The 126,685-nt window shown below is 40.8% G+C and overlaps 2 protein-coding genes across 2 annotated transcripts; one reads left to right on the top strand and one right to left on the bottom strand.

Moving 5' to 3' along the window:
• The first annotated feature begins 26,277 nt into the window (after positions 1 to 26,277).
• RTRAF (RNA transcription, translation and transport factor) lies at positions 26,278 to 41,619 on the top strand. Its single transcript, XM_079121601.1, has 8 exons — positions 26,278 to 26,439; positions 28,166 to 28,290; positions 30,302 to 30,401; positions 35,094 to 35,180; positions 36,075 to 36,163; positions 38,508 to 38,576; positions 41,132 to 41,180; positions 41,290 to 41,619. The coding sequence occupies exons 1-8, from the start codon at positions 26,379 to 26,381 to the stop codon at positions 41,442 to 41,444; spliced, it is 735 nt and encodes a 244-aa protein (XP_078977727.1). The 5' UTR covers positions 26,278 to 26,378; the 3' UTR covers positions 41,445 to 41,619.
• Positions 41,620 to 41,760: 141 nt separating this feature from the next.
• Positions 41,761 to 102,280, bottom strand: NID2 (nidogen 2). Its single transcript, XM_079120917.1, has 21 exons — positions 101,902 to 102,280; positions 100,950 to 101,258; positions 92,441 to 92,673; positions 86,967 to 87,718; positions 75,353 to 75,502; positions 74,670 to 74,915; positions 72,970 to 73,170; positions 71,382 to 71,612; positions 63,598 to 63,741; positions 62,737 to 62,865; positions 61,774 to 61,917; positions 56,009 to 56,128; positions 55,017 to 55,250; positions 50,937 to 51,158; positions 50,194 to 50,363; positions 47,838 to 47,967; positions 47,159 to 47,330; positions 44,603 to 44,760; positions 43,646 to 43,769; positions 42,635 to 42,747; positions 41,761 to 42,446 (listed from the first exon to the last, which is right to left on the bottom strand). Exons 1-21 carry the CDS (start codon positions 102,136 to 102,138, stop codon positions 42,436 to 42,438), a joined length of 4,230 nt encoding a protein of 1,409 aa, XP_078977043.1. The 5' UTR covers positions 102,139 to 102,280; the 3' UTR covers positions 41,761 to 42,435.
• Positions 102,281 to 126,685: the final 24,405 nt, after the last annotated feature.

Here is a 126,685-nt window from a genome sequence, read left to right as displayed (position 1 = left end):
GATTCCTCAGCTGACCTAGCCACAGTTAAAACGTCCCTTAGCCACATGTGGCTAGCAGCCATTGTATTGAATAGCAGGATAGAGAATATTTCCATCATTGCAGAAATCCTACTGGATAGTGCTGATCTACAGCAATGGTTGGCAATATTTTTTCTATCCCAAACAACTGCCAGAATACACCTTCTCCTTGCACTCAAATTTTGACAAAGCACAAAAAAGGCAAGAGCAAAAAGTAAAAGCACAGTGGCTCTCCTGTGATTTTCACATCTGCAAATTCAACCAAAAACACATTGAAAATATTTGGGGAAAATTTGCATCTGTAAAGGACATGTATAGAAGACCCTTTTTTCTTGTCATTATTCCCTAAACAATACCATATAACAAATATTTACATAGTATTAACATTGTATTAGTTATTATAAATAATCTAGAGATGATTTAAAGTATAAGAAAGGATGCTTGTAGGTTCTCCACAAATACTATGCCATTTTATATAAGGAAGTGGAGTATCTAAAGATTGTGGAATCTGCAGGGAGTCCTGGGACCAGTCCCCCTCCAACATCGTGGGATGATTATACTACAATAATCCATAACATTCACAATTGGCTATAGACCATGGTAAATCATATAGGCTATGGATTATATGTCATTGCTGGAGACTTCTAAACTATGCATTAATCCCTGTCTCTGCCACTCATCTAAGTGCAATGATCATGTTGTTATACTAGCAACAATAAATACTTAAGTACTCAGCAATGTGCCAGGCACAATGCTAAATATTGTGGACTACATTACATTGAATCCTCACAATATGATATGGACATTATCTCCTGAAGCAGATACCTTTTGTGCCTCATGACACATCCGTGACCCACTTCTGAGTGCAGCCACAGCTGCAGTGGAGAGTTCTTGGACAAATTCATTTTTCCCAGAGGAAATCAGTATCCTTTGGGATAGTCCTTAACCAACAAGGGATGAGGGTTTAGAGAAATATCTCAGACTCCATCTTTGATGGGGATGATTTTGAGTGCATTTTATATATATTTTTTTTAGATTGATTGACTCTCAATCATCCACACAGTAACCAGCTCCATAACACTCCAAATTGATTTTGATTCCTTAAATCTGCCTCACTTTCTGCCTTTCTATATTTCTGCTTGCGAGATGACTCTTGCCACCTTCCCTGTAATAAGCTACCTGCATCCCTGTCCTACACTCAGGCTCTGCTTTGAAAGGGACTCAAACTAAATCACTCTATTTTAAAAACGAAGAATCTGAAATTTAGAAAGATTGACATCTCCCCAAGTCCCCATTGCTAAGAAGTGGCAGATCAAGGACAAACACCTAGGTCTATTCAGATTCCAAAGTCTTAGCTCTTAATTACTATCTTTGAGTGTAAATTGGAATCCATAGAGGGAGGTTAAAAGAAAAGTCTGAACCTGTTACTATTTATAGAATAAGCATATTATCTGCAAGCTTCAAACTCTGAATTACTTTCCTAGAATGAAGAAATCAGTAAGCTCTTTTTTGTCAGCACTTTCCTTTTCTTCGCTATCATCATTTGGTACTGAGAAAGTATAAGGCAGTAGCTTTCAGGTTCACCATGCACAGAAAATGTTCCCTGGTATTTAAGAGCCTGTGCAAGAAAATCCAGGAAGAGGATTTGTAACAGGGAAGGTTCAGAGTGTTCAGAAGGAAAAAGTCAGTAGTTTCCAACTACTGTTCTAACACCTCTTTCCCTATTATCTCAGGACCCCAGGACCCTCCCCAGGTGAGAAGCAAGGGTCATCTGAGTGGCAGTGGCAGCTTTCAGGAACTTCACTCATTTTTGTTTTTTAATTGGTTCTTTTTACATGACAGCAGAATTTATTCTGATATAATTATAAAAGCATGGAATATATCTTATTCTGGTTAGGACCCCATTCTTATGGATATACATGACGGTGGGATTCACTGTGTTGTTTTCCTATGTGTACATGGGAAGATTATGTCAGATTCGTTCCACTGTCTTTCCTTTTCCTATCCCCTCTTCACTCTTAAAACCATGATGTAAAAACCAGCCAGTCATGGTGGAGCACACCTGTAATTCCAGCAATTTCTGAGACTGAGGCAGTAGGATCCCAGGTTCAAAGCCAGCCTCGGCAAATTAGCCAGCCCCTCACCAATTCAGTGAGACCTGTCTCAAAATAAAAAGGGCTGAGGATATGTCCTAGTGGTTAAGTACCTCTGGGTTCAATCCTCCCCTCCTCCATAGTGCCAAACAAACAAACAAAGCCATGATGTGAGAAAAGGGTCAGGAAAGCATAGAAAGCATAGCATGACAAAAGCCCTTGCAAATGCAGTTTTGCGTTTATAAGAGCTTCTCTGGAAAAGATCAGAACGGTGCTCATTCCTCCCCCCACCTCCACCCTGCTTCCTGTCCCTACTCCAGGAACATGCAAATTCCCATTCAAGCTTACAATCGAATACCAGCACAGATCAACTACACTGCTGCACACGTCACCCATATATTTGCACACACATGTATGGAACACACACACACACACACACACACGGTAAAACTGCTCAGTAAGGCTTACGAAAGCAAATTGTCACTCTCAGAAGGGGATCAGCACAAGATATTGTCACATCCCATCATTAAAATCACTCCTGCCATCTATTGGTCATCTTGGTTTACTTTATAACACCAGTTCTCAAAGAGTCCCTGACAAGTCCCTGAGACACTTTTCAGGGGACTCTATAAGGCAAAGCTATTTTCATAATGATATTCTAATGTTATTTGCCTTTTCCACTCTTCTTCTCTGATGAGTTCCATTGAAGGCTTAGAGGCTATGTGATATTGATGTCACAACTGATTGAATGTACATGTGCATCTGAGAGTCCAGTTGTTTCATATTAAGCCAGACATTTAAAAGATTTGCAAAACTGTACAAAATAAGGCCACTCTTCTTAGCATATTTTTTATTTGGAAAAAAATATAATTACTTTTCATTAAAAATGTTAACATTTAATGGGTTTTTAATTTTTGAAAAATTAATAAATGCATATTTAAATTTTTTGTTTTAATTTCTAACACGGTAAGTGGCAATAAATACCACTCCCATAAATCAAAGCCCTGAAAACTTGAGGAGGTTGTCAATAATTTTAAAAAGCATAAAGGGATACTTAGGTCATAAAGTTTGAGAACTGTTGCTTGATACAATGCCTTCAAGTCCAACCCTTTATTTTGCAAATGGAAAATTTAAGTGTCATTTGAAATTGCATAACTATTTAGCAGTTGAGTCATGAATAGAACATAAATGGAAAGAGATGATGCACAAGGGCAAGATAGAACTATTGTAAGTTGTCCCCTAGATGCTATTCAAATATTTTCTAGAACTTTCTTGAATTCAATTTCACAATTAAACAGAAAGTTAATTTTCCAATTAGAAAAGGTACAATCATGACTGATACAGGTATTAAATGATCATGTCAAAGATTTTATTTAACTCATTATTAATAAGGAAATTAGTCATATGTTACAAGTGACTCAAAACAAAAGTCAAAAATCCGGAGACATTTATAGACGGAATGAATTTGCAAATGGATGCAAACTGGTTTCTTTCACAAAGGGGGAGATAATCAGTTGAGCCTCCACTAGACAGAATTTAGTTGCATGTCTAAAGCAAGAATCATTTTGCAGTGCTCTCAATTATCTACAGTTTACAGGGTTATTTTAAAAAAACTCTCAAAAGCAAGGAAAGGCACAGAACTCCCACAGAATCTAAATTAGATCACCCATAACAGTATGCTCTAACTAATGCACAATTTTCCATTGAAGCTGGTAGATTTTTCCCTACCAGTGAGATCCCTTGAGGTGTCAGGCATTGAGCTAAGTAAAGTAAAAAAAAAAAAAAAAAAAAAAAAAAGGCACTTGGCATGCATCCTGCTCTCAAGTATTTGCAATCCATTCCACTACTTCTGTGGGAGAGTACCCTGGTTCTTCTCATAGATAGACAAGGCATTTCTTGAGGTCCAATCCTGTCTGTTAGGTACTAACAGCTACCATGGATTTAGGGCCCATGTTTCAGGTTCTTGACATCCTTCCAAAAACCTCTTCAGACAATAATAGCCATCATTTTACATGTGGGAAACAGAAGCTAGGGAAGTTAAGTCTCCTGTGCACAACCTCAATTAGCAAGGTTCCATTCGGATTCAAACCCCTTGTGCATTCACCTTCACTCAGTCTCCTAATTCAGTGCCAATCCAGCAGAGGGCCTGGTGGGGCAAGAAATGCACTTCCAGTTAACAGTCACACCAGAAAAGAGCAGTTAGTTTTGTTGGCCCTTGAGGATCATGTGTTTGTCTTAACTCAGCCCATAATCTTTTACAGCTCTCTTTACTCAGTAATAGATGTAGGAACACCTCAAAGAAATGTCTGGGTTCCTCCTGCTTTCTTGGAATCTTACTATTTCTAGATGATCCCAGGGAGAAAATTCTACAAAGACATTGTCTCAGACAGATGTAGACATTACAAATGAGGTTTAGAGACTGGGCTAAGGGTTGGCTTAGTGCGGGAGTTGGCAAATGACAGCCTTGGGGACAAATCCAGCTGGATTTTGTATGACTTCCAGGCTAAGAATGCTTTTTATCTTTATTAATGATTTTTAAAAATCAAAAGAAGGTTTTTTGACATGTGAAAATTATGTGGAATTCAAATTTCAGTGTAACCCATATATTTTCATATTTTCTGGGCCTGCTTTTAAGCTGCAAGGGCAGATTTGAGAAGTTGTGACTGAAACTACATGGGCCTGCAGAGTGAAAATATCTATTAGCTGATCTACAGAAAAATGGTGCCAATTCCTGGCTTAAAGAAACTTTCTGTTTGGGAATAATTTCTCAGCAACCCCAGAATGCATAGTTCTGAAGGACTTCAGCATGACATGTCCTAAGTGCCACTGGTTTCAGAATTACTTGGGAGGGAATTCTGTTATTTCAGAAGTCTGCTAAAAAGGCCAAACCCCACCAAGAAACTTGGAATTCCAGCCTGAAGAGCACTTTGGGAAGGTTCTCTGCTGGGTTTCCCGTGGTTGGTACCTCAATCACTCCATGGCTGTTCTGGTTTACGTCCTGTGGAAGTCTGCTTGAATTTACCATTAATTACAATAATTAAAATTAAGTGGTGCCTCCTGTGTGGGAATTTTCCAGTTCCCTGGCAGGAAAAAGCTTCCAAACAGTTCTTTCTCACGAGCGCCCTCTGCTGGTCAGTTCTCAGAATGCGTCATATCATCTTGTTCCAGCTGCAGATGAACGTTGGCTCCAAGAAGCCAGAGGCTGATTTTGATATAGACACACTGTCACCAGGTCAGTACCAAAATGTGTTTTTCACAACACATGGGCATTAACATCTGAGGAAGTACAACTTCATCATAGAACTTGGTAGGAGAACAAAACTCCCTTTGAATGGAAACAAACAATCCCCCAGGAAGTAGAAGCCCAGGTAAGCAAAGCCTAGTTGAATGTTGGTTCCTGTTAAAGAGGCACAGTTGAATTTATTGCTTACACCTTAAGAGAAAATGATAGGAAAAGAGCAAGGTCTGGTTCATTAAAACTCAGGTCAGGCTTAAGGCATTCTTTCAATGTGGGGGAGGAAGGCCTGATTAGAATTGGGTAAGAATTGCAATACAGCTAGTTTCCAGGAGTCTAGGAACATCAACTGTTGATGACTTGATAAAACTTTCCAAAAAGTTCTACAGTGAAACCAACTTGCAACTTTGCTCTTCCAGAGCAAGTTTCTCAAATCAAGTTACACTAATGGTGATAAAATTTTAAACAATTGGTTTGGGTTCTTAATCTTACAAGATAGTGGGTGTTTTAGTCAGCTTTTTTGCTGCTGTGACTAAATGATCTGACCAGCACAATTATAGAAGAGGAAAGGTTTATTTGAGGGCTTACAGTTTTAGAGATCTTAGTCCATAGAAGGCCAGCTCCATTCCTCGGGGCTCAGTGAGGCTGAACATCATGGCAGAAGAGTGTGGCAGAAGGAAGCAGCTCACATCAGCAAGCAGAGAGAGAGTTTACTCTCCAGGTACAAAACATATACCCCATAGCCACGCCCCAATTCCCACCTTCTCCAGCCATACCCTACCACTTCAACTAATCCCATCAGGGATTAATTCACTGATTGGGTTAAGACTGTTACAACCCAATCATTTCTTCTCTGAACCTTCCTGCATTGTCTCACATGTGAGTTTTGGGAGACACCTCACATCCAAACCATAACATTCCATCCCTGGCCCCCAAAACTCAACAACCATCTCACAATGCAAAATACATTTTGTCCATTTCTACAAATCCCCAGTCTCAACAGTTTCGAGATTGCTCGAAGTTAAGTCCAAAGTCTTCTCTGAGGCTCAAGGCAATCTCGTATTGTGAGTTCTTATAAAAGTAAAAGCAATTTACAAATATCCAACATATAAAGGAACTGAATAAACATTTCCATTTACAAAAATAGGAGTACAGAAAGAAGAGATATAACCAAAGCAAGACTGAAATCCAGCTGGACAAACAGCTCCATGTCCAGCATTTGGGGCACATGGCATTGTGATGTTCTCTAAAGGGCTTGGGTAGCTCTGCCCCTGTGGCCTTGTTATTTACAGCCCAAGTGGCCTTCCTTTTGCCTTGTCTCTGTGCAATTCCAGCAGCTTTCCTAAAATAATGTCCCACATTATTGCATTTCTTAATCTTGGAGGTTTCTACTGCAGCTTCGGCTTCCTCCTCAAATCTTCACACTAACTTCTCAGGGGTTCCCGTGGGGACTCCACCCTGCTGCACTTTGCCTGGCCTCCCAGGCTTTCCTTAGAAATCTTGGTGGAAGCCTCCATGACACCCTAACTCCAGTATCTTGCACTCCTGCAGAACCAGCACGGTTCACACCAAGGTCTGCCACCATCTTGAACAGTTGCCAAGCCTCCAGAAACTCTTGGCTGCAGCAGTCTCTGCGGGTCTGGGTGGCTAAGCACATTGAAAAAACTTCCTCTGCCCCCTTGTGCAAGATAACTGCCCCACTGGTCTCTTCTAAAGAGAATTTTCACCTTTACTCCCTTGAGCTTGAGATGGTGTGGTCTTGCCAGCTCCTGAGATGCCCTCAAGCCATCTTTCCCATTGTCTCTAGGCATAGTCTTTAGCATTCCTTTAGAGGTGGTAATGTCTTTAACACCTGCAACTTCCTTAGCCTGAATTTTACTCCTAATTTTCAAATTCACATTTTTGAAATCTTTCTACTCTGCCCTCTGCTCCTGATTATCACAATAAATTCGGCTAAAAGCTACAAAAAATATCCATGCCACTGCCTGAATGATATGCTGCTTAGGCATTTCTTCTGCCAGATGAATAAGTCCATCACTTCTAAAATCAGCCTCACAAAAAGTCTCAGGACACGGGCAAAATTCAGACAACATCTCAATCAGATCATAACATAAATGATTTCTACTCCAAATTCCAATGGAGTCCTTTTCTAAATCCCCTTAAGCTGGGTCTTCACTGATCATGGTCCTATCACTATTCTGCTCTTCTGAGCTCCCACCAGAATTAGCCATTAATCTCTGCTTACAACAATCTAAAGCATTTCTAGATTGCACTGCTATACATCTCGAAATTCCTCCCACCAATTCCAAAAAGCTCCAAAATCTTCTGAAACACATGATCAGGTTAGTCATGGCAATGACCCCACTTCTAGGTACCAATTTCTGTTTCAGTGGATTTTATGTAGGATACGCAATGTGGATAGGCATAACATAGCCAGAGCCTGGTGACTTAGAACAAAATGTGAGGCCCACTCTGACTTTCAGCTTCATTAGAAGTGAATAGAACTATGTTTGTAATTCCTTGAATGGTATGGATGTGGGGCCCCTGCAACTATCAGGGAACCTACAGAAAGCTTTCTAGGGGAGTGCAATGCTGGTTTGACACGAGCAGCTGTGTTATACTGCAGGTTGAGAGATTCCCTTGCAGTCTAGTCCTACTTAGGAGGCGTTCTGCAGAGGACTCATCAAAGAACTGCAGAAGTTGCATGAAGATTAGTGTCCAGGTATGGCTGGGTGTCCCGACCCACAGGACTGCAACGGGAACCTGGAGCAGGGAGAGGGGATTGGGAGAGACAAGAGACACGAGAAATGGAGACAAGACAAAAGCCTGATAAAGTCTCTGTTTATTGGGGGAATAAACCCAGTTAATATAAAGTACAAAAACCAATCAGGGGAAAGCGTGCGAAGGCAAGACTAGTCCGACACCAGAGCTCAAATAAGGAAGTGTACTTGGCCAGTCGTGAAGCACCACGCAATCTAGTCTGATGCACCTGGTATTGTCTGACAGTTACGTGTGCAGGAGAGGCACGCCCCGCCACCATCTGGCAGACGCCATCTTAGCTCAACATGTGGCGAGGCAGGGGTGTGGCCTGCCGGCTCCGGACAGCTGGGTATGGAGAAAGTCAGGGAACTTTCCCAGAGTTGACATCAGAGCTGTGATTCAAGGGGTGACAGGAACTCATAAGACTTAGAAAGGACAAAGGTGGGGAGACTCCCAGGTCTAAGAAACTATTCATTTGTGGATACAGGAAAGCTCCCAATATGTTCTGGGAATGGCAAATGGTTCCATGTTGCAGGAACCCAGTGGGCCTTCAGTTTCAAAGAGCAGGAAAGGAAGTTTGAGACCAGGTGGACAAGAACTTTGTTTGCAAAGATGTTTTGGACTTTATCCCAGAAGTTGCACTAAGCTCCTAAAAACGTATCAACAACCAAGCACCATGATTTGACTTGGAATTTAGAATTCCACTCTACCTACCGAGTGGCAAGTGGCTACCAAAAAGGACAAGCAGCTGAGAAACTGTGGTTGCAATAAGAGCCACCAAGGACCTTTACTAAGAAAGTAGCTTTGTGAATGGAGAAGGGAATCACTGGTTTCGTTGACCCACTGATGATGGTTCAAATGTGAGGTGCCCCCTCAAAGCTCCTGTGTTAATACAGGAATATTCAGAGGTAAAATGATTGAATTATGAGAGCTGTGACTTAATCAATCCATCCTAGTTTGAATGGATTGATTGGGTAGTATCTCTAGACTGGTAGGTTATGGTTGGAGGAGGTGGGTCCCACGGGGGGAACCTTAGAAGAATTCATCTTCCCTGATGCCCCTTCCGCCCCCCTCTCTCTCTGCTTCCTGACCATCCATGAACAGAACACCATCCTTCCACTACAATGTGCTACCTCACCTCAGGCCCAGAGCAATGAATCAGGCCCACCATGGACTGAACCTCTGAAACCATGAGCCAAAAACAAACTTTGCCTCCTCTAAGTTGTTCTTGTCAGGTATTTTGGTCACAGTGATATAAAACTGACTAATAAACCCATTGAATGTGGAGAGGAAGAACAGAAAAGGATTACTAGTCTGATGATATGCTTAATTTTGGTTCAATTAGCTGTAGCTGAGATAGAAAATGCAAAAGAATAAATGGGTTTATTGTAGAAGGTGATACGTTCAGTTTAGACATGTTATCTGAATCCAGAGGTTGGGGTTATCTTAAGACTTAATGCAAAATTGGAGCTCCTCTGAGAGGTAGGGTTTGAACAAGCAGGGTTTGGCTTCACTGGCAGGTAGGAAGCAGAGGCCATGGAATTGCTGAAACCACCAAATGAGGAAGTGGAAATAAAAACACTCTGAAGGAAATTCTGATACTTATGCTGTGATATCAATGGTCGAACAAAGCTGGCTGGCTTAGAAGTTCCTATGCTTCTCCCTCCAGGGAACAGAAGTTCTTCTCAGAAGACCAGAAAAGCATCTTAGAATGTATTCATATACCAACATCTAGGGGTCTCTTTCCACCTTCTGTGGAGAAGGCCATGGACAATGCAGAAGAATGTGCTTGGAAAAAGAGAAAGAGCTCCCCCAGCTCACAGGGCAGAACAGAGGAGGACAGAGAAGGTAATTAGTTTTTGTGGAACAGAGGATTTGGCCTATTTCTTACTCTGAATTTAATCAACTCAATGCCTGAAAGGTTGGGAAACAATAGTAGTGGGAAAGTAGAAATTGTTATAAATGAAGCCTGCCTCTCTGGGGATCCAGCTGTGCAAGCTGCTGGAAAAGCAGGTGTGTGCCTGGGCTGTGACTCAGGGCTCAGTGGTTGAACAAGAAGGAATGAATGGTCCTGGGGGGATGTAGGCCAGAACAGAGGTCCAGGAACCAGCCTCAGCTGGGAACTCCTGTGTAGGAAAGGTCAACTCACAGGAATCTCACACAGTCCTCTGGGACAGCTGTTCTCAATCTTGATCACATAAGGATCACCTGGAGGGCTTCTTAAAACAGATTGCTGGCCCCACACTCAGGGTATCAGAGACAGTAAGTCTGCAGTGGAACTAGAGAATATGCAGTTCTAACAAGTTTCCCAGTGATACTGAGACTTTTGGTCCAGAATCCAGCTTTAAGAACCATGAGTCTGTAAGATCCCCAAAAGGTAGGCTAAATACCATTATCCAGGGTGATTTTATTTTTTTAAATATTTTTTAAAGTATTTTTTTTTTTTTTAGTTATAAAAGGACCTTTATCTTATTTATTTATTTATTTATTTATATGCGGTGCTGAGAATCAAACCCAGTGCCTCACACGTGGTAGGCAAGCATTCTATCACTGAGCCACAAGCCAAGCCCCCAGGGTGATTTTAGAACAAGGTAAATCTTATATTTTGTAACCTTTGTTCATGTATGCTTATGTGTATGCACAAAGTACTAGTAGCATATCAAATTCATGATTTTAGGGATATTATTGTTTAGAACACAGATAACATGGGTATAAAAAGGAAGTCCATTTAAATAAAAATCAATAAAAAATTGTGTAGGATATAGGAAAAACCAGAGATATGCAAATGATTGATATTTAGTAAACATGAAAATCAAAATAAAAGAGAATAAGAAGGGTTTAGTGTGGGAGCTCAGAGGTAGGGTGTCTGCTTAATCTGCACCAAACCCCCCACCCAGAATAATAGAGTAAGAGAAAAGACACCCCTTGTGTTTATGTTGACTAAGGAGTTAGGGATCTGGGTGGGTGTCCAAAAGCAACCATCAAAAAGACTCATGGACACCAGCCTATCAGAATGGGCACAGGAAAAGTCAGTACTTCTGTAGAAGTAAGAAAATATTGTTCTGGTTGGAACAATTCATTGTGTCTTTGTTTCACAAATGAAGAAATCGAAGTTGAACTAAGTTTTTTTCTAAGATCACAGGAGCAAATCTATGAGTAGATGACACAGGGCATTGAAGATACAGGAAGGACACACATGCCCAAGACACTGGCATGAAAAATGGACACTGCTCTGAGAACCCTGTCCCCTTCCACCACCACCCAGGAAACTGAGGGGCACCCCTGCCTTGTCCAATGACCATACACTGGGTCCTCCTTCCTTTTCTACAGATGACCCTCCACAGGGGTCATCAGCCCACAGGCATAAGCAAGCTCTGCCTATCAATTGCTGTGATTGTGTGCAATCATTCAACGAATATTTCTTGGACACTGATCTGTAGCAGGACACCGTGCTGATGCTGGGGATAACAAGAGCAATAAAACTCTAGCCTCGAGGAGTCCCTGCTCCAGTGGGAGGAACAGGAAAGAAACAATTACATAGAGTGGTGATGTGGAAAGGAGAGGTGTACAGGGACACCTACCTTTACTTACCGGAGAGAGGGTCATCCAGGGAACCCCAAGGTGGTGACTTGACACAGTCCTGAAGCCAGGCAGAGTCAGCAAAGTGGAGGGATGATACAAGGCTATTCTAGGCTGAGAGAGGAGCACTTGCAAAGGGCAGAGGAGAGAGGTCATGTTAAACTGCAGAAAGCAAAATGCATTTGTTTTAATTCAAACTTTAAGCACAAGAAGGGTGTGATAAAAAAATAATGCATGTGCTCTGTGTGTCAGGCACTGTGCCATGCCCGCTCTCTATACATACACATAGATACATTGTAAGTTAATTCATTAAATTCATAGCACATATAATTACATATATATGAATTAATATATGTACACATGTAGTACAAATACAATACATGAGGATGCATATGTGAATTTAATCTTAAATCTTCACAATGGGTGTTCCTCAGTTTTGCGTCACTGTAGCTAAAGTATCCAACAAGGACAACTTAGAAGAGGGAAAGTTTATTTTTGGCTCATGGTTTCAGAGGTTCAGTCTATGGTGGACCTAGTTCATCGCTCTGGGCCTGAGGTAGCACATCATAGCAGAAGGACATGGTGGACAAATGCTGCTCTGTTCAAGACTGGCCAAGAAGCAGAGAGAGAAGTGGGGAAGGGTCATGGAAGGTGAACCCTTCCAGGGCATGCTCCCAGTGACCCACCTCCTCCAGCCACACCCCACCTGCCTACAGTTACCAGTCAGTTCGTTCAAACTAGAATGGATTGATTAAATCACAGCTCTCCTAATTCAATCATTTAACCTCTAACTATTCCTGTTTTGACAGTAGCTTTTGGGGGACACCTGATATCCAAACTATAACACAAGACTATTATTCCCATTTAACAGAGGCAGAAACTAACAACACAAATTTTTTTTAAATTAAAATGTTTTATTTTTACAGACAAATTTTGATTCATTGTATACAAATGGGGTACAACTTTTCATTTCTATGGTGAATCTATGTAAATTCTATGTGAATCTATGTAGATTCACACCACTCATGTAATCATACATATATATAGGGTAATACTGTTTCTTTCTACTGTTTTCCCATTCCCACCCCCTCCCACCCCTTTTTCCTCTACACCATCCATAGTTTCTTTATTCTTCTCTTCCCCCCCACCACCACCCATCGTTCTATATTGTCATACAGTTATCAGAGAAAACATTCGGCCTTTGGTTTTGGGGGCTTGGCCTATTTCACTTAGCATGATATTCTCCAACTTCATCCATTTACCAGCAAATGCCATAATTTTATTCTTCTTTATGGCTGAGTAATATTCCATTGTGTATATATACCACTGTTTCTTTACCCATTCATCAATTAAAGGGCATCTAGGTTGGTTCCACAATCTAGCTGTTGTGAATTGAGCTGCCATGAATATTGATGTGGCTGCATCACTGTAGTATGCTGATTTTAAGTCCTTTGGGTATAAACGGAGGTTTGGGATAGCTGGGTCAAATGGTAAGTGCATTTCAAGCTTTCTGAGGAATCTCCATACTGCTTTCCAGAGTGGCTGCACCAATTTGCAACTCCACCAGCAATGTAAGAGTGTGCCTTTTCCCCCACATCCACACCAACACTTATTATTGCTTGTGATCTTGATAATGGCCATTCTAATTGGAGTTAGATGAAATCTTAGGGTGGTTTTAATTTGCATTTCTCTAATTACTAGGGATGATGAGCGCTTTTTCATATATTTGTTGATCTCCTGTATATCTTCTTCTGTGAAGTGTCTGCCCATTTCCTTAGCCCATTTATTGATTGGGTTCTTTGTATTTTTGGTGTAAAATTTTTTAAGTTCTTTATAAACTTTGGAGATTAGTATGAATGGAAAAGATTTTCTCCCACTCTGTAGGCTCTCTTTTCACAGTATTGATTGTTTCCTGTGCTGAGAAAAAACTTTTTAGTTTGAATCTATCCCATTTATTGATTCTTGCTTTTATTTCTTGAGCTATGGGGGTCTTGTTAAGGAAGTCTCGTCCTAAGCCAACATGATGGAGATTCGGGCCTACGTTTTCTTCTATTTGGTGAAGGGTCTCGGGTCTAATTCCTAGATCCTTGATCCATTTCGAGTTGAGTTTTGTACAGGGTGAGAGATAGGAGTTTAATTTCATTTTACTGCATATGGATTTCCAGTTTAGCAAGCACCATTTGTTGAGCAGGCTATCTTTTCTCCATTGTAAGTTTTTGGCATCCTTGTCTAGTATGAGGATACTGTACTTATGTGGGTATGTCTCCGTGTCTCCTATCCTGTACCATTTATCTACCTGTCTATTTTGGTGCCAGTACTATGCCATTTTTGTTACTATTGCTCTACAGTAGAGTTTAAGGTCTGGTATAGTGATACTTCTTGCATCACTCTTCCTACCCAGGATTGCTTTGGCTATTCTGGGTCTTTTGTTCTTCCAGATGGACTTTATGATTGCTTTTTCTGTTCCTATGAGAAATGTCATAGGGATTTTAATTGGAATCACGTTAAATCTGTATAGCACCTTTGGTAGTGTGGCCATTTTGATAATATTAATTCTGCCTATCTAAGAACATGGGAGATATTTCCATCTTCTAAGGTCTTCCTCAATTTCTTTCTTCAATGTTTTGTAGTTTTCATTGTAGAGATCTTTCACCTCTTTAGTTAGATTGATTCCCCAAGTAATTTTTTTTGAGCCTATTGCAAATGGAGTTGTTTTCCTCATTTCTCTTCAGATGTTTCATCACTTATGTATAAAAATGCTTTAGATTTATGTGTGTTGATTTTATATCCTGCTATTTTGCTGAATTCATTTATGAGGTCTAGAAGTTTTTTGGAGGAGTTTTTTGAATCCTCTAATTAGAGAATCATGTCATCAGCAAATAGTGACAGCTTGAGTTCCTCTTTTCCTATTCATTCCCTTTAATTTCTTTAGTCTGTCTAAATGCTCTGGGTAGTATTTCCAGGATGATGTTGAGTAGAAGTGGTGAAAGAGAGCATCCCTGTCTTGTTCCAGTTTTTAAAGGGAATGCTTTCAGTTTTTCTCCATTAAGAATGATGTTGGCCATGTGCCTAGCATAAATAGCCTTTACAATGTTCAGGTATGTTCCTACTATCCCTATTTTTTCTAGTGTTTTGAGCATGAAGGAGTGTTGTATTCTGTCAAATGGTTTTTCTGCGTCAATTGAAATAACCATATGATTCTTATCCCTAAGTCTATTGACATGATGGATTATGTTTACTGATTTACGGATGTTGAACCAACCTTGCATTCCCAGAATGAACCCCACTTGATCGTGGTACACTATCTTCTTAATACGTTTTTGGATACGGTTTGCCAATATTTTGTTAAGGATCTTTGTGTCTATAGTCATCAAGGATATTGGTCTAAAATTTTCTTTTCCTTGATGTGTCTTCTCCTGGTTTGGGAATGAGGGTGATCTTAGCATCATAGACTGAGTTTGGTAAGGTTCCCTCCTTTTCTATTTCCTGGAATCCTCTGAGAATTATTGAAAGGAGTTCTTCTTTGAAGGTCTTGTAGAACTTGGCTGAGAATCCATCTGGTCCTAGGCTTTTCTTGGTTGGTAGGTTTTTGATGGCTTCTTCTATTTCATTGCTTGATATTGATCTGTTTAAGTTGTTTATGTCCTCCTGGTTCAGTTTGGGAGGATCATATGTCTCTAGAAATTTGTCGATGTCTTCGGTATTTTCTATTTTGTTGGAATATAGATTTTCAAAGTAGCTTCTCATTGTTATGTATTTCAGTGGTGTCTGTTGTGATATTTCCTTTTTCATCATGAATCTTAGTAATTTGAGTTTTCTCTCTCCTCTTTGTTAGTGTGGCTAAGGGTTTGTTTATTTTGTTTACTTTTTCAAAGAACCAACTTTTTGTTTTGTCAATTTTTTGAATTGTTTCTTTTGTTTCGATTTCATTGATTTCAGCTCTGATTTTAATTATTTCCTGTCTTCTACTACTTTTGCTGTTATTCTGTTCTTCTTTTTTTAGAGCTTTGAGCTGTAATGTTAGGCCATTTAGTTGTTCACTTTTTATTCTTTTCTTGAATGCACTCCATGCAATGAATTTTCCTCTTAGTACTGCTTTCATAGTGTCCCAGAGATTTTGATATATGTATCATTGTTCTCATTGACCTCTAATAATTTTTTAATCTCCTCCCTAATGTTTTTTATTATCCATGCTTCATTTAATAGCATATTATTTAGTCTCCAGGTGTTGGAATAATTTCTGTTTTTTATTTTGTCATTGATTTCTAATTTCATTCCATTATGATCTGATAGAACACAAGGCAGTATCTCTATTTTTTTATATTTACTAAGGACTGCTTTGTGGCATAACATATGGTCTATTTTCAAGAAGGTTCCATGTATTACTGAGAAGAAAGTGAATTCACTTGTTGATGGATGGAATATTCTATATATGTCTATTAAGTCTAAGTTATTGATAGTGTTATTGAGTTCTATGGTCTCTTTGTTTAGTTTTTGTTTGGAAGATCTATCCAGTGGTGACAGTGGTGTGTTAAAGTCACCCAGGATTATTGTGTTGTGGTCTATTTGATTCCTGAAATTGAGAAGGATTTGTTTGATGTACATGGATGCACTGTTGTTTGGGGCATAAATATTTATGATTATTATGTCTTCCTGATTTATGGTTCCCTTAAGCAGTATGAAATGTCCTTCTTTATCCCTTCTGACTAACTTTGCCTTGAAATCCACTTTATATGAAATAAGGATGAAAATCCCCTCTTTTTTACTGAGTCCATGTGTGTGGTAGGTTTTTTTCCATCCTTTCACCTTTAGTCTGTGGAAGTCTTTTTGTATGAGATGAGACTCTTGAAGGCAACATATTGTTGGGTCTTTCTTTTTAATCCATTCTGCCAGTCTGTGTCTTTTGATTGATGAGTTTAGGCCATTAATGTTCAGGGTTATTATTGAGACATGATTTGTATTCCTAGTTATTTGGGCTTTTTTCTGGTTTTCAACATGACTTGGTTTCCCCTTTGATTGGCTTTTCCTTTAGTGTAGTTCCTCCCTTTGCTGACCTACACTGTTGTTTTTCATTTCTTCCTCATGAAATATTTTGCTGAGAATGTTCTATAGTGCAGGCTTTCTATTTGTAGATTCTTTTAACTTTTGTTTATCATGAAAGGATTTTATTTCATCTTCAAATCTGAAGGTTAGTTTTGCTGGGTATAGAACTCTTGGTTGGCAACCATGTTCTTTCAGAGCTTGAAATATGTTGTTCCAGGCCCTTCTAGCTTTTAGAGTCTGGGCTGAGAAATCTACTGATATCCATATTGGTTTCCCCCTGAATGTAATCTGACGCTTTTCTCTCGCAACCTTCAAAATCCTATCTTTATTTTGAATGATAGGCATTTTCATTATAATGTGCCTTAGTGTGGATCTGTTGTGATTCTGTGCATTTGGTGTTCTGTAAGCCTCTTGTATTTGATTTTCCATTTCATTCTTCAGGTTTGGGAAATTTTCTGATATTATTTCATTGAATAAGTTGTTCATTTCTTTGGTTTGTATCTCTGTGCCTTCCTCAATTCCAATAATTCTTAAATTTGGTCTTTTCATGATGTCCCATAGGTCTTGGAGATTCTGTTCATGATTTCTTACCATCTCTGTTTGGGCAACTTTATTTTCAAGATCAAATATTTTGTCTTCATTGTCTGAGGTTCTGTCTTCCAAGTGGTCTAGTCTGTTGGTGATGCTTTCCATTGAGTTTTTTTTTATTTGGTTTATTGTTTCCTTCATTTTAAGGATTTCCATTTGGTTTTTTTGTTTGTTTGTTTGTTTTGTTTTTTTGTTTTTTTTTTAATCTCTCTTTGTTAAAATGATCTTTTGCTTCCTGCAGTTGCTCTTTCAACTGCTTATTGGTATGGTCATTCATTGCCTGCATTTGGTCTCTTGTGTCATCCTTTGCTTCACAAATCATTTTAATTATGTATAATCTGAAGTCCTTTTCTGACATTTCTTCTACCATACTTTCATTGGATTCTATTAATATAGAATCTAGGTTTGTTTGGATCATTTTCTTTCCTTGTTTTTTCATGTTGTTCATGTATCTAGCAGTGCAGATCTGGGGTATTGCAGTTTCCCCACTATTTCCCCACTATAGGCTTATAGTGACCCTATAGGTTTCCAAAACCTTTTCTTTAAGGGGAGATCAATATTAGCAGTGCCCAGTACAGACAGTATGCAACTTGAAACCAAATAGCTCCTATGAGGATGTTAATAATATTTTCATAATAAACAGAATGAGTTCAATTATTATCTTCAATATAACAAACAGATTTGCAATTAGGTCTACAGTTTCTAATGGAGGACAAGAAGGATGGGGAGGGATGTAAGATGTAGCTGTTAATGGAATAAGAAAAGACTATATAGAAGTTCTAGAGAATAGAAAGAGTGAGAGTTTAATCAAAAGAAGTTGGTTGTTAGCATGGGAAAAGGAGCAAGAGACTCTGAGAGAACAGGTAAACAAAAGGAAAAGAGAGTGAGAAAAGCAAAGAAATAAAAACTTAAAATTTTTCAAAAAGGAGAAAAAGGAAAATCTATACTATAACAGTCATATAGTATTCAAACCTCCCAGTCTTCAGTAGCCTGATGTATGAGAGGTACCTGACAATGAGCTTCAAGTCTCCAGCAGGAGTCTCAGGATGAGATTTGCCCCACCTAAAGATGGGAGTTACAGCTTCGAGGATTATCCAAGATGGCTGCTCTGGCTTCCGAATGTGTTGGCAAATGGGGAGCTGCAGCTTGGGGTGGAGCATGGTTGGCTGGAGGTCCTGGAGGTGGGGTGCAGTTGGTCGGGCAGAGGTCCTGGAGGTGGGGTGTCAGTCTGGTTGTTAGGTCAGAATTTGGGCGACTATCTGACAGAGAGCAGAGCAACTAAGGCAAAGGGCAGTGCGCCACACAGTGACCAATCAAACTGGCAGGAAAACTCCACTGACCTTTACCTCCATCTGTCACTCAGCAGGACCCCTGCCCATTCCGGCCTTTAAAGACCCTGGGTAGCCTGAACCACATGCGATTTTTTCTCCGGCTCCCTACCCTAACCTGTACCCCAGGGGGCTGGGAATTCGCCTGAGAGCCAAATTCCAATAAAGCTTGCTTCAGCCGCTTTCTGTCCGATTTTATTTGGCCACTAGCCGTGCCCCCTAGCTTACACTGGTTGTGGGGTCCTGGAGGCGGGGTACAGTCAGTCGGTCTGGGGGTCCTGGTAGTAGGGTGCAGTCAGTTGGTCTGGGGGTCCTGGTGGTGGGAGCAGTCGATGTGAGGGCCCCAGAGGCAGGGAGTGATCAGTCAGGCTGAGGGATCCTGAAGACTGGGCTCAGTCAGTCGGTCAGGGATCCTACAAGTCCTGGCTGTTGTCTCAAAATGGCAGCAGCCATGTATAACCAAACGTGCAGGTACTGTGAGAGTGAACTTCCAGGCAACAGCAGGCAGCTGGTGCTCCACTGGCAGTTTGTGGTCAGTCTCAACACAAAGTTTTAATAGTTCCCTATAGTCGATCAGTAGCAGAGCTGGGATTTGAATCTTGCCCATCTGATTCTTGAATTTTACTTCACTATATTCTATAGCACTGATGAAACATGAATGGGAAGAAACATAGATGGCTATAGATGTGGAGTGACTCAGACACCACACTGAAGAATGCAGCTTTATCATGAAGGTTGCCGGTTTGAAGGATTTTAAGCAGAGGATGGCATGATTCATTTATCCCATCAACAGATATTTAAGTGCCTATGATAACATGGTACCATATACTAGGTACTGGGGATTGAGCAGTGAACAAGGTAGAAATAATCCCCATGCTCAGTGAGTTTATACTCTAGCAGTGGGGATAGTGATTGAATGGAAAATGCACAATTAACTCCTGACTGTGGTGGTGAGGAAAAAAAGAAGGGCTGATCAGTGTCTGATGAGAGTTGGAATGAGGGGCCTGGCTTGTTCTGAGGAGTTGAACTAGAGTAAGGGATGAGCAGGCACAAAATAGGCACAAGGAATTGGGGAGGCAAAAGTCAGGGGGAATTCCAGGCAGAGAGCTGAGGATGCTATGACTTCTCACATTCAAGGAATGAGATTCAGAGCACAGAAATTGAGGGAGACTTGGGACTAGGGAAATAAAAGGAAGAACAGACTATTTAAGGCAATATTGAGGGTAAGGTACAAAGACTATGCCCAAGTGGCAGTGTTCGATAGGCAGTGAGGTTTGATGGCTAGATACAAGGATCTGGGCTTCAGAAGAGAGGTCAGCCTGAGGGTATAGACTTGGGTATCATCAACAAACATGTGGCAGTTAAAAGCACAGGAAGGAATGAGACTGTTGGGGAGCGTCTGACCTAGAGGTAAAATGGCTGTACATGCAATGTTGTGTGTGTGTGTTAAAAGTGCTAATTTGGTATTTTTAAACATTAGTATATACCACATTCTTTATGAGGTATGATGTCCCTTCATTTAAAAACAAATCTAAAACCTCAAAAAATGGAATGATCAGTCCTCTTTCAACTTCAGGGAGGCCCCAGAAGGTGCAGGCAAGATCTTGTGTGTTCTCAATTTCCCTCCCAAACTGACTGGTTTGTTTATCGTACCAACCCTTGACAGCATTCTTTCCCAAGGACTCTCTGTCTTCAGCAGCCATGTGGAGAAAGGAGTTTCAAAGCAGAAGTTAGGTTCACATTGGTGGACTATTCTGTATCACATTCTCCAGCAAAGCTAAGAATGAACAGGCTGGGACCCACCTAATTTCCCAGGGGTACTATCAAAAAGATCCATTACCAGAAGATCTATGTTGTTTCGAACACCAAATTCTAAATATTTCTCAACTGTGAGGAAAGAGTATGGAAAATGACAATGGTTTCAGAAACACTCCATTGAGCTCTGAAGTCTAAGACTGCCAGTAAGTTGGGCTCATTGGGGAAATAATTCAAACTGTCATAAGTAATCTAAATTATTTATTCCTACATAGTCATTAGTAGGACCAATGAGGTCAGGTCTCAGGTTCCACCAATGCCATCAGGGAAACTCTGCATGATTACAACTAAAAAGAAAAGGATTAAAAAGACTACTTTCCTCAGTATTTGCTGACATCCATACCCAGCATCCAGAAATAGGTACTGAGCGCTAAATTCCCAGGAGGCTACCACTCTTGTTTGCTAAAGCTAAAGTACAAATGACCCAGAAAACATGAAAAATAAAAAGAAACAAAATGTTCAGGTAGTAATGAGTAAAAGAAAAATTTTCCTCATTATTACTAAATCCCATGTAATAGCATATTTATATTTTCAAGGGAGTTTTTAAGAAGAAAAGATGCATAGGGGAACTACCATGCTTTTCTGAGCTGAGGAGAAGAGCTGGGGCCAGCATCTCACTGGAAAATAGGAAAATGTGTTTGATTTAAGAGAGTCACAGTGGCAGAGAAGGGAAGTCTATGTCTTGACTGATGGCAGTGATATTTCTTTTTTTCTCATGTGTCTTAGAATTTATTTTTGTCTTAGAATTGAAAAATTATCCAAAATGCTGTCCAAATGGTCTAGCAATGCTGAGCAGTAAAAGAGAAGTTGAAGGTGAATAGTTTATACTGATGATTCTCAGTCACCCACAATGATGACAGAAAAGAGACCAACCCCCATACATACAACATTATGCTATGCTAAACCATGCACAGAGCTTCTTCCCACTGCCTCTCACCTAAACAGCCTCCTAAACTGACCTTCTAGCTTCTTATTTGCTACCAGCTATATCCTGTTCTCCACAGTAACCAGAAAGATCTTACAACGTGAATCACAATTTGACATCCTGTCTAAGGTCTTCAATGGCTTTCTGTTGCACACAGAATACCCATGGCCTCCGAGGCCCTACTGATTTGCCCTTGCACTACAGATGGAGCATTCATAATTTAAAAAGAAAGGAAGGAAAGGAGGGAGGGAAGGAGGAAAGAAAAGTTTCAAAAATTTCACACCTGACCTTATGAGGCAAGTTACAGTCAAAATGTAGGCATGCTAAATGTACTATGTAGGTATACCTCCAGGATACATGGACAAGGTATATATGAAACATAAATGAATTTTATGCTTAGAATTGGATCCCCTCCCAAGATACCCATATATTATTCAAAAATTCAAAAACATCTGCAATCCAAAATACTTCTGGTCCCAAGCATTTTAAATAGGGATGCTCAACCTGTACCCTCACTTCCTCCTCATTTCCTTCTCATTTAACAGCAACACACCCACCACCTTGCTCACTGTCCTCCTACCACCCTGGTCTCCCTTGAATCTAATAGTATCAGCTCTTACTGACGGAAGGATTTTTTGTTCATCCTGCTTTTTTCTGTCCTTTCCTCATTTACAAGCTGGGAAACAGCTCATATTTTGACTTAACATAAATGTCACCTCCTTCATGAGGCCTCCTCTTGTTACCAGAAAGTCACATTGTGTTCTCAGCTCATGTCTTAACAGAGAAGATTTCAAGCAAGACAAGAGGTTCAAGAGAGGAAGTTTCCAGAGGGTCCCACCTGAGCACCATCTCTTAGCTCTTGATTGACAGTAACCTATATCAGATTTCTAACTCCCCATAGCGTATGTCTTATGAGTGTCTAAGTGAAGCCCGTGAGGGTGAAAATTCATAATTACAACAAGATTAAATAATATTCCAAGGACCTAAAGGGAACTTTGGTCATCCTATCTTGCACAGGTTGATTTTATCTAGGACTTGTTTTCACAAAGCTTGAGTCCATTGAGCTTTTCAGCCTGTAGTCAGGGAATCTGTCTTCTTCTTATCAGAGGAGGCTTAGGCAAACAGTCCTGAGCTCTGTGAATAAAGGTAAGGGTTATTATCTTAAGTCAGAGAGGGGCCAGGATGACTTTGTGTAAGTTATTTCTTTAAAAACATATTAAGCTGGGTGTGGTGGCTCATGCCTGTAATCCCAGTGTCTCAGGGGACTGAGTTGGGAGGAATTGCAAGCTCAAAGCCAGCCTCAGCAACTTAGGGAGTTCCTAAGCAACTTAGTGAGACTCTGTCTCAAAATAAAAAATAAAAAGGACTGGGGATGCGGCTCAGTGGTTAAGCACCCCTGGGTTCAATCCCCAGTACCAAAATAAAATAATAATAATAATAATAATAATAATAATAATAATAATAATAACACATTCAGAATTAGCATGTAGGCTTTGTCTATAAAATTAATCCTTAATCTCCCATTCTCACCCCTCATATCTATCTGTTCCTTATCACACTGACCACACTATCTAAAGGAGGTCCCTTCTTGTTAAGTTCCATTTCTTTTGCTTCATTATTTCCTAGATCCCTTTTGGGCTGTAAACTCCTGAAGGTGAGGGTCATGTATATCTTCATTGTCCTATCTCAAGTGTCTAGCTTGGTGGTACATAATAGATGCTCAATAAATACTTGCTGCATATTTATGAATGAATGAATGAGCATAACTTCTCCACCCTGACTCTTTACCCAGGTCTGATGTCCTCCTTCATTGACCCATCCTGAGATACCCAGGGCTTTACATGTAATTAGCATACAATAGTCATATGAGACCTTGAAGCAGAAGGTGGAGTATCTTGTGCTCTCCATCAAAACGGAATTTTACTTAAAATGTTCCCAAATCTGGGAAGCAGGCTAAGCTAAGGGAAAATCTAGAGGAGTTCACCGTCCCCTGCCTTCCCATAGCTTTCAGGATGGGCTCAATGCTGTGGTTTCTTAGGGAGGAACCCTGGGAAACCTGGCCTGAAAGTGAATCCTGCATTTGGGGGACCAACTATCAGGACAATGCCTCTCATAAAATGGTCAAAGGTCCTTTGAGAAACCAAACTTTCTAGCAGTACAGGCATCCCTTCAGTAGCATCTCTGGAAAAAGACCAGTTCTTGAGAATTCAGAACAAAGGGAAATGGCTGAGACTTGGTGGACATCTCACAGTTAACAAATCTGCCTGAGGGTTCACTGGAGAGATAGGCAAAAGGAAGAAAGAACAGGAATGCACTGGAGATCTGTAAAGCAGAGGATCCAAGGTGACTATATGTTAGTCAGTATTATATGATATCGTGATCTCTGCCTTATTCACTACATGCTCTCAAGTAGTCAGAGATGACTTCACAGAAGCCTTCACAGAAATCTGCCACTCAAATGTTGATTTTTATCATTCTGCCACCAATCCTGCCTTTCTAAAACCGCTCCTCTCCACCTTTTGGGACACCACATTTTCTTTGTTCTCTTCATATTTCCAATCATGTCTTCCATATTTCATGATTCTTCCTCCTACTCCCATGGAATATGAATAATGGTTTTTCCTAAGATTCAGTTCTCAGCCTTCTTTTCTTCCCCCTTTTTTCATAGAGCTCATCTTAATGGCTTCAGTTATAGCTTTACACTGGCAACTTCTCAATGGACATCTCCAGTTCATTCACTTAGGTTCATTCTTGACATCTTAAGAGTGATCGATCACAAGCTACATCTTCCATCATCTCAAATTCAACAGGTCTCAAAGTGAATTCTTCAGCTTCCCCAGACTGGTTCCCTTTTACCAGCACTTCTATTTCTGTGCATCAATTCACTCTTGGTCACATCTCTGATGCATGACTTTTCAGAAGTCACCTATAAGTCATTCATCTCCTTCCCATTTTATGTTGAGTTCCACCAATTCCAGAGATTTGGGGAGTGGGAGAGTACTGGGGATTGAACCCAAGGCCTCATGCATGCTGGGCAAGCACTGTAGCATCGAGTTACATCCCCAACCCCTGTGGATCATTTCTTATACGTTACTCTAGAATCAATCCTCACATTAGGACTATTTCACTTTTAAATAACAAAACTTCCAACCCAGCCTGGTTCAATTGTAAAATAAAATTTATTGGCTTGCATATGTGAAAAGTTGGATCTAACTCTTTGCAAGACATTTTTGGGAATGGCCTATCTCTATGTCATCACTCTGTTTCCTGTGTTGTCAGGCAAACTTCCTCTGCAGTATCAAATGTGGAAGATAAATGCTTTATGTTCCTGTTATGACTAAATGTATGATTATTCATTCCTATTTGGTTTCTACCAATAAAATTTAATTTTACTGGTTTGCTTTTTTGCTGCTAATGCTAAATCATGACATACTCAGCCTGATCTTAAAAAAAAAAAAAAAAAAAAGCAAGTCTTCATATTTAACAGAGTCTCAGAAAGAGAGTAGATATTCTCTGCCTGGGAGGCTTCCTGGGAACAGGTACCTTTTTACAACACACAATAGGTTGAAAACATCTGATTTCATGAGGTGTTCAATGATAACATTCATCAGAACATAAAACATTTTTTCTATGCAATATAGATAACTTCATTCATTGTCTTTGGAAGGGTAATTTAAACAAAGCTAGCAAAACTGCTTCCTTTAAAAATGTTGAGTTGGGAATATAATTTTCAAAGAGTTATTTATGCCTCTTATTGGTTGTCTTACTTGGTATGTATTATTTGGCTAATAATGTTGAAATTACCATGTCCATATGTGTGAAACCCTATACACCATTGAAAATATTTTCGGTTTTGTGAGACATATGGTCTCTGTTGCATCTATTCACCTGCGCCCTTGAAGCATCACAGCATCCAGTAAGCAAATGGGCATGGTGACATTACAACTTTATTTATGGCCATTGAAATTTGAATTGCATATAGCCTTCACGTGTCATATTATTCTTTTCATTTTTTCAATCATTTTAAAATATAAAAACCATTCTTATCTTACAGTAGTACTGAGTACTCTACCTAGAACTGTTTCTCCAGAGTCATGTGACTAACTTCCTTACCTTTTTCAGCCCTTTATTTACATTTCACCTTTTCTTAAGAAGACCTAGCCTGATCCTCCTAAAACTGCAACTTGTCTAAAACCTCCTGGCTGTCTCCACCCAGCTGTTTACCTTCCTTACTTCAATGTTTACCCCATAGTACTTAGCATCTTTTACAATAGTAAATAATTTACTTTTATTATCGTATTATTTATCTTCCCTTGCCTGATGGTAAGCTCCTTGAGTTAGGAGAGACGGGATCAAAGGAGCTGGTTGACCTACTAGATGCTGTGACTGAGTGTTTGGGAAAGGTAAGGATGATTCCAGTTGCTGACTTCACTCAGTGGCTGGAACTATCACGTAGTTCTATGTTATCCGTAGATCACTCCCAGCTACTCTGAAAGTGTCTCATTGCAGGGATTTCGCTTTTCAGTCTTTGCATCAGCAGTGTTAGAAAAGCACCAAAGTAGGAAGAACAATAAGTAAATGAATACACTAAAAATACTAGGAGTAATTCTATGATCCAGTGGAAGATATAGCCTGGAGTAGAAAGCCTACAGATACTAATCTCTGCACGCCGTATTTAAAAAAGGAGGGAGACTGGAGGAAACCGGCTCCCCACTTGCTTTCTGCCTTTTGTACAACTAGGAAGCTGACAATAAAGTTTATTTGAGCGTCGACGTGCCCTGACGTGGCCCCGCCTCCCCATCCTGAGCCGCGACTGGTGAAGATTTGCCGGCGGTCTGCGTTCTTAAGCCCCGATTGGTGAAAGCCGCCGTCATTCCGGAGCGTCCCGGCGTCAGCCCGCCCTCTCGCCGCGTCGCCGGTGCCTGCGCCGCCAGCTCCACCTCGCTTCTCTTCTCCCGGCGAGGCCCGGGGGACCAGAGCGAGAAGCGGGGACCATGTTCCGACGCAAGCTGACGGCTCTCGACTACCATAATCCTTCCGGCTTCAACTGTAAAGGTGAGGCGGCGACCCTGGCTGGCCGCGTGGTCCTGACCCCGGCGGTGGACGCACCCCAGCCGCGCCTCCCCACTGGGACCCTCGGAGGCCTTGTACCCCTCTGGGGACGGGAGGGCTTTGGGCCCCTCTTCTCCCGGCCGCCACACATGTCCACCCTCCGCCGCGCCCCGAGATCGGAGCCTGTTCACTTCTGTCTGGGTATCGCCACTTTCTGCACTTGCTAACTCCAGACTACCCCACCCCACCCCACCCCGCAAACACCCAGCCCCCTCTGCACATGAAAGTGAAAGCGTTTGCCTTTCTCCTCTTTCAGCCCCAGGGTTCATCGAGTTGTTGGGTGATACATTGAGCATTTGTTGTGGGCCAGTAGGGCTGTATTCTGAGGAAGGTGCTGAGTAACTTGAAGTCTAGCTCACTGCCTGCCTGAGCTAAGGGGTAGGGGTGAAGACAGAACTGAGGAAGCGGGTTCAGATCAAGATAGTGCATAACGAAATCCAGCACCTACAGGGTAAGAGACTAATGCAGTTGTGTGGGTTGTACAAAAAAATGTAGCAGATGAGCGCAGAGGTTGAATTGTAAATAGAAAGATATTTAGAATTTTGCAGCATTAAAGTTTTGGAAAGTAATGACATTGCTACTCATCATTACTAACCCGTCTGTACTCATTTCCTTCAATTGTTCTTGATCTCTGATAGACTAGGAAGTTTGAAAGGGATCATCAAGTTCAACTTGTGATAGCACACTCACATCATTATATAAGACTCACAAGTTGGAAATAATTTCAAGGCAGGTTTTTTTGATCTGTAGAGTCAAATCTAATTATTTTATCTTTTTTTTTTTTTTTTTTTTTTTTTTTTTTACTTTGCCTTTGAATAAAAAAGGTTCAGTGACATTAGAACTTAGATCTGGATTTGAATCTTTAAGTATCCGTTTTCTGATCTGTAAAATGCGGATATTACCCACCTCAAAAAGGTATTGAAAGCAGTCAGGCCAGGTGGCACATGCCTGTAATCCCAGTGACTGAGGCAGGAGTATCAGAGTTAAAAGCTAGCCTCAGCAACTTGTAAGACCCTGTCTCAAAATAAAGGACTGGGGATATGGTTAAGGGCACTTGGGTTCAATCCTGGTTTTTGTTTTGTTTTGTTTTTTAAAAGAGTATAGAAAGGATTAAAATAAATATAAACCATGCACTTAATATGCAGTAAGCATTACAAGACAGTAGTAGTCACAGTGTCTCCTTTCTGAGTTTAATTTCTTGAATTTTAGTTTTTTTATTATTGTTTATTTCACTTAGTTATAATTTCATACTTGCCCAGTCTCCCTTTTCTCCCCCCAAGGAACTGGAATAGTACTAACATTTAAATAGCAAAACTATGTGTTGTTCACTGTTTTCTCAATATTTCACTCAATCTTCAAAACAACCCTATGAGGTAAGTCCATTTTTTTAATCTCCATTTTGTAGCTAAAGAATCTGAGGCACAGAAAAATGTAGGTGTTTAGCTCATGTTCACAAAACCAGTAATAAGTGTCTGGACTTTTTAAATTCAGATTGGGATTGAATAGATAATTGTTAATCTCTAGCTCCAGAGTCAATACTTGCAACTCCTGCTTCTATTGGCTCAATTAAGTTATCATTGTGGAATTACGAATATTCCACAAGACCATTTATGAAAAAGGAAGTATTTCATCAGTGCTTCTAGTGATTTAAATAATATTTTGATTACAGATGAAACAGAATTTAGAAACTTTATCGTTTGGCTTGAAGACCAGAAAATCAGACACTACAAGATTGAAGACAGAGGTAATTTAAGAAACATCCACAGCAGTGACTGGCCCAAGTTCTTTGAAAAGGTATGGAATTAGGAAGTAAAATAAAAAAGTACAGAGAGCTTTTCTAAACTATATGAAAGCAACCTTAAAATTACTTTGTTCTTTAAAGATGTAATAATTAATAAATATTAGAAAAGCAGATTTCAAGGATTTAGCTTTTTTCTTACCATGTTTCTCGATTTTAGTGCAAATTCTGTTCCTACCAAACTTGAGTATTGATAATGGTAGGGGGTGGGGGGTCCTTGACAATCCTATGAATGAGGTAGAACTAGATTTCTTCAGAAACATTGTGAAGTTTCTTAAATAGTGGAATATATTCTATAAATGTAAATATATTCGTTTAGTGGCTAAAATCAGAATTTTAACATTAGACAATAGACTAAAATAAATAAATAAAAATGCAGCAATGGTATACTTTTAGTATTATTTCTTTCTTTTTTTTTTTTTTTTTAAACTGGGGATTGAACCCAGGGCCCCTTAACCACTGAGCCACATCCCCAGCCCTTTTTTATATTTTATATAGAGACAGGTTCTCACTGAGTTACTTAGGACCTTGTTAAATTTCTGAGGCTGGCTTTGAACTTGCGATCCTCCTCCCTCAGCCTCCTGAGCTGCTGGGTATTTTTTATATTAAGACATTGGCATTTTGAAAACTAGACTGTGTTATGTTTATGCTTATATTTAATGTACACAAATGTTCTGTGTATGATAGAAACAGTCCTATAAAAGGTTTGTGTTTATATCTTCGTGACTAGAATAAGTTTCCCATTGACTTAATTTTAGTAATATTTTTACAGAAAAAAATTGTTTTCAAATTAGATAAAAATAGCATTATACAGTGTTACTATTTACATTAAATGTTTTCATCAGCTGTATTACTTTCATGAGTAAGAGCAAAGCGATTAGTTACCTTTCTCCCTAGACTCAATCAGTAATTTTATGAATTAGGTAGTTCTGTAAGTTATACACCAGTGCTATGACCTTGGGCAAGTTTATGAACCTTTCTGTCTCAATTTTGTCATCAGTAAATGGGTATTACAGTGGTGCCTATTCCATAGGGGTGGCTTTGTTGTTAGTGAGTGATAGACCTATATACCTGTTGACAAAAGTGCCTGGCCCATAGCAGGTACTATATGACTATTATTGTCACTGCCTTTTCTTCTCCTGGGTTATATTCCTTTACCCTTAAAAATATTTTTAAAATTCTAATGGACTTGTTAAGACTTTGAAATACATTGCTAGGATTTTGCATTTGCTTATTTACCTCGTATGCCCCATTCACATATATGAGACAATACACATGTAATGTATATGAAGAATAAAATTTTTTCTGATATAAAACACACAAATGAGAAAAAGTACAATAACTTGAAGATTAGTATATCAGATTATCATCAAGTTTGTCTCTTGGGAATGCTAATGTCATTGTGTAAAGCATATGTTACTTTTTAAATTACTTTTAAATCATGAGTCAACCCTTTAAATATTTTCAGTATTGACAATTTAGGGAGGGTGGTCATGAGAAAATGTGAAGGAGGTGATTATTTTCTTAAATAAGTGAACAGAATTCAGGGGTAGAAAACAAGCTATGTTTAAACATACCAATTCATTGGTTATCCCTGAAAGGATTTCCAAAAGGGCAGAAGTTTTAACTAGTAGCATCGTTGCTACTAGAATTCAGTTTTCACTTCCTAAGAGGCTTCTTTGAAGGATACCAGTCATCTGGTATATGGCTTCAGATGTTTATTTAAAATACTTGGTTACAGCCTACGTGTATGCTACATGGTTTACTCTGTTCAGTAGCATTTCCATAACATGAAAGTTATAATATTGAAATTTAGATAACTAATTTATTTATATATCCTTCTTTTTTAAAATGTCTCCCTTTTTATAAATTACCCTTTGTGTACTGAAGTCTGGAATTGGGAAGTTTAGATTCCCATCCCAGATCTAAGTTCTGTAATCATTGATTAAAACTGGATAATATAATCAAACTGGGCCTTTAAAAAAATTTTTTTTTCCTTCCTTGCAGTATCTCAGAGATGTTAACTGTCCCTTCAAGATTCAGGATCGACAAGAAGCAATTGACTGGCTTCTTGGCTTAGCTGTTAGACTTGAGTACGGAGATAATGGTATGTTTTTTGAAGTATTTGCATTTTTTTAAAGAGAAAAGAAAGATGGGAAAGAAGGAATATAAAAATACAGGGAACTTAGCAATTTGTTTCTGTCTTCTATTGTTTTATCTTTGAATTTTTTGTTTTGTTTATTTTGTTTTGTATTGTTTGCACTTCTGGGGATTAAACCAGGGGCACTCTACTACTGAGTAATAGTCAAAGCCTTCTATTTTTTATTTTGAGACAGGGTCTTGCTAAGTTGCCTGAGCTGGCCTCAAACTTCTTATACTCCTGCCTCAACTTCCCATATAGCCAGAATTACAGGCATGTGCCTGTGCCTGGCACCTTTGGTTCATTTTTATCACAGGAAGTTAAGCGCCTTCTATTGTCTTTTATTGATCCTTGTATTTATCTTTTAGAATTTGGAAATGTTTTCTGGAGAAGGCTATTTACCTTTCAACAAAGTAACATTACATTGATAAATTTGCCAACTTTCACAGCCTGCGCCTTAATCTTTTAAGTTAAATTGTTTTTTTGTATCCCAGAATTGATGGGATTTTGGAGTGTTGGTTAAAGCATTTATCCCACGAGACTGAAAAGTATGTGTAAGCTAATATACATTAATGCATTATACATCAAAATATGTGTATTGTGCTTAATGTTGTCTTGTCACACATACTTTTGGTATTAGAAGCTTCTTAATACTAGTACATAGAGTAAAAACAATTTTTCATTAAACTCATGTTTCCTCTCAGTGGACTTTAATTTTTGAAAAGCCTGCCAAGGTCTAAATGCAAGATCCAATCCATCTTATCTACATCCTTTGTATTTTGTTTTTCATTTTAATGATACGGTCAGTTACAGTCTCTTGATCATTTGCTTTTGAAGTTTTTCATAACTCTGGCTTCACCCTGTCCCTCCTGTCCTGCCATTATTGATCTTTTGCCTTGTTTGCTGTATCTTATCTTCTCCATTCTTAGACTATCATTCTATTTCAGCTTCTTGCTACTTTCTGCTAAAGTTATTGTAATATTTTCTCAAGTAGTCTGTTGTGTCACCCTACATTCTTTAGCCACATAGTCCACCAGCTAACTTTCTGAAATATGAATCTGTTTTAGAGTGCTACTTCCTGAACAGTTTTATGTTATGTATTTTAAAATATCATTGTTTTCCTAATTTCTACAGAAGGAACTTTAAGCTCCTTAAATCTGGTATTTCAGTCTCTATACATTTAGCAGTAATTTCCATCTTAGCAGTAATTTCCTTATAGCTTTTTATCTCTACCTTCTAAGTTACTTGTCACTTTGCATTTTCCTACTATGTCTTATTTGCCCCAGTAAATTGTGAAGTTTGTACCCAGCATGGTATCTTTCTTAGTTTCCTGTTACTGCTTTAACAAATTATCACAAACTCAATGACTTAAAACACAATTTATTATCTTATTTTGGAGTCAGAAGTTCAACATCAGTCTCCTGGGCTAAAGTCAAGTTGTCGGCAGAACTGGTTCTATTTGGAGACTGGAGGAGAGAGTGTTTTTTCTTTTCCACCTTCTTGAGGATGCCTGCCTGCCTTGACTCTGGTCCCTTTCTCCATCTTCAAATCTAGCAGCATAGCATCTTCTAGTCTTTTTCTGCCTCTCCTTCCATTGTCATATCTTGTTCTCTGACCTTTCTGCCTTCTCTTTCCGTAAGAACATTGTGATTACAGTGAGCCCTCTTGAATAATCCAGGATAATCGCCCCATCCCACAATCCTTAATTTAATCATATATGCAATTCCCTTTTGCCACATAGGGTGACACGAACAGGTTCTAAATACTCGGGAGAGGAGGCATTCTATCTGGCACAGTACCTGAGTATTCCTTATCAGCTTTAGTAATTGCTTCGTAAATGTAGGATCTATGAATGTTCACATAAACATTGATTTGGAGCATCACCCAGTTGGTTTTTGCTGGTGCCTCAGATTTAAATTTCAGAAGCATTATGCCAAAGATCTTAGGGAAAGCTCTAATTTGAAAGTTTTTCTTTACTTTCAGTTTTAGTTTACAAGGAAAATATTTATGCTTTTGATCCTTTAGAAAATAAATGTAATCCTGTGCCTTGTGACCATGATAGTGTTAATTGATTTTTATCAGTGCTGCTCGGAATTGGTAGGAACTATGGGAGCTAATTTGCAATAAAGTATTCTCCACCTTATCAAAACTGTTTTTCAGCTATTCCAAATAAGTTTATAATCACATACCAATTTATTTGTTTTACCCTTGTTTATTCCATTCTGTTTTTATAATCCTTTAGTCTTCAATGGCAGGTGCCATATAAGTATGTACCTATAAGTATGTACATTTATTTCTCAATTATAGCAGTCTTTGTTAATGAATAAAACAAACTCGTATATGAAATATGATTTTTTTTGATACTGAAAAAATAGTGGAAAGGTAACTGGTATCAAAAGTGTATTTAAAAACTAAACTAGAAAACAAGTTTTGTTAAATATTATAATTTAGAATTATAAGACTGCTTTTGAAAATTGGTTAAAGTAGTAATTCTGTCCTTTTTCAGCAGGAGGCACTCGTGTTCTTTTTAGGTTTTACATTGATAGGTTGCTACTTTTTTGACTTTTAAGCTTTCTTAAATTTGCTGAAATAATTGTGAAATTTTTATTTGTGCCTTACCACTATTTAAATTCTTCTACTAGCTTGTCAATTAAGGTGTTTAAACTCTGTCTTAAATTTCTTTCACTTTTTTTTAATATAAGTTCAGATTAACAGAAAAATTGCAAGAATAGTACAAAGAAGTTTTACATAACCAGATTCTGCATTTAACATTTCATTGTCTTCATCCTTCTCTCTGTGCACACACACACATATGCACATGTACACAATTTTTTCCTAAACAGTTTGATAGTAAATTGTAATTTCCTTCACCTATAAATACTTGTTTGTACATTTCCTAAAAATGATTTTGTCTTATTTGACCACAGCATAATAATTAAAGTCAGTAATACTGCTATCTACAAATGTTACTTGCATTTCACATTGTCTCCACAATGTTTTTTTATAGATAGCCCCCTCCAAATTAAATTAAAAAAAAAAAGGTATCCCAGATTGTGTATTAGATTCAGTTTTATATATCTTTTTAGTGGCCTATAATATGGAACAATTTCTTAGTCATAGCTTGTGCTAAATGACACTTGACCTTTCTTTTATAGAATGTTCCTCAGTTTGGATTTGTGTGATGTTTCCTCATGATTAGATTCAGGGTTTACACTTTTGTTAGAAATAACACAGAAGTGATACATTTTTAAAGTGCATCACATCAGAAGATGTATGATAATACTGTTTCTCATTATTAGTCATGTTAACTTTGATCACTTGGTCAAGGTCTGTTTACTATTAATTGTTTTCCCCTTTGGGAAATAAATGTGGGGAGATATTTTGAGACTGTTTTAGTGTACTTTTGTTCCCTATATTTCCCTCCTAGTTTTAGCATCCATTTTATGATTCTTGCCTCAATTTCCCAAAGGGGCTTTCCCAATTCCATCATTCCTTTGACATCTATTTGTTGGCTTTCTACTGTAAGGAAGAGCTTTCCTTCTCTAATTTATTTATTAAAATCATTGTAGAGCCAGGCACAGTGGTGCACGTCTGTTATCCCGGTGACTCAGGAAGCTGAGGCAGGAGGATTGCAAGTTCAAAGCCAGCCTCAGCAGAAGCGAGGTGCTAAGCAACTCAGTGAGACCCTGTCTCTAAATTAAATACAAAGTAGAGCTGGGGATATGACTCAGTGGTCAAGTGCCCCTGAGTTTAATCCCCAGTACCCCCACCCCCAATAAAAAAATCATTGTAGATAGATGGGGTCTTACTTTACTCAATGTGTCCAAATCCTTTCTTCTCATCTGTCTTGGTGTTTATATTGTTAGGCTTTAACTGTCTGACTTAAATTTTAAAACTTATTTTTTCCTCTTGTTTCATTAACAAGTCATAAAAGCACTATAACTTAAGATTTCACTTTGGACATTAAGTTGATTCAAATTTTTTTTTTATGTATTCAATATTTTTCAAATGAAAGTAATAAAGCCCACCTTTGGAATTCTAAATTTCACCTTTCCTTGAAATAAGTTTTAGATTTATATATAATGTCATGTTTGAAGTGGTGATACTTTAGAAAGCAAAGTTTTTAGATTTCATATACTGTATTCAAAATAAGATTTAGGAAAAATCTTTTAGTGAGTTTATATTTAATCTTTTGTAACCTGTACTCACCTTCCTCCCATTCTTATGTCCCAAGTTTTAGATGGAGCTATACAGGCAGATATTTTCCCTCCAAAAATTTCAGTGTTTGAAATAATTACCTTTAGAAATGTTATTGTCGGTCTGGGGTTGTGGCTCAGTGGTAGAGTGGCTTACCTAGCTCATCTCATGAGGCACTGGGTTCAGTCCTCAGCACATATAAATATAAATGAAATAAAGGTGTTGTATCTACCTACAACTAGAAAAAAGATTTTTAAAAAAGATAGTTGTCAAGTATTCCAATAAGCACTTTAGCTTAATCAAAAATCTATGATTACATACTCTTCTGTTAGATTTTCTGTAGTAAAAAAAAAAAAGTTTAATTGGATGAGATGCTTGTAATCAGTTTGGCTCAATTGAATTCAGAAATTTATTTTACCTTAAGTTACCATTCTACAAATTATATTTTTACCTCTTTTATAGCTGAAAAATACAAGGACTTAGTACCTGATAATGCAAAAAATACTGACAATGCAACTAAAAATGCAGAGCCATTGATCAATTTGGATGGTAAGTAATAATGTATAAAATTGATCAACATTTTTGATTTCTTATATATATTTTACTTCATGGAACGAAGTTCACATTTAACTTGCTTTCATTAAATTAAGGATGCTTCATGTAGATCGTGTTTGTGTTGACATTTTATTCTCTGTAATGTGTTTTATTGTCAGTTACAGTGTGCTTTCTCCCATTACAGTTGAATATTTGAATGTTAAAATGCTATTCTTTGATTCACTCCAAGTAGTTTGGAGTTTCAATTTATATTTAATGATGTAGGTCATTGTTTGCCTTTCTGGGTGTATAAATTTTACTTTTTAATCCAGTGACTGTGTGAAACAAATGGTAAAATTTTTCATTAAGTCCCACGTGTCTCTGTAATTATTTCCCCTTTTTGAAAGTATGAAGAGTCTAATTACCTAGATTACAATATTTTAAGTATGTTTTACTGACTAATTTCATTGTGACCTATAATTTATGAGTTATTTTTATGAATGAATAAGCTTGTACATTCCAGAACTGCTGCTTAGAGAAAAGGTTTGAGGAAAACTCCCCACTGAAGGGATCTGTGTATTAAAATTAGTAACTTTGGGAAGAAATATAAATTAAAAGTGCCACAAAAATGGGCCTTGCAGACAGTTACAGGACAAACCTGCTACCAAGTTAAATTAGTCACATATTGTTTGTGTGACTGGTGAGATGTATTAATAGTGAAACCATTTATCTCACTCATTTACCTGATCATTGATACTTTATACATTGCTTTGTTTTTTTTCATTAACATCAAAATAATTGGTATTATTAGAAAATTCAAAATATATTTTATAAGCTTATATATCTATAGATCTCTCTCAAATTATGTCTGCAGAGTTACATAATTTGTTTATTTTTAATCATTTCTAGTAAATAATCCCGACTTCAAGGCTGGCGTGATGGCTTTGGCTAATCTTCTTCAGATTCAACGTCATGATGATTACCTGGTAATGCTTAAGGTAATCTTCATATTTTTGATTCTTGAAAAAAAATTGTATATAGAAAAAAAATCTCTCCATTTTTAAATACTATTTATTGATATTAAAAGTTATGGTTGAGTAACCAAATACAGTCAAGAAATGTGGGGCATGATGCAGATTGTCTAATAGCTACTAATATTGAAGAGTATTAATGTGCCTACCACTGTGCTTTAATCTTCGAAAAGGTAATCTTATTCAGTCCTCCCAATAATCATAGATACTAACATTCTTTTTTTAAAAAATGTATACCAAGAAACAGACTTAGAAGAAGATAGATAATGTCCAAGACACAGGAAGTTCTGGAATGAGAAACTGAATCTAAGTACTCTGACCCAGTGGCCCATTCTTTTTCCTACATTACTTCATCTCTCAGTTCTTTTAAGGATTCATGATCTGTATTCATTACGATAGTGGAAAATGCCAAAATTAATAATGGTAAATTTGGCCATAAATACTACAAAATCTCTTTTGGAAATGAATGTTTCAGTCTTCTATTCCCTCATCCTACATAGGCTAGTGTGTTTAAATTCCCACATCAGGGAGCACAGTAATTTGAAAGTACTCTCATATTTCTGAGAGGAAAAAAATGTGCTCCAGAACATTTATTCCTTGTAACTAAAAACACAGTGGAGTAGAGAAGGGGAGTGGTACTTAAGATATCAGGCTTGGAAATTATTTTAGAAGTTATTATTGATTTCATAAGAGATTAAAGAGCATTGGGCTAAACCGTGTACATGGCTAAGTGAGATAAGCCAGTCTCAAAAAACTAAAGGACGAATGATCTCGCTGATAAGTGGATGAGGACATATAATGGGGGGTGGGAGGGGTTAGCATTAGGGTTAGGGTTAAGGAGGGTGGTAAGAATGGAGGAAGGAAAGACTGTATAGAGGGAAAAGAGGGGTGGGAGGGGTTGGGGGGGAGGGAAAAAAATAACAGAATGAATCAAACATTACCCTATGTAAATTTATGATTACACAAATGGTATGCCTTGACTCCATGTACAAATAGAGAAACAACATGTATCCCATTTGTTTACAATTAAAAAAAGAACTACTTTGTAATAAATTGAATAATTAAATTTTACCTTACCTTGAAGATATTAAGTCATAGTTTGTCCTACTTTTTAGAACTGTATATGTTAGATGGCAATTTTAATAAGGGAAATATTATCCTAGCTTATTATAGTTCTCTACACTGAATCTGAATGTTAACTTGAATTTTCTTTGCCTAGATTGGGTACCAAAAGACAAAGTTTTTTATGAAATTTAGCTGTTTCAAATGCTTATTCTCATTCAATTATGTAAATTTCTTTGGAATAACTATAGAGGTCATGACAGTTTTAGTTGTAAACTAAATGAGGAAAAACAGGCAATGCATAGCATATTTAGGGTGTTTTTGTTAGATTTCCAAAATGAGGAAATAGGAATAATACAAATCCAGCTCTAACAAAAAGCTTTATAGTAAATTCTAGTCCTACCTACGTGTTTATCTCCCATTGGGTTATTTAAAGAGGCATTCAAAAAATAACATAGAAAGTATCTCTGTAGGTTCGCCAGGTATAAAAGTCAACATATTAACTGGCAGCCAATCACCATTAAAAATGTTTTAATTATCTTTTTCAAATATAGCATTTGCTTTTTATTAAAAATAATTTTTCAAGTTGTAATTGTTCTCTCCCCAATTTAAATTGTATTTTAAAAAAATCTTGTCCTTTGAAATGTCCAAAAACTTGACTATTATGAAGTGAAAAAAAAAAGGTATAGGGGCTGGGGTTGTGGCTCAGTGATAGAGTGCTTGCCTAGCATGTGCAAGGCCCTGGGTTCGATCCTTAGCACCACATATAAATAAATAAAATAAAGGATCCATTGACAACTAAACAAATATTAAAAAAAAAAAAAAACAAGGTATAAAACAAGCATTGTGGGCTGGGGTTGTGACTCAGTGTTAGAGCATTTGCCTAGTGTGAAGGCACTGGGTTTGATCCTCAGCACCACATAAAAATAAATGTTACAAAAATTTTTAAAACAAGTGTTTTATGCTACTCTGTGGCAGAGATTGTGCATGCATGAGCATACTTACAACTTCGGAATCTTTGTAGGGATACATAAAAATCTGGTAACAATGCTTGTCCTTTGGAGGGACGGCTAGGCATAGAAAGGAGACCTACTTTTTACCACATATCCTTTATTTAAAAAAATTTTTTAACCATGTACTTTTATTATCTGTTCACAAAAGTGTTTTGAATTGCTGTGAACAGCCTTATTTTCTGGATGCAGAGAAGGATGAATTATAAACAGTAAACAATATTTTTGGTTTTCTTAAGGCAATTCGCATTTTGGTTCAAGAGCGCCTAACACAAGATGCAGTCGCTAAAGCAAATCAAACAAAAGAGGTATGTTTTTATAAATTCTAAATCAATTATTAATGGAAATTTCTTCTGGTATAGCCATGAGATTAAACTTAATAAGTATCTACTCAAGATACCCATTTTATGTTAAATAGCACAAAGAAAGAATATCTTATTTAATGTGTGATTCCGTTTGGTTCTTAAGTGAATTCAGTGTATCCAGTTGTTGGGAGTCAGTTGAGTGATATATGAAGTTCATTTTTAGCTACTTTTATACCTTAGAAAAGTTCCAGTAGCTCATGTACAGTCTACAAACTACTGCACATGCCCAGTTGAAGTTCATTTAAAAGAATTTACCCCTGTGAAATTCATTGGATTGTTTTGATTCATGCTTGAAAACAAACGGCATATATTGTTACCAGTTTTCTTTTTTGAGCTAAATTCTTTCCTTGCATCATTTTGTTCAGTATTCCATAACTACTTTCTCTGTACATAAAGAATACTTTGGGAATATTTTTTTAGATTAACTGTCCAAAATCCAGATATTCCTAAAGCCTTTTCGACCATGAGACGGTGCAGAGCACGTCCTCAGGAGTTAAGAGGAACAGCTAGCTATAGGTCTCTAATGACACTTCCCTCCTACTGCATAGATGTTGCAGTGAATACTTTGGATACACTACCATTCTGAACTTTGGTTCCCCTCCCTCTCTGATGCATTTTGTCCTCTGACCCCTTTAGCAAGAGCCAGTAGTGTTAAAAGGTTACTAATGGCAGGGCAGTGTGGTCCCCTGTGAAAGACCCTCAGTTTTCTTCTCTAGGTTTTTCTTGACTTAATTATGTATGAATGGGGCCACTAGAACTTGGCTTAAAATCAGCTTATTTCACCCACTCTGTAGAACAGACAGTAAATTGTTCTGGCATAATGTAATCATTCATTCAGCAAAACTATGTCTTTAGTTTGGAAGGCGATGTGAATAAAGGAATAGCCAAATCTTTTTGCCCTTGTTTGCAAAGTAAAATTTAGTCTTATTTTCAGTGCTCTGAATTCTAGTTTTAGTGTCATCTTAAGATACCAGTAGAGAAATTCTTATAGTTTAGTTTTTGTAACTATTTGTAACTAGTATTTGAGGCATGTGGTAATTTTCAGGGATAGCTATTCCTCAGTGGTCTGTTGGCAGACAGAGGGAAAATTCCAGCCTCTGGTACCAGACTGACAGAGCTACTCAGTACAGTTGTTACTTTTTTAGTTTGCTCATTATACTTTCATACCCATTTGTTTTGTCACTTTTATATCTTATTTATTGGCTACTTTAAAACAGAAAGCAGATGGTAAGTAGGTAGGTGTACGTTAGTAGATGAGGTGAAAAATGAGCAGTGACCAAAGTATTTACAAAGTAACATTGAAAGTATAGGTAGTTGGATTTTGTTGTTTTACTGGTAATGAGTGTATACAGTATAATCATTGCATCCCAGACATCATTTTTGCTAGTTATTTTGAAGTCTACAATTTGGCATCATTGTAGTTGTCACCTTTGGTATATCTATGTCAGTGCTGACTGGTTAGTTGAAATTTTTTTTCCCTTTATTTTCTGATATTGTTTCAAATAACAGCATATTTTTAGATAGGTTTTGTGTACTTGTAAAGGCAGATCAAGCTGGGCATGGTGGTGCTCTACCGTAGTCTCAGCACTGGAGAGAATCCCTTTAGTCCAGAAGTTCAAGATTAGTGTGGGCGATATAACAAGGCATCTCCAAAAAGAAAAAGCCAGGTGTGGTGGTACATGCTTGTAACCCTAGCTACTTAGTAGTATAAGACAAGAGGATCACAAATTTGAGGGTAATCTGATCAATTTAGTGAGACCCTATCTCCAAAACAAAAAGGGCTAGGGGGCGTAACTCAGTACTTACCTAGTGTGTCTGAGGCCCTGGAGTTAAACCCCACGATGGGAGGAAAGAAAACATCAAAATAAATGTGCTAAAAGAAACTCCCTGGAGGAAATATTAAAAGTATTCCTATCCCACTTGCCTGTACACTGATGCTTTCTGTAACTAAAATCGAACAAGAGCTAATTCAACCCTCTTTCCACAGCAGTAGTGACAAAACACTGCTGCAATAAGGATTGATTGATTTTGCAGTCCTGGGAGTTGAATCCAGGGCCTTGCATATGCTAGGCAAGCACTCTACCACTGAGCCATATTGCCGGCTCAGGATTTATTGGTTTTTAAGCCTGGTCTAAAGGACTGGATGGGGTTGGGGATAAAGCTCAGTTGGTAGAGTGCTTGCCTGTGAAGCACAAGGCCCTGGGTTCAGTCACCAACATCGCAAACAAACAAACAAACAGACAAAAAAAAAAAAACAATAAAGGACTGGATGGGCTATAGAATTTCTGGTATATTTAAAAGCCATTCTTTCTAGATTATTGTAATAGGGAAAAATGTAATCACAAGGCAAATTTCAGCAAACAATTCTTAGGCCCCTGACCACTGCAACTAAAAGAGTTAAAGTAGCAGAGTAGCTGCTTTTTACAGTTTCATATGAGAAGTTATTTTTAACTGTAAACTCATTTTGTCCTTTTTTTTTTTTTTTTTTTTTTTTTAAGGGCTTGCCTGTTGCTTTAGACAAACATATTCTTGGCTTTGACACAGGAGGTAAGTGATTTTAGTTTGAATTCAAACTATTCTTAGACTCTTGAAATGAATAAATAGTATTAAACACAACAATTATGTATTGATGCAGTGTTCTTTTCTTATAAAACAGATGCAGTTCTTAATGAAGCTGCCCAGATTCTGCGATTGCTGCATATAGAAGAACTCAGAGAGCTACAGACAAAAATTAATGAAGCCATAGTAGCTGTTCAGGCAATTATTGCTGATCCAAAGACAGACCACAGACTAGGGAAAGTTGGAAGATGAACACTTTAGGATTTTAGCTTCTTACCTACTTAGTACAATTGGGAACCATGTACACTTCTGGCATGTGTTTGGAAATCAAATGTCACATTTTCAAGGGAGGAATCCCAGAAAATTGACTATGTTCTAGAGATTTACCACCATTGCTTTTTTCTTTAATAAAGTTTGGGAAAGTGGAGTGTTTTGTTTTGTTTTTGTTTTTAACTATGTATTGCTGTATATTTGTATAATTAATGTGCTCCCTTGTGGTTAAGATGCATGCCAGGCCCCAGTTTGTCACAGAACAGTATAGATCCTTAAGTTGTAGGAAAACAAATTTTATTAGAGTAATCTAGAAAATGTGAAAACTGCTACATCTTTGGTATTTATAAATGTAGTACTTTTGGTGGTTGTGTCTATAGAGGCACTTATGGGATCAGAAAATACAATCATTCTAGCACCTTTTAATATAAATAGAAATGCACTGATGCAGAGGTAAAAAAGTCTTAGAACTTTTGTTGGGAAACTATAAATAAGTTGGTCTTTCCCACCAGTTCTGCATAGGCTTCTGTAACTATAACTACACTGATCTTTAGGATTGTATTTTAATTGTATTTTTATACTGATCACATGTGCTTTAATTTCCTGGCCAGAAAGAATCCATAGCAGAAATCAAATTTAGAGGCTTTAACTCTAATTGGTTCTTAGTTTTGTGAATTTGCCCTTTTAAATATGATATGCATGTTTACAAAAAGTTGCTTTAATAAGCAACGATTAAAATTCTATTTTTTTAAACTTGCAATAACAACCTTTGTTTTTAAAAATACAGTAGTAAAGATTGAGGTATAAACTTTTCACAAAATATACTTAGTCTTGTACATTAAAAATGTTCATCTTGTATGTCCAGAAACTTCTAATGACCAATTCCTTTTTCACTGTCTTTGCCTTTTCAGTAAATGTTCTTTAGGGTCAAGATTCTGATTGTAAACTTAAAGTCCTCCTTTACGTTTCATATTCATTTTCTTCCTGTGAGGAAAAAGGGCAGAGTGGTGAGAATTTTGTAACTAAGTTGCAAGACCAAGTCTATTTCATTTTATGCTAGGTAGACTTAAGGTAGTAAAGATGGCAATGTCAGTGGCGGCAGGAGTAATCAGTATTACAGAAATCTCTTCACTGCTAATTCAAAAAGAGCATCCTGTTATATGTTCATTTACCTGTAGGGCAGTAGGGATAGACTGCAGTTATCCCATAGAGGTGAGATCGCTGCTCTGGGAGATACTCATCAATAAACTGGCCACTGTCTTTATTTACTGATATAACACCATCCCTGGCAAAAAAAAAGTAAATTCATGGAAATTTAATCAATAGATAAAAAGATACTAGTGGTTAGATAAAGTAAGCTAAATCTCTGCCAACCTAGAATATGTTATTTAAATCAAGTTAGCCAAATGAGTTTTTTTCTCGTGGAAGAGTTGTCTAATACCAGTGGTTCTTAAGGTGATACCCAGACCAATATCACTTGGTAACTTATAGGAAATACAAATCCCTGGCACCTCTCCCCCTACCATCCCACAAACCTACTAACTCAGCCTCTGGGATGGGACCTAGCAATATGTTTAAAATAAGCCCTTGGGGTGATGTTGAAGCCATACTGAAGTTTGCAAACCACTGGTCTAAATCACTTGTTCTCAGTCCTAGCTGCATTTAGAGTCACATGAGGATCTATTAAAATATTGATGTCTGAATCTTATGCCAGACCAATTAAATCAAAATTATAGGGAATGGGGTAAAAGAACGTAGATGTTTTGTTTTTTAAATGTTCCCTAGATCCTCATTTGAGAAAGTCTAAATAGTATTTTTCAGTCTCCTAGATAATATTATTAAAAAAAAAATTCTTAAAAAAAAAAAGCCTCATACCTACTAACTGCCTTATGGTACCACATAAGGGTAATCTTATTCTCTGAGAAACAGATTTAAAATAAGCATGGCTCCTTTTAAAATAGGATATTACCAAATAATCTGCCACTTTAAGCTACCTATGGTCAATAACATTAAGTTTCTGGGTTCAGAAAGCATGATTTCAAAATCACTAACCCTTGAAGAGTAACTACTAATAAGGAAATAATGAAAAACCTCAGTAGAGGGCTTAAGTACCAAAGTAACTCACTGGTAAAGTGTGATCTCAAAAAACATTTGCCTTTTCAGGCAGAGTGCGCTGAGCTCACCTCCTCCAGTCTGTGTGGTAGAAGTGATCTGTGTAGCTAACGATGCTGAAGGGGTAGTTGAGGTTGTTTTGGATGACACGCCGTCCAGTTCCATCAGGTAGTGTACACTCCAGTTTTTTGGTTCCTTTTAAAACAAAGAGGGAAATGAGATCCTGCCATGCCATGAAGAAAAGAAAGCTATTTTATCAAATATGATAGTGGTAGATTCCTTCCACAGGAAAACAGAAAGACTAGAAAATGGGACATTTTATTCTCATTCCTAGTCATTAGCAACTGCATAATGAAAATTTTGAACTAGCTAAATAATTCAAGAATTTCAATCCCAAATACTTTTTAAAAATGTAGTGTTTTGGACAATTGGGTTGTAAGTGACCCATCTGCATTATAGTCCTCTTTATTAGATAATAAATTCAAGAATAATATTTTCCATATTATTTACACAACTAGATACATAGCATCTTTCATTTATTCTAAAGAAATGTACACAACAGAAATAGATAAACCTGGGTATTAACCCAAAAGTATTACTGAAAGGAAGCCATCCTGCCACAACCCTTTTTAATATTCTCAGTATAATATACTATTGAAGTAACAAGTGTTAAGTTGTAATACTGGTCCCAAAAGGCAGAATAACCTCAATTGGTTTATCCAAGCTGGTGAATTCAACAGTGGCTAATATTTTAGTTTAAAAAGTATGCCAGGTGCCCATTGTTGAGGTCAAACAGTACAGATGAACTGTCCAATTCAGCACCCCTAAACCAAACCCCAGAAAGCTCAAAATAAGATCTATTACAAAATTCTCTTTAAAAGTTTATAGACCAAATAGATTGTTATACTGTTATAAGTTTAAATTAAAAGATCTACATGATGGAATTTGTGTTTTTTGTAGTAAAATCTGTCACAGTGTACACACCCACTGTAATGAAGGGTTATATATTTGCATTTCATCAGTATTACCTGCATCTGCCCAGCACAGCAGTTTGGAGAAGGGATCAAAGGTTAAACCATTGGGTAATCCAATGTCTTTATTAACCAGTATTCTTCTGTCTTCTCCATCTAAAGAAGACGTTTCAATTTTAGGTGCTTCTCTATTCCAGTCTGTCCAGTACAAGTTGCTGTAGATAAATTTTTAAAAAAGAATGTAAAAGCATAGCTGCAGGGTCTGGAATGTAGCTCTGGTTGAACGCTTGCCTAGCATGCAGGAGGCCCTGGATTCAATCCCCAGCCCCACAAAAAAATAATGATAGGGGTGCAGCTTATGGTAGGCAGCATCCAAGATGGCTGCCAGTATTTCCCCATCCTGTAGTATTCATATCTTTAAGCAATTCCCTTAAGTTTGGGCTAGATTTGACTGAAGTGGTAGGATATCACTTCCAATATTAGGTTTCAAAATGCTGTCTTCTGTCATAGGTTCCTTCTCTTGCTCCTTCTGAAGGAGGGAAGGTAGATGCCATGCTGAAAGCAACCCTATAAAGAGACCAATCTGCCAAGAAACTTGTGTCTCTGTCCAAAGCCAGCAAGGGCAGAGTTTTCCAAGAGCCATCACAAGTGCTTGGAAGTGGATCTTCCCTAGCTAGGCCTTGCGATCACTACAGCTTGGCCAAAGTCTTAATCAGAGCATTGTGAAAACTGATATGTAGTAAATGTGATTGGTGACTAATTTGGGGGGGACACACCAATAGATAACTAATGCACAGTCATCTCCTACTTTTGCCTGTAACAAGGTTTTCTGACAGTTGGAACAGTATGGAAGAAGTAATTTAAGTCTATCAAAATTCTTGCTTCTTAGATACCCCTAAGATACCCAACTGCCAGAAATGCTTAATTTACTGAAATGCTGAATTGGATCTTAAGCCTAGAATCCAAAGAAATGCAGTTGTTAGAAACTATGGAACTTGTCAAATCCCCTGGGTCAAGGAGTTAGGAGGGAGATCTTCCAGGAAAAATACTCTGTGATGCTTGTCAAAGGGCAATACACCTGGCCCCCAGGGGTAGAAACACTAAGCCAGGCAGCTTACCTTGAATGCCCAGTTAAATATGCAGATCTCTAGAAAATTCTCTCAATTGGAAATAGGTTACGTGTTTAAAAAAACGGTTTATAGAGAAGTAATGATGGATGCACTGTCTATAAAATACTGTTTCATAAAAGGTATAGTCAGTTGAACTACAGTAAGAGGAAGGAGGAAAAGACCATGGGTTTCCTCTGCTGAGAACTTTATCTTTTATACCTAACAGATGATGGCTGAGAGTGAAACCCAAAAAGCAGTTTCCACTTTGAGCTAAGGTAGAGGCAACCAGAGAGAGGGCAGGGCATGCTTTATCCTTTATAACCTGTCTCCTCCAAAATGATTTTAAGGTACTGAAAGCAGTGAGTGCTGAAAAGCTCACACAGATATACAACTTTTGATATAAATTACTCAAAATCCTTAAGGCAGAAAATTGGAAGGGTACAATCTACAGAAAATTAAAAATATTCAGGAAGGTTTAACGACTAAGACTGAGCAGTTGTGGAAGATTTAGTTACATGTCAAGGTGTTTGTTTTCATTAAAAATTATTTTTAAAGTCCTTCAGTGTTGTTATTTTCTATCTTGATAATGAATGAAGTTCTAATTTCATTTCTAAACTCAAGGCAGTGATTTGGATGTTAGTTTTAAAATATGCCTTTTCCTCTAGGTCACGGAGCACATGATCAGGCATCACTTCTCCATAACTAGCAGCTCTTCCCCAGTTTCATGTCAAGTACCAAGGAGCAATGTCAGAAAGGCAAGTTTATCAAAACAGGGTTCCTAAGAGGGTTTTTAATTCTTGTGACTAAGTCAACTGGAGTAAAGATATACTCCAGTTCTTCATCTATAGAACCCCAAATTCAGAACTACCTCTGAGGCTTTGCACTTAAGTATTTTTGAGATTTCTGAACTGAAAACTACTTTGCTGAAGGTCTTCTCTACTGATGTGAAGGGCTGCTGTGGAGTTTTGTTTGGTAAAAACTCCACTTAGGTACAGCAAGAGTTTCTCAAGTATAAAAATCCTTCTTGGTTCATTAAGTCCTATAAGTCCCAATAAGCAGCCTTAGTAATTGTCACAAAGAGGGAACATTTCTAAATGCCCAGTATCTGAGCTTTGGTTACAGAGGAAAACTGCTATGGCTTTAACACTATGGTTTCTAAATGTGCTGAATGAACTTGCTTTTTCCAGTGTAAATGTCGTCTCCTGAGGCCTTGCCTGATCATCTGGTCCAGCCGTCCTAAGTCCCTCTCATAACACTCTGAATTCTCCACATATCACATCACAGCTGAATATTATTTGTTCATGGTCTTATTTAAACTCCATGAAAGAACAGATCTTCTTTATCTAAAATAGTGCCTGGCACCTAGTAGTGGGTCCTCAATAGATATGGAGGTTAATGCATTTGAGCTTTTACTCTTTTGTTCTGATCCTCCCCATACTATTTAAAATCCAGGGGCTAAGTCAGGATCCATAGGTAACAGGAGAATTAGGGAAGCCCAGCTGACCCTCTGATTGGATCCACAGCGATGGCACGGGGGTTCACCAGATCTGTGTGGAAGAGGACCTTGCGCTCGGAGCCATCCAGCTTGGCCCTCTCTATCTTATCAAGGCCACTGTCTGTCCAGTACATTGTTCTACGGAAGTGGTCGATGGCAAGTCCTTCTGGGCTTATCAAACCTGGAAATAAAGCAAAGGCAGAGCTGTAGAATTTCTAGGACATCAAGAGTGAACTAGAGCAGAGAGATCTGCCATATTTGAACAGTTTGCAAAAAAAGAAAAAAAAAAAAATGAGCCTGAAAGAATCTCTTAATTCACCAGAGGAACCAACTCTTTTGTTTTTTTTAGACCGCCTCTAGCTTCTAAGTATACTAATAGAACTACCACCCTGATGTCACCAGGTATCTACTGTGCTGAGGGACAAGTAGCATAAACTTGCTATGCCCTGCATTTGTACCCTGAGTCCTTTCTTTTGAGAAGAGCTCATGGTAAGAGTCACCTATTGAAACGGTGTTTGAACAGGTTTGCTTACAGAGAGGCTGGTCTTATACAACTCAATAAAGTGACTTGTGTAGAACTTAACCTCCCCTGTTAGATGAAAACAGAGGGAGATTTTGGCATAAAACAGGCAAGTGACTTAGTTCAATCAAAGGAAATGCAACGTGTCTGCTGAGTGAAGCTGCTGACCTGAGTTAATGATAGTCTCGGGCTCTGCTCCTGGTTCCAGGCTGGCACGACTGATTGTCCTTCCAGCAACATCTGTCCAGTACACCATCCTTTCCCGGCAGTCATAATCAATTCCCACAACTATGGAGCCCTTCATGAACCAAATCATAAAATTAGAAGCATTAGGATTCTTTGGATCTCCCCATCCTCACCAGGTTCGTGTTCACACGGGCCATGAGCTACTCTGGACTGTGGTTTTACAGGCAGTAGAGCAGAGTGGTTTTTCGTGTAGGCCGTGGAGACCTCCCCAGGGTCACAGCCAGGCTCAGCCACTTAATAACTGTGAAATTCTCGTACTTAACCTCTCTCCATAGGCCTTCATTTCCTCATTTGCAAAATAAGCCTAATAGCAATGCCTACTTCAAATGACTGCTATAAAAATACCATAAATTCTTATAAAGCATCCTAATCAGTAATTAGTATACAATAAACCCCTCAAGAAATAGTATAACCACTGCTGGTAAAAAAATTAGATAATTTCATGGGGAAATCTAGTCTCGTCAGTGAGTAGAGGGCAATCTAAGGCAAAGTCATTAACACTTACTGGGGCAAAATAATCCTTTCAGATGTTACACTTTTGAAAGAGCCTTTCTAAAATTTGCCAATATATGCCAACACAAACTATCGTCCCCACCCCCGACCCCCGTACGTAGACTGAGTGAGGTCTTTTCCCTACCTGACATGCAATCATCCTTACTCTGCCCCTAATTTTTAATACAAAGCAAGTCTTCAGCTGTACTCCATAAAAAGTCTAATTTAATGGGCTTAGGAATTGGGGAATTGTGATCTCCCAATCTTTGGCTAGTGAGGCTCCCTTCATTCCTTACTACTTAATAATAACAATGTCTTTTATTTAAAAAACACTGGGGCTGTGATATTCCTTTCCTTGACTCCACACAGGACTTCCTTCAGTTTCCAACCCCACCTCCTGCTCTGAGAACCCCAGCAAAAGTGCAAAGCAGCATCAGAGGCCATCTGGCTGTCCCTGAGGTCACACCAGTTCCCATATTACCCAAGAAAGCCTCCTGGGGCTTGCCTCTAAGACAGTAGCCACTGCAAGAGACTGAACAATGCAGGATTTGACTCTTTAGAAGTAGGCAGTTTATATGGCGGGGTGGGGGGAAATTAAAATGAATAAGCCATCTGTCCCAGGCAAGTATACACATTCATGCAGACTTCCATTAGCCCAGGGAATCATGGGATTCATAAAACAAGTTTCTTGGGAAAAATGTCCCAGTTGAAGCAAATTTCCCTAAGGTGTGCTTGTAACACATGTCCATATCTCTTCCTGTTCGATCACCACCCTGTCCCACCAGGGTTATGTTAAGAAATAAAGTCAAGCATCTGACAGGGATTAGAATAAAAGATGGTTAACTTGAAGCAATGGCAAGTTCTTTTAGCTTCTGCCTCTTCTGGAGAAGCTTACAAAACAGTATGCTAGAGTTCATGGGGAAAAAAACCTCAAATTTTAAAAAGGTAGAGAAAACATATTTTTTATGATAACTGCTATTAAACTTCTTTGCAAACAAATAAGTAGTTCATTAATAGAAGGAAATATTAACATGAACCCTAAATCATTCTTTCTCATGGCGAGCAAATACCCTGAGTGGAGTTTAGATATAGATACTTCCATTGTGCATGTCAATGCCTTTTCTGCAAAGTCCTCTTTTCTATTCCCTATTTGAGAGAGGAAAAAAAAAAAATCCCTTCTTCCAAATTGGACTGTCTTGATAATAGGGAAGCTGCTGGTTCAGGAAGTGACAAGAAGCCCAGAGGGAAAGATCCACACACTCCGTTGCCAGTATTCCACACTCCAGATCTTCATTATGAAGGACTCAGAGAAAGTTGGGAAAGAGGTGAGTCAAAAGGACAACCAAAATGGCCAGGGAGGGCTGTGACAGGCAGTGCTTAGCTCATTTCCACTTGGGGTTCTCTACTGACCACAGAAGCCACCCTTCAGTTATCACCTCCTGTCCTTTGACTTCCAGGATCTCTGCGGAAATGGCTGTGACCTGGAGAGAACCCTGGAGACTTGGGTGAGATTCTGTCACTTTTCCCTACCATCACCATACAGCCTCCGCATCCTGCCAAGTCTGAAACTCCCTTTCCGTATATTGAACCCTGTGAACCCACAGGTGAGTGCAGTTGTGACCGTTCAGATGTGACTCCCAGCAACAGAGCTTCTGTGGTGGTGGCATTGGACCCATGTAGATTGCAGAAACCCTCAGGGATTTCCTGCCCTGGTATTCTTGGCTTGATCCACAGGGTACTTCCAGAAAGCCCTGCAGCCCCACCCTGCCCGAGAACTCCACTTTACATGCAGTGACAGCAGGGTCTTGGCGGCGTCCTTCTGAAGCCTGGTGCCATTGAGGGGCAAATGGCCAATCTGCTGGCCCTGGGCGTAGAGCAGGAAAGTGCCCACTGAAGGTGGGGTCACATCAGGCCGGGGCGTGGGCCGGACTGTGGGCGGAGCGACCGTGGGTATACCTGCCCAGGGGAAAGAGTAGGAGGGCATGGGGAGGGAGAAGAGAGGAAACAGGAGGGTGGGGAGGAAGAAAAGTTACTTTCTCACATCCCAGAGCATCCAAAAATATCAAAACTTCTTCACCTAGACAGATGTGCTCCAGATGTTCTTCAAAAGAAATTCTAATTTCTAGAGTCTTTTCAAGGATCAATTATGTAAATCACTGCCAATTACGAGGACTAAGACAACAAAACACTTCCCTCAGAACAAACCAGACGGTTTTGTTTCTGAAAGGAAGATACCTCTTTGGTTTCTGGGGTGACACTGCCCTTTCATCCTGGGTTGGGGAGTGGGAAAATAGCATGTTGACTGGAGTTCTAGCTGTTGTAAATGCAGTTCTAACTGCTAGTGACAAAACCAATGTTAAATCCAAGTTGGGCTATTAGGGGGACCAGATTATAAATCAACACAGTATAATGAGGAAGTGACTTCTTTGATCGGACCTGGCAACCCCATCACCCTCGGTGGGCAGCGACCCTGCAGAAGGACCTCGGTGCTGCTAAGGTGAGTCTGAGCTGGGTCCCCTAAGTGCTTACATGCAGGGGTGATGCCTGGTTGTGAGCGTGTGCCCTGCACCTCTCTGCCATCTTTGTCCACACACCAGCAGAAGTCGCTCTTTCCGTGGCACTGCAGGGGGGTGAAGTGGCCTAGGTCATCACACTGGGGCACATACTGGTCATCTCTGGGTGTGCCGCCATAGTGCTCCAGCAGGTTTTCCCTCCAGCGCTCACAGACGGTCCGAGGCCTCTGGGTGGGCTCTGAGCAGATAAGGAAACAAAGAGTCTTTGATTGCCTTCAGAGGACAGCATGGTATATAGCACAAGGACCTTCCTTCTACTGTCCAGTAATGAGGTCTCAAACCCCTGAATATTGAGCCAGGGAAGCAAATGTGTCCTAAGAAGTTCTCTGTGGGGATTTCAAGAGATCCTCTTGATGCTCCTGTCTCCCCAGGCCAAGAGGATCCACAATCAAACCCCAGCCACATCAGGAAAGAATGAGAGGTAAGATCCATACGGCAGAGTTTGCTCAGCCTTGGGAAGGGGATGATCTTGCTCAGGCCAGCAGAGGCCATGTGAACAACTGCTTGCACCATAAAGGACCTCTGCTGACAGAGCACTTGTGCAGACTTTGGGGACTCAATGGCCTATGTGATGCTTAAAACCAATTGTTATTCTTTTCTCCTTGCTTCAAGCTCCAGGGCCTGCTACTGAGAGGGCCATCCCGAACCTGAACCTGGCCAGTGTCTCCAAGTTATTGTTAAAAGCCAGGCTCTGCCACATAGCCCTCAGTACTGGAAAATTACATTGAGTAAAAAATAAATAAATAAGACTCACTGTAATTAGTGTGTGGAACATGGTAGAGGTGGTAGCAGGCAACTTAAAACTCCCAGACAGTTGGTTTCTAGAAGTTCTTTAGCCACTCTACTCCTGGGACTGTCAAAGCTGATCCTTTTTCTGCAGGTTCTAACTTTCTGCCACGTTGCTACCCCATCTCTTTTCTCCAGCATTCTCCCCTCCTCTCCCTTCCCTCCCAGCCCACACCATGCTTAAAGCCTTGCTGACTTCTGCTACTAAGCCGTTCCCTCCCGGATTGCTGTCACAGGGCTATGGGTGATTCTGTCTGAAAAAAAATGCTGTGGGTTGTTGAATTAACGTGTTCATTTATGATAAGATTACCCAGAAGAGTTCAAATAAGAGGACATGCTTCTCCTTCCTTTTTAATTCCTGCAACTCAAAGCCTACAGTCTGTAGAATCACACAACCAAGTATCTACTTGCTGCCTCCATTTGGATGCATAATAGAAATCTCAGATAGAAACTAACAGAACCTAAGCTAGGTGCAGTGGTGTACACCTGTAATCCCAGTGGCTCAGGGGGCTAAGGCAGGAAGATTGCAAGTTCAAAGCCAGCCTCAGCAAAAGCAAGGCACTAAGCAACTCATTGAGACCCTGTCTCTAAATCAATGCAAAATAGGGCTGGGGATGTGGCTCAGTGGTCGAGTGCCCCTGAGTTCAATCCCTGGTCCCCCCCCACCACCACCAAAAAAAAAAGAGAAAGGAACAGAACTTGGTCTCTGGCTTTCCCTATCAAATCTGCTCTTTTTCTAGTCTCTTCAATATCAGTAAATAGTCCTCCATTTTCTCATTTCTCAAACTCATTTTTGACTCCTTTCTCTTGCTCTTTACATCCAATATATCAAAAAAACGCTGGCAGTTCAAAGACATTCTGAACATCTTCATGTCTCACCACTTCCACCCCATCCCTGTGGTCAAGGCGCCATCGCCTCCCACTGGGATTACTTCTACAGCTGCGCTGGTTTTCCTGCTTCCAACCTCCTGTGCCTTCCCTCCCCCTAAACCAATGTAAACTCAACCATCAGACAGAATGGTCCATTTAAAACAAGGCATTTCGTGGGACTCCTTTGCTCAAAACCCTCCAATGACTTTGAAGAACAAAACTGGAAACATTATAATACAGCTGCAGCGGGGACAGTTTCTCTGGGAAGCAGGAAGATGGTGGATTAAATCCTCTGCATTCAAACTCGACTAGGTCCACAGCAAGGCTCACCAGGTTTGGGGGAAGAGGAGACCCCTCAGTTTGCCACTACAACTCCTGACCCACAGGAAACAAAGCTCTGAGACCTCATGGAGAAGGCAGGACTTGATTTTCCTACCCAAGTACTGCTCAAGGAACCAGGAGACAAATGGCTACCTCCTCACACCCCTGTCAGCCACTTTAGGGTGGGACACCCTGGGGAAGCTCCTGACACCACCCTGCTCTACATTCTGAGTTTAAGCATTCATTCTTGGTTCAAGAGACCACCCAAGGCACATCTCTTGGTTTGGACAGAGGGCAGAGTCAGTTTCTGGGGAATGGGCCTCAAACCACTCAGAATGTGGGCATCCCTCACTCCTTACTATTTGAAGCTACTTCTCAATCCAACCATGGATTTTTATTTTCCTCTTCTGGTTGGCAGAGGCTTAAATATTCTAAAATCTTGGGCACAGAACATCCTTGCTCCCCTAGAGCTGACCCCATTATGCAGATGAGATTAGTTAGAAATGGCAGCCAAGCCAAATCAGTGCCAAGAGAAAAGTCTGGGCCATGAGAAAGTCTGCACAAAGGAATGTGTCCCTATTTTAGTCATTAACTTCTCAGCCTGAATCACTGTCCTTAACACATGCTTGTCTTAATAAACTTAATAGAATTCTGAATCATTCCTCTAAGGCACCTCCCAGCTGGAGTGGAACCCAGACTTTCTAAAGAGAAGTCATAAGTGAAACAGGGTTTCTCTGCACTCTTTTTTTTTTTTTTTTTTTTTTTTGAGTGGGGGGTAACCAGAGATTGAACTCAGGGGCACTTGACCACTGAGTCACATCCCCAGTCCTATTTTATATTTGATTTAGAGACAGGGTTTCACTGAGTTGCTTAGCACCTCGCTTTTGCTGAGGCTGGCTTTGAACTCGCCATCCTCCTGCCTCAGCCTCTGGAGTCGCTGGGATTACAGGCGTGCGCCACCACACCCAGCTATGCACTCTTTTAAACATGCAGAATCTTTTCCTAAAAATAGGGACAGAGAGGAATTGGGAATTTTACTGTGGATCAAACTACTACCAATTTTCACCTATATGACTCTCAGAACCACTGAAGTCCTGGCCATAACTATTAAAATTCTTAAAAAGTCTCAAAACTGTTGGTGATTCTCCAACATTCTCTATTTACTCATTAAAATCCAAGATGAGTATTTTTGGGATCCTTCTCAATAACAAAAATGGATTTTGAATAGCAAGCTTGTGGTTATAGGAATCATTTTGGCCAAAATAGTATCAAACTTATCCTGTAGTCTTCGTATCAGTTCTACCATTTAAAAAAAAAAAAAAAAAAGGAAGGAAAAAAAAAGGTTCACCCAACTCAGCTAGTAACAGAAAGCTGCCTTAGATGCCTGCTATTAGCATCAACTGTGTACACTTGCTAACCATGCTCTACGGGCAGAACTCAGATGATGACAAGCATGTTCACCATCAGCGTCCCTGATCTTATGAATGAAAATAAATTCCTATGCCTCTTACAAAGGTGACTGAGGCAAGAGGGATTCCCTATCAACATGCTGGATAGGCTGGAGAGGGCTGGGTCACCCAGGTAGAGAAAACTAGCTGATCCACCCATAAGTTTCATACTTATCTTTCCTATCCACAGGAACACAAACTTAAGACTGCATCCTGCAATTCAGAAGGCAGAGGTAAGAGTTACGTAGGAAGGCAGTTTTCCTTCTGGACAAACTTGAGTCTGTCAAGGTCCTCTAGCCTCTAAGATCTTACTGTGACCTCAGCCTGACCTAGATAATCTGAACTTCCAGTCTGGCACTCAACAAGGATCGAAGAGGCTGGAGTTCAATGTGTGACAGATCCAATGTATCACATGTGCATATGTCCTCATAACAAACATGCATATTAATCTAAGTGTTCCTTGGAGGAAAGAGGCTATCAAAGGATGGTGGCCAGACATTCCATGTCTCCGTGATCTGAGCAGGGCTTATAATCCACCCTACCATCAGCACCATTCTCCTTCTTAAGCCCCAGGCCCAAGCTGTTCCAACTTCCTTTTCTGGTGGGCTCACCTGGTGGTGGCCCGCAGTGAGGTGGAGTGGAGCCAGGAGGAGTCTGGGTACCAGGGACTTCGTGGCCATTGGGATCCACACACCAGCAGAAGCCAGTGCTGCCATGACACTGCAGGGGTAGGAAGTTGCCCTGCTCGTCACACTGGGGGATGTGGAGCCTGGACCCAGGGTAGGCATGCTGCGCTTGGGCATAGCGCTGCTGGTGTTCACAGGGCTTCAGTCCAGAGGTGGAGTCTTCCGGAACCAAGGCAAAGAGAGATACAAAGGAGAAAAAATAGGTAGAACAATCCATCTACTTTAACCAGCTAACATCAAAGTCTCCTGTGCCATTTTCCCTACAATTGGAAGACACTGTGGCATGGGAAAAGTAGGAAGGCACCAGGATCTTAGAGTCCTGAATTCTTATTTAAGTTCTGCCACTATTTAAGTTGTTTCCATATCTCTTAGTTTACTCTCTAAGGTCCTAGATGACTGTTAAGTGGACATAAACCCTTTCCTCAGCCTTCAGGAGCCTACTGCTGTCTGGGTGAAATGAAGAGCAACTCATGGCACCTGCCCAAACATCCCAGAGGACTTTGGAGAGAACAAGTCAGATTCCATCAAGCTCCTGAGCCCCAGAAGTCTGAGAAGTCTGAGAAGCCCCAGGTCAATGGCAGTCACGCACTTGGGTGTTCACCCCTGACTCACCAGTCCTATTTAATATACTTCTCAATATCTCATCCAAATCACACTCATCAAAGCAAAGTGGATCACTGGGGCAGTTAACCAGAGCAGCTACTAGGCAGAATAAGGGATGGGACAAACTCCAGACCTCCATAAATGTTAATAGCCAGCGAGCCCTAGGAAAGAAGGCAGCAGGAGGTAACTGAAGAACAAATCCACCCACTAAGGCCCCAGACCAGGCTAAATAAAGAGTGGACCAAGCATCAGAGAAAGACACGGTTGAAGGAACAGCAAGATTCATGTGCCTAGTCTGGCCCTCCAAACCTTACCAGGTGTGCACTGAAATCCGTCCCCGTGATATCCAGATTGGCAATGGCAGGAGAAGGAGCCAGGGGTATTGTAGCAGGTAGCTGCAGGGTGACATCTGTTTTCTGTACATTCATCAACATCTGCAGAGGTCAGGAACCAGACAGAGAGAGAAGGAAGGAAGAGCATGACTTCATTACACACAATCTGTGCATCTACATGGGCTCAGGACACATACAATAACCAAGTGTCAACCTCAGAAGACCTTTGGACATAACCAGAACAATGCTAATGCCTAAAGGTCAATTTAATGAAAAACATTAAGGAATGTATAAGTTAGCATATGAGAGAACATTCAGTATAGAAATCAAACGTGTGGTTGCTCAGATAAAAATATCCCGCAGTATATTTCTAGAGCATCTTTCATCTACAGTGAATTCCAGGAAGTTAATACCTTTGAACTAACCTTTAGACTATAAATCATCAGTTTCCTTTCAGTAACATTGCAAGGAAGATAAATATAGGAACAATGGTATTTTTTTTCTTCCATTGTTGGCACCATCTCCCTAGAATATTCACAGAGAGATGCAGAGGAACTAGATGAAGCTCTAAACACTTCTGTATTAGAAGCACATAGTCCTGCTATCTAGAACCTCCAATTAGTCAGAAATTTACTTTTCACTTATAGAAGAGAAAAAAAAAAAGAAAAATACTGTAAGCAAATATCACCAGCAGTTTTAAAATAAAAAAAATATATATATATATACATACACACACACACACACACACACACACACACACATATATTATATATATCGCATATGTTGGGCAAATTGGTATAAATAACTCAGGCCTCTGCATGCCCCCCCTGGTACCCTGAGGATTTTCATGTCTCAGAACTGCAAACACTTCAAACAAAAGCCAATTCATATCCATTTTTAATTCATTTACGGCAATTAGCACGTGCTAACAATAGCATGTCATTCATCTTCCCTGCCCTCCACACAACAGGCTGAGGGGGGAATGTTAAAACTAAGGCTCAGTGGATGAGGTAAGCTCCCTCCAGAGGACGGAAGTCTTCCAGAGTAAAAGGAGCATAAACAAAAGGTTCAGCCCCAACTTGGCTTGACTGAAAGAAAACAAAGCATTAGTCACATCCATTATAATGATCAGAATTTTTTTTTTTTTTTAAATTCCTGAACAGAAGAAAAAAGTATAATGGGATGATCAGCATGAAAACTAGACAAGAGTGAATTGCATCCTCTTGGTCCACAGCCCATGGCAGAACCACACCAGCCTGGGAAGCTGGAGATTTACAACCTGGAACTTGATGAGAACAGACTAGGAACAGGACAGCTCCTCACTCAACCTCCCATGACCCAGATGAGATGTCTTCTAGGGTTATCTCAGCCACCTTACTCAACCACACTGTCACCCAGTCACCTTCCTATAACTACGTGCTTTCTGAGGTACCACTATGGGGATACACTGTACTGTAACCATAGGCACCCAGCTCACTGGAGGGGAATCTCTTAGATTGTAATTAGAAAATTAGCATCTGCTCATCCTCTGCCTCTGGGGAGTTTAATCAACATATATCAGTTCCTTTGAGTAAACAAACAAATTCTCAACACTCTAATAACAGCCAGAGAGGCTCTTCATGGGGAGCAGTTGGCTTCCCTGATTACCTTTACTCCACCTATAACAGTAAAGTGATTCTAAATTTATCTCTAAAGTTAAAAATGAACAAGGTGTTCTGGTTAGCTCCTCGGTGTCTCAAATTGTCTTACTTAATTATGCTTGTGGTTGGCAGTCTCCTCAAAAGGACAGATCAAATGACCAGTTGAGTGAAGCTGGTGACCATCCAGCTCTTTGGGCTTGTAAGAGGCTGTAAAACTGGTTATAAAACCAAAGCTGTAAAAATTAGCATCCAGGCAAATGCAGGAAATTGATTCTTCTGGCAGTACCTACACTAAAAGTACCTCTAATGGTAACAGGAACCACAAGCAATGACAGGAAGCAGGAATTCCTGAGACACATGACCTATTTCTGAAGCCCAAGGTGAGATTTTTTTACGATTATTTTTGAACTAAGGGGATTCCCCAAAGCTCTCAAGCCACCAATAAGATTAGGAATTCTGACCTAATCTGAAAGACCAGCTTTGCTCCCCACAGGTACCCTTGCCATTATCATGCATACCACAGTCACAGGTAGACAGTAACTGGTGCAAATGACCAAGGAGAAGGAGAAAGTCCCTGAAGAGACAGAAGGCATCCCTCACAAGCAATCTCTGAGCCCACAAAGCTAGAGGAGGTTAAGATTCCCTGGATCACAGTCCCTGACCCTTCTTGGAGGGCCTCAGGTCATGATATGAAACTAGATCCTAATCAGTCACTTAACTCAGAGCTGGCTGCAGGGGTTTGTGAGGAGCCTGAACTTATGTACAGAGGAGGAGAACCCTTCCCCATTTCATAGGATGTCAAGTGTCAAGAGAGAAAATGGGGAAGGACTTTCAGCCCCAAGGCAAGGCAAGATCTTTCCTCACTATACCACCAGGGAAACAGGGAGATACCAATTATACCTCATCAGTGGCAGGGATCTCCAGGAACTGACTGAAACCGACTGGCCAGAGTCTAGTGGACTTAAGAGTATTCTATAAACAGCAAAACCCCTTTACCACAAAGGTAACAAAAAGGACCTCAATTCTAGCACAATTTGCTATTCTATGATCTATTAAGCTCCTAGGGAACTTGTTTGGAAAATGTGTTAAAAACCCTCCATTTGGAGCTCATGTTTGGTGCTTTGACATTCTTCTTGGGCCCAATTCTGAGCAAAATCAGCTGGAGCCCCTGGATAACAACCATGTACTGAATCCCAGTTCCCCACCACCCATTTGTTTTCCAGCTCAATGTAATTCCCTGATGTCAATTAACCTTGATCCTTCCCAGGACCCCAGGTGCTTTCTCTCTGCTCCCCATCTGCTGAGTACCCTGTGGGTTGCACCCGTGTGGCACATGGTGACCCTACTTAGGATCTGTGAGTTAAAAGCATCTTTTCAAGTCTCTTCCTCACCTCCTGTGACTACACTGACTTTACCATGCCTTACCCAATATCTACCATGGGAAAACAGAAAGTCCGAGAGGAAGTAATGACAGTACCCACCCCCACCTCCCTCCTGGGCAAGGGTGATGCTGGGTAACAGGCCATCTGTAACCCAGCTGCCTTGCTTCTCCCTGGGAAGGTTCTAACTCCTGACAATCTGCTCTTGCACTGGAGAAGGCAATAAGATCCACCAGGGCAAAGGCGCCTGAGAAACATCCAGCTCACACCAAGGCAGGGTTGAAATCCCACCAGATGGAGAGAAGCCTGGAACAGACTTAACTCTGGATAAAAACCTCCTGCTAGTGACTCAGACCAGACTGAGAACCCAAATCCAAGTGCAGCCTCTCCAGGGAGCCTGGTTTTTAACAAACCGTGGCTGGAGAGAAACCCACACACCCTCTTATGGTTAGTTTGATGGAGTAAAAATGTGTATGCCTCAAGAATGCACACTTCCCACAAGACAGCCTCCATCAAAGTTCCTTTGGAAGGAGACTGGGGATGGAGCTCAGTAGTAGAGCACTTGCCTAGCATGCAGAGGCCCTGAATTACATCCCCGACACACACACACACAAATAAAAAGATCCTTTGGTAACTCAGACACATGAACACTATGGAATGCCTTTAAATGTGAACACACATACACAATACACTAACATGCTTGCAGGTTTAGTCTGTCAGTTGCAAGTTACTTTCATGATTAGTGCAGACTAATTTATTCAGGGTGTTTAGGACAATGACTATTCATTCTCTACTACCCCACAATCCGAAAATTTGAAAGGCTACCACACAGTTCTGGCTGTGGTAGGGAGGCTTCAAAATGGTCCCCAGTGATCCCACCACGTGGTATTTGTGGTTCTCCTATAATCCCTTCCCCTTGAATAACATGCTTGTAGCCAATGCCATCGAGGGGAGGTTGAGATGAGGACTTCCACAGGCTTTGCCATCTCATTGGCTTTCATGAAGTAAGCTGTCATAATGGAGAGGACACAGGGCAAGAAACTGGAGGCCAGCCACAGCCAGCAAGGATCTGAAGCCCTCGGCACAGCAGTCCTGCGGTCTTCTCCCACTGGCCATGCCCCTTACCTGTATCCTCGAGAGATCCTAAAGTAGCGCACCATGAAGCCATGCCCAGGTCCCCAAGGCACAGGTGACAAATGTGCTTTGTTTTAAGCTGCTACATTTGGGGGTCATTTGTTGTGCAGCAATTAAGATTAATACATGGGGGAAACAAGTGACAGGTTTGGCACATTTTTAAGTCTGTGTGTTCCAGATAGAATCCGAAAAGTAGACGACCAGAGACAAAATAGGAACCATTGCAAATGATGAAAATAAGAAAGAGGGCAATAATAGCCAAGGATGGGTATTCTAGAAACTCTAAATCCAGGAAAGTTGCAAACTCTTCTAATATGATATGATCCCAGAAGGTAACCAAGCTCTCACAGGAGAAGTAGACACAAACAGGAGGGAGAGAAAGTGATTCCAGAAGGGATTAAAGCAAGAAATACCTAACCCAACATTCTGATTATTAATACCCATTTCACCTAGGCTGAAATTAATTTCAACTACTTTGCTTTAGACTAAAGAGCACCATCTGACAACCTTAGCAGTCAGATGTTTGAATATGAAATTCTACAGACAGGAATCCACACTCTCTAGGCATTATTGTTTCTTAAGCTGGTAGTGGGTTAAATGGAAATGAGTAAGTTCCATAGGGGCAGAAAAAGCATTATTCCCACTGTTAGGTTTGTATACCTCCCCTGGCCCCCATGATCGTGAAGAGTATACACATCACAGGTGGCGGCAGGGAGAGAAGAAGGAACTCTACAGGTATAAAAAGACATTAATTCATACTGCATCCCTAAACACCTTTCTCTTAACATTTATCTTGAAGAAATCATATAGTATTTTATAAGACCATTAAACTAGAATACAGGGCTAACCATTCAAATTTAAATATGTTGGACATAATGTGAGATTGTTATTTAAAGACTAGATATAACTCTCAGTATAATGTTCATGAAATTAGATTAGTAGTATTATAATGTATATATGTATATGTGATCAAATTGAACCTAGTTTCATGTCAATAACACACAGTTATGGGAATGTGAGACACTGGGGATGAGAGAATGATGGGAAAGCATTTGGAATTGGAAAGGACCTGTTTTGGGAATGAAAATGCAAAAGGCAAGCTTCCCCTTTCTTTGAATTGCTGTTTGCCTCAACCACAAACACCTGGACCCACTGAGCTGATGTGCTAGGAACAGCTTTGCAACTCCTGGGAACTTCCGGGGAGATCTAACAGCAGGGGCCTCCATCCTCCTCCCTAGATGTTTGGTGAGGCAGGGACAAGAGGAGGGAAAAGAACAATCAGAGGAAGAATTGTATGTGTAAATTTCTCCAGCCTGTACTAGCTCCCAGGAACAGAAGGTTACAAGCTGATGGTGGCTCATCACACTCCAAGGACATGCCTCCAAGGACAACCACAGTGCTCACCAGTCCAGGCCTATGGAAATCCCTGTGGTCTCCCTTCTTGACTCTAGGGGTGCCTCTTCTCTTTTGGCAGTTACAAGGCTATTTGAGTCAAAAGAGGAGAAATGTTCTTCTTGGGGAGGCACCGTCTTTGGAGGGATGATCATCCAAAGTGACCATCCAGAGTCCCCGAGACACATCTGCTGGTACTCACCAGAACACTGGTGCCCATTGCCAGCATAACCTGGAAGACAGGTGCAGCTGAATGTGCGGCCTCCATGGTGAACGCATCGTGCCTGCCCAGCAGGAGCACAGGTGTGACTGCCATCCTCACAGGGGTTGGGAGGAGGGGCAATCACTGAAAAAGAGAAGGCAAAGGTGTCCAAGAACTTGAATGGTGACCCTTATTCTCTCAGCACCATCCACAGACCAATAGCACCAGCACACCTAGAGCTTGCAAGACATGCAGGTTCTCAGGTCCCATCCCAGAGTCGGAGAGCCAATGTCAATATTAGCAAGATTCCTAGATGGGTCACATGCACATTAAGGTTTGAGAAGTGCTGGTATTGGTTTGTGGTAAAAATAGTAGCCATTTCTCTTTCTCTCTCTCTCTCTGTCACACACACACACACACACACACACACACTCTCAAATATCACACTGGATTAAAGCTTGCATTTTCTCCATTACTTACCTCTATCAGTAAAATGAATTTGGATTTCTCATTCTTTTGGACCCATTTTTAGATCTAAAGTATGCCTTATGACCCTAAAAGGGTCATAATTCACTATGAATGGGCTCTTTAGTTCCTCACATGGGACCAGCATCTTATAAATTACAAATCTACCTTGTTCTAAGATGAGGACTACATGTACTCTGTCTATAGGTGGGGTGTTCTTCTACAGAGGTCCATAGTCTTGTTATGTGGTGGGACCAGGAACCCCAACTGAAAGAACACCCTCCAGTAACTCAACATTAAAAAAATATATAGTTAGAGGAAAACCATGACCATAAACAAATAGCTGAACTGAGCTGTAGCCTTGGATTATTTCAATATGCACTATTTCAAGAAAAATTACTTAGCAGAGCTTCTATTAGAAGCTGAAAAACTCAGTGAATTAAAGAGCAAGATTCAGTGCCATTTTGCCCAATGAGAAAAAATGATTCTGGTACTCACAGACACAAGTGTGCTGGTCATCTGCAAACTCATAGCCACTGCGGCATTCGCACCTATGGCTTCCTGGCAAGTTGATACACACTGAGTTGGGGCCACAGCGATGGAAGCCAGTTGCACATTCATTTACATCTAAGAAGAAATGAAAGAGGAAAAGTGCTGCTTTTCTGGTCCCATGAGTGGAAGGTCTACAGAGTCAGTTTTCTTACCACTATGATGCTTGAATGGGCTTAATGGTTGGTGAGCTAAACAGGAATTGAAACAGGATATCTAAGTACCAGGTATGAATGAATGCAAGTTGAAGCACATCAGAAATAAAACTTTATCTCAAGTCCTTCCAGTGAGGTCACAGGGAGACAATTTTTAAACAACTATTCTAAGAATTCTTTAAATGCTTAAAAATAATGAATATTTAGAAGAAAATATATTGTAGCTTTTTTTTTTTTAATATGAAGAAACGTCTACTGATGCTTTGTTGGGATATAATTGTTAAAGGAAGTACTGTCTGAAATTTAAAAAGAAAACCAGAAAATATGCTTTCTAGTAAATCTAAGGACTACTTAATATAAGCTCAAAGTTACAAAGCTTAAAAATATCTCAATATTGCAAAAGATGGTTTCTTTTTATAGACTCAGCATGAAATCCCCACCTCTATTTTCAAACCTGACCAGACAATGCTTCAGTTTTTAACATAACTGCATCCAGATTCAGGGCTGCTAAAATCATCCATCAGTGGAGATCACAGACCTCAAATCAATGTGCTCACAGATCACAAAGACCACAGATCCTCGTCTTCCACATAACAATGCTGAAGAGGACGAATGAAAACAGGGGCTATGTGACACCAACAGGCATGGCTCTTACCCACACAGTTCCGGCCATCTCCCTGGTACCCAGGTGCACACTCGCAGGTGTAGTCTACACCTGTCCCTGGGTGGCATCGTGCTACTGTGTCACAGGCATGGCTCCCGTCGTGGCAAGGGTTCACTGGGGCAGGGTCTGAGTCCGCTGCATGGGCAGAGAGGAAACAAACAATGACAAGGTTGTAGAGAGAACGGCAGGGAAGGAAGCAGAGAGAGAGAGTCCTTGGCATTGAATGTGTGCTCATCTGTTTTGTGGCACCCCTGGAGGCCCAACTCAATTATTCATACTGAAAGCGAGGGTGAATCACCTTTAGCTCAGGTTTAAATTTCATGCTGCTTTCCTTTACCTACCCTGTAGACAAGTTTCCCTGTTTTCAGTAAGTTTGTGTCCAAGGAATAAAAATATCCAACACCTCTTTCTATTTAGAAGTGCTTTTGCTCTGGCATCTGCTGTGGGTCTGTGTGCTGGTCTGTTGTCCCCACTGTGGGCAGTTTCATAGATGAGGAAAGTGAAGGAAAGACATGGGAAAAATGTATCTGAACCTGTGAAATTGAGGCAGGGACTCAACCTTTAAGTTTCTGGCTCTAAATTTGGCAGTCTCAAGAAGATTCACTATTTTTACAGGTGAGACCCAATCAATTTAAAAAAAAAATTTTTTTTAAGGATTCCCCAAAACAGATAAGTAGAAAGAGTTTTCCCAGAATTTACTCTTCTGGATCAACCTTGCCACGGATTCATCCATCCACAAGGAGATGATCACTGATAACCTCTGAAATCTTCCCTAAAGAATCTGATTTCTAGATGCAATGTAGAAATGGCCAAAGCTCATCAAGCATTTCTGTACCAGGCGCTAATCCAAACCCTGGGCTTTACCAGTCCATCAAATTCTCATAACTACAAGGTGAGGAAAGTATCATCATATCTTCATTTTTATTTCAGCACACAGAGGTCAAGTAAACTGCCCAAAGTGACAAAGAAGAGGTAGATGGAGCTGGAACAAGATAAAAACCCAGGCAGGCTCTCTCCAGGGCCCATGTTCCCCACCGCTCTGCTACAACCATCCCAGAGGAACTTCATAAAGTTACCTAGTCTGGCCAAAGGTCCAGAGATGCAGTGTTGGAGGGAGCCCCCAGTACCCAATGAGTCCAATAACTTTGGGTAGTTGTTTACTTCTGATTCCTTGGGTGTAAAATAGAAATAAAAATTTATACATCTGTCAGAATTGCTAAAAAGAAATCCAACAGTGTCACTGAAAGGTGAGTCCCCCACTGGCAGGGCTGGCAGTCCCCAGTGACTGTATTCCTTCTACCTTCTCAGGGGATCACTGTTCACCCTCATCTGAAGTTATACTTTGCCTCAGTCCCTAGAATTAATTCTAATCTTTAGATTCCAAAGATTTCAAGAGCCCTGACTATGCCTGTTGGTCTCTACACTGAGCCACGTGTGCTACTAAGATGGCTTCATCTAAGTTATAACTTGGGCTTCTGGCAGGCAACTCGGTATGCTCCACATCCTATCCTGCTCGTGACAGTTCTCACCAGCCCAGAAGCCAGCACTGTGGCATCAGCAGACACACTCTGGCAAAACCACCGACCTCAACTTCTCAGTATCACCTCCTCCTGGACCCTCTATCATTCCTCCTCACCCATGTCTCTCCAAACACCTTAATTCACGTGGGTGAGACTTGCCCAAAGCATCTCCTAGACTATGCCCCAGGTACTTGCCGCAACACAGCCTGCCCCATGGAGCAGCCTTCAGTGACAGTTCATCTCCCCAGGGCTTGTACCTCCCATGCCCAAGTCACAGCTCTGCAGTTCTCTCTATTGGTCTGCTGTGAATTGAGATGCCTCGGCCAAAACGCTTTCTGGTAAATGCCCTTCATCCACTTTATAAGAAATATTACAGTGTTCCTGTAACTAAATACTCCCATATTATCAGTTCCCATGCTAGTGCCTGAAAATAAGGAGGGCTGCGGGTTTATCCTCAGTTCACCTCAATGATTTGGCTACCGTAACAATCTCTGCCAAAACAAAAGACCAAAAAATGGCCCCAGTGCTTTTTAAACACAATGAACTTATGTCAGCATAAGCCTACCTCCCCAAATCACACAGATACCCCTGGCAGACAGGAAGGAAGCACAACACTGGGGTTGTGGTTGCTGAGTAAACTAGAGTGTTGACCAATTCCCAAGTCTACCCGAGCATGGGTTATGACTGACAAAGACAGGGTTGTGTCCTCACTGAGGGCCCAATGTAAGAGAAGGATCTGATTCTCTCCCATGATCGTTGCTCCATTTTGGAGAAGATTCTGTACAAAAGGCCTATCATCCCTTGCCAAAAAGGAAGGTCATCTTCAAAATGTTTTAATATTGCTGCTTAGCCTTCTTATTCAGTAATTTCCAGCATCAAACTTTCACCATGGAACATTCCAACAAAGATTAGTGAATTCACCAGCCTGCTAGGTATTAAAAGAAGAAAAAAAACAAAAACAAACAAAAAAAAAAACCCAGGCAGCTCCAAGGTAACTTGCATACTTGGACAGGGTACATGATTGCACTTGAATTAAGGAGGAAATAGCCAAAATTATATGATACTGATTTAAAATGCATCTCACTGTCGAGACCAGTTACATAACTCAGAGTCCAATGCAAAGTGAAAATGCAGAGCCTCTTGTTTAAAAATTAAGAATTTCAGTGATACGGCATTATACCAAGCATGAAGCCCTTCTGAACTTGGGGCTCTATTGACTGAACTTGGATTCTAAAAAAAATTGTTTTTGTTTTTTCAGCGCCAGGGATTGAACCCAGGACTTCTGGCATGCCGGGCAAGCATTCTATTACTGAGTTACACTCCTAGCCCCCTAAGAAGTTTAAGAATACATTTCTAAACAATCGCACCATTAATTCTTGACGGCTTGCTAGTTTTCTCCTATCAAAGTTAGAACAGCAGTATCCTTCCTAAGTCATTTCACATTTCACCCTCACCTTCTTAAACTGTGCGACTCTGGCAGAGGATCTGGAACTCATTTACTCATTTAATCAAAAGGGGAAAGAGTGGTTTCCTTAAGAGAACAATCGGTTCAGCTTCACTGCACAGCCCTCTGCCTAAGGTCTCCTCACTTCACTGAAAGGACCCCTGGAGAGGAAGGGCAAGAAGCATTCCTGGTCCTGTCCTATGACACTACAAACAACAGCCAACTCCACTTGAAGCTCAAACAATGAGTGACCAAGTGGTGGTTGGGAAGACAGCAAGGGCAGCAGGCTCTGGGTAAGACATAGTAATTCTCATCTAAACCCTGGGAAACTATGCAGCTCCCACATCAGGTATGGGCAGCTGTCTTGTTTTACCTGCATTCCAGCCAGCTGACAGCTCCCTCTGGAGAAAGCAAAAGACTTAAGATATGGCTATGCACTGAGGGCGTGGCGGGAGAAAAAAAGTGTCTTGTTTTTCTTCTTTCTTCTCCCCCGCACCCCATTTTTCTCCTGAAGTATGGTTCAAACAAACACAAAGAGTTTAAAAACACACACTGCCTCTTTTTTAATTTGGTCTGAATTATGAGGCAGTTGCAAAGTCAATGGAGTCCATGAGGAGCAGCAGGGCCATGAGGGGTAAAGCATGGGCTCTGGACCTAGGTCCCAGATCACTTCTTACCAGCTGGGACTTCAAATTATTTCATCTCTACATCAGTTTCGTTATCTATAAAATGCAATAGTGATGGGGATGAGTTAATTCACAGAAGGTGCTTAGAAGAACACTAGGCACTTTTTATTAATTATTGCTTTTGTCTGATTTGGATGGAAGGGAAAATCATAAAACTCAAAAGGCAAACTAGCAACTTGGAACATTTGCTGGTGTTTTCTGACCACTGGTTATTCCACATGATATTTCTCTAGGAAATTGACTCGGGGTATATCTTTTCAGAATCTGAATGGGACTGTCACCTGGAAGGGTCTTCCACTAATGGCTGTTTTTACATATTTGAGGTATATACCAGCAAAGGGCAGAACTGGGCATCTAAGTGTGGGGGGGATGTTTTCCTCAGCAGTTTTTGCTCATCTCTCTGAGATGTCTGCAAGAGCAATCTTTCTTTCTTGATTTACGTGTTCCCCTGAAGTCAACTGGCATTTTCACTTATTAACTCACTACCTCCTACCCCCTCTCTTCCCTTCATTCCCCTTTGTCTAATCCACTGAACTTTTATTCTCCACCCACTTCCCCTTATTGTGGCTAGCATCCACATATCAGAGAGAATATTCAGCCTTTGGGGTTTTTTTTTTTGTTCGTTTGTTTTTTTCACTTAGCATGACAGTCTCCAGATTCATCCATTTACTGGCATAAATCATAAAGTCAGTCTTTTTATGGCTGAGTAATATTGCATTGTGTGTGTGTGTGTGTATATATATATATATACTGCATTTTCTTTATCCATTCCTCAGTTGAAGGTCACCTAGGTTGGTTCCATAGCTTAGCTATTGTGATTTTTGGCACCAAAACAGACATGAAGACCAATGGAACAGAAGACATAGAGACAAATTCACATAAATACAGTTATCTCATACTAGACAAAGAGCCATGAGCATACATTGGAGAACAGATAGCCTCATCAACAAATGGTGCTGGGAAAACTGGAAGTCCATATGTAGCAGAATGAAAATGAACTCCTATCTCTCACCCTGCACAAAACTCAACTCAAAGTGGATCAAGGACATAGGCATTAGGCCAGAGACCCTGTGCCTACAGGAAGAAAATGTAGGCCCAACTCTCCATCATGTCAGTTTAGGAACCAACTTCTTCAACAGACTCCTAAGGCACAAGAAATAAAATGAAGAATCAATAAATGGGATGGTATCAAACTAAAAAGCTTCTTTACAGTGAAGGAAACAGTCAAGAAGGTGAAGAGAGAACCTACAGAATGGGAGAAAAATCTTTGCCACCTGCACCTTAGAGCATTAATCTCCAGGATACATAAAAAGCTCAAAAAACTTAACACGCACACACACAAAACCCAAATAACCTAATATTTATTAAAATTTTAGAACCTCTGTTTTCAAATTTTGTTTCCACAATGGTTTCCTTCAATTGAAATCAATTCAGGGGCTGTGATTGTGGCTTAGTGGTGGAGCGCTTGCCTAGCATGTGTGGAGGCACTGGGTAGATCCTGAGCACCACATAAAAAATAAATAAATAAAACTAAGGTATTGGATCCATCTATAACCAAAAAAAAAAAAAAAAAAAAAAAAAAAAAAAAAAAAAAAAAAAAAAAAATTTAAAGAAAGAAATGTAATTCAAATGCCATGCAATTCACCCACTTAAAAGTGCACAACCAAATGACTTTCAGTATATATTCACAGTTGCAAAACCAATATGACCAATTATTAGAATATTTTCATCACCTCAAAAAGAAACCTGAACCTTTTAACATAATAACTCCCTATCTGTCTGTTATCACCCCCCAGCCCTGAACAACCTTTAATCTACTTTCGGTCTCTGGATTTGCCTGTTTTGGATATTCTATATAAATGGAATCATGCAAGATGCTGTCTTCTGTGACTGGCTTCCTTCAATTAGTATGAAGTTTTCAAGGTCCATCCATGTTGGACGATGTATCAGTACTTCATTTCTTTTTGTGGCTAAACAATATCCCATTGTATAAAAAAAAGACTTTATTTCGTATGCTTTTATCAATTGACAGACATTTAGGTTGCATCTACCTTTTGGCTTCTATAAATAACGATGCTATGAATATCTCTGCACAAGTTTTTGTGAGCACATAGTTGTCCTTTCTCTTGGGTACATAACCAGGAGTGGGATTGCTCTGTCAAATGGTAACTTTGGTTTAACTTTGAGAAACTGTTCTGTTTTTCATAGCAGCTATACAATTTTATGCACAGTAGCAGCAGCGGATGAGGGTTCCAATTTCTCCACATCACACCAACACATTTTTTTAAAGCCATCCATGTGATGTAATAACTCACTGTGGTTTTAAATTGCATTTCCCTGATGGCTAATGATGTTGAACATCTTTTCATGTGCTCATTGGATATTTGTGTATCTTTTTTAGAGAATGTCATTCCAGATCCTTTGTCCATCTTTTCATTTGATTTGTTTTTAGTATTGAGTTGTACAAGTACTTCATATGCTTTAGAACAAGGCTTTGATCAAACATAATTAAAAACAATTGTTTTTGCAGCAGTGGGGTTTGACCCTACGTTTAAAATAATTTATCCCATTCCGTGGCTATATTTTCACTTTGTTGATAATGTCTTCTAAAGCACACGTGTTTAAAATTTTCATGACACCCATTTGTTTTTCCTCTTGCTTCTGCTTTTAGTGGCATTTCTAAGAAACCATTGCCAATTTCAAGACTGCAAAAATTCACCCCTTTAGTTTCTTCTAAAAGTTTTAGCTCTTACATTCAGGTCTTTGACCCATTTTGAGTTGGTTTTTTAAATATGCTGTGAGGTCCAACTTCATTCTTTTGCATGTGGATAGTCCGTTGTCTCAGCATCATCTATTAAAAAGACTTATTTCCCCATTGACTTGTTTTGACACTCTTGTTGACACACAACTGGCTGAAAATGTGAGCATTTACATCTGGTTTCTCACTTCTATTCCACTAATCTATATGTTTTAATGACTGTTTTGAAATTGAGAAGTATAAATCCTTCAACTTCATGCTTCAAGATTTTGGCCGCTCTGGTTCCTTGAATTTCAATATGAATTTTAGAATCATTTTATCAATCTCCACAAAGCAGCCAGCTGAAATCCTGATGGGGACTGAGTTGAATCAAGAGAACGATTTGGGAAGTACTGTCATTTTACAATAGTACGTCTTCCAATTGATGAACATGGAACACAGTCCCACTTATTTGAGTCTTTATTATTTATTTTTCAAAACAGTTCTGTTTCAATGGATAAGTATGGCATTTCTTTAAAAAGAAAAAAAAGTATTCCTAAGTATTTTATTCTTTTTGAAATAAAAATTTCTTAATTGCTTTCTCAATTCACTCATTGCTATTACAGATACACAATTTTTATAGATTGAACTTGTGTACTGCAACGTTGCTGAATTTATTTGTTCTAGTAGGTTTTTGTACATAAAGGATAGAGATAATTTTACTTCTACCTTTTCAATTTAGATGTCCTTTATCTCATGTGCTTGCCTAACTGTTCTGGCTACAACTTCCAGTACGTGTTGAGCAGAGGGGGCAGAGCGGGACCTTCTTCCTCGTTCCTGATCTTAGAGGAAGAGCTCTAGCCTTTCACTGTAAAGTACAATGTTTCTGTAGGTTCTTCACACATGAAGTTCCATTTCATTTTTCCAGGTCCTCCTGGTTTTTGGCCCCACCTTGGTCTGGTGAAAAAAAATCCTTCTCACCCTTGAAGCTTTAGATGAAGTGTCACTTCCTGGGGAATCGCCCTGCACCTCCAGACTAGGGCCTCTGCACTTGTGATAGCTGTAACCAGGGCTCACCAGAGTCTCCCTCCTAACTTGCCTCCCTCTTCCCCATTCACAGGCACATCCCAGCATGGACATGTTCGATTGGCGTCACTACAGACCAGGCTCAAGCACTGTGCTGTTCCCTGAGCTTGGCAGGGACGTTGTTCTACAGGTTCCATTTCTGCCTGACTCCACCTCCAGGACAAGGACCCCACTTTATTCATCCTTACAAGCAGTAATGCACAAAGATCCTGGCACCCACGAACACTTGCTACCCTCTGATTGTTCCGAGAATTCTCAAGAAGGATAGAACTTTGGACAAAGTTACAAATGAGAATCCTTACCTTCCACAGGGCCAATCTGATTGGTCACTGCAAATCTAAGCACTCCTTCGCCTTCACTGTACAAGACAAAAACCCGGTCCACAGTCAGCTGCTGGGTGCTGGGGGTGGCCCGGTGTCTGGGAGTGTGCCTGCAGACCTGGTAAGTGAGGTTCTGGTGGACGCGGTAGGACCCCGTTTGGTTGATTGCACCAAAAGTGAGAGAGTAGTCTCTGGAACTTGTGGAGGTCACAGCTGCAACAGACATTGTACAGGCAAACTAGTAAAATTTTAAAAAATGTTAAATACAGAGATTTTCATGGGGGTGGGTTTTTCTATGGTTTTTCATCTGATTCCTGATTATATCCCTTGGGAATGCCTTGAGTTTATATGGGAGACTTGCAAGGAAGGCCCAAGAACCTGAGTGGATGCAAAGCCACAGTGCTGAGAGGGAGGAGGCATTACAGTTGCTGTCACTGCGTGTCAGCTCTGTGAGCTGGGCACTACCATCACGTGAGCAGAGACTTGCAGAGGGGAAGTACGTAGCCCGAGAAGTAGGGCTAGGAAGTGGCTGAACTGGCTGGAACTTGAGGCCATCTGGCTCTCCCTCCGAGGTCTGAACCAGCCCATCCCATCCATACATTGCACAGAGGTGGCGGCTCCTGATGACTGGCACTTCAGTCTCCAGGGTTTCAGGGAAAGGAAAGGGTGGTTTCCTCTCAGGCTGGGAGTCGGGCCCAGGCCAGTTATCTGGCTCTTGGCTATTCTGAACACAGGCCAGGTCCCTGCTTCCCATTCTCTTCCCTACGTTTCTGTCCAGCTTCCAGCTCTTGCCCCAGAGGAGAAACCAGGGCCAGAGAAGGAGCAGCTCAAGCCAAATCACTGTGCTGCCAAACAGCCACCAGTGGCTGCAGCAGTTTCTTGCATGTGGGTAATGATTTACAGAATATGTTGCACTTCACATGATTTATCAACCAATTAATCAACCATGCAAGGTAGAGGACATTTTTATTCTGATGCTAAAGGTGAGACAATAGGGCTGGGGTAGAGTACTTGTCGAGTAGCACAGGTGAAGCCCTGGGTTAATCCTTAGTACAAAAAAGACAGAGAGAAGAGGCTCTCATATCAAGTGATCTTTCCCACAGGTTATAAATGGCAAGCCCAGGATGTCAATCTCTAACTTCTGATTCCAATTCTTGCCTTAGCTTTATAAGACTATGTAGCATCTTTCTGTGGCTTTTAAAGCAGACTGAAATCATCAGCTGAAACAAGGTTACAGGACAAATTCTAACAATATTTTACCATGCCCAAGAGAGTAAAATCTATATCTATATACATCATGCCTACCCACCCTGAAAGATAATGTTGTTATTGATTATATTATTATTATTTGAAAGGATCAGGTAGGGAATTTGAGTATAATAGCTGGCACTCTGCTCACTTACACTATATCATAGTAACAGTAACAAGAATAAAAATGGTATTGAGCTCATGTTATCTGCCACACACTGTTCTAGGGCATTCCATGTAGTTATACCTTTAATTCTCATAACCACTCTGGGAGACAGGTATCATCCCTGTTTCCTAAAAGGTGAACACAGACTAAACATACCTGACTCTGAGTAATGGTAAATCTCTTTGTAGGGAGCAACATGGGCTGTGAAGTTTGCTGGGATGTAGGGCACCTGGCCTTGGATGTGGGTCTTGATGCTCAGATAATTCTCTGCATCGAGTCCCTCAGCAGTTTGAGTGATTCGAACCCTCTCCTCTCCTGGGTAGAAAGTAACTTCTGTGTCATGGATAAAGGTAGCACCTGGTAATGAAAAGAATTCAGCAAAAAGGTAAATAAAAGCCTTGCTTAAATAACAGCCAGTACTGACTGGGGCTCAGGCTCAGCGGTAGAGCTCTTGTCTAGGATGCATAATGTTCCAGGTTCGAGCCCCAGCAACCCTGGCAGATGCTCCCTCCTCCCAATTTCTACTACTGTGGGAGATGGTGCCTAAGATTACTATCTGATATTCAGACTGAGTCCTATCAGCTATTTAACTCCTTAAGTTCCTCAAATTTTCAATCGAAGAGTCTGGTTTCATCATTACCTTGCACTGTTTCTCTTTATAGAAACAGACTCTTGGAAACCTCCTTGACTTACCCAAGGTTGCCAGAATTAGCAAAAACAAGCAAGGCAAAACAAAACACAAACCCATAAACCAGACACCCAGTTAAATTTGAATTTCAGATAAACGATGAATCTATCTTTTATACATATTCCATGCAATATTTGGGGCATACTTATATTTTAAAAATTATTACCTATCTGAAATTCAAACTTAACTTGTACTATATTTTATTTACCTTTGACCCAAGGTTATTCCAATCTTGATCAACAGCAAGATCCTGTAAACAGCCATTGAGCTCTGCTGAGGTGAGGAAAGATCTTTTCTCACCCTATTTTTACTTTATATGCAATAAAGGAAACAAGTCTTTTCAGGTGAGCAGCCAGAAAGTTTCCCCCACACTTTTGTTATCAAAAGGACCAGCAGGACTGGCATCTCCTGGGAGCCTGGTTAAAAAAAAAAAAAATTGCAGACCCCACCAAAGGCCTACTGAATCAGAATCTGCATGCCCACAAATTGTTCAGGCAATTTGAAAAGCAGTGGTCTACACCGCTATAGGTAAGGGCTGTGGAGGTGCAAGAGGAGAAAAGGCAGCCCTCCTACAAGAAGTAAAGTCATCTCCAGGTGTCCTGTAGGCACACTGTTTTTGCATCTCTTTGACAGAGCTGTACACAATAATTCAAACAAAACTTGACAAATTTGACAAATACACTCCAACAAATTGGGGCAAGAGGACACAAATGCCCCAAAAGGGATCATCAGCCTATTTCTCAGAACAGCTAGGGAAACATTTAGAAGCAATTGCTCTCAAAAATCAGCCCTAGGTGGGCATGGTGGCTACACCTGTAATCCCAGCTACTTGAGGCTGAGGCAGGAGGATCCCAAGTTTTAGATTAACCTGAGCAACTCAGTGAGACCCTGTTTCAAAATAAAAAGAGCTGGATGTAGCTCAGCATATGCTGAGGTCCCAGGTTCAAGACCCAATACCACACACACACACACACACACACACACACACACACACATACACACACAAATTCGGTTGTACAAGCCAGACCATTCCCAATTAAGCACAGGCAGAACTACACATGGGGGCTCAGTGATGAGAAAATCCCCTTTCCCTGTACAAAATCTCAAGGCATTGCCCCAAGGAGCAACAGCACAAGGCACTGCTATCAGCCTTCAGGGCCCCACTCACCGGTGAGGCTGAAGCCATTCTCAGAGTCTGGTTTTTCCAAAGCAAAGAGCCAGCCAAACAGGCCTCCAATTGGTGTGAGGGGGAGAAGGGCCTGGGCCGCAGGCTGTGGGATGTGGCTGATGGCTGTGTAGGCTCTGCCATCATTGCCTACGATGTAAGCATGCAGATCCACATCAGCAAAGTGCACGGGCGTGTGGCCCACGTGGAGCTGGCCACTCACCTTCCCGTTGACTCGATGAGGTGCCCCTAGAAGATGGCAAATCCAATTAGCCTTGGCCATCAATCAAACTCGGGAGGGGTGCACACAGACAAAATAATTCCACTGCCCATTCCCAAAACTCCCTCTTTAGCAAGCCATTGCAACGATGCCGTAACCCGTCAATTGTCCAGCTGTGAGAAGGTTCTGTCTGGGATCTCTTCTCCCAGCCACCCGCCCTTGCTCCTCTCCCCTGTGGCTCTACAGAGCTGGAGGTGGAGGGAGGAGAACACCTCTGGATAAGTTTCAAATTGGTAAATCAGCCCAAATGTATTTGTTCCTCAAACATTTACTGAGCACTTGCAAGATGCCAGTACTTAGAGCCCACTAAGCCGTGGAGAGGTGAGGTCCACAAAGCAGAGCTCACAGTGGTAGCTGGAAACGAGGCAGCAGAACACACACAGAGCAGCCCCAGCCCGCCAATCACCTTCCGGAAGACAGTGCTTCCCATTTCCATAAAACCCGGACTGGCAGTGACAGCAAAAGCCGGTGGCATAATCCGTGCAGAAGGCATGCCGGGAGCACTGTCCGTGGTTGTGTTCGCAGGTTTCCTTATTGGCAGAATTATATGTAAAGACTGAAAAATAAAACAAAGTTGCATGAGGATGACTGAGCGATTCCAGCATCATGGCTGCCAAGCTTCATTATGGCCTCCACATCTGCTGCATAAACTTGGTTTGGATTATAATAAACAAATAGATTTTTTATGTTTAAGAGACAGGAATAACATTGGACTCAGGGGAATTAACTGGCTTTGTCCTCTGGCAAGAAATGCAGCTTATTGTTCCCATCTGGGTCTCCTTGTGAAGCAGGTGAACTAGGATGAGGCTGCTCTACTGCCGTCCAAGAGCAGAGAAATGCAGGCAAACCACTAAATGCACCTGGGGTTGAACTTCATCAAAAACGGCCAAATGCCAGCCACTTTATATGGTTCGACCTAATAGTAATGGTCTGCTCAGAGGAAGACAAAGGTGAGGAGCTAACTATGTCTGACCATACTTTCAGGTAACTCTGAACTGAAAGTAACCTATAGCTGGTCTCACTTCACAGAATTTTACTTTCTGAGAAAGAAGAGCCTTCAAGAATGTAGCTTAAAGAAAGTGTGTGGGGAGAAGGGAATGAGGGAGAGAGAAAGGAAGGGAATCCTGCCGTTAAAACATTCGGAACCCTTGCAGGGTTCACTGTGTAGGGAACACCACAAGAATGGTTTCCATACAACAGTAGAGAGCTTCAGCTATGGTCATGTTTTCTAGAATGCCATGGTAGACCAGGGTAAGCTTGATGCTCCAGTCACTGTTGCTCATTGTTCCCATCTCCCATGTACTTCACCCATTTTTTAAAAAGAGGTGGTGGGGGGCACTATTTGTGCAACAGCGAAACAGGGGATTTGGAGCAAATGCCATTGCCCAAAAAGATAATGGCCAATGTAATGGGGTATGACTGGGATTTGGGGCATTTCAAAGATAGATACAAGGGTGCTTCCTCACAGGACACTGGGGCATGTGCCTACCCCAAGCATGGTCACTAGGAAGTGAAGTGGCTGTGCACACCTCAGCCTCTGCATCCCCAGAAGCTAAAGTGGGTTGGAGACTCTAGGAAACCACTGATAAGGCAGGGGTGGCACGAAGTCTATTGTGAGACTCTGGTGCTGGCATGGAGTGCCAGCTCCTAAGAGGTCACCCTACTTGTAGGAAAAAATAGATCATCATTGTGAAGGAAAGAGGAAGGGAAGGAAGAAATCAAAAGATCAATATGTACCCAGTATTTCATGGGAGAAGAAAAACACCAGAGAGAGAAGATACCGAACTATATGTGTAACAACAGAGCCAAAGACTTGTATCAGCAAATAAAAATGTAACAAAGTTACCATTTTAGTACTTAAGGGATGACAGATACTCTTCCCAAACTTTAAGCTTAACTTAATTTTCACAAGAGCCCTACACTCATAGCCCTTTTCATTTTGGGGAGAGGGTCTCGCCAGATTGCAAAGGTTAGTTTTGAAGTTTTCATACTCCTGCCTCAGTCTGCCTAGAAGCTGTGCTACCACACCCTGTGCAGGCACTGCTTTTAATCCCTGTTTTGCAAATAAAGAAATGAGGCAATGTTAAGGAATGTTAAGAATAAGAAACCCAGAATAGCAAAAGCAATCCTTAGCAGAAAGAGCGAAGGATTTCAACTCTACTACAAAGCAATAGTAACAAAAACGGCATGGTATTGGCACCAAAATAGACAGGTAGATCAATGGTACAGAATAGAGGACATGGACACAAGCCCAAATAAATACAATTTTCTCATACTAGACAAAGGGGCCAAAAATATGCAATGGAGAAAAGATAGCCTCTTCAACAAATGGTGCTGGGAAAACTGGAAATCCATATCCAACAGAATGAAATTAAACCCCTATCTCTCACCCTGCACAAAACTCAACTCAAAATGGATCAAGGACCTTGGAATCAGACCAGAGACCCTTCATCTTATAAAGAAAAAGTAGGTCCAAATCTTCAACATGTCGGCTTAGGATCAGACTTCCTTATCAGGACCCCCATAGCACAAGAAATAAAAGCAAGAATCAACAACTGGGATAGATTCAAACTAAAAAGCTTCCTCTCGGCAAAGGAAACTATCAGTGAAGAGAGAGCCTACAGAGTGGGAGAATATCTTTGCCACTCATACTTCAGATAGAGCGTTAATTTCCAGAATATATAAAGAACTTAAAAAACTCTACAACAGGAATACAAATAACCCAATCAACAAATGGGCTAAGGAAATGAACAGACACTTCACAGAAGAAGATGTACAAGCAATCAACAGATATATGAAAAAATGTTCAACATCTCTAGTAATAAGAGAAATGCAAATCAAAACTACCCTAAGATTCCATCTCACCCCAATTAGAATGGCGATTATCAAGAACACAAACAACAATAGGTGTTGGCGAGGATGTGGGGAAAAAGGTACACTCATACATTGCTGGTGTGCTTGCAAATTAGTGCAGCCACTCTGGAAAGCAGTATGTAGATTCCTCAAAAAGCTTGGAATGGAACCACCATTTGACCCAGCTATCCCACTCCTTGGCCTATACCCAAAGGACTTAAAATCAGCACACTACAGAGATACAGCCACATCAATGTTCATAGCTGCTCAATTCACAATAGCCAGATTGTGGAACCAACCTAGATGTCCTTCAATTGATGAATGGATAAAGAAACTGTGATATATATATATATATATATATATATATATATATATATATACATATATATACACAATGGAATATTACTCCGTCATAAAGAATGATAAAATTATGGCATTTGCAGGCAAATGGATGAAATTGGAGAATATCATGCTAAGTGAGATAAGCCAATCTCAAAAAAACCAAAGAATGAATGATCTCGCTGATAAGCGGATGATGACACATAATGGGGGGTGGGAGTGGGTTAGTGTTAGGGTTAGGGTTAGGGAGGGGGGCAAGAATGGAGGAAGGAAGGGCTGTATAGAGGGAAAAGAGGGGTGGGAGGGGTGGGGGGGAAGCGAAAAAATAACAGAATGAATCAAACAACATTACCCGATGTAAATTTATGATTACACAAATGGTATGCCTTTATGCCATGTACAAACAGAGAAACAACATGTATCCCATTTGTTTACAATAAGGAAAAAAAAAAAATGAGGCAAAGAGGATGAAAGTGATTCACTGAAGGTCACGTGGGCAGCACACAGCAAAGGTGGATTTGAACCCAGGAAGTCTGGTTCAGAATTTTAACCACCACTCTTTACTACCCTCCCTTGGGACCTAGGTACATATATCGTGAGCCTAGGATAAGGAAGCAATTAGGTGTTTGGAGTTAGCACAGGTTCCAGCGGAGGGAGGTTTGAGTCAGACTCTACAAATCAGGTTTAATGGTACGAAGAGAAGATCGTCAAGATGCATATTTTAAAAAGCACAGGTAAGAAGCAGTGAGAAGAGCAATTTCATTGGTTTTTGGACAGTACACAAAAGCTGTGTACAAAAAAGCAGCAAACTGAGGGGTTGGAGGTCAAATAGATAACTCTGATTCAAGTGGAAAATCTGATTAAGAACATAGCAGGCATGGATGGAGTCAGTGACTCAAGATTTGTTTTAGAGCCTTGATGATTTGGCTAAGAAATTCCAGTTTGATAAAAATAGAAAATTAGGCATAACTCAAGTTTTCAAATAAGAAAATGACATGCATAATGACTTTCATTTTTTAAAAAAGGAAAGTGACAAAATTCAGGGGAAAAACAGAACAGATCATGATAAAATATTATGGAAGTTACTGTAGAGAAAATTATCACTGTCCTCTATTGGTTTAAAAAGGGGGGGAGCATTTTGGGTTAAAAGAAATGAATGTAACCTGGGTGTGTCAAAGTCTCAGGTTTTTCCAGCTCAGAAAGTTCACAACTAAGTGTAAAGCAGCTCCAAGTGTGTTCTCGGCATTTCTCACTGCGAGGGAGAAGAGGAAGCAGCAAGTCTGGTGTACTAAGCTCCACCATCTTGGGTAGCTCTTCAGAGACAATGAACTTGTGTGCTTCAGCCCCATCCTCTTTAAACTCAGGACGACACCTGCCTTCCCCACACCTGTGTTTCCAGAAGTCACACTTTTTTCCTTAGCATACTTCTGAGCACCCAAGCAAAAAGGCAATCTGATGCAAATGTGAAAGACAGGCATTTTCAGGAAATTCAGGTATAAATAAAACCAAGTTGTACACACTGTTTTACAAATTAAGGAAATGATGGATTTGTGATATAGTACCTCTGTTTCTATTAATTTGAAAAGAATAGTTCTTTGGCCCAGTTCCTACTCTCAGACTGGATTATGAATCAAGGAGAAGTAGGACAGAGGAGAGAGCATAGATCCAGAGAGTCAGGTTAACTTAACTGAAAAAATTGGTATAATCATGGCTCTTATGCAGGTAAAAAGAGAGTTACAGCAACACAGCCAACTTAACATGGGCAATTATGCAAAGGTTTGCAAGTTCACTGGAAATCACATTTTATTTTTCTACCAAAAAATAAAAATACCGGGCTGGGGTTGTGGCTCAGTAGTAGAGTGCTTGCCTAGCACATGTGAGGCAGTGGGTTCAATCCTCAGCACCACATTAAAATAAGTAAATAAAATAAAGGTATTGTGTCTCTCTACAGTAAAAAAATATTTAAAAAAAAAAAAAAATCCTGCCTCGCCGGCACGGGCTCAATATCCATGCCACGGAATGGGGGGCCCCGAGCAGGAGACCAGGGGAGGAGGACGGGACTGCCAGTCCCAGAGGTGAGCCTTCTCCAAGTTTCCAGACGTCCTCGTCGGTTCTCCAGCTCAACGCAGCATGCAGCTCTGTTTATCCCCCGTGGAGCATTTCCAACCCACGCAGCATTTAAATCACCTTTACCCCACAGAGACGTGCATAGCTCTCTTCAAAGGCTCATTCCTAGTTTGGGGCCATTTCACTGGAAAGGAAAGCAGAGAATAACTTTCTGGAACCGTGTACAGAAACAGTGCCCTCTGCTAGTATCTTTCCTGGACACAGCCAAGCAAGGGGACTCCTTTGGATTGAGGTGGCTCTTTGCAAACTCTCCTGAAGACGTGTCCCTTCAGACACTCCCTGGCTTTGCAATTTTGGACATATTTATCCTTGTATTTGAGTATCATTTTCAAATAGATGTAAAATGTATATAGTAATGAGAGCTTAAGAGAGAGTGTACGACATTTCCAAAGAGACTAGAAAGAAATGACTCTCATGAAAAATAAAATATTCCCCCATCCCAGGATGTAACTCAGTGGTAGAGCACTTGCCTAATATGCAAAGCCTGGGTTTAATGCCCAGCACTGAAAAATATATATATATATCCAGTGAATAAAATATTCAAAAAAAATCCTACAATATAAGATTCAAACTCTAATTATGATGGGCTAGTTGGTTATTGGTAAGTTCAGCTAAGACTCTTCTCAAATTGTTTTTTTTATGGAAAATTGTAATTTTAGGATGAAACTTACTGAGACATGCACACACCCGGCCATCCAGCCCTGTGGCAGCCCCAACAAAGAAAGAAGACGCTCCCCTTATAACACTTCTTCCACACTGGCCTCCATGCCCAGGTGCACACGTAGATTTACACACTTAACACTTAAAATGGCAGCTTGTTCAGTGAAATGTGAACACCTCTTGCAATTTTCTTTCATTCATCCAATAATTGGAAAATATTTATTAAGCACTCCCTCCATGCTTAGCTCTGGTCTAGAAATCAGGGATAGAGCTGGGACCAGGGGAGACGAGCATCCCTGTTCTGAAGCTTGCTTCCTCCTGGGCAGCAGTCCAGGACAAGCATGGCAGATGTGTTAAGAGCTATGCAGAGAAATCAAGCAGGGAAAGACTAGAGGTGGGAGGGGACAGGTGCCCTTTACTCTTTTAAATGACATGGACCTTGAGAAAAGATGACCTTTGGGCAGAGGTGTGGAGGGAGTGAGCCTCATGGACCAGTGGGTCAGGGCCATGTGGGCAGGAAGGTGCCTGGGCCGAGAGGCAGCCTGGGCCTTCACCTTCATGCAGGGTCTCAGGAAGAATCTGGACTTTAGTCTGAGCAAGATGGGAAGCCACTGGCGGGCTCTGGGCAGAAGAGTGATGTGATCTGACTGACAGTAAGTCAGGAACGGGCTGGTGCCTTGGTAGTCTAAGAAGTGCTAGCAGAGAACATGATAAGGGACCAGATCTGGGATATTTTGAAAGTGGAACCAAAAGGGTTTGCTGATGAACTAGATGTGCGGTGTGAGGAAAAGAGATGGGGCAATCGAGGATGAAGCTGGAGTCTTGTGGCAAACTGGAGGGGGGTGCAGCATTTCCTATGGAGGGTAGGTCTGTGGGGATCGAGAGCTTTGGCAACTGCTGGGGGGCCTCAGGGAAATTCACTCCAACCCCCATGGCACTGACCCTCAGCCTGCGCCCCCTCAAACCTTAGGACGAGCTGCATGCCTCTCAGCGAACTCCAGGGACCATCATATTAAGATCACCTGAGATGTTTGTTCAAAAAGCAAACTCTGAGGCCCCACTTAGAGCTACCAAGTCACCTCTATAGGTGGACGCCTGGGAGCTGCACTTTAGCCCTGCCCAAATGAACCTAATGGCAACTGATGGTGACCACATAGGCGCTTCACAAGCTTCCCATTTCTGAGCCAGAGACTGCTCATTAACATGCTTAATGAGTTGGACCAAATAGCAGCCCCTGGGTGGGTGGAATGTCAAGGAATGCTCTTGTGCTCATGCCTGGCCATCTATCTGAAAAGTGGAGCTCAGTGCTTATAGCCCAGCTGGGCCTTGAGCCACAAGAACACCATATGAAGATCCTTTAATGGAGGTAACACAACAGCCAGATCCCTTTATAGGTCCCTTCCGTGATGAAAAGGGAAAATTGGAACTAGAAATGTGAACCCACATGCCAATCTTCCCAGAGCAAGAAAGACCAGACTTTGGGGCAATGCAATATTTCATTTCTGTAAGAATAAGATTCAGATGCTGTGTAGGATTGGAATTAAGGTCTGGATTCCAGAGAATGGTCCAACAGACATATCTAACACAAAGTGGCACTTTCCTTTTCAGTGGCTACTTACTTGTCTCTTTACATCATTGTTGGGATGTGTTTCCAAACCTGCTTCCTATTATGGTAAGGAGATTTTATCTCCATTTTAAAGATGAGAAAACAGAGGCCCACAGAGATCCAACAATCTTCTGGCTCTAAATCCCATGCTCTTTCCACTACACCAGCAGTCTTCAGATTGTTTGGGCATCAGAATCACCAGGGGGACTTAGTTGTAAAATGCTGATTCTATTTCAGAAGGTGGAGGAAGGAGAAAAAGGGCAGCATTTCAGTATTTCTAACCAGAGCCCAGGTAAGTTAGATAAAGGTGGACTATAATATTGAGGTTTTTTTTTTTTTTTTTTTTTTTTTTTTTTTTTTTATTCCATGACCTTCTCTTCTGACTCCATGAGATGCTGTCAGGGAAAGTTGAGACGATACAGAGTTGAGGTTGATGACATCTCAGTACATAGCAGTGGGCTGAGGATGCCAGGTTTGAATGAGCTCAATTTGTCACAGATTTGCCTACTGAGGCTTGATAGTTGCTAAAGGAACCTTAACATGAGGATTTTTTTTAATCTCATGTACTTTTTCCATTTGTCTTTTTTTTTTTTCCCCTCTCTCTCTCTCTCTCTCTCTTTTCATATCCTTTAATAGAAAGAAAAATGGGGTGGAGATACTTAAGAGAAGAAGCAAAGGCTCTGCCAAAGTACTTGAGACTTGTCCTAATTGGGAGTTTTTAACAAAAATGGAAAGTTCTCCTCTGCTGTGCTGTTCTGACCCATCCTTCAATCTTCATTCTCCCAGAAGCACTTAAGTACTTGTGTTCAGCCCGTGGCCTGCCTGCCCTCCTCACTGAGGGCTCTGGCCCTGCTGTGGGAGGCAGACAGGCTCCATAGGGTGGACCAAGCTCATGGCCACGGGACAGAGGTCTTCCTGCACTGGCTGCCCCATGGAGGCTGGAGTGACTTTTACTTTTAACAACTCTTCATTCCTTCTCAGGAAAATGAATGAACATTTTCATTTCAGGACTGATTGGGTACTCAGGGTTGGGTACTCAGTGATGCAAGTGGCAAACAGTTCTCAGGACCCTGGGGGGTGGCAGTTTACATCAACTGTCATGACAGCTCTCCCTACTTCTGGAGAAGGAACAGGATCCTTACCAAGCACTCTCTCCATGCAGCAGTCCTCACAGGTATGGGGACCTCCATTCCCAGGCCTCAACAACCCGGAGAGTACCAGGAACACAGGGCTTTTATGCCTGAAGGGCTGGACTGGGTACAGAGCCTGAAGTGGACATCCAGTGAGCAACATACTCCTGCAGCCCCCACCCCCACCCCCAAGGCCAGAAGTAGAGTGGAACCCCAGGTCCTAGAAATCTGCTTAGGCTGGGCTCTCCCAGCATGGCTCCCATCCAAGTAGAAAGAAGAGGATCCCCAAGGGGGTGCCCCTCTCCCTTTGCCATATAGGTCAAGATTAACCTCGGCAGGCTGAAGGACATCTAAGACAGGGGTCAACCTGCTCCCTTGCTACTCCCAACACAGGCAGTCCCTGGTTCCAGCTGGCTGAAGTCATCTCTGGGAACTCCGACTCTCTTTCCCTCCCCATTTCCACCTCTGTACCTCCACTCCTGTCACTTTTCTGTCCAGAATGTTTTCACCCTTTTTGTCTCTCTTGTTTCAGATTTCCAAGGCCTGGCTGGAGCACCCCCTCCTTCACCAAACCGTTCCTGACTATAGTGACACCCAGCTACCGCCCATCCCTGGGGTACCCCACAGGGTTGCCCCATTCTTCCCTGGAGCCACTGCAGTCTCCATCTGCCTCAGGTGAGACACTGTGTATTCCCATCCTGGAGTTTCTGCCTCTGCAAGAAGGAAAGGATTACCAGAGGCACTTCTGAGAACTAACCAGATAATATAATCTAAGCCAAGCTCCTGCTTAGATAACCAGTGGGCACTCAATAAACACGCATTAAAACTTCCACCAGCACATAGTTCAGAAAAAAGTACATGGCAGTTACTTGGGTAATGTCTGACTTGAGAGCAAACTGCTGGAGCTCCCTGGAAACAGACACCCTAGGGAAAGGATGGACAAGCCTCTGCTTCACTGGTTCTGGGGTCTATGAAAATAGAACACTTGGGACCACAACCTGATTGTGACTGGGACATTCTTGCCTGATGAAGACCTAATCTGAAAAGAATCTGGATTTCTGAATTTAAAGAAAAAATAGTCTGTGAAAAGAGTCCCTAATGAGAAAATAGATAAATAAAAAGAGGGGAGAGATTTTCTGGGCCTTTAAGTCTTACTTCCTTGGTTTGGCAAGATGAGTACTATAAGCTTAAAAGGGAAACTAAAATTTATAGGGTGTGGAGCTTCCCAAGCCCAATTTTAACTTTGGTAACTACTTAATGAGGTCTGTGTTATCGCCAGTTTATAGTTGAGGAAAACAAGGGTCAAACAGAGTCCATGTCTTGCCTGAAACCACACAGCAGAGGTGGAATCAAGTTCAAGTCCACCAGGTACTAAACCCATGCACTTTCTACTCCAATCACAGAAAAGGACAGGCAGATGACACACAGCTGGGTCTTAGTTGCAATATTTCATGTGATTCTCTGCCACCCCCATGTCCCCAGCTTCCAGAGTGAGTTCACCTTAACACAATTCCATGTGTCTACACTTCACATTTCTCCCCAAATTCCTTTTTAAAAAATGCTGGCTCTTTCTTCTTCAACATTTAAAAACTTCTAGTTATTTTTTCCCCTACATAGCTCAGTGTATTACTCAGCATTTTCATACGCATTTTGCCATTTCCAAACTCTCAGTGGTAGGCTCTGTTCAGCAGCTGATAAGTGTCACAGTTCATGTGCCACCAGGGATATGGTGGCTGCATTCAGCTCTCAAAGGCAAACCTCCCACACTGTTACTCCACCCAGCAGCTAAAAGGAGCGCGTGCAGCCCCTTCTTAGGTCTTTAACAGACAGCTGCACAGAGCTGCTTTTTAATATTCCTGAGCTCTTCTCAGGGCTGGAAATCACAAACCACAAATGCAAAGCTTACATCTTCACCTTAAAATCCCTTTATAAAAGTCTTTGACACTTGGCTTTAAAGTGTCTTTAGATACAGAGAACTCATACTGAGAATCCCAGAGACTGTTAGGCATAGTCGAAGGTTCGGAAGCCTTCCCATAAAAGCTGCATCTTCAGCTTTACAGAAATGAAGTCCCTTAGACACAAATCAAGGCAAAACTCTTGAATAAGCACTTTCTTCATTCTCTCCCCATCCTCCAGCCCATTTCCACTGTTTTACATTTTCTAAAACAGCAGCCACCATTTCTTTTTCCAGAATCGACTAATACAGACACTAAATACTTCACACATATTATCTCATGTAATCCTCCCAATAAAGTCAGGAGAAACTGGAGGCTGGGGTGTTACACGAGTTGCCTTGAGGCAGCCAGGATTCAAGTGTGACACCCAAGCTCTTCCTCTACTCATTACACAACACCACATTAGTCACAAAATATTTTCTTCCCTCTTGAAATAAGTACTTTTCTAAGCAAAATCCTGCAGATCAATGCCACAGCTGAACCCAGGAGGCCTCTTTGTTGGTCAGCATGTTTTTGTCACAATGTGGATAGAAACAGAAAAGGTGGGAAAAAATGGATGTGTAAAAGAAAGTTTCTGCCTCTGAGCTCTTTCCTCCCGGTAGAGGTCAGATGAGCTGTCCCTGGAACAAACGGAATAAATCTGTGGTCAGTTTCCCATCTTTATATCCCTACCAAGAAGAAAGACATGACAAGTCTCCAGTAGGAAGAGGAAAGTGTTGATGAAACGCTGGCTGCTACTCCTTCCGGCTCCAGTCAGTGAATCATGAAATGAGGACAAGGCTCCAGGGAGGAGGATGTCACAGCTGCACAGACAGGAACCAGAAATGACAGCAGGCACAGGTGTGCCGCCATCTTTCCCCACAAAGGCTCTCTGGGCCGACACAGTACAAGGGTGTCTACCACCAAGGGGAGGCCAGGGTTGTCCCATAAGCCAACTGGAATCTGGTCTGTGCATCACAGCTAACACAGCCCTGACTCAAAACCAAAGTGTTCAGCCCTCCTTCACTGCGCTGCACATGAAGCCTCCAAATGCTTCACCTTTGCTGAACTCTCAGACTGAAATACTTCAGTACACTTGAGAGCGCAGCTGGCACAAGGAAGCCAGTTCTTCCCCACTCATTTCGCGAGGCCCATTTTAAAAAACACATTATTAATGGTCAAGAGACTCCAACCAGAACCTGCCTGCCAAGATTTATTTGGCAAAAAAATTTATCTGCTGAAACACAGGGAGTAAAAATCAGTTCCAATCTTCTTGCTAAACTTTTCACCTACTCACTTGAGAGAAAAATCTCGACTATATACAAGACCAGCATTTTAAAAAATGAACATCTGCTTTTCTGATGCACTTACCCTCAGTGCTGGAACTGATGTCGTCCCCTGTGCCTACTGTGTACCTCCCTTGACTAGGGGGTGAAGTGTGACCTGGCACAGGGTAATCAGGAAGAACAACTTTGGCTTCTCCTTCAGGATGGGCTGCAGGAACATGGGGTTTTGAAGGAACAGCCCCTCCATCTGGGTAAGGCTGGATGCTTCTATTTCCAGGATAGAGTGGTGGGCCTTCCCGGGGAGGAACCAGTGAATCTCCATCTACTTCAGGTGGACTTGGGCTTCTGTTGTCTGTCTGGTCCAAAGGTTCCACACGATCTTTCAAATCTGGGGCTCCTACCTCCCCCTGAGATGCTCCTTTTTTGGTGAGAGGGTCTAAGGTAGCAGATTCTGTTTTAGGATAGGGTGGCCAATTACTAGGTGCTGGATGTGGCAAAGAGGAGGCCAGATCAGAATCTGGAGGAGAGAGTCCACCTCCTAAAGGGTCTGGATCAGTTTGTGAGTGGAAGGACACATCAGTTCTGCTGTGGCCATTCAATGCCTCCTCTGGTTCACTTGGGGGGTATTCAACCTCTTCCTCATTCTCGTCGTAATAATCCAAATTGTCCTCTGTATAGTCACTTTCTAGGGCTGCAGCATGGCTGAAGGAATGTTCCAGAGAAGCTGAAGAGTGGAATGTGGAAAGGTCTCCAACTGCTGCAGGTCTGATGTTGTCCAGGGGGGACCTGCTGCTGATATGAAAAGCCCACACTCCAGGAATCCCCAGGTTGCTTAGTCTAAATAGAAAGGAAAAGCTCATTGTAACTGAAATAAATGTCCATTCATCCTTCCCACAAAATTGAGCAATGTTTTTGAAAACAGAAAGACTATTAAAAAAAGATTTGGGTTTTCACTAGTGCGTAAGACCAAATAAAAGCAGGCTTGCAGCCGGGCGCAGTGAAGCTCCCCATAATCCCAGGGACTCAGGAGACTGAGGCAGGAGGATTGCAAATTCAAAGACAGCCCCACTCAGTGAGACCCTGTCTCTAAATAAATTACAAAATAGGGGATGTGGCTCAGTGGTCGAGTGTCCCTGAGTTCAATCCCTGGTACCCCCAAAAAATAAATAAATAAAAAGTAGACTTGCATGATAAAAGAAGAAAGGACTATGCTGGAATTTTGATGTAAACTACCTTTTATTTAACATTATGTTTTGAATACAGACCATCAAGTTATAAATCTGCTCTAAAATCCAAATATTTTTTTCTAAAATTTGACTATTCAAAAACAAATAGGGAGTGTTGCGGGAATAATTTATCCTTTCTCTACTTATCTGAAAACCTGTAACACACTCAAGAAGACTTATGCTTACAATTCTTCACTAAACACTCAAACAATAGTGACCACTGTACACCTTGGTTAGGTGCCAGCCCCTGTGCCAAGTGCTTCACGTTCTTCACAACACTGCAAGAGAGAGATGGTGATCATGCCTAATTTTACTGAGTTAAAAATAGGTTCAGAGAGGTTCATTAATCTTAGGATCACATAACTAATTGCTGCCAGAGCCTGGGCTTGAATTCAGTGCTAACACCAAAACCCATGCCCTAAACATCTGTATTATGTCAGTAAACCAAAACACTTGGATTATCACTACTACAAAGAAAGTTAAAGACATTTTCATGATTTGTCCCCAGGACCAATCCATTAACTAATCCACAAAGAATGGACAATCAAAATTTTCAGAAAAAAACAAAATCCAAAAACCAAAAAACCAGTAACCAGGCACATCTAAAAAAAAATTGAGCAAATGCAGAACAAATTTAAGGGGAAAATAAGAATGGCTTAGTCAAGCCAAGCATGGTGACACATGCCTGTAATCCCAGAGGTTTGGGAACCTGAGGCAAGAGGATCACAAGTTCAAAGCCTGCGTTAGCAACTTAGTGAGGCCCTGAGGGACTCAGCAAGACTCTGTCTCTAAATAAAATACAAAAATGGGCTGGGGATGTGGCTCAGTGATTTACTGCACCTGGGTTCAATCCCTGGTACCAAAACAATAAAAAAGAATGTAGCTTAGTGAAAATGAAAAGAGTCTTAAGTGGGAAGTCTTTGCAAAAATATCTGAAACTCACTCATTTTCTCCACTAGAAAGTAGCAATGATTCTAGTCAGTTTTCCAAATATCTCAATACTCCATTATTTTAGAGTCAGTGATACATTCTGAAGAGGACAACTATATATAAGATTTTTAAAACCAAGAGGAAACTTGAGCTAGCAAGGGTCTGGCTAGCTTGAATATACCCGTTTACAGACTCTTCTGCTGTTTGTGCACAATGCTGTTTATGCTCAAAGTCTCCCATGCTATGGAATTTCCTCCGAAGTCAGCAACGAGAAATAGGAATGAATAATGAATAAGATATTTAAAATGCATTGAATTGCAAAGGGAAAAGAACTCTGCTTTTGGGGGTAGGTATTTATCATATTTGTCTGGATTTTTACAGTAAAAATATTTTAAAACACAATTTGAGATTCTTTCCTGTGCGTGTGACTGTGTGTGTGCACACGCACGCACTTGTTAGTGTATGTACATGCTGCTGCTGCTGTAGCGAGTCTAGGAAAAGAAAACACAGAAAATAAAACTGCAATCCTTAGCGCAATAAGCTATGCACATGAGTATTTTCATAAGAATTAATGTGTTTTTCAGCAAGCAAACAAGGAAAATTAAAGAAGATATAAGAAAATCCTAGCCATATAGAATATTAAGTTGATTATCACATTAGAAATGTTGGAGCTTTGAAATCTGTTCTTGAATTTAGAAACAGAAAACTATGAAAGTTTCAAAGAGCAGGACTATACAAATAATGACAGATAAGAGCTAAATAAAATAGCCTTCTAATGACATATAAATCACAATTCTGGCTTTTGTCATAGTGTATGATGGGAAAGTAACCAGTGTGAGTTTATTGTAAAGTCCAAGGTCATTTGGAAGGCTTAGTGATAGAAAGAAGTTAATTTATTTCCTAAAGGGGAAAATCAGGCTACAAAATGAAATGATAATGTCTTTGTCATTGGGTTGTTGGGAAGATTAAGTGAGAAAAATCACACAACATGACTAGCACAGGCCCTGAGCATAATTTACCTACTAGGGACTACTATCTTCCAGAAGATAGAAAAGTTTAATCATCCAAAATGCAAATACACACATTCACATTTAAGTTTGCAAAAGAAGAGTATGACGAACATTATGAATTATTTAATTTATGACCTTTGAATTTACAAGTTTATAGGACAAGTTTGAGGGAAAGAAAGATTCCATTGACAAGGAAAATAACTTTACTCTTTAGTGATGCATGCCAAAGTATTTAGGAGTGAACTGAAATGACATTTGTCACTTACTTTATTCAGAAACATGTTAAATGTTCATCAACAAGTTGTCTTTATAATGTAGAACATATGTGATGTGATGTTTTATTATCTCAAAATGATAACATAAATACATGACTAAAAGGTGCCTATAAGACAATGATCAATGTGAAAATATCAGGTGTAAAGCAAATGAACAATTTGCATTTTAAAATGTTTGTGTATGTACCTCAAATACAGGAAGGATAGCTAATACTGTTTATCACGTGAAGTAGTGATCATGGGTACTTTTACATTTCACATTACTCTGCATTGTCTGTACATATTTTTTTTTTTTTTTTTTTTGTTTTTTTTTACAGACTTCATTTGGTCCCCATATCTCCCCACCTCCTTTGCAGCACTGGGGGTTGAACCCAGGAGTGCTCTACATCCCTAACCCTTTTCATTTTTATTTTGAGACAGGGACTTATTGAGTTGCCTAAACTGGCCTCAAATTTGCAATCCTCCTGCCTCAGCCTTCTGAGTTGCTGGGATTACAGACCTGCACCATGGAGCCTGCCGCAGTCCCATTTCTTATTTTGCACTCCTCAAGAAACTCAGAGGTTTCTGGGAAGTATCAAGGATGAAGACATGGCAAGTCTGGAGTGGGGTAAGTGGCAGCGCTTCTGTTCAAGTTGCACACATGTATGGTATTAGATTTCAGGCCCTTCATGACTCTGGTGGGAGACAAATGCTTTTTTGTCCATGAGTTTCATGGCCCCACTGCTCCTGTACCCTGTGTGGATGTCAGCCCTTAGTCCAGTCTCTACAATTGGACTGACCTATTTGTCCAGGTTACCAGAGTACATGTTATTGGTATGCAGGGCCTGACTCCTAAAATATCTGCGTATTGCAAGTGCTGGGCCCCTCTGTGAGTGCTTTCATAATATCTGAGGAGTAGAGAACCTTAGCTCCTGAATAAAAGAGGAGGATGGAGAGGGGCAAGGAGTGGGGAGAGAACGAGGAGCTAAGTTTGTCCCAGAGTCCAGACTAAGCAGAAGCCTAGCTCGAGACCAAAAGAATGCCCCCTGTGGGTCACAGAATGGGAAAGGAGATAAGGGCTTAGCATAAAACAGAGTAACTGGCTGAGCACTCCTAATCTGTGCTTGGCTGTGGCTTGGCCACTTAACTCTGAGATCATAGGCAACTGGTTCAACTGCCCTAAGCTTATTTGTAAAATTGAGAAAATAGTAGTATTTACTTCCTATGATTCTGGTGACTTTTAATCAAGATAACATCTGAAAGTATTTAGCATGATACTTAGCAAATAATAAGCTTTCAATAAATGCCAGTTCTGAGAAACCTTATCTGCAGGGCACATGGTATGGTAGTCAAGCAGAGCAGAGGCCGTGCATAGGTGTAAGGTGTTCCTATACCCAGGGATGGTTTTAATGAAACTGAGAACCAGCTGAGGGTGGCCAGGAGGTAGCCAAATTGTTTGTCTAGTTTCTGAGCCAGTATTTAGGGAAGGGATAAAAGCAAAGACAAAACAAAACAAACAAACAAACCCTAAAACACCAGGGTTAATAAAAATCCTACTTCCCTAAATGGACTGACAAAATGGGTCAGGGTTGAATATTGCAATCATGGAATAAGTCGATGATGGGATAAAGAATGGATCCAATTCTGGCTCCCACTCAGAAAACCAATCAGTGTCACTTCAGGCAGTGAAACCATAGAGAAATCCTGAGGCTTTTAAAGATTTACAAATATGTTTTATTTTTTTCCTAAATTATATTAATTTAATTTTTAACAGTATCTGTCCAAGAGACTAAATCCTCCCCTGTGAAATGATTAACCTGAAAACCCTCCATCTAGGCAGTTAAATTACTGGATATTTTTATGTGGTTCCAAGAGCAATGTTTTTCATAGCAAGCCTCAGTGGTTCTGCAAATACACACACACTGCTCTGTTTCTGGTATCTATACACAACAGAGCCAGAAAAATAAAGGACCTTTTATATCTTGGAGAACTTGATTCTCCCTGGATCCAATCTAGTTCCTGGTTTTGATGCGTAGTCTTTCTGACCAGCCACCAAGGGATCATTTAATGGCCGCTCGAATTCGGGTCCCAAATTCCTTATACTCAAACAGCAAAGGGCTCAAGCTCCATGTTACTTACTGATAGAGATTTTTCACAGACTGTTCAGTGCTAGTCAAGCTGAAATATAGACCTTCTCGCTTTAGGTCATCAGCCTCGCCTCGGCAAAAGCCCACCCGAGCTGGAAGCTGGAGCTGGACGTTGTAAGACTCTTTGGGACGGGTTCCGAAGAACTGAAGACCATTGGCCGGATAAAGAAAGAGGGCGTACGAATCAGACTCATCGGATGCCAAAACCACCTGGAAAGTGTTCAGCTGAGGAAAAATAAAAAAGGAATTGGAGACATTCTTAAAAAAAATGAACAGATGAAGAAAATGACAATGTAGGCATGGTATCAAAGTGCAAAGGTGCTCACCTTTCTCAGGATTTCCCCAAACTGGTTTGAAACATAATTTTTAAAAAATTTTCTCTTCAAATTACAAATATGTTTATAAGTGATATTCTTTATTTATTATAAGCATCTTCTACCAATTCATATCAATTGGCACAGGAAAAAAAACCTTAAAAATTTTTTAAGGTTTCAAACTTTTCTTATCTAAACCCCTCTCCAGAGCTAAGAGCAAGTAGCAAAATTAACTTGTCTATTTTCACAGTCACTGTCCTTGTGTTTAACCCTAGGCACTCAGCATCTTTCTTTTGGATCAATCATTCATTCATTCGTCTATTTATAAAATGCCCATGGAGGCAGGCACTGTGTTAGGCACCCGCTGACCAAAAAGGCTCTTTGCTACTCTTATGGCCTTACTCTCTTTTCTCTTTCATCTGCTCTTTCACACCAGCACCAGTTACCCTCAAGTCACAAATAAGGAAGAGATGAGGGGTAGTAGATATGCCTAAAGTTAGTCAGCAAGTATATGGTGGCAGACAGAGCCCATCCCCTGCACTAGGCCAGCCCTTAGTACACCATTCATGGGGATTTGTAATGGGCCAACTTCCCCTCAGTTCTGCTGCATACTCATTGCACTATTAAATCATCCTTCTTTGTATCATGTATTTGGTGCTTCTATCCTTTGCTCATGTTTCTCTGCATCTGCAAACCCTCCTCACCTTCAGAAACTGCCCTTCAGAGGTGTTCTGTGATCCCCTGTAGAATTACTCCCGACCCTCCATAACATGTCTTCTGTGGCTAGTTCTAGATAGCATTCAGTTAGTTTTGCTTGGTGAGCAGTTTACATGTTTGAAAATCCTGTTTGCTTATTATTCACTTGTACAGTAATTCAAATAGCCAAGTGTCTACTAAGCACTGGGATATAATGCTCAGCACCATATACACAAGGGGCAAAAAACAGGAGACTGTGCCCAGGTGAGCCCTGGTTTGTTAGAGGGAAGCAGCAGTGGTTGGAACTGTAGGACAGTTACAGAGAAGGTGGTAGAGGCCACAGAGGAGGGTGTGTGCCCAAGTCTCAGGGTGAGGGTGGGGAGGTGTCACAGAGGCAGCAAGTCAATGTTAATAAACAACACAGAAGCCAAAGCAGACCAGAGAGAGAGACCAGGAATTAGTCACAAGCTCAGTACCCAGCTGATTACAAGAATCACTATTTGATGTTCAGTTTTCTCTCATATTTTCAATAAAACAATTTTTACCTTTACCTTTATCCAGCTACCTGCCCACCACCCTTCCTCCAAAGATCAGTTAACAGCTGGGTTATCTTAAAAAGACACCACACTTAAGACTCCGAGACGACCACTCTCACTAGATCACATACTTATTTTATAATCTAGTAAGGAACTGCATAGGATTTTTTAAAAACTACTTACCTCATACATAAGGTGACTCTCAAAAAACATCACTTATTGGTACATATCATTACCTCCCCATTTTGTGAGGCAGAGAAAATTAGGCACGGAGAAGAACCTCACATTTAACTAAATAAAATAGCCAGGAAAGAATGTGTCCTTGCTTTTGGTCTGTCCTGGGTCTTTTCCCATGTTGTTCCAGATCTTTTCTAATGCTAATTTTTTCCTTCAATATTGAATTCCAAAGTATAATTTTGAGGTTTTGCGGATAGGACAAAGATATGCAGGTGTTACCAAGCTTCAAAAAAAAAAAAAAGGAAAGAAAAGAAAAGAAAAAAATTATGGTAGGAGCCATGGATAGCAGCACACTCCTGTAATCCCATCTACTCTGAGGTTGAAGCAGGAGGATAGCAAGTTTGAGGCCTGGACAACTTAGAGAGACACTGTCTCAAAATAAAATTTTAAAAAGGCCTGGGGACATAGCTTAGTTGTTGAGCACTTTCCCAGCACAGCAAGACCCTGGGTCTAATTCCCAGCACCACACACACCAAAAAAATACTATGCAAACTTTCCTTAAGTTCTCTAATTGAAAAAAAAAAAAAATCCTCTTACTGTTTTTTGTTTTTTAATTTTTCCTTTCTTTCTTTTACTCATTCAGTTCATGAACTAATAGGAGATCTGGTATATTTGTTTTTTTTTTTTTTTTTTAGTATTTTTTAGATGTCAATAGACCTTTATTTTATTCATTTATTTATATGTGGTGCTGAGAATCGAACCCAGTGCCTCACACATGCCAGGCGAGCGCTCTACCACTGAGCCACAACCCCAGCCCGATCTGGTATATTTGTTACGGTTGTGGCTGTTGATTGTTTCATCAGCAAAGCTTGACTTTTCCTAAAACAAAAGGCAAGGAATGTTTTCTAGAATCTTTCACAGCTAAGAAGTCTCAACTTCTGCCAAATGTAAACAAAGGTGTTCTGCCTCCTGTCTATGCATAATATACACTTCATCGTCAACTAATGTGGAGTCTATCACTTCAGAGTTTTATTTCAGTCCGAATAAATAAAGTTCAACTTAGGAAAGGGAAGTCATCAGGGAAAGAGAAAGAACCCCATTTTTAAAAGTTACCCTTTAAAAGCTCCTGCTGTGGATTGCCCACAATTAAGGTAAGATGGGAGAGAATCTGGTTCTATGTTTAGAGAAATTTTGAAAGATAAGGCAGGTGCAAGATTGTGAGGAGTTGCAGGGAATGGGAAGAGGGATGGGGAAAAATAAACAAAGCCTGGAGGGGAGAATGGCTTTTCTCTCTGGGGTCTGAGTAGTTAGCATTTCATTCATTCTCTCACTCACTCACGCAACAGACTCATTTTGATGAAGATGTATCAACATATTCTTTCCTATGCCTTCTTTGAGACAAACACTCATTACAGGTGGCAAGCATTTAATCTCCTTGTCTCCCCTGAAACAGGCAGATATCAAAGGACAAAAGCAACTTCCTTTTAATAGAATTTATGATACCAAAGTACACTCCAAAAGACTTTGGCTGTTCAAAAACCACCCACACACCAAATGATGACTTGTAAAGTCCTCCGTCAGTTCTACAAAATTCTAAGTACACTCCAGAAGAGTTTGCCTGTTTAAAAACCACCCACACACCAAATGATGTCTTGTAAAGTCCTCCATCAGTTCTACAAAATTCTACATCTAATTGCTAAAGAGCCCACTTGATGCTGTCCTGAAGGGCTCCTCCTCCCAAGCACTCCTTGACTGGCTTCCAAACCAGAAAGGTCCTTGAATTTCCAGACATAAGCCTTTGCAAGAGCCCCACATGTTTGGACTCTGAAGGGAAACCCTCAGATGGGCTGCCAAACCCTACACAAGGGTCACTGGTTCCCAACTTCCCCAGGATCCCAGAGAGGAGAGAGGGGCCTCTACAGGGAAAGGAGCAGTCCACAGGTTCAGGCTAGTGGCTGCAGAGCTTCGAAGTTTCTGTCATCCTGTTATCAGAGAGAGAGAAAGGCCAGAACTCTGAGCAGAAACTAGGCAGGAGTCTGCCTGTCCCCTTCCAGGTACAGGACATCACCACTCAATACTGATGTGACACTAGGCAGACATAGGCTGATGGATACAAAACATGCCCCTCTAAGGATTCCTAATGTTTGCCATTCATTTGATTAATTATAGCCATCTGACAAAAAGTCAGAATAGTGCTGTCCCTCTCCCCAAGGGGCCTGCCTGTAGAGGCTTACCAAAATAAAATGAAAGTGGAGAAGGACGACTCCCTCAGGGGTCTCAGAGCTCCTCCTGTCTTCCCACCGACACATGCCCTCTAGAGTTGGAGGATCACTGACTTGTGGCCTCCAGTGTTCAGTGAGTGGGAACAGCAACCTCTATTCCTTAGTGTAATGCTTCATCTCACTGCCTGTAGGACACTGTCACATGCATGATGTCCCCCTGTTCATTTTTCTGCACTAAATCCGACAAAACTTGCCAAAAATTCAAAGATGAATGCTCGGTGCCATCACATCCCTAATATTGTATCTTTCCTGACATTTAGGTTTGAGCAAAACTTCAGCATTTTTAAAACCAGCTTCCACATGTGCCTTGATTCTCTATGTCTTTATACCTATATTTTAGACTCAGGTTATATTTGCCCTGATAATCTGTAGACTTCCCTCTTCTGAATCCTGTTTTAGAAGCCAAAGAGCCACAACAAAGTCCAATTTTCTTGGTCAATGATTATCATCCTTTGCATCAAGTCAACACACCCCCTTTCCATGCTGAGGCCTTCACTGGGCAACTTCCTACCCACCTCTCATGTCACTGCCCCACTACTTCCTCATTCATTTCTCCAGCCTCAGCCATCCCAGTCTTCTCTCAGGCACACCCCAACTCAGAAAAACCCCCTGCTACCTCATTCTCAATATTCATTCTCTCAAGTCCTTTTAACACAACTGAAATTCCAGGCCAACAAAAATATCCCCCACACCATACAAGTCAGTTCTTTATAAAACCCTAAAAGTGATCACCCCACAATGCTCCTCTCCTGCAAACAAACAAAAACACACAGAGAATAACAGAAAACACACACACGTAGCTAAAGTAAACACTACTCTTCATGTCTCCCACAAGTTCTTTGAAAGCCAACACCATGACTTCTTTGTGAATTGCCTTATATGACAGTTTAAAACAAGCTGAGATTAATTGAATCGATAAGCACTATTTGTTCACATTTTTCCCATGTAATTACACCTTGACATTCCTGCAACATTAGGTACAGCTTCCTGTCATACTCCATGTGAATATCCATGGAGAGAAAGGGCACCAACTTGACTGTTTTAAGTGGTAAAGATGCCATTCCTCTGATATCTTAAAGTTTCCAGTAACTCTGCAATATTAAGTTAGTATGCCAAGATTTAAGAAAGCCATGTAAGACTCACACAATCCTTCAAGAAAAGTAGTTTAATGGTTGCCAAAATCTATCTCCAAAAAACTATTAAAGCAAGAATTCAAGTCCCAGGGCTCTTTAAAGTATTCAGAAGAACCTTCAACGTAGGTGATTGAAAAAACATACTCTGTCCTAATGGAATCCTCATCTTTCTAAAGGAAACAAATTTTGAAGCCAATTCAGTATATGGAAATATCTAAAGAATAACTTTTTTCTTTAACTTGGAAAAGTTAAAGAGCAATAGAATCTACAAATCTTTCCCTAGTCTAACTTCCCTCCATAAAAGAAACAAACAAAAAAAGAACAAGAAAAGATGTTATTCAGAAAACCCTCTAGTTAAAGAAAGATTACACAAAGGACCTGTATCACAACATCTTTACGAGAGAGAAGAACAAAAGAAGTAGAATCTGGTCTTATCAAGACAATATAGGGAAACATAGTTAGCCTGATCTCATACTAGGTCAAGGGACTACAATGGCTACTTAAAAATGTCACTTGGTTCATTCTCACAACAGTCCTGTACAGTAGGAGGCATTGCTACCCCAATTTACAGGTTAGTAAACCTGTCTGAATCTGGGTCACTGCTTCCAGTCACTGGCTCACCTTTCAAAACCAATTATTCCCAAATGTTTTTAATCTTATCATTTACTTCACAACCACTCTGGAAGTTTAACCAAAAAAAGCAGCACACCCCTACTACAGATGAAATTCAGAAAAGTAATTAAGAAAGTCATCTCATCTGGGATGCTAAAGCTCAAGCAGGATGTCATTAGCCCAGCCTTCATGTGACTGTTCTATTTTATCTAACTCAATGTGTCTTTCTTTTCTCTACTGAAAAAGTAAGTTGTACCACACATACAACTGGATGCTCTGCTGAGCACTGCAATGCTAATTTGGAAGTGATACTGGCATCAAAAGGGTCCCTTGCAATCATCCTGGATGATCACTTTATCTTCTATTTGCCATTAACTGTGAAATGCAAGTAGTAATTCTTGTACTTATCTTGTAGAATTGTGGTGGGAAGATAGCATGATAAAATATGTTTTGGAAGAATTTAACAAAATACCTTGAATCAACAACATGTTTAATCAGTGTCTAAGCAGTTGGTGTCCTTTGTGCCCTCACCTTCTCAATATTGTCAAAAATCTCTCTCTTTAAAAATAAGAAAGCAAAAACATCTTTACACACCTACTTAAAATCCTTCAAAGGCAGCCCACTGCCCAGGAAAAAAAAAAAAAAAATTCAAACTCTTTCCAAAGGAAGATTTGGTCTTTCTAAAAAAAAAAAAAAAAGTCTGTATGTCACCCTTCCTCTTCAGTAACAAGGCACCACCTGCAATGCCCCCAGCATGTTATACTCCGTGACACATGGGTGACACATATTATCCCTTCTGTAATGAAAGATTAAATCTACTATACCCAACTCAGATACAAAGATACCTTCTCACTGAAACCTGTCCAGACCGATCCCCACACACAGGAAGTGTTAGGGGTAGGCTCCTTAAGTCAAGACACCATGTCTGTCATATTGAAAAGTAATCCACGTTCCTACCAAACTATGAGATCCTTCATGGCAAGAGTATGTACTTTCACAGTGTCTATCCCAGTAATGACCTAATAGTTCACTGGATGGTTTACTGGATGAGTAAATCTCAACTATGTTTAAATATAAGTGATTTATTTTACACATATACATATATAAATATATCACACCTAAGATACAAGTTTTTTAAAAAGAAGAATAAATAAGTATAAGTCTTGGTGACTTCTAGTTAGTAGAATTATAAATAATGTTTTCTTATTTTCTGCTTTTTGAATTTTCTATTATTGGCATGTGATAACAATTTTAAAGCAATTGTCTGACTTATAAACAAAAATGAATGAATGAAACATAATGGTAGAGCCTAGTCATATTTTTCTTTATATCCTCTCCAACCCTCTACTCAGCCCAGTGGTCTGCACAAAGAAGGTGCACAATATGTTTGTTTCAAATGAAAAGATTCTGTAGACATAACTGACATGTCACATCCATGCATTTAAAAAGTTATATAATATACAAAAGTAAATTTTACTTAACCAAAAACCTGAATGGCAAAAGAAAACCCCAAACACAAATTCTAATTATTTTTACTTCCACAAAGCCTCTGCTTGGTACAAGTTATAGAAAATAGTCCTCTTCCTCTAAACGTAGACCAAGAACTACCACCATCTTGAACTAGCTTCTTAACCTCTTAAGGAGGATATGTGCTATCTTTCTATAGCTAAGAAACACTTTAATGAGTTAAAATAAATAAGAGTTTTGCCCTTGGAGTACCTTATTTTATATTCAGGTCTAATTTCATAAGAGGAAGCCCTTACCTACACCCAAGAATGAGGCTGTTTGCCATTTACCAAACTGCCCTGGCCCTACCCATTGTTCATTTGGAGTACTTCAAATCTTGCTCCCAGGATCAAAAACTGGAGCCTGCATTGTTGTGATCTCTCCAGGGAGAGATTGTAAAACACATTGTGGACAGTCTTCTATAAACTAAGGAATATGTAAACAGGTATCTGGAGGGCAATTTGGCAAAAGCTTTAAAGTACCTTAGAAAAACCAATTGTCTATCAATTGTGATTTCGGGGATGTCACCTAAGAAGATGGTGCAAAGATGTAACTTTTTGAAAAGTACCTCATGGTAGTATTTATAATAATGAAAACATGGAAATAACCTTAATGACCACCAGGAAGACTGGTTGAATAAACTATGGTAAACACACTGAAGGGAATGTTACACAGTCATCATACATGATGTTATAGAAATATAGTTATTGACATCAAAACATTTGGAATATACTATTTGATAAAAAACAAGTTATATAAAAGTACATGTAGTGTGAATCCATTATTATTAATAAACAGCAATAATGTATGCATAAAGAAAAACAACTCTGGAAATGTGCATACAAAAATGTTTAATAGTAGTAGGAAAATGAGTGCTGTTCTTTTTAAAATTTCCTGTACTTTCCAATTTTTCCTTTAATGAACATATAATTAGAAATAATTGCATACTTAGAGGTGATTCTAAAACTAAACAAGCAGTAAACTGCCTGTGTTCCCAGAACCTCTGGCATCCTCATTAGGCAATCTTCCTTGCTAAAGTGACCACGTGAATGAGCCTCAGAAGACAAGAAAAGATACCACTGAAGCCACTCTTCCAAGCCACTTCAGTTCTGAGGCCACCAGAGGAAACATCAAGTTCGGCACAGGGCAAACTCAGAAGAAATTAGGAGCCAGTTCCTGGGTTCCAGTTAAAAATTCAAGTCCATCCCTGGATTCGCTCAGCGGGGAGCATCGCCCATCACTTACCTCCTCTGAGGGTGGAACCCCACGCTTGACCTCCTCGTAAGCTCCCACCTGCTCCCAGGTGGCCAAGAAGGCGTGGGTGGCAGTGAAGCTGGCAGCTGAGCTCGGGAAGCCTGTGCGCACATAGCGGGTAGCCAGGCCCAGCACTGCGGGGGAGGTGTCCTGGCGGTACAGGATCCGGCCCCTTCCACGACTCGTGTCGATATCAGCCAGGAAGGGGGCGATGGCGGGGAAGTCTGTGGGGAAATCATCGTCCACATATTGGGTCTCCCTGGGGAAGTCCTGGGTGGAGATGATGCCGTTTGTGCCCACCTGGGAGATGAGAAAGACAAAAAAGGTGACTGACGGTCATTCCAAGCAAAAGGGAGGCCACTACAGCTCCAGTCGTGTGCGCTCACCCTGTCCCGCAGGGAGGGAAGGGTCCTGCTGAGGGAAAGAAGCCTTTCCTTCCTCAGTGGCAGGAGTCCGGGTTCAGGGCTACCCGCGCAGCGACAGCCGCGATCCTACCCCTACCCCTACTTCACAGCGCGTGCCATAGGTCTAAGCGCCCTAGAACTCGTCCATCTTCTCACTCCCCGAACAACCCTGGAGCTCCAAGCCTCGGGGGAGAAAGCCTGGAGAGCGGGGAGGGAACACCCCAGCTCTGCAGAGGTGCACCACCTTCTCATCGTCCTAACTGCAAACCTTTCTGATCGCCTCGGCAACCCCACCTTCTTTTCTGCCCGGTAGGCTGCGTGGCTGCGAATAATTCTTAGTCTTCCTCTCCGGGTAATTCTTACCACCGCAGGGGTCAGGCAGCAGCATCGCTGCAAAGCCGCGTCCCCTGGGGACGAGCCCAGAGTGCGGACTGTTTCCTTCCTTCCGAAGGGTCTGGGTGAGATGGCCACTATATTAACCCCTGCGAAGAACCTAGAGAAATGTGCCGACTGGCGCACCAGGAGCGGGCTGAACTTACGTAGAGGTTGTTGAACTGGACATCGTAAAAGCGCAGGGGAATCTCCAGTTTCACCGCGACTGAGCTTTCGTCGTCGCCTTCCTGCAGGAGCTGGTCTCCCCACGATTCTCCATAGGGGAAGAGCTCTCCTGGGTTCAGCGCCGCGGCCCGCGACAGCAGCAGCAGCAGCAGCAGCAGCGGCGGCGGCGGCGGTGGCGATGGCAGCGAAGGCCGCCTGGCCGCCTGGTCCCCCGGCATGCTCTCTCCGCCAGTGGGTTGTCCCGCGGTATAGAGCGTCCGGCCTGCCTGCGGGTCCACCAGCAGCCAGCCTCGAACCTGGATCTCCGCAGACGCCCGGGAGGGGCGGGATTGCAGGCCCGCCCAACGCACTGATTGGCTGAGGCTGTGGGCCTGGGACCAATCAACCGTTCTGAGAAAGTTCGGCAGTGGCCACTACATCTGGTTCTCGTTAAATTTTCTAAGGAGCGGTCTCGGGAGCGGCGGGGCTGGCGAGGTAAAAACCCTGGCCAGGGCTGTTCAGGGCTGCTTCTTTTCCTGCTCCGTTCCCTGAGAGCTCCTGGGGTCACCTCCGCCCTCCGGTTGGGGCTACCCGGCGGCCCGGGTGTGACCCGCCCCTGGGACCAAATGGCCTAACAGGACCCAAGGCAGCGACGCTGCAGGAGATGATCTAAGCGCGAAGGAGGGACCCCCGGCGGCGTGTGCAGCTGCTGGCTGACGCGACGTTCCCGCGCCAGACTGGCAGAGCAGGGGTGGGTGGTGAGGTTACGCTAGGAGGTTTGCGTCCTGCCCGGGGGTCCCAGGCGCCCCATGCCCTTAAAGCAGGCCCTCGGAAAGAGGCAAAGGGGCATTGTAGTTACCGCCTCCGCCACTTCGTCCCACCCAGAGACTCCCTGCGGAGAAGCGCGCCTTTGTAAAAGCCCTGGGGACTGACTCCCAAGTTCGGTTCCGTCCTCCTCCGCAGGTCAGACCGCTGGGTAGGACTCCTCCACGCCCTGAAATGCCCGCGTGACCAATCGGTACTGCCCTGAATTCGACTGTGCGATGCGCTCCATTTGGGGCGCAGGTTGAGGTATCCCTTTGGGGCACCGGGCCGGAATGAGCGAGGCGCTGGGGACGGAGGACTTAGTCTTCAGCCTGCGTTTTGCGACATCCTAGCTGCTCTCAGGGCGACCAGGGAGCCGGTAACCCGAGCTGATCTGCAAGACTGGAAACCGCATAACCTGGAGAGCAGCTGTGCGGGTGTAAGAGAACCCAATGCACCAAAAACATCCCCTTTGCGAAGCCTCAGGAGCCGGACGAGATTTTATTACCGTTTTTATTATCCAGAGCTTGAAATTTCCCAGATAGTCTGTTTTCTCTCTCAGACCCCCAAAGGGATCCTTAGAAACAAAGGTATTTTAATAGAAAGAAGCAAACGCTTGGAAATGCCTTACGGGACTCTCCAAAGGCAGATTTCTCTTTGCAGGTGTTTGTTCCAGCTATACGAATCCTTCTGGACCCACAGGACCAAACACTAAAAACCTTGAAGACATCAGACTGTGAGATTCACAAAATCAAAACAAAGTGGAAAACTAACCCAAAACAGTTTGCTTCCTGAAAGTTATATATTTGCTCTCGACAAAAACGCATTTATACTTGCCACATGTATTTTCTCATTTTTCCAAAAGTCAGGTGTTTTCATTTTACTGAAGCCAAAACGAGGGCTTAAAAACACGAGATGACTTGTGCAATGTCATCTTAAACTTGTCTATGATACAAATTCCTCCACTGGCTCCCTATAGTTTTTTCCTAATCTCTCAGTTCTGCATGATAATAATAATACCTATCATTGATTGGTGGCACTAAACTAGTGGAGCAAGTGAAATTCCAAGTGGTCTCCCCCAAATCCCAATTCCCTGGCGTTCACGACCTTGGATAAGCCCCGCCCCAGGAGTATGTGCCGTCCTTATGATTTCTGACCAATAGAAAGAATGTGGCAACAGTAATGAGAAGTCATTCATCGATTACACCACACACGACTGGTATGGTTAGCAGAGCCTCTGTCAATGACTTTTGAGGAAGCCAGCTGTCATGCCTGGGGCTACACATAGCAAGGAACTTACTCTGGCCACCAGCCGGCAAGTATTTGAATTCTGCCAACAGTCATGTAAGTGAGCTGGAAGCAGATCCTTCCCCAATAAAGTCTTGAGATGACACCTCAACCCTGGCTGACTCTGATTGCAGCATGTGAGAGACTCTGAAAGAGAGGTTCCAGCTAAGCTGAGCCCAAATTCCCAACCCACAGAAACTGTGAGAATTATAAACGTATGTTGTTTTAAGCCTTTACATTTGGGCTCAATTTGTTATATAGCAATAGATAACTGAAACATCTAAATACTATTTTAAGGAAACCTCTAATAGGTTTAAAAAAAAAAAAAAAACAGTTATTGTTACAGGGCTTGTATATTCCAGAACCAAGATTTGAACCCATTTCTGTGTGATCTTTAAACTTCTCCCCTTAGGCACTGAATTGTATTGCCACAAGGCCTTTTACGAAGTTGCTGCAGCCAACCTCTATAAATTCTTCTCTTGCCATGGTCACTCTTCAGTTGAGATTTTAGCTCTGAAATGCAACATACAGTTCTATGATGGAGAATATTCTCATGTACTAGTTCCTTTACCTGAAGTCATAATTCCCAGTCAGTCTTAAACCAACACCACTCATCCTTCAAGACTTAACTCAAAACTCTCTTCCTTTTGGGAGTTTTCCTGGAAACTACAGTCTGTTAAAGAAAGAAACCTCTTCTTACTCTCATGTGGCCTGTGCTTGCCATGTTCATGTCTCCTGTCACACACATCTCCTATAACCCTGATCTCCTCAGGTCCACCTTACCACCACCAATGCACCCCAAAGGCAGAGACTTTGTCTTATTCAGTGCCCGCCGTAATGCTTGCCTCACTCTTGCCTGGCTTATCAGGAGTTTAAGAAACGTGTCAAATAAGTGAAGGCAAGCAAGCCAGCCTGGGACTAGGACCTGTATTCGCTGGCTCAAAACACAACATTCTTTCCCCTCGACCACCTTTCCTGCTAATCTGACCTGACTCTTGTAATCCTCTTTACCAGGCTGCCTAGCAACTCACCTACCACTGCTTTCCAGTTTTTGTCTTTCTTTCATTCATTCATCCATTCAACAACTATTTCCTGCAAGTTTGCCTTAGCAAGCACAACTCTGCAAGAAATAAAGGGGTGCAAGACCTGGACCTTGACCTTAAAGAGTCAATGATTTGGTTGGGAAAAGAGCATGAACCAAAAAAAAAAAAAAAAAAAAAAAGTAAGGCTGAAGCATGCATTTAACAGCAAAACAGACCACAAAAAGCCTTTGAACTGAAAGGATGTCACTAGTTCTGAATCTGATGCTGAGTACTGAGAAGTGAATCCAATAGAGAAGAGGCTGAAATAGGTAGTCTTATTTCCCTGTCTGCATAAAGTGGCTGAATTCTTGAAATATGAGGCTTTAGACAGCTGTGCTTAAGCAGACATTCCTTTGAGCTTTTATTCTAATATTATTTTTAAACAACTCAGTGGCACCAACAGAGAGGTTTCTCCTTTAAAATGTCACTTTGTGTCTTGGGGAAAAGAAAAAAAATCTGTTATAGCTATTTCACTGGTCAAAGTAAATACTGAAGAAACACTTCTCTTGTATCCACAGTTCCCTTTGCAAGAGTAGAATTTCCATGACCTGCCAGCCTTACTGAAGAGGCAGAGGCCCCTTTCAGACTGGAAGATATAGAGGACTTCTAGAGAAGTTTTTAGCTCTCCTGGATTGGGTCCTCTCAGTAGACCAAGCATTGCTTGAGAAGAAAGACTATTTCAATGTAGGACTTTCCATCCCAAGGCAGAATGGTACCAGAGGCCTTGCCAATAGACCTCAAAAGAGTCTCCACAGTTATAAATATACTTACAACTATAAATATATTTTCTGTGGCTACATTTCTGTTGCAAATACCAAGGCTTCAAGAATGATGATACTTCCTGTTATTTTAATCAAGAGAATGAAACTCCACAGTGTGGCAAATAGCTGTAGGTATTTAAGAATAAGTTCTATGTATAGCACTGACCAATGCATGTATGTGTTTGTATTGGAGGTGGGCTTAGCAGAAAATGTCCCAGTTCTCATAGTACACAGGGATTCTTTGCATAACTTTACTATCCATTAAATTCCAGGGTGGGTGTGCTAGCATGTGGAAAAAATAGAGTTGAGCAAATTAGTATGTCTTTTCAGATGCAGGCTTAATTGAAATTATGTTAAGCCTAAGAAAAACCATGGAGTGAGAAAGTATTTGAACTAAAATGTACAATCTGAAGAGACCCAGAGCCTTCCAATCTTTTGATATGAATCACTGACTATGTAAATTTACCATGACATTTTTAAGTATAAAGAGGGTTAGTGTGTGTGGCAGACACTTTGGGATTATTTTTTCTACACGATCATTCTCTTTTATTCCCTGGTTTCAGAAATTCCATATTGTTTAGGTAAATAAGCCCAAGAATAGTGGGCTCCTCCTTCAGTGCTGATGGATGAATTAAGATTGGTCAAAGCCAATCATAATTACAGTACATTCCCTCTCCTTATCTGCAGGATACGTTCCACAGATGCCTGAAACTGTGGGTGGTATGAAACGCTGTATATGTGCTATCATTTTTCCTGCACATACATTCCTATGATAAAGTTTCATATTCAAAGTAGACATAGAAAGATATTAACAACAATAATAAAAGAATAATTATAACAATATGCCTTGATAAAAGTTATTTAAAACCTATGAATTGTTTATTTCTGGAGTTTTCCTTTTAATATTTTCAGACTATGGTTGACCATGGGCAACTGAAACCACAGATAAGGAGCTCCTGTATACCTTTCTCCTTCTCAATGATACAATATCCTGTTTCTTCCACCTTTTCCTTTTTGCCGACCCTTTCTACTCTGCCTTTACATACATTCCAGTCTTACCTATAAAAACAAAAGTAAATTTCCCTATATTATAGTTTGGATGCTGGGGGCAAAATATAATACCTAAGGGCACACCCCCAAAAGTTTATTTTGGTTTATGGTTTCAGAGGTCCTGTAAAAGTACCTGTGTTAATGCAAGAGGTGAAATGATTAAATGATGACTGCTGTACCTGATCAATGGTTTGACCCATTTAATAGATTAATAATCTGAATGGATGAACTGAAGGCAGGTGGTATGTGGCTGAAGGAAGTAGGTGTCTGGGCGCCTGCCCTTGGGGATCATATCTTGTCTCCCTAGCTTCTCATTCTCTCTCTTTACTTCCTAGCTGTCATAAACTAAAGAGCTTTCCTCTGTCACGCCCTTCTGCCACAATGTTCTGCCTCACCTTGGGGCCTAGAGGAATGGAGTCCATTCACCATGGACTGGAACTCTGAAACCATTAGCCAAAATAAACTTCCAGCTCTAAGTTGTTCTTGTCAGGCATTTCGGTCAGCAACAAAAAGCTGACTAACACACCCGACTTTCTATGCCTCACTTTTAGTTCTTTTACTTTCAAGAACCTCTGTTGAAAAGGAATTGCACTTGCTGGCTTCCCTGCTTCACTCTAAAGCAAAGAGAACCTTTCTACATCCATCAACAGAGGGCTCAGGCAGAGCAGTGAGATCAGTGCAAGACCAGCAGAAAAATCAAACGACCAAGCTCCATAGGCTCTTTTTCAGTCCTTCCTTATTGGACCTTTTTGGTATTTGCGATCCTACTGAGGATTCATTTCTAGAAATTCTCTAGTGCCTTGACCTCTCTGACTATTTCACTGTGATATCGCCTGTGAGTGTCTCATCTTCTGTCTCTACTGTCTAAAAACATGGCATTGCCATAGGCCTACTGCTCTTCTTCCTCCATGCTGTCCTTGAATGTCTTGATTCTTCTTATGACCATGTTTCCCACCTATGTTCTAATGACTCTCAATATATCCCTACCCCTGAGCATTCCCTTGAGTTTTGAACTTAATTCTATTCCTTGCCAAGCATCCCCCTGAGATTACACTGACACCACATCTGATCCACTGCTCAGAATTTCTGAGTTTTCAGTTTCTTCTCATGGCAATAATAGTCACCCCTCCTTTGTTTCCACTCTCCTCTCAGGTCCTCATCTTCTCTCACTTGCTAGCTTTTGTGGAAGAAGTGATAGGTTAGCTTACCCACTGCTTACTTCTAACCTCCTTCTCCTTTCTTTTCCACATCTATTAGGGAAGTGAGACTATTGCTTTCTTAGCATACTTTGCAACCATAGGTAGCCATCTGATATAATCCTGACCTAACTACCAGAAATCTACTGGAAGGCTATTGGTCTCTGGAAGGACTTTACATAGATGAGAAAGGGAATCATCAGATCTTTCACCATTCTTGCTGCCTTAGACATAGATCCAATGTTTTGAGCTTGGCCAGCCATCCTCTGACTATGAAAAGACAACTTTGAGGACAAAAGCACAGCAGAGCAAAACACAGAAAGGAGACAAATAGCCAAACAAGCCCGTGACTGTCACCAAATCCCTTGTCATATGAGAAAACAAAACCCTATTTGCTTAAGCCACTGTTATATGCAGCAGTTCTCAACTTTTACTGATACAGTCTGCCCCTAAATCCTTTCTCTACATGTATATAAAAATACATATATTTGTGTGCATGTGTGTATATACACGACTGTCATACACTCCTGCTTTAAACCCTCTCATAGATCTCTCACCTTTAAGGTAAGACAAGGCTGTCCATCAGGCCTGGGAAGGCCCTCTATGGCTTGGCTTCTATCTGTCCTCCTGCTCTTTTCTGCTTTGCATCTTCAGAATGCTAGGCTGTTTCTAATGCTCCATCCATGCAGCAGCAGGACCCTGTTGTGCCTTTGTGTGTTCCATTCCTTGCCTGGTATATTCATCAACTTTTTGTTGCTGTGATCAACATTCCTGACAAGAACAACTTAGAGTTGGGAAAGTTTATTTTGGCTTATGGTTTCAAAGGTTCAGTTCACGATCAACTAACTCCATTGCTCTGAGCCCAAGGTAAGGCAGAACATCAACGCAGAAGAGTGTGGCAGAGAAAAGCAGCTCAGCTCATGGCAGCCAGAAAGCAGAGAAAGAACAAGGAGCTGGGGGCAAAATATAATCCCTAAGGGCACACCCCCAGTTACCTAATTCCTCCAGCCATAGCCCATCTGCCTATAGTTACTACCCAGTAATCCATTCAAATTATTAATCCATCCAATGGATCAATTTACTAATTTGGTTCAGCTCTCTCTCATAATCTAATCATTTCACCTCTGAACACTGCTATGTTGGTTGAACACATGAGCATGTGGGGGGACACCTCATATCCAAACCATAACATCTAGTAAGCCTTCCCATCATCTGTTGATCTCTTGTTCCCTTCTGTCCTCAGTTCAGACATGAGATCATGCAAATAGCCTCCCTCTGCTTGGGCTTCCACTAACAACCTCCCTTCTGTGTGTGCCTCACACCTGGGCATCCCTTGCCTAGATTCCTCACCTAAAATACTGAGAAGGTCTAGTTACATCTAGCACTTCAAGTAGTTAAAGGGTTTCAAGAGTAGTTTTCATGTAACAGTATACTTTTGCCTTCCTTTCTTCTTCTGCTCTCTTATCTACTCATTATCTACAATTCAGATAGTTTCTTAACATGAATATAGGAAAAGAAAGACCTTAGAAATGTATTCCTTGATAGTCCCACATGGCCAACGGAATGTGAATCAGCCCTTGGGGACAGGGACTGTATCTTCCTCCTTCTGTCCCTCATGGGTCTAGCATAGTACCTGTTACAGTGGCTGTTTAGTAAGCCCTTGTGGATTTGAATTGGAAAAGAATGCTGTAAAGATACCATTTTTTTCACTCCTACACTTTTTCCTGGACAATTCATTTCCTCCTTCTCTGCATATTTGTTACATTCTGTATCGTTACTAGAAAAAAAAAACAGGATTAAAAGTTTTGGGCTTTTATGTTAGCATAAGAGAAACTTCCACTGTTAATTGTATTTGAAGATGCGATTGCTAGTGGCGTTATTCCCCTTCAGAAAGAAAAGGGCATAAAGGACAATATCACTCTCTTCCCTTTTGCAGTTCCTACTAAAAGAACAGGCTGAACCATACAAGTTAGCACTTAATGATACAACATCAGTATCTGTCTTCACCAGACTTCTCTACTCACCCAGACCATAAGTTCCTCAAAGGTCCCACCTTTTACTTCCTTTAAGATTTCTACAGCTACCTGACACAGTGTTGAGTAAATAAAGGCTGGTCAACTTCTAACGAATTAGGAGACTGCCCAAGAGTGACATCAGGATGTGCTGTCTCCATTGGGCAGTGAATGTGGTCAAGTTTCCAGAGGCTGTTGTCCTTGACTCCATCTGGGCTTCTTTCCTAGACAAACTGCACTTCTTCCCAAGTTGAGTCACCTCGTTTCTGTTGCATGTAACCTACTGGCCACTGTCACTTCCTCTAGAAGTTGGTGCATGAGTCAGAACAATGCTAATGAAGCCAATAATAATAATAATAGCAATCCTTAATTGAACCTTTAGAATGTACAGGGCTCTGACTAAGGACCATCTGTTCACTATTTTATTCCTGCAATGAACGTGCCCCATTTTCAGATAAAGAAACTGAGTGGAGAGGGACTAAGTAACTTGACCAAGAACTCAGCCAGCAGGGTTAAAACCACAATTCAAACTCAGTAATCTGATTCCAAGCTTCCACTGGCTCTGGTTGACCTGTCACCTTGCTCAGTAACATGGTCGTAGACTCTGTCTCTAATTCTGCCAATGTGATGAAAGAATTTGTTCTTGTGTAAATTTGTAAAGTTGGCATTGTATTATCTCTGTTGAACGCCATCACACGAATGTTTAAAACATTCTAAATATCTGGCCAGATGCTGTAATCCCAAGGGCTCAGGAGGCTGAGGCAGGAGTTCAAAACCAGCCTCAGCATCTTAACAAGGTCCGAAGCAACTTAGGGAAACCCTGCCTCGAAATAAAAAAAAATTTAAAAAGGACTGAGGATGTGGCTCAGTGGGTAAGTACCCCTGGGTTCAATTCCCAATATAAAAAGAAAAAAAGAAAAGAAAATTATGGATATCTGAACTTTATAGAGAAAACATAGTACAATCCCCTTTAAAAAGTTTGCAATCTAGATTTGATGATAATAGCTTTTGTTTATTAAGCATTTATTATGTAATAGGTACTGTAATATATTTGCAATCTTTACTACAACCTACCACATAAGGAAAATGAGATTCTGAGAATGTAAGTGACTTACTGGGTTACAAAAGCTAGTAACCGAATAAGGATCTGAATGGTCCCAAGGAGCCACATCACACATAAGTATAGAGAACGCTTCATTACTCCGGTGGCAGGAACCTGATTAATAGGATATCCAGAGTGACTGTGAAGTCGGAAATGAATCAGAATTTCTCTGAGCATGATCACCAGACATTACAACAAGAACAATAACAACTAAATGAAGGATAGAGAAATTTGAAGGCTCCAAAAACTCCCCAATCTTTGCTTCTATTGATACAGAGAGATCCTTAAGCAGTGGAAACCCATATCAGACACTGTTCATGCTTCTTCCTCCTGAAATATTGTTGCCTAGATAAACATGGACAGGAATAAGCTTTCATATTCTAAGTGATGGAAAGAGGGCCCGTACTGAGGCTGCTCTTCTTTTTCTTTTTACCATGGGCATGCAACCTAAGAAAGATACTCCACGGGTTGCATAGGTGTATTTCCTACCTGCCAAGTGAAGGTCTGCTGTGCTGGTGGCTTGGCTTTACTGCCAAGAAGTTGGAGCAGAATCACCTGGGATATTTTCTAAAATTCCAGCATCTAGACCATACCCAAGGCTGGTTAAATCAGAATCCCTGGGCTCAGATTCAGCCATCCATATATTTTGGTGTTTTCTAGATGATTCAAAATATAGCCAAAGTTGAGAACCACTGTTAGAGAAGTGGATTTTTCTTTGGTCAAAGTATTGATCAACTGAACCTACTTTCAACACTTTTTCAGGATAAAATGGTCTCATAGCTGATGGGGCAAAGCAGTCAGATTCAAACAAATTCTTTTAATTTAAATTTTTACTTTTACAGACTGGATTTTGATTCACTGTACACAAATGGGGTGTAACTTTCTCATTTCTATGGTAGATTCATACCATTCATGTAATCATACATGTATTTAGGGTCATATTGTCTGTCTCATTCTGCCATCTTTTCTTCCCCCATCTCCTCCTGCCCCATTTTCCTCTACATCATCCAAAGTTCCTTCATTCTGCTCTTCCCCCCACCACTGCCCCACCTCATTATGTATCATCATCCACTTATCAGAGAAAATATTCAGCCTTTGGGATTTTGGGCTTGGCCTATTTCACTTAGCATGATATTCTCCAACTCCATCCATTTACCAGCAAATGCCATCATTTTATTCTTCTTTATGGTTGAATAATATTCCATTATGTTTATATACCACAGTTTCTTTATCCATTCATCAAATGAAGGGCATCTAGGTTAGTTCCACAATCTAGCTATTGTGAATTGGGCTGCTATGAACACTGATGTGGCTGCATCACTGTAGTATGCTGATTTTGAGTCCTTTGAGTGGGATAGATGGGTCAAAAGGTGGGTCCATTCCAAGTTTTTGAGGAATTTCCACACTGCTTTCCAGAGTGGCTATACCAATTTGCAACTCCACCAGCAATGTATGAGTGTACCTTTCCCCCGACTTATTATTGCTTGTGTTCTTGATAATAGCCATTCTAAATGGAGTTAGATGAATTCTTAGGGTGGTTTTAATTTGCATTTTTCTAATTACTAGAGAGGATGAGCACTTTTTCACGTATTTGTTGATTATCTGTATATCTTCTTCTGTGAAGTGTCTGCCCATTTCCTTAGCCCATTTATTGATTGGGTTCTTTGTATTTTTGGTGTAAAATTTTTAAGTCTTCTTAAGCTTTGAAGGTGAGTGCTCTGTCTGAAGGGCGTGTGGAAAGGATTTTCTCCCACTGTAGCTTCTCTTTTCACATTATTAATTGTTTCCTTTGCTGAGAAAAAAGCTTCAAACAAATTCTTTAAGAGACTGAACAGTCAGTATACTTTGTGGGGGAATATATGCTCTTACTATCTCTGCAGCTCATTTCTTTGGGGAAGTAGAATGACCCCTGGTCTATTCTTACTTCTGGAGAAATATAAGAAAGAAACAAATCTCCTAACTTTTCTCAATAATATTTCAACTCTGCTAGTGTACGTTTCTGGCCTGTGTGGCTTCCTTTGATGAACCGTGCTGAATACTGCCATGTCAGGCACCAGGCAGAGAATTTGGTCAGGAACTAACCAAAATTCAGCCCTCAACCATAGTTTTCTGGTGACACCTGATCTTTGAGGCACATTCTAAGGGACTTGTCATTTCTCTATATCCCATCCCTGTATTAAGCTAGATCATCAGAAAATAATGTCCTTGAATTATATTATTTTACCCTCTCCCAAAGAAAGATCTCTTCTGAGAAAAAAAATTTAATTTTATGCTTTCATTTTTTATAGTAGGTATTCACAAGAAAAACTAACTTCATGTGCATTTCAGATTCTTTTTGTACAGCTAACCTCAAAGACATCTACTATTTTAATGAATTTTCTCATGTAAAGAAAGAGGCATCCTAAAATTTAGGGCCAGGATTAAGTGGGTGCCTCTTTCATTAGATTTTGAGAAACTGTATAACTCCACAGAGATTACTTGGTGCAACAACAAAACCTAAGAGTGTAATCCAGAGCTCTTTTCATCCTAGAAAAGTACTTTAACCAACTATTGGTTCTTCAAATCATTGTCCCAAGCCCTGAACATGCCACCTTCACACCTCACCTTCACACCACACCTTCACACCTCCTCAGTCCTCCTCATGCCTTCCATTGCTGTCCATCACACCACCATGTCCCCAAACGCCAAGCTGGACATGACTGTTTGACTTCCCTCCTTCCCTATTACTGTCCAGTTACAAGTACCAGAGGTCAAAGATTCATGAAGATCAATATTTCGTCTATTTCTCTCACAGATATTCCCAGACCCTAGAATAACATATAAATGTTCTATACATAACACTGAATGAATGAAGTTCATAGTTTACTTCCTGCAAAGTCTCTTGCCTCCTTTGCATTCTTACTGCCATTAAACAGCCACCATCTTTGCTGTCAGAATGTAAAACTCACCATCCACCTCATTTCAGCCCACCCCCACTCCTGTGCACATGTCCAGTCTGTCAGAGTTCAACTGTTGCTAATTAAGCATTCTAAAATTCCTGGGGATGCCTCTTCCTTGCTCAGTGGAACTCCTTGATCTGGCATCAAGATGAGTGTTTGATAGTATTCTTGTGTCTGCTTTCAATAATAATTACACAGCATGAAAGAAGAGAAGTGGGATCAGAGGCTACACCGTGGCAACTATGAAGGAAGAATGAAGGACAGGGTCAGCGTGAGGACAAATGACCTATGCATCTCGTAGGCTGTGGGAATGAAAAGAGGCTATGGACATGAAAGCAGATTAAAACACTAAAGCACCACAGATGGGGACATTTTATTTGTCAGCAATAGATGTTCATGAGGATAACCCTGAGTCATTAAAAAAAAAAAAGTGAAGTATTTTGACATATCAGAGAAAGAGTTGATTCAATTTAGAAAGACTTCTGTTATAGGTTCTTGTTCATAATCTTACTAGTTTATAGCAATGCTTCGTTTATGGAGAAGTTTATAATTTACAATGCGTGATCTCACATGCATTATCTCATCTAACTCATTCCAACATTCTTGAGATAAGTGTTAGTATCCTCATGGAAAGGTTTGGTGACATGCCCGAAGCTAGTAAGTGGAGTACTTGTTGTAATTTGCACTGTGGAATTTTGTTTGTTTGTGGGCACATTCTGTATCTCTGTGTTATCTTGAACTAAACCACAGGCTTTGATGCTTAATGCGATGCCTTAGTCACTCCATCACGTTGTCCCTTCTCTCCACCCCTATCCAGTGCCATAGATAGTTTTGGAGTGATCATCTACTGTACACTATCTGGAGAAGCAGTACTAGTCAATTATATATGATATTTATCAATCATTTCATGATCCAGGTGAGCATGCATGATTTTTTTAAAAATTTCTCCTAGGAACTCTTTAAAGAGAATGATATTAGTATCTCCTTTTATATCTATGAAGAGAAGCTTGGAGAAAGAAACCTGGCTGTTACACGGCTTCTAAGTGGTGAGGCTGAGATTTGAACCTGGGTAGGCTGACTCAAAAGCCTGTGTACTAAATGTCATCATGACATATGCTTTAGGCACATCTCTTTCTAAATTGTACTTTAATAGTATCATTTGTCTCCCCTTATCACTTTTTAAAATTTTATTCAGCATATTGAATGAACAGGGCACTGATAAACAGATACATTTATCAGTTAATGAATCAGGATGAATTCTGAGCATCATGTATCCTTGAACTCCATTCTGGATTTGATATAAAGGGGATTCCTACATTTTCCCCCCTTTTCACTGACTCATAGTCTTGTAGAACTGGAAAGGCCCTGGGAAATCCTATAATCTAACATCCTCTATTTAGGATGACAAAACTCTGACTCAGAAAGATTCAGTCACCCATTCATGCAACACAGCCCAACTGCAATGCTGCCGCCAAGATTAACATGCCTAAGAACAAGAAATAGAACCAGGTCCTCAATTTCCCATGCCAATGTGGGAACCAGAGTTCCAACCCTTTCCATTCTACTTTAAGCCAAGGATGAACAGAGGCGAGGAGAGCCAAGCTCAGGCTCTTAGATCAGTGCAGAACACCAGTGAAGCGCTAGTGACGCTTTCTGCATTCTCTCTTCAAAGACAAGTAGAGAGGAAGGGTTTCATGAACCTGGTTCACATGAGCTACATGTAGGAGCATTAACTCATTGGTTAGGATTGGAAAAAATTTCCTTTAGCCACTACTTAAAGCACCTGGCAGACACAATAAAAATATATATATATATATATATATATATATCAGAATCAAACAGAAAGCTTGCCTCCCCCTGTTCTTCTCTGGCAGGAGGGGAATAAAATAGAGAGTCACCAGGGAGAGGGCATTTCCATTAGCTTCCACCTCTGCGTGTGCTGTCCTGTGGAGCCGTCACCTCATTAACAACATCTGGGGACTGGGGTTGTGGCTCAGTGGTAGAGCATTTGCCGAGCATGTATGGGGCATTGGGTTCAATTCCCAGCACCACATATAAATAAATGAATAAAATAAAGGTCTATCAACACCTTAAAAAATATTTAAAAATAAAAGAACATGTGGCCACCATGCCCATTCCTCCAACTGCCATTTGAAAGACTTATTTACACAGAGCAGACCTTTTACATTTCTTATATTTACAAACTCAAATTTGCCCATGCCCGAATCATCAATAAGTCCTGTGAATCACAGGACTCTTTTTCAGACTGATCTGGAAAATGGAAGTGACAAAGATCAACCTCCCAGGCTGAGCCAGTCCTGTTGTGCTGTTGCTTTTATTTTTCTCTTCCCTCCTCTTCCGTTTCCTCTTGTGTTTGTGTTTGTTATTGTCCCTCCATACTACACACAAACTTAAAAGGGAACAATAACTGCAAACAGTGCTTTCATTTTGCCAAATACTATGCGAATTGCTAGAGATTATTCTCACGCTGCCTTCAGATGGTTACAGGTTAGCTTTTGGAGCCCCAGCAGGTATACACACCTAGGTCCAGAAAACCGTCAGAGGAGAGAGAACCTTGCCCTGGCCGCGGAGTGCCTTTTTATTGTCAGTTTTGGTAGAAGGAAGGGGGTTAAGGAATTTTTTTAAAAACATGATCAACTAATTTGATTATTATCTGATCGATGGGAGGGAATCCTCAAGTATGAAAGGGGAGCTGCCTGATGTCCCAGCTTGATGGACATCGCCCACACTGTGGAGTGTTCATACGTAAGGGGAGTGTTGACCTCCCCTTCATCTAGTTTGCATCTATTTGAAACTTCCATGCCATGGATCTGAACTCCCCGTCTTTCCTCAAGTAATAAGCTTCGCAGTTAATTCATCCTTGGCAACCATCTTCATCAATTTAAAAGGTGTTTCTCTTAGAACCCAGAACATTTACAGGATGAATTAATACTTATGGAAAGATTTTTAAATAACATATTAGCTAGATATATTAACTAGATATTTTTCAGTAGCATATTTCTTTCTATCTTATTTATTTATGCATTTGGGTGATACCTGGGATTGAACCCAGGGGTGCTCTAGCACTGAGCTACATCCCCAGCCTTTTTTTTTTTTTTTTTTTTTTAGAGACAGAGTCTCTCTAAGTTGCCCAGGCTGGCCTCAAACTTGTGATCCTCCTACCTCAGCCACCTGAGTCGTTGGGATTACTGGTGTGCACCACCAAGCCCAGCTGGCCTGTTTATGTTTTTTAAGTTATTTTTAAATTCACATACAGTAAAATTCACTTTTTTGGTGAATATAGCTCTATGAGGGTTGGCAAATGCTTAGAGATACGTAGCCATCACCACAGTAAAGACACAGAACGGTTCCGTCACCCTAGAACCTTCCTTAGTGCTTCCATTCTCCTCGTGCCACCCCTGATCCCTGGATGCCCCTAATCTGTCCTCCAACCCGACAGTGGCTCCTTTTCCAGAATGTCACGTGCATGGGAACGCGGTCTGCTGAGTCTGGCTTCCTCCACTTTCACAATGCACCTGAGATCCCTCCATGGAGTTCCACATGTCAGTAGTTTGTTCCTTTTTACTGCTGAGCATGGCTCTATTTCACAGGTAGACCCCAGTTCATCTGGCCACCAGTGGAAGGATATGTCACTGTTTCCAGATGTTGCAGACAGACATTCGGGTCAGAGTTTTGTGTGAAAGTCAATTTTTCTTTTCTTTTTCCTCGGAGTGGCATCACTGAGTCATATAATAAGTGCATGTTTAATTTATAAAAAAATTTTTAAAAGAAACCTGCCAAACTATTTTCTTGTCATCTCCACCAGCATTTAGTGCTGTCACTATTTTTTATTTTAAATAAAATAATAGATAATAATGATAGATGCACAGTGGTATCACATTATGGTTTTAACTTGAATTTCTCTCATTTTAATAATTAATCATGAAGTAATGATAAGCATCTTTTCCTGATTATTTTCCACCTATACATCCAGATTTTTAGTCTATTTTATTTCAAACATGATACATGCTTGTTATTTAAAAATTAACATACTATAGAAATATATTTATAGGACACAAGTTTCCTATGATAATTTTAGTTTCTAGTTATAGTTACTACTAATAAATGAGTGTGTATTCCTCCATATATTATATGCTAATATATATTATTTATGCATTTTTGGTAAAATCACATACCACTTAAGAACATGTTCTTATCACATATAATGATATTGTTTAGCTTTTATATCAAAATAGATTATATGAATCTAGCCTATTTTTTCTTGTGACTGTGATATTCAATTGTATGCTTTATTCAGTTCTCTATTGTATTATATTTTGCAGTAGAACACAAATTTACTGTTTTGAAGTCAACAAGACACATTTTGAAAATTCCATGTTTCAACATTTTATTTCTAGCATATTCTAGTAAACTCTTGAGGTTGTACAAACTTCATGACAAAATTACAGATTGCACAGTTCCCAGCTTTGAATTGAAAGTTATGTTGTAGCAATAAGAGGATTTTTAAAGACATGACCAGTTGAATTGTGTGGAAATATGGAACAAGTTCTAGTTAATTTCGTGTCCATGTCTTAAGCAAATTGGAGTATGGGTAGCTGCAGTATCATAAGGAATAGCAAGACTCCCCCAAAATTTATTACACTGTATTATCACTCCCTTGGGTTTTCCAGATTAAACAAACTAATTCTGGTATGTACTTTCAATTATTTCATTTAAAGGCAATTCCTTTCTGCATCAATCTCTCCTATTAATTCTCATAACATTCTCATGGGAGGCCAAGTCCTATCAATGTCCTCTTTTTGATTTATATGATTTATTTCTAGTGACTTAACCTTAGACCTCCGTGTTTGCATAACTTTAGAGAGATAAAGGGAAAATACTGACAATATGGTCATCCTTAAGAAGAAGATTCTTTTTGGTCTTTTTAGCCATAGATAGGCATATTTAATCCTAGAAGGCTATACAGAAGTAGGAAACAAAAAAAGGAAATATCAGAGACCTTAGTGGGTATTTCCTCTCTCTCTCTCTCCTCTTAAGAGTATTTAATCTTTTTGTTTTCTAAGCAAATCTCTTGCAGCTGCTTAGTCCTGTGTTCGTGCCAAGGACCCTTTGTTTATACTAACTGCACCCAAAGAATTCTTCTTACACAAGTTGTACTACTTAAGCTCTTTTGCAAGCCTCAGGCTTTATCACATCCATGGGGAAACAGAACCATACTTTTCTTTCTCAACATTCCTTCTGGACAAAGGAGAATGTTGAGGATTTAATTTCTTATATATTAAGTCTTAACCTAATACCACTTGTGATTTCCACGTATCAATGTGAGAAAATTTGCTAAAGCCTGTGGTTTTTACCATTTCCTTGCAAAGTGAATTTAGGGGCACCCCTAAATGGGGACTTGTTGAAAATTTAGTCTACCTGCATTCAGGTTATCTATCCTAACCTTAATATCAGCAAGGACCGAAAAGTCTAAGAAACAGAATAAAACAACCAGATTCAGTCCTCCTGAGGAGAAGGACCGGTGCCAGATATCTGTCCGTAAGTTCACAACCTCTGTATTCCGTGGAAGGCAATCATTTTAAACATATTTTAAAAGCCTTCAAGAATAATTTTTTAAACGTGTGTATCTTCCAGGCCTTTTGTCCCTCCATCTTCTTTCCACCATACCACAATTGCTTTACCCAGAATACCCAGATTTAAAATGTTTCAAATGTAGCCAGTCACCCTGATGTTTGCTATCACTCAAATTCAAGTAACTGATACTTCCCTTTTACCTCCCTCCCCTGCTAGACTCTTGGTGGGTAAATGTTTACCAGAGCCCCACTGATAGAGATCAGACTTGGAATCAAATAAATCTAGGTTGCACCCAAGCTCTGACACTTAGTAGGGTACCCTGGACAAGCTCCTTCAGTCATCTGAGCCTCTAGTTTCTCACTGGTAAAATGGGGATAATCATACTTAGGCCAAAGGACCATTAAAAAAGATTAAGATAAAGTATGTGAAACACTCAGAACAGTCCCTAGCATATAGTAACAGCAAACAAAATGACAGTAATTATTGTTGCTATTAAAAGTCGGAAGGATTTAAATCTCAGCTGGGTCCTATGCATTTCACGTCTCTTGAGTAACACTTAGTGAAGATATGAATAGGATGTTAAAGTGAATTTGTCCGTCTAGATTGGGAAAGAATTTGTTTTGGGGGCGGATTCTATTCAAGTTCTTTTATTGTTTCTGTTTGAGAAAATATTTAAACAAATTTGAACATCTAAACAAAGATAGTTTAAGCCAAAAGTCTAAGTGCTCTGAGTCTCCTCTGAACATTTTTCAACAATGTTGGGCTGGAAGCCAGAACATGTTACAAATGTTTTGAACCCACCCCACCCTGTCTCAACAGCAGTCCTCCCTCAGAGAAAAGAATTTGATTCAATGCCAACAAGAGAATCTTCCTCCTGAGAAGATCTTAAGGCTTTCATCCTTTGTGTTTAAACACACACACACACGCAGAGTTAAAATCTTGCAATATAAGAGACCTCAAATATCTAAGTGCACAGAACCCAGAGAAGAAATATGCAACTATAAAAATCTGTTGTTCTGAGGCATGAAGATGAAAGGCCTAAGCCTGAGGTCCCGCTTGCCATGTGGTAGGAAGAGTCCATACGGCCACAGGGCTGGATTCCTTGTCCAGTCCCAAGCTTCCCCTTCAGTTCCTGCATCACTAAGGGAGTAGACGGTCCTATCTGCTGGCCCCCTGGTCCCTCACAGGAGCTCAAGGCAAACCCATTGGGCATTTGGGGGAAGGGCCATTGTTCATTCATCACTCTGTTGCCAGGGCATGCAGAGGGTGTGGCAGGAAAAGGAGAGAGCAGACATGATTTTGAGGCACTGGTGGAGTGGGGAGCCAGACCCCATGGGCTGGAGAAGGAAGGATGAGGAAAGGAAAGGCCTTCCTCTTCTGGAAGGCCTTCGTCTTCATGGTCACCATCTGTTCCTGCCTATGTTGGAAAAACTGCCCAGAGCGCAGGAGGCACTGGATGCCCCAGAGCAGGATAAAATGCAAGACTCTCTGTGGACAGCTGCCTCTTTATTCTTATGTAGAATTTGGAACTAAAAGACAGAGTTTCACTTTATTCCACTGATAGAATTCCACAGGTGAAATCATTTTTTTTCTGAGGTTACACAGCTTTTTTTGTGTCTATAGCTCAGATTTTTTTTAAAAATTTCCAAGTGTTTTTTCCCAAACCATGCAGTGATTGGAACTTTTCACCTCCAAATTCTGAAACTTCAGCTTTCCTTCTCTGAATTTACTCTGAATTCTGCGTCCTCAGGCTGACCAAGAACCAAGTTCATACACAGCAACACCATTCCCCTTCTTTTTTCTATCAACACCAACCTCATCTATTCACAACCAAAACTTACATTTTCTGTGGTTTAACTACAACGTACTGGGAGTGGTCTCTATAAACTCTGAGTCCTGCTGATGAATTTTTACAGGAAACAGTGGTTTAAGAATGAATCTTAATGAAAATCATCATCTTTTACACATGTTTTCAATATTTGATCAGGTTATATCCATAATTTTGCATGGCACATGGTTGCCCCCCACTCCCTGCTTTACCTTGGTTAGCAGAATCCTGATTTTGTTTCAGTGACCACCTTTGCCCCAACAGCTCGGCATTAGATCCCCACAGTCTAAGTCTATCACTGTGCTCTTATCTAGCTAGTAGTTCATTTAAGCATGAACATATTACACCACACTGGTCAGTGACAGATGAGGAAGAGGGAACTGAGGGACTTAGAGAAAGATTATAGCTGACTTTAAAAAGATAAACAAAGATGAAGAAGGACTTTATTGCCACTGGATGTTGTTGAGTGACAATGGACACTTGAAGCTTCTGCAGCCATCTTGTGAGTAGGAGGAGAACCAGTCTGAAGATGAAGCTGATACCCTAATAAAACTGAAAAGATCCTGGATTCTTTTTCTTTCCTTTTCTTTTCTTTTTTCTTTTGGTACCTCAATTGAACACAGGGGCCCTTAACCACTGAGTCACGTCCCCAGTCCTGTTTCATATTTTATTTTGAGACAAGATCTCACTGAGTTGCTTAGGTCCTTGCTAAGTTTCTGAGACTGGCTTTGAACTTGTGATCCTCCTGCCTCAGCCTCCAAAGCCACTGGAACTACAAGCGTGTGCCATTGCACCCAACAACCCTGGATTCTTGATAGTTTTTAGTCACTAAACTTACTAACCTTAAAGATGCCTAAGCTGTGCATTTGGTTTTCCAGATAAATTCTTTAGTATTGAGGCCAGTCAGGTCAGGTCCATTACTTTTCAGTTTTACCTCATATAGTAGGTAAAATTAAGTGGTTTACCCTGGGATGTAATTTACAATGAATTTATATTGGAGAGCTCACCAGAAAGGTACACTGCTTAAAATGAGAATTTCTATAAGAATTTTATTTAGATTTTCTATGACTTTCTTGGGAAATTGATATTATATTCTTTAAAATGTTCCGATCCAAAACAATCAATTTACCATGCCACAGAATGCTGGAGTCCTAGAGTCTTGATGGCTTGAATATCTATAAGAAAAAGTAGCTGGGGATATAGCTCAGTTGGTAGAGTGCTTGCCTCAAAAGCACAAGGCCCTGGGTTCAATCCCTAGCACCACAAAAAAAAAAAAAAAAAAAAAAAAAAAAAGTAGACCCAGAAATGTTTCCAGAGGATGATTTTGGATGTGCCATGCAGACAACTATCCTGGACAGTTTTCTTAGTTTCAGTAAGAGGATAATAATTTTATCCTCAGCTCTACTGATTGCTAGAGCATTTGAATCTGACTTTAATTAACAACCCAGATATCTCTATTCCAAGGTTTTGCTAAGTATTACAGCTTTCAACTCTCTGGAGTCCACATCTTACCCCAAGCTCAGCTTTAAGAATGGAGCTTGCCAAATGTCAGATAATCCATCATTCTACTGGAGATTAGAAATTCAGCCCTTGGCTCAAGTAAACTGTCTTATAACCATGACTGTAGTGCTATGCCTTCGTGTCCCAAGCATCCACACACCATAAAATTACACTTTTTTTTTTTACAACCATGAAAGTACACTTTGAGGTTGTACTTTCTTTTGAACAATGTTAAAGAAACAGCCATCTAAATTCTGCAGTGGAAGGTGACCCTACTGAGGCAAATGACCTGGAATCTGAGTGGAATCCTGGTTGAATGAAAATTGTCCAGCAACAAAATGTAATTTCAGAGCAATGCAAACTCCATATTCATGTTTCTTAAACACAGTGGAGACAATACATGCTTCACAGCAATGCCTTAGGCAATTGACTTATAAAAAGTTTGTTTTGGCATTTTCTCTCTCTCTGTCTCTCTCTCTCTCTCTCTCTCTCTCTCTCTCTCTCTCTCTCTCTCTCTCTCTCTCTCTCTCTCTCTCTCTCTGTTTCTCTCTCTATGCTAGAGATTGAACCATGCTAAGCACATGCTCTACCACTGAGCTAGAACCCCCAGTTCTTTTATTTAGGTTTTTTTTTTTTATTGTAAACAAATGGGATACATGTTGTTTCTCTATTTGTACATGGAGTCAAGGCATACCATTTGTGTAATCATAAATTTGCATAGGGCAATGTTGTTTGATTCATTGTTATTTTTTCCCTTCCCCCCCACCCCTCCCACCCCTCTTTTCCCTTTATACAGTCCTTCCTTCCTCCATTCTTACCACCCTCCTTATCCCTACCCTAAACCTAACCCTAACCCTTATGCTAACCCCTCCCACCCCCCATTATATGACTTCATCCGCTTATCATTCATCCTTTAGTTTTTTGAGATTGGCTTATCTCACTTAGCATGATGCTCTCCAGTTTCATCCATTTGCCTGTAAATGCCATAATTTTATCATTCTTCATGGTGGAGTAATATTCCATTGTATATATATGCCACAGTTTCTTTATCCATTCATCAACTGAAGGGCATCTAGGTTGTAGAACCCCCAGTTCTATATCAATATTTCTTCAAGTCTCGATCTGTAAGTTCATTGTCTTGATTACAGTGATAGTTTCATGGATCTCTCACTCTCTCTCTCCCTCTATTTATATATCAAATTTTATCCAAAAGTACACTTTAAATATGTATAGTTGATTGTATATCAATTAGTCTCCAATAAAGTTGTTAAAAGTAATAAAACTACCAGAAAAAATGCCACATGTGTTCAACTATGACACCCCATAGTTCCTACAGATTTATCATCTCCTGAACCTCTAGGGAAACTCTGGACTTATCCTAGCCTGCCCCCATCACCCTTCGGCACCTGTATTAGTCAAGGTTCTCCAGAGAAACAGTGCCAGTGGATATATAGAGCTATATCTGAGAAGAACTTCCTTGTGGGGATTGATTCACATGATCACAGAGGTGAGAAGTCCCACAGCTGCTGTCTACACACCAGAGAGGCAGGAAAGCCAGGGGTGGGATTCAGCAGGAGTCTGAAGGCCTGAGAGACCGGAGTGCTGGTGTAGATGGGCAAGAGATGGTGGATGCTCCAGCTCAGACAGAGCTAATTCATCCTTCCTGAGTATGTTTGGTTCAGCCCACAATGGATTAATCATGCCTTCCCACACCAGGAGAGCATTTTCTTTACTCATCTACTGATTCAAATTCTGATCTCTTCTGGACTCATCCTTGTAGACATACCCAGAGATAATGTTTTACCAGATATCTGGTCATGCATTAATCCAGCCAGGTTAATAATACTGCCCAACCACCTTTTCTATCAATTCTTTATCATAAAATCTTAGAAGAACTAGTCCACCAACTATAGGACCCTGCTTAGAATATAAGGGAAAAGGAAAAACTAATCAGTCAGAGAAAAAAATAAATCTTCTTTGGGGAGTGGCAAAGGACTAGGAACACTTTTTTTGCAGCCCTTACAAAGACACATACATAATTAGTGAAATGTCCCATAATTAAAGGTCCAACTGGGACAATCCCAACCATGCAGAGTGTGGATCTGACTTATTCTTAGAGTTTTCTTGAGAAATCAGTCATTCATATATGTTGACATTGAAACTGTATTAGTCAACTTTCTGTCACTGTAATGAAATACCTAGACAATCAACTTATAAAACGAAAAGGTTTATTTTGGCTCATGATTATCAAAGTTCTAATCCATGCTCCCATGACCAAGTGGCCCCTTTTCTTTGGGCCTTTGCTGAGGAAGCACGTCATGGCAAGAGTGCATGGTAAGGAAACCATGGACCTCATCAGGCAGAAAGCAAAACCAGAGCAAAAGGAAGAGGGGCTAGTATTTCACAAACCCCTTCAAGGGCACACTCCCTGTGACCTAGGACAAAGCCTACCTCCAAAAGGGTCACAGGGCCCCCTAATAGCACCATGCTGGAGACCAAGCCTTCTATTAATGGACTTTTGGAGGACAATTAACATCCAAACTATAGCAGAAATCAATGTCAAGTTAGTCATTTCTTGAGAGTTCTTATTTTACTTTCTTTTGTTTTTAACAAAATGAACTCTACTTAGTGCATTATCCCTTAGCTTGTAACTTCCAGTGAATCAAGCCTTAAGTTTAATTGGATCCTGTTCCAAGTTCCTAATCAGCACAATGAAGCTATGCTCTCTGCTCATTTCTGCAGCAATGACTTGCAGTCCAGCACACAGCTAGCATGCGACATCTTGGTCCACAACCCAGCAGGCAGCCTCCTCCCATCTCTATAACTGTCGCTGGCTCTTTGCGGTTCCAAAATCCATGGATATTTGTCACTACCTGCAGCAAAAACTCGCACGGGTCTTATGGGTGGTGGAGTGGAAACTGAGGCACTTCTATCTTTCTCTTTGGTGCACTGCTTTCTTGCTTGTTCATAGAGGATAGAGGAAATGAGGTTTACTTGCTTTGAGAGGAGAGAGAGACCCCACTTATCAGAGAGAAAGAAACTTTGCTTAAGAAAGAAACTTCGAAAGAAAGACAGGCTTTTCGCCGTTCCGCGATCTGCCTTCCGCCGCTGCCCCTACTCGCTGCTGTGTTCTTTCTTCTGGCTTTTCTGCTAATGGCTGCTGTGGCGTGTCTTCTCTGGCTACTGCCGCGCCGCGTGTCTGCTACTGCTTTTCTTCTAATGGCTGCTGTAGCGTGTTTTTCCCTCTGGCTGCTTCTAATGGCTGCTGTGCGTGTGTCTGGCTCCGCCTACGCTTATATCACCTCCAGGACGCGGACAGCAGGGTCACGCCTCTTACCCAAAGATTAGGGGAGACGCTCTGAGCAGGCAATTAGTGCTCGAGAACACATGCGCATACATTGTGTGTGTGGACGAGAAAATCACCTGAGTGTGCTTATGTCTATTAACCTCCTCGCTGCCGATGTGATCAGGCACCATCCCGGCGCTGCCAACATGGCACAGCCCCCAACATATAACCAGGCCATGACTTGCATCCTCTATTTTCAGAATTGTGTCTGAATCCATGGAACAAACCCAACAACCAGGTTTCAAAATAAAGCAATCCCTGACTAATATTTCTCAAACACTATG

Source organism: Sciurus vulgaris, assembly GCF_902686455.1.
Source record: "Sciurus vulgaris genome assembly, chromosome: 2".
In the NCBI taxonomy this organism is placed as follows: domain Eukaryota; kingdom Metazoa; phylum Chordata; class Mammalia; order Rodentia; family Sciuridae; genus Sciurus; species Sciurus vulgaris.
Note: the sequence above shows the minus strand (reverse complement) of the source record. Positions and strands in the feature narration are given on the sequence as shown.

Coding starts and splice junctions, on each gene's coding strand:
- NID2 (XM_079120917.1), bottom strand. CDS start 102,138: ATGCCGGGGGACCAGGCGGCCAGGCGGCCTTCGCTGCCATCGCCACCG. Junction 101,259..101,901: donor TCCAGTTCAACAACCTCTAC/GTAAGTTCAGCC, acceptor CTCATCTCCCAG/GTGGGCACAAACGGCATCAT. Junction 92,674..100,949: donor GGGTTCCACCCTCAGAGGAG/GTAAGTGATGGG, acceptor ATTTTTCCTCAG/CTGAACACTTTCCAGGTGGT.
- RTRAF (XM_079121601.1), top strand. CDS start 26,379: ATGTTCCGACGCAAGCTGACGGCTCTCGACTACCATAATCCTTCCGGC. Junction 26,440..28,165: donor TTCCGGCTTCAACTGTAAAG/GTGAGGCGGCGA, acceptor TTTTGATTACAG/ATGAAACAGAATTTAGAAAC. Junction 28,291..30,301: donor GGCCCAAGTTCTTTGAAAAG/GTATGGAATTAG, acceptor CCTTCCTTGCAG/TATCTCAGAGATGTTAACTG.